We start from the raw sequence: 124,609 nt of genomic DNA on the forward strand, positions 1-124,609 counted from the left end.
GTATGTTTTAATCCACTCTGATCTAAGGCTGGATCAGCACAAAGGGTATAATATGATAGAAGGTCTCCATCCAAAAAAGACATTTCACCAGGGTTCACAACTAACCAAAATAATATCCTCATTATTATGTAATAATAATTAATAATAAGTAGCTACATGTATTGGTGGGCTTCCCTGGAGGCTCAGTCAGTGAAAAATTCATCTGCCAGTGCTGGAGACTCAAGAGACACGGGTTTGATCCCTGGGTCAGGAAGATCTCCTAGAGGAGGGCATGGCAACCCACTCCAGTATTCTTGCCTGGAGAATCCCATGGACAGAGGAGCCTGGAGGGCTACAGTCCATGGGGTTGCAAAGAGTCAGAAACAACTGAAGCAACCGAGCACTCACACACAGTGAGGACCCCTATTGTGAATTTGAGGCCTCTTCCTGAAACTCTTCACCACCTATAAGAAACAGATATTTAACTCTGTGGGAGAGGGAGAGGGTGGGGAGATTTGGGAGAATAGCATTGAAACATGTATAATATCATGTATGAAACGAGTCACCAGTCCAGGTTCGATGCACAGTGCTGGATGTTTGGGGCTGGTGCACTGGGACGACCCAGGGGTAGGGTGGGGGAGGGAGGAGGGAGGAGGGTTCAGGATGGGGAACGCGGGTATACCTGTGGTGGATTCATTTCGATATTTGGCAAAACTAATACAATATTGTAAAGTTAAAAAAAAAAAAAAGAAACAGATATTTACATAGTCATGAAATATGGCCCATGGTGTATTTATCAATTATCAATAGCAATTTACAGTGGCGAAATCTAGCTGGTATGTTGAGACAGTGAAGTATAAATGAGAAAGCAAATGCAATAAAATACCAGTATTTGTGCCATAGAGAGATTCTTTTCCTTTCACAGTGGAAAAAAATAGGGTACCGGACCTGATTGGCCAGCAGTGGAGCAGAGGAGAAATTTCTATCTTTGATCTTCATCTGTGAAAGCCCAAATCCCACAAAAGTTTCCAAATGAAATATTTACCTTTCTAAGGGGTAGAGAATTATTGGTGAATCCTATACTCTATAAAGGAAGACTCCCAAGTGAAAGACACAAATAATAAAACTCCAGGATAATATTATTGTACTGACCATACACAGCAGAGGTGGGAGTTAGTTGTCCTTACTCCTGCAATGCTTAATCAAGAGTGTCCAATCATATTTATACAGCATTTTTTAAATGCCTTACGGACATCAAAGCCAAAAAGCTTCTCTGCCTCTCTAGGGGTTAATGTGAGCATTTTGTACATCGTCACCCTAATAGAATGACCAATTTGCCTGAGTTGTTTTTTTTTTTTTTTTTTCCCTTTAAAGAGCTGTTATTTTAGTGAGAAGGAAAAGATGTCCAGAGAAGCTTTTTGTTCAACCTGTCGGTGTTTGCATGATTTACAGTATAATTAACCAGCCCTGGAGCACCAGCCGACCAGCTCCTTTCACTATTCATCATGTTTCCAGTGACTTTAGATCATCAGCTCTGCTAGGAGGAAATACCTCCTCCTTAGAGATGTAAAAATATTGTGTCCCTGATCATTCCCACAGGCGGAATGTGACCCATCTTTGTATTAGTATTGTTTTTCAGACCTAAGGGATTCCTCCCCTATCCCATTATTTTTGCCCGTCATTACTCTCAGAGCTAAAATGTAATTAAGTAATTACATGCAGAATCTAATAATACTTACGGAGAATTTTGCTATTTGATTGCTTATAGTTACTAGAACATATTTGTTAAGATATGAAAGTCTGTAACTCAAAATCTAAAACAAAACACCTAACAAATGCATAATAAATATCATCACAAAAACTATTTTAAATCTCTATATTCAAACCTTGCTAGGTACCTAAAAAACTTCAAAGGTGTCTACTTTGGGTCCAATAACTCTTCTTCTAAAAAGTTATCCTAAATATACACCTCCAACAATATGAAAATACAAATGCACAAGGTTAATAATTGCAGTACTGTTTGTATTTGCAAAATATGGGACACTGTAAATGCCCATTAGCGGAAAGAAATTGAATAAACTATTGGTACAAACACATAATTGAGCACTATATATCTGTAAGAGAAACTGAAGATGATGTCTATAAACTGACAAGGAATAATTTCAAGGATATACAATTCAGTGAAAAAAAAGCGAAGAACAAAAGAGTATCCACAATATGCTGCCTTTCGTGTAAGAAAAAAAGGGAAGTGAGAAAATACACAAGTGACTTTTTTGACCAAAAAGCAAACCAGGAAGGATAAACCAGAAATTAATGAGATTACTGTTACTTACAGGAAGTGGTTGGGAATGAGGTTGAAACGGTGAGTAGAAGACAGAAAGTGATATTTCTCTCGAATATTCCTCTTTGTATAGTTATGTCTTTTGGAGCCATGTTAACGATTCATATATTAGGCAGAACGCATACACACAGAAAAAGAGGAAAAGCCTAAAAATGGAATACAAATAAATCAGCCTAGGTTTTAAATGAATGAAAGTGAAAGAAAGTGAAAGTGAAGTCTCTCAGTCATGTCCGACTCTTTGCGACCCTGTGGACTGTAGCCCTCCAGGCTCCTCGGTCCATGGGATTCTCCAGGCAAGAATACTGGAGTGGGTAGCCATTTCCTTCTCCGGGGGATCTTCCCGACGCGGGGATCGAACCCAGGGCTCTCGCATTGCAGGCAGATGCTTTAACCTCTGAGCCACCAGGGAAGCCCTTAAATGAATAACCACATGGAAAAACGTGTATATATGTGGGACAGAGAATTAACCGAACCCAAGGAACTTTAGAATATATATTTGTTTGGCTATATACTCTCAGACTAAAGAAAAAAGGAACTGTAAGTGCATATTAAACTTGGCTTGGTTTTTTGCAATAGTTGGGTTTTTTTTTTTTTTTTTGGTAGCAGTTCTAAAACTACTTTCTATGTATTCTGAGATTGGGTAAATAAATACACATATAAATATATTATGGACAATGAGTTCAAATTTCTCACTGAGAGAAAAGAGCTTTACAAATATGGAAAGAAAGAAGAGTAGAATGAATTCTATAGTACTGGATTAGAACTGGACATGACAACCCTTCCAGTGAGAAAGACCAGAAGCAGTGTTACCCTAGGAGCAAATTCTGTTTGCTAATAAAAAGATCCATGACTCCTTGAAAGACTTGCTTATTCTAGAGCTAGATCTGGGAAAGAATACACACACACACACACATAGAGGAAAAGTCTAAAATGGAATGCAGGCAAATCAACCTAATGGTTTTAAATGAATAATACAATCACTTGGAAAAGCAGGTGTATGAATATGAGACAGAAAATTAACTGAACCCAAGGAATTTAGAATACATTTTTTTGCTATATGCTCTCAGACTAAAGAAAAAAATGAACTGTAACTAAATATTAAACTGTATGCAGTTTTTGCAATGGTTTGCAAAAAATATATATATTTTTTTGGTAGTAATTCTAAAACTACTTTCAGTGTATTTGAGATTGGGTAAATATTTATGGACAATGAAATTCAAATTTCAAAGAACAAGATGAACCTTGAACTCACTGTATTAAATGAGTAAATTAGGAAATGCTCAAAAAACGGTGGCACATACCAGAATGACAAAAAAAAAACTACACTGAGAGACTTCCCTGGCAGTCCGATGGTTAACTCTAGGCTTCCAATGTAGGGAGCTCAGATTAGATCCCTGGTCAGGGAACCAAAATGCCGCATGCCTCATGGCAAAAGGAAAAAAAGAGCTATATCAAAGAGACTAGTACGAGCCAAATCTGGGACAACGAAACATAAACAATGAAAGCCGGGTATTATAACCCATTGAGTAAAATAAGAATATATCAACATATAGATAAATGAAAAGAGTAAAGAATGTGGAAGAAGATAAAGTGAGTCCCAGTAGAATGCCAGCTAATAAACATAGAAGGAATGATGGAATTTAAAAAATCACACACAGACACAAATAATTGCTTTTTTAATAAATTAAAAAATAATTTATTTAAAAAAATCACATACACAAAAGAAAAAAAAATCACTATTTGACAGCTGTCACTCTAATAACTGAATGATTGATGGATGGTAAAATGAGTGGGTGAATTTGGATGAGAAACAGGATATTTACATGACAAAGTATGTTCTTACAAGATATTAATTACAAAGAGAAAAGTAGTGAATTTAGAGTGGAGAAATTGTCAGACGCCGTGTTAACAAAATAATCGAAATAAATGATAATGCAAATTAATAAAATAACAATATTTGGGAAATCTTGGTGAGACATTCACAGGAATTTTGAGTACTGTTTTTACAACTTTTCTGTAAGTCTGGGATTATATAAAAAGAAAAGGTTAGGAAAGGTAATTAAAGCACTTTTGAGGTGTCTGCTAGGCTATAGCAGACAAAGGTCATAATCAGTATATAGGAAGTTAGTTCTGCCTACCTCCTTGGAGACCAGTTTATGGAAAGTCATTGTTGGGGAGTAGGGTGTGGCAGGAGGGCAAAAATTTTATTAAATGTTCCCTTGAATGATATTTTAAAAATTCTTTTTGAAATAATATAAACCTGTTGAAAAAGAATTTTTGATAGCAATTAAAAACATGTATATATAGCTGAATCATTTTGTTGTACACCCGAAAATAACAAACCATTGTAAGTCAACTGTACTTCAATAAAAATAAAATAAAATAACAAAATACATAGCTAATTAAAAATGAAGATTTTTTGTACTTAAAATCTAAGCAAAAGAATTCTATAACTTCTACGCAAAATACTGTATAAAAAGAAAAGCACTAAAATTCTAGTAATTAACTGAAATAAAAATCAACACGATGTTCAAAAAAATAAATAAAATTTAAAACTCTCTACTATGTACCAGAGACAAATTCTTTTTCTAGTCTTTAAATAACTAGATGCAGATTTAAATCCCAGGAAACATACAAATCAAAGAGATTTTAAAGCATTTAGAATGAAGTAATTTCTGTTCTCTTCCCAGATAGTAAATTTAATAGAGATTTCTGATGATGATGGCACTTATAAAGCTTTGATGTTACTGATGCAGAGATACACTCCAAAACTGTTTTTCTCTATCACATAGAGATAAGTCGAAGATCATTGAAAAGAACTGTCCTAGGTAACAAATACTACTACTGCAATGACTTGTTAGACACTGTTCTAAATATTGTTCACATGTTAATAATCCATTTAATGTCACTGCAACCCTGTCTAATAGTGTCTAATAGAGCAGTGGACACTATTATTAGACTCAGTTTACAATTGAGAAAATCAAGGTTCTCAAACTTCCTTGATTAACTGTGCTGTTAGTGTCTCAGTAGTTTTTTCATGGCAACTCAGGCCAATACCTAGTAATTCCATTAACAGAGTTGTTAGGGCCAAATATCTTAACATCTTCCCTTGAAAACAAGGGCTTCCCTTGTGGCTCAGCCTGTAAATAATCTGCCTGCAAAGTGGAAGACCTGGGTTTGATCCCTGGGTTGGGAAGATCCCCTGGAGAAGGGAAAGGCTACCCACTCCAGTATGCTGGCCTGGAGAATTCCATGAACTGTATAGTCCATGGGGTTGCAAATAGTCAGACTCAACTGAGCAACTCACTATCCACTATCACTATCTTAACATCTCTCTGTGATTTCACAACTTAGTAGCCATTAAAATACATGTAAACTGAAAGAGAAAATATATTCTTATTTTATTGTTAAATAATCATCAGTTCAGTTCAGTCCCTTAGTCGTGTCTGACGACTCTTTGTGACTCCTTGGACTGCAGCACGCCAAGCTTCCCTGTCCATCACCCACTCCCGGAGCTTACTCAAACTCATGTCCATTGCTAATGGGATGGATGAGCCTGTTGAGTGCTGTGTGTGTATCTGTGTGTGTGGGTGTGTTCAGTCACTCAGTCATGTCCAACTCTGCAACCCCATGGACTGTAGCCCACCAGGCTCTTCTTCTAGGCAAGAATACTGGAGTGAGTTGCCATGCCCTACTCCAAGGGATCTTCCTGACCTAGGGATTGAACCCACACCTCTTGCGTCTCCTGCATTGGCAGGTGGATTCTGTCCAGCTTTGAAAACTTTGAGCTCAGATCAGACACTGACACACTCATTTCCTGTTCCACACTGATATTAATGCAGTACTTGCTTTTCATCACAACTGCAGAAAATCCAACTCTTCAAAGACATGGCATCACTGGCACTTCCCTGGTGGTCCAATAGTTAAGACTCTTCAGTCCCACAGGCAGGGGGCCTGAGGTTGCATCCCTGGTTGGGGAACTAAGATCCCAGATTTCACATGTTGTAACTTCCAAGCCCACACACCACAACTAGAGAAGCCTGTGGTCATCGAAGACCCAGCACAGCCAAAAACAAATAAACAAAATTATAAACAAAGAAAAGACATGACATTATCTAAAGGATAATAGTCTAATGCTGGAACCATGATCTATCTTGGTGTACTAGAAGTTCACGTGGTTTCAAACAGATGTTGAGTATCACTGTGTTGCCCTTGAAACTTTAAAATATTCTATGTTGCCCCATTAACTTGCTGCTGTGGCGCTCTACAGTGCCTTGGGGCACAGTTTGAGAACTGTGGATCTAACACAGAATTATTACTCAGTCTTGCAGACAAAAATTCTTAGGGGAAAATCAAAATCAGAGTAGTGTGAACATTAACAAATTGAAGAAAGAGTTAATATTTTACAAATCTTGTTCTCTATGTATCTCTTCCATGCATGTTTTTTATTTTGTTTTTATCTGACTGCTTTGGGATAGATTATTTAAAAATAATTTTATTGAAACATAGTTGACTATAATATTTTATTAGCTTCAGGCATACAATATAGTGATTCAATACTTTTATAGGTTATATGGCATAGACTTCTATTTTGCAGATAACAAAACAGAAACAGAATCATCTGGAATGAACAATAAAATGTTCACATCATATAGGTCAAAGGTAAGTGCTGGCATTTAAGGAGTGGGGAGCAAGGACAGTGCATGATAAATGGTTTAGCTGATAATATATGTAATAAAAATATTTTATACTACCAAGCACAGAGAATGAACTCAAGGAAGTTTGCAAGTTTAATTGAACCTCTCTTTTTTTTGTTGTTGTTATTTCACTTGGTTTTTGTTTGCTGTTTTTTCCTTTCCTATATTTCACTCAGTTGCTTAAAATTTTAATTTATTTTTATTCCCTCTACTGATTTGGAAATTAGGTATTCTACTTCTATTCTTTTAGTGATTAACCTTAAAATATTAACAAATCTTATAATCCTTAATGTAAAGAATAAAGTTCATCAGCAGGTCTAGTCTCCTCTCTCATAATACAAGGACTGAATGGTAGAATCCCTTACATGCAATTTCTTTCTCTCATCCTCTATATTACTCTTGTTGAGCGTTTTATTTTCCTTTTGTTTTATTTTTAATTTAATTTTTTATTAAAATGATGCATGAACTAATCTTAAAATTCTTTTTTTTTTTTTTTTTTTTGGCCTCATAGAATGAGTTTGGAAGTTTACCTTCCTCTGCAATTTTTTGGACGAGTTTGAGCAGGATAGGTGTTAGCTGTTCTCTAAATTTTTGGTAGAATTCAGCTGTGAAGCCGTCTGGACCTGGGCTTTTGTTTGCTGGAAGATTCTTGATTACAGTTTCAATTTCCGTGCTTGTGATGGGTCTGTTAAGATTTTCTATTTCTTCCTGGTCCAGTTTTGGGAAGTTGTACTTTTCTAAGAATTTGTCCATTTCTTCCAAGTTGTCCATTTTATTGGCATATAATTGTTGACAGTAGTCTCTTATGATCCTTTGTATTTCTGTGTTGTCTGTTGTGATCTCTCCATTTTCATTTCTAATTTTATTGATTTGATTTTTCTCCCTTTGTTTCTTGATGAGTCTGGCTAATAGTTTGTCAATTTTATTTATCCTTTTAAAGAACCAGCTTTTGGTTTTGTTGATTTTTGCTATGGTCTCTTTTGTTTCTTTTGCATTTATTTCTGCTCTAATTTTTAAGATTTCTTTCCTTCTACTAACCCTGGGATTCTTCATTTCTTCCTTTTCTAGTTGCTTTAGGTGTAGAGTTAGGTTATTTATTTGACTTTTTGCTTGTTTCTTGAGGTGTGCCTGTATTGCTATGAACTTTCCCCTTAGGACTGCTTTTACCGTGTCCCACAGGTTTTGGGTTGTTGTGTTTTCATTTTCATTCGTTTCTATGCAAATTTTGATTTCTTTTTTGATTTCTTCTGTGATTTGTTGGTTATTCACCAGCGTGTTGTTCAACCTCCATATGTTGGAATTTTTAATAGTTTTTCTCCTGTAATTGAGATCTAATCTTACTGCATTGTGGTCAGAAAAGATGCTTGGAATGATTTCTATTTTTTTGAATTTACCAAGGCTAGCTTTATGGCCCAGGATGTGATCTATCCTGGAGAAGTTTCCATGTGCGCTTGAGAAAAAGGTGAAATTCATTGTTTTGGGATGAAATGTCCTATAGCTATCAATTAGGTCTAACTGGTCTATTGTATCGTTTAAAGTTTGTGTTTCCTTGTTAATTTTCTGTTTAGTTGATCTATGCATAGGTGTGAGTGGGGTTTTAAAGTCTCCCACTATAGTCTACGGCCATACCACCCTGAACGCGCCCGATCTCGTCTGAACCTCTCTTTTAAGCAAATTTGTTACTTGAAAACCTGAATGTTTTAAACCATTATACAGGGGCTTGATTATTTTACAAAAGATTATTATTTAAGATTCCTTGGTACATCTAAAGTATGATGTGGTTCATTGATATTAAAATGAATGCTGAATTTTTTAATGCATTAGTTGATAAAATATCTCTCTGCTGTTTACATTGCATTTTGAGTTTCTTTTCAAAAAATTTTATTTATTTGCTTATTTTTGGCTGTGCTGGGTCTTCATTGTGCACATGGGCTTTCTCTAGTTGTGGCAAGTGGGGGCTACTCTCTAGTTGGCATGTGTGGGGTTCTCATTGTGGTAGCTACTCTTGCTGTGGAGAATGGGCTTAGTAGCTTTGGGGGCATGCGAAATCCTCCTGGACCAAGGATTGAACCCATGTCCTCTGCATTGGCAGGCAGACTCTTAACCACTGGACCACCAGAGAAATCCTGCATTTTGAATGTTCTGTCTTTTAGGAGGATAGGAAGTAAAAATTCATCTCCTAATTGTCAACAGAAGAAAATGACATACAGAGAGAAGCAGTGAGTTTATTTAGCATCGTGTATTCAGAAATGAAAAGGCATCTCCTACTCATTTGGGTTGTAAAAAACTCATGTTAAAAATCGCACCTGGCATTTTATTACCAAAAACTATAGTTCTTTTCACAATAAGGTGATGATATATAACAATCAATAAATAAAGTTTAAAGTGCCCAGTTCCACAAGATTTTGTATTAGAGCCAGTGTATGTGATTGTTGCTGAAGAATTTAAGTGTCAATTCTATTTACTGTACTGACCTAGTAAAGATATTGTTGTTTAGTCGCTAAGTCATATCTGACTCTTTTTTACCCCATGGACTGGGGCTAGCCAGTCCTCCTCCGTCCATAGGATTTCCCAGCCAAGAATACTGCAGTGGGTTACCATTTTCTACTACAGATCTTCTCAACCCAGGGGTCGAACCCACGCCTCTTGTGTCTCCTGTATTGCAGGAGATTCTTTACTGCTGAACCACAGGGGAAGTTCATAGTTAAGATAATGCCAGTGTATCCCACGAGTGATATGATGAAAATAGGCTTAATAACCGATGGAAGGAAATGCTTGCTCCTGTTTTATTCCAATGGCCATGATAAAGGGTTCATTTTGATTGTGTAACTTCAGCTCATTGTTACAGCATGAAGAATCAAAGAAAGTTTCATTTCACTTTGTCATCTTCATTTCAATGGCAGATTGACTCAACAAATCTGGGGTTCCAGGAGCATTGAGGGAAATACCACTGAGGTGTCTCTGCAAAGTTATTCTGCAGCCCAGACTGAAATGTCTTCCTTGGGGGCCTCTGCTATTTTACTTTATCTATATATTTATTTTAATTTATATTTTAATTGGAGTGTAATTGCTTTACAATGTTGTGTTAGTTTCTGCTGTACAGCGAAGTGAATCAGTTATACATACACATACATCCCCTGTTTCGTAGATTTCCTTCCCATTTAAGGTCACCAGACAGCAAGGAGTAGTTTCCTGTGTTATACAGTAGGTGCTCACTAGTTGTCTATTTTATCTGGGATTCTTTAAGATAGAAATAAAGGCGTTTCCCTGGGTCCTTGGGAAAAGCAGGGAAATCTAAGAAAATCCCCCGCGGCAAAGTGGTCTTTTTATAGATCTGAATACTAGGTCTCTCATCTGGGTGCCCTGAACAATTGTATTCAGGACTGAGCCATAGTTCACTATCTAAAGTTTCATCTAAATATTATGATGAATTGGCTGCAACAAGTAGATGGGGGAGGAATGTGAAGAATTTGTATAACAAAGAACCATAAATCATCTCTGGTACAGTGGGTCCCCTTATCCCCCAGCCTGTGGGCTTGTCAGGGGAGCTGCAGGGAGCAAGATGAGCGGGAGTGGGGCCTTCCAGCAGTAGGCTACAGCACCTGCGGACCTGGGAAAGCCATTTATCCCCAGCCAAATCCTTCTTGAGGTATCATCCACTCTTCATTAAGAAATATCCATCAAGTGAGTGCCCTCTGTGTGCAAGGCGCCATTCTAGATGCTATCAGGCTAGGAGGAGAGGACAGGGAGAGTAGGACCAGGATGAGTCCGTCATAACCCTGGGTTATGACAAGGACTCTGCTCCCTTCTTCAGCATAAACGCTGGTACATAATTAGGTGTGTGCTTCACTTTGTGAAAGAGAAATACTTCTGAGCCTTTCTGGCATGCAAGTAAATTCCCATCAAGTCAATCTCCTCTACATTCTCCATAAAGCCAACCCTGACATCCTCAGCTTCCCTATGTTCCTGGAGCCCTCTCCTGTGCACGCACCTTGTATCTTTCTTGGTAGGCCTCCCCCACCCCTTTTAAATGTTTGTCTTATTTATTTAGTGAGCGGTGCTGGATCTAAGTTGTGGTCGCGGCATGCAGTGTCCTTAGCTGTAGCGTGTGGGATCTAGTTCCCTGACCAGGGATCCCTGACTGGGCGCCCCCTGCGTTGGGAGCATGGAGTCTTAGTCACGGGGCCACCAGGGAAGTCCCTTGGTAGGCCTTTCTGATGCAACTGACATAGAGTGGGAAGTGAAAACAGCCTGGGCTCTGGAACCAACCAGGCTCAAATCAGAATCCTAGCTCTCCTACTCAATAGCCATGTGTGACCTGGTTAGTTTCTTAACACAGCTAAGCCTCAGTTTCTTCTGTAAAATGGGGATAAAAATAGTTCCTATTCTTTAGGACACTGGGAGAATTAAATGAGATGAGGTATGTTGCCATTGAGAAAATGCCTGGCTATACAGTCAGCATTCAGGAGTTGTTAGTCATCACTATTAGGTGCTTTACAGATGATTGCTTTATAGGTGAGGAAACCAAAGCTCAAGATTTAATAACTTGGGTACGTTGTAACTTGGAGGAAGTATGGCAGTGTGTTTAAAAACTCTGGAGTCAAATAGACCTCATTCACATTCCTTCTCTGCCATTTATCATGTATACAACCCTGAACACACAATTTGATTTCCCTTAGCCTTCATTTTTCTATTTGCAAAATGGAGGTGATGATTGCTAATAATTTCTGCTTCGCGCTTATTATGAGGATTAAATGAGATGATGTGTGTAAAGTGCTTGGCACAAGGAATGCACTCAGAAAACAGGAGTCACTCTTATTACCAAAAGTCACCCAATCGACAAGTGACAAGACCTGGATTTAATGGCTCTGAATCCTAAGTGCTTACCCTTTTCTACTAAACTTACTCACCAACTCCTTTGCTCTCTGAGCTAGAATTCTAAGGAATTAGCAGATGTAATCAACACTTGGAAGGCTTTTTCTGTTCCAATGTGCGTGTGTGTGTGTGTGTGTGTGCTAAGTCGCTTCAGTTGTGTCTGACTCTTTGCGACTCCGTGGACTGTAGCCCGCCAGGCTCCTCTGTCCATAGGATTCTCCAGGTAAGAATATTGGAGTGGGTTGCCATGCCCTCCTCCAGGAGATCTTCCCAACCCAGGAATCGAACCCGCATCTCTTATGTCTCCTGCATTGGCAGGCAGGTTCTTTTACCACTAGCGCCACCGGGGAAGCCCCTTTTCTGTGCAATAAAAGTTCTTTACTTTCCTCTTCTGATGATTGGTTTGTTTGTTTGTTTGTTTTTCACAAATATGTACTCACACACCCATAATCTTGAACTAGCCTTTCCCTTCCTCATCAATGGAATATAAATATTTACTGATTTTCCAACCTCATAGAGGAATAGCTAACATCTCAAAGGAAAGGAATACTGCCTTCACCCACATGAACGTTTCAAAGTGCTTGCCTTTGAAAGAGATCATCATCCCGGAGAAAGTATTATAGGGACTCTCTTACGATGAGGTTTGGACTAAAATTCAAGTTTGTGGAATGAAGCCCAGGTGAAAAGGAAAAGCCAGAGCTCATCTTCTTCCTAGCCAGCCCTGCCTCCAGTTACTGCCCACTCCCCATCCCAGGAGGGAAGAGAGCCCAGCCTAGGGTCAAGGAGTGGTGACCAGGTTAGCAACAAGGGCAACAGGGGGAGGAGACAAAAGAACAGAAAGTGGCAGCGGCTGGCTGAATGCCTGAGCATGTTTCTTTGCTGAAAGAGAATGGCCAGACCGTGATTCAAACTGAGAGAGAGGAGGGGGGAAGGGGGAAGAGGACAGCTAATGGATGGGGTGGCCCAGCGGGGGTCAGAGGTCAGGAGGGCACTCAGGAAACTAATTGGCCACTCTGTGCATATTCACTTTCTGCTTCTAGCCTACAGCTGGGCCTGGAGGCAAAGCGATAGGGTGGAAGCTGGCTGTATTTTTTTTTTTTTTAATGTCCCGAGATTCCAGGCCAATGAAAAGCAAGTGAGATAAGGACCTTCTTTACTTTTCCAGAAACACTTTTTCCTTCTTGCAAAGGAAAATGTTGAAGGTTCCACTTCACTCATTCATGCATGCATGCATTTCTTCTTCCTCTTCTCCTTGTCTTTCCTCTCCTCCTCCTCCTCCATCATCATTATCTCCATATGTGAATTGGACGCCCTAGGAAACGTTATGCTGGGCACATTCATAAGACGAGAAAGGATCCACCCTGAGCTTGGATCACAGATAATTAGTTAGGTCTGGGCTTCAGGGATCACCTAGTCCAACTCTCTTGTTTCAGACCCATGGAAGGGAGGAAGGCAATTTGGTCAAACTCTCAGAGCAAGGAGCGAAGGAGGGAGCAGAGCTCAGGTCTTCTCCCTCCTGGGCCGGAGATTTTTTTCCATGACATTCTTCTCAGAAACATATTAACTTTGAAAACCTGAGCAGACTGGTTAACAGCTCAGCCTCAGGGCCAGACAGCCTGAACTAGAATGCTGGCTGCTAGCTTTGGGACCTTACGAACCTTAAACTTTCAAGGCAGCAAGTTGCTCATCTGTAGAAAAACAGGGTTGTTATGGGGATTAAGTGAGCTAAATGCATGTAAGGTGAGCATATGCTTCAATAAATGTTAACTATTACTATTCTTATTTCTTCCGAGCCCAGCATAGACTGCGCTTATGGTGATAAACATGTAACGCAATGAATATCAACTCTTTCTTCTTCTATAATCTCCATGGGCAACCCATTCCAAGATGAAGATTCTCATTCCCCCTTAGTTAAGAGAGCTGTGAGGATTGGAGGAAAATTTTGGAGTCCTGTCTGAACCTTCTTCTGAAAGGGTCTCCAAATTTGGAAGGAGCTGACTCGTGTCAACACATGCAAAAGGCTTAACGCAGTTGCAGGGTACAGAGTTAGCACTCAGGCAATGCCAGCTGTCATTATTATTATTATTCCTGGGAAGGAGAGAGTGCTTTGTCTGTGCAGGGGATCAGGCATTAGGCTGGTTTACCCTTCATCAGGAATGTTGGGAGGGAAATTCATGGATCTGTTGGTAGTTGGCCAAGATGAGGTCTGAGTTCTGTGAATTTTCTTTCTAACTTTTGTGTAGTTTAATAGAATCAGTTGCCTAGCTCTGCCCAGAGTTCTGAAACAGACCATCACTCCAGGACCATTGCACATGGACTCAGAAGCAGATAAAAAGATGAAAATACACTAGATACATAGACCATCTATGAACACTGGCTCTCCAACCCACAGCAGAGCTTTACATTATGGACGTGATAGGGTCACAGAGTGATAAGAGTTTCTATCCAAAACTTAATTTTGAAGCTCCTCTATGCCACATGTTCTCTCCATTACATTATTCATTCATTACTGAAGTGTAATTTACAGACAATAAAATGCAGATCTTAATGTTCAGTTCAGTGAATTTTGATAATGGTATATACTCTTGTAACTTGCACTCAAAACAAGGTCAGGAACAATTCTATCACCCCAGAAAGTTCCCTCTTGCTCCTTCCCATTCAACCTCCCAGTCTTCCTCTTCCCCTCTCTAGGAATTCATTTTTTCTTTTAAACTGTTTTATTTATTTATTTATTTTTGGCTATGTTGGGTCTTCATTGCATGCTTTCTTTAGTTGCAAAAAGCAAGGGCTGCTCTCTTGCTACAGTGCTCGGGCTTCTCGTTGCAATGATTTCTTCTGGCTTCTCATTGTGGTGGCTTCTCTTGTTGCAGAGTGCGGGCTCCAGGGCGCTGGCTCATAAGCTGTGACACATGGGGTTAGTTGCTCTGAGGCATGTGGAATCTTCCTGGACCAGGGATCGAATCCATGTCCCCTGCATTGACAGGTGGATTCTTAGCCACTGGAGCACCAGGGAAGTTCTCCTCTAGGCAATTCCGACTTCTGTCACCCTAGATTCATTTTGCCTGTGGTTGGATGCTACACATTTTTCTTTATCTGCCTCCTTTTCTTAAGCATATTTTTTGGGATTCATTCGCATTGCTCATGTACCAGTAATTCATTTCTCTTTATTGAATACTACTCCATTGTATAAATATACCACAACTTATCCATTTTCTTGTGATGGACATTTGATTTTTTTCCAGTTTTTGGCTGTTATGAATAAAGCTGTTATGATTGTTCTTATATATTCTCCTGAGCCCCATTGCATTTATATTTTAATTATAAAATGTATGCAAACAGTTCAGAGATTATTTCAGATATTCATATATCACCATTCATGTTTAATAAATGCTAACATTTTGCCATGTTCAGTTCTTTCAAAAGAAAGTTTATAGATTTAGTTGAAACTCACTCTATATCCCACCCCACTCCTATTCTTCACCTCTGATCCTTCAGGAGTAACCACTTCTCTGAACTTCATTTGAATCCATTCTGAGTTTTTACATATTTGATAATGTATCTGTATGAAAGGATGCTTTCATTAACATGCTAGATACTTACTCCTAAGAAAATTTTCTTTCATTATTTATCAGAGAATTTCCCTTCTGGTTTCTTCTATGTTTTGTTTTGTTTTTTCTTTTTGCATTTTACTTAAACTTTCTGGGAATTTTCTCAACTTTATCTTCCAACTCATTCATTAAGTTTTCCACTGATGTTATCATATATATTTAAAATTTCTAATTTTTATTTTTTAATTGTCTAAGTGTTCCTTTTATAGTTTCCTGCTCTTGTTTTATGGATATGCTATCTACTCTTACCTGATAAGGAATAATAATTATAGTCTTTTTTTTTGCCTTTATTTTGTTTATTTGCTTTTAGTTTCCTTTTCCTGCATAGAATCTGTTTTCTCCAGGTTGTAATTTCCTGTTTGTTTTGGTCTCTATTTTTCATGTTGGAGTTCTTCTTGAGGAGTCTGGTGGTTCTTAGATGCTCTCTAAAAGAGCATGGGGAACTTAAAAACTGATTGAAAGCTCTGAATTTGAGAGTAGGACTTATCAATTAAGAGGCTCACTGTAGATTTACCTGGCTGTTCCATTTCCTTGGGGGAACCCCTGATGTCAGAAGTGTTAGGCTTTTTCTTGTGAACTAGTGAGAATCCCTAGGGAAGCATTGCTCATTCTCCATCCTGGAGAATGAAGGCTTCCTTCACTACATCAACATTTGGCATATGAACATTCACTTAATCCTCCTGTTCTCCATATAATAACCTGCCCTCAGCTTTGTCTGTTGTTTTCTTTCCAGAGACTCTCTCTTCAAAGTCTTGGCTCCAAGAAGCAAGGGAAAAAAATATGTGACCCTACTGGCTTTTTAAGGGGCTTCCCTGGTAGCTCAGCTGGTAAAGAATCCACTTGCAGTACAGGAGACCCCAGTTCAATTCCTGGGTTGGGAAGATCCCCTGGGGAAGGGATAGGCTATCCACTCCAGTATTCTTCAGCTTCCATGGTGGCTCAGATGGTAAAAAATCTGCCTGCAGTGCAGGAGACCTGGGTTCGATCCCTGGATTGGGAAGATCCCCTGGAGGAAGGCATGGCAACCCACTACATTATTCTTGCCTGGAGAACTCCCATGGACAGAGAAGCCTGGTGGGAGGCAGTCCATGGGGTCACAAAGAGTCAGACACGACTGAGTGACTAAGCACATACATTGGCTTTTTAAAGATTTCCAACCAAAAAATAAAATAAAAAATAAAGATTTTTCAACCAATCTTGATGTTTCACTCCATCTTCACTCATCCTCATTGCCTGAAGTACTTGGTAGAACTACTTCCTACTTTCTCCACTTCTAGATTGGGATTCAGCTTTCTTAGGTTTACTGAGTCAGTTATCTCTCATTTACTTGCTTTCTAGCTTCCAAAATTTCCAAAATGTGTTGTAATCTCCTTTCCCATTCTCTTCATCCTTGTGAGTTTATGCCTTTTGTAAAAAGAATCTTTATTGTTATCTTATTGATGATGGAAGTCTCTCTTACTGTGATTTTAAGTTAAATTTCTCAAAATATTACTGAGGTCTATTACCTTTGAGTATACTTTTTACCTGTTAGGTTTCCATTTCTGTGACTTGTTTGGTTATATTCTTTGAAGATTTTCCTCTTTGGTTGTTGGTCTCTTTCTTATTGATTTGTTGGAATTCCTTATATAATCTGGAACTCATCCTTTGTTAGTAGCATTCATTGTAAAGATTTTCTCCCACTCTGTGGTTTGACTTTTACCTTTATTTATAGTGTTTTTCCCATCTCAATAAAATAAACATTAAATCTATTTAATATATCAAATCTTCATTTTAATTCAGTCAAATTTATCCATTATGGTATTGTGTTTGAGGCTCTTACCTAAGAAATCCTATCCTACCCCAAGGGCACAAAACTATTCTCCAATATTTTCTTCTAAGAGCTTTAAAATTTTGCCTTTTTTAAATCAAAGCTGCTAAGTTGCTCTTTATATACAGTATGAAGTATGAAGCTAATTTTATTTTATTTTTCCATATTGATAATCAGTCATTCTAGCACCACTTACTGAATTGTCCATCCTTTCTCAGTGATCTGTGATGTCATTTCTATAATATACCAAGTTCTTATATTCACAGGTCTATTTCTGAGCTCTCTATTCTATTCCATTGAAGCTATTTATCTTTCTGTGTGTCAAAATCATACTTTTTAGGTTATTACAGCTTTATTTAGGTCATACCTGAATGGTCTAGCGGTTTTCCCTACTTTCTTCAATTTGAGTTTGAATTTGGCAATAAGGAGTTCATGATCTGAGCCACAGTCAGTTCCCGGTCTTGTTTTTGTTGACTGTATAGAGCTTCTCCATCTTTGGCTGCAAAGAATATAATCAATCTGATTTCGGTGTTGACCATCTGGTGATGTCCATGTGTAGAGTCTTCTCTTGTGTTGTTGGGAGAGGGTGTTTGCTATGACCAGTGCATTCTCTTGGCAAAACTCTCTTAGCCTTTGCCCTTCTTCATTCCGTATTCCAAGGCCAAATTTGCCTGTTACTCCAGGTGTTTCTTGACTTCCTACTTTTGCATTCCAGTCCCCTATAATGAAAAGGACATGTTTTGGGGGTGTTAATTCTAAAAGGTCTTGTAGGTCTTCATAGAACCGTTCAACTTCATCTTCTTCAGCGTTACTGGTTGGGGCATAGACTTGGATTACTGTGATATTGAATGGTTTGCCTTGGAAATGAACAGAGATCATTCTGTCGTTTTTGAGATTGCATCCAAGTACTGCATTTCGGACTTTTTTGTTGACCATGATGGCTACTCCATTTCTTTTAAGGGATTCCTGCCTGCAATAGTAGATATAATGGTCATCTGAGTTAAATTCACCCATTCCAGTCCATTTTAGTTCGCTGATTCCTAGAATGTTGATGTTCACTCTTGCCATCTCCTGTTTGACCACTTCCATCTTGCCTTGATTCATGGACCTGACATTCCAGGTTCCTATGCAATATTGCTCTTTACAGCATTGGACCTTGCTTCTATCACCAGTCACATCCACAACTAGGTATTGTTTTTGCTTTGGCTCCATCCCTTCATTCTTTCTGGAGTTATTTCTCCACTGATCTCCAGTAGCATATTATTATATGATTATGATTATACAGTGGAAGTGAGAAATAGATTTAAGGGACTAGATCTGATAGATAGAGTGCCTGATGAACCATGGACTGAGGTTTGTGACATTGTACAGGAGACAGGGATCAAGACTATCCCCATGGAAAAGAAATGCAAAAAAGCAAACGGCTGTCTGAGGAGGCCTTACAAATAGCTGTGAAAAGAAGAGAAGTGAAAAGCAAAGGAGAAAAGGAAAGATATAAGCATCTGAATGCAGAGTTCCAAAGAATAGCAAGAAGAGATAAGAAAGCCTTCCTCAGTGATCAATGCAAAGTAATAGAGGAAAACAACAGAATGGGACAGACTAGAGATCTTGTCAAGAAAATTAGAGATACCAAGGGAACACTCATGCAAAGATGGGCCCGATAAAGGACAGAAATGGTATGGACCTAACAGAAGCAGAAGATATTAAGAAGAGGTGGCAAGGATACACAGAAGAACTGTACAAAAAAGATCTTCATGACCAAGATAATCACAATGGTATGATCACTGACCTAGAGCCAGACATCCTGGAATGTGAAGTCAAGTGGGCCTTAGAAAGCATCACGACGAACAAAGCTAGTGGACGTGATGGAATTCCAGTTGAGCTATTCCAAATCCTGAAAGATGATGCTGTGAAAGTGCTGTATTCAATATGCCAGCAAATTTGGAAAACTCAGCAGTGGCCACAAAACTGGAAAAGGTCAGTTTTCATTCCAATCCCAAAGAAAGGCAATGCCAAAGAATGCTCAAACTACTGTACAATTGCACTCATCTCACACGCTAGTAAAGTAATGCTCAAAATTCTCCAACCCAGGCTTCAGCAGTACGTGAACCATGAACTTCCAGATGTTCAAGCTGGTTTTAGAAAAAGCAGAGGAACCAGAGATCAAATTGCCAACATCTGCTGGATCATCAACAAAGCAAGGGAGTTCCAGAAAAACATCTATTTCTGCTTTATTGACTATGCCAAAGACTTTGACTGTGTAGATCACAATAAACTGTGGAAAATTCTGAAAGAGATGGGAATACCAGACCACCTGACCTGCCTCTTGAGAAACCTATATGCAGGTCAGGAAGCAACAGTTAGAATTGGACATGGAACAACAGACTGGTTCCAAATAAGAAAAGGATTACGTCAAGGCTGTATATTGTCACCCTGCTTATTCGACTTATATGCAGAGTACATCATGAGAAACGCTGGGCTGGAAGAAGCACAAGCTGGAATCAAGATTGCTGGAAGAAATATCAATAACCTCAGATATGCAGATGACACCACCCTTATGGCAGAAAGTGAAGAGGAACTAAAAAGCCTCTTGATGAAAGTGAAAGAGGAGAGTGAAAAAGTTGGCTTAAAACTCAACATTCAGAAAACGAAGATCATGGCATCTGGTCCCATCACTTCATGGCAAATAGATGGGGAAAAAGTGGAAACAGTGTCAGATTTTATTTTGGGGGGCTCCAAAATCACTGCAGATGGTGACTGCAGCCATGAAATTAAAAGACGCTTACTCCTTGGAAGAAAAGTCATGACCAACCTAGATAGCATATTGAAAAGCAGAGACATTACTTTGCCAACAAAGGTCTGTCTAGTCAAGGCTATGGTTTTTCCAGTGGTCATGTATGGATGTGAGAGTTGGACTGTAAGAAAGCTGAGCGCTGAAGAATGGATGCTTTTAAACTGTGGTGTTGGAGAATACTCTTGACTTGGACTGCAAGGAGACCCAACCAATCCATTCTAAAGGAGATCGGCCCTGGGTGTTCTTTGGAAGGAATGATGCTAAAGCTGAAACTCCAGTACTTTGGCCACCTCATGCGAAGAGTTGACTCATTGGAAAAGACTCTGATGCTGGCAGGGATTGGGAGCAGGAGGAAGAGGGGACCGCAGAGGATGAGATGGCTGGATGGCATTACCGACTCGATGGACGTGAGTTTGAGTGAACTCCAGGAGATGGTGATGGATAGGGAGGCCTGGTGTGCTGCGATTCAGGGGGTTGCAAAGAGTCGGACACAACTGAGCAACTGAACTGAACTGAACTGAACAGCTTTATTAAAAACGTTTTACATGTAGTAAGGCAAATGCCTCCTCCTTCTTTTTCAAGATTGTGTTAATTATTCTTAGCTTCTGTCTATCATACTTTAAGGTTAGCTTGTAAGTTTCATATACATAGATACAGTCAAGTTGGTATTTTTATTGGAATTGCATTGAATCTATAATTTGGGATCAAAAAACAATATTGGGTTTTCCATCCATGAACACGGTATATTGCTCTATTTATTTAGACCTCCTGTTTGTCAATAAAGTTTTATTTTTCTCCACGTTGATTAAGACTTCTTTTAGTAGAGGCTTTACTAATATCTTTTAGTTTTGTGGACATGGTGACAGAAACTCTTAAAGATTACATTTTCTACTTAGTTTTGTCCAGGCATATACAGGGATGATTTTTTATTTTTTTGGCATGCTGATCCTGAGTTCAGTCACCTTGCACAATTCTTTTAATAGTTTTGATAATCTATCTGCATATTCTCTTGGATTCTCTATGAAGACAATAGCAAATATCCTAGAAATTAATAGTCTAAAGGGGAAGGCCTAAGGAGAATAGACACATGGAAAGGTTAGTTATGGAGAGGAGAAAGGACAGTGCCCTCTGGATCAGTGGGCAGGTTGCGGATCCAAGTGAGAATCATTCAACTGATTGACAGGGAGGTAAACCCACCCTGGGAGCTGGTAAAGCCTGGAGAATGATCTCTCAGGGATGTAGCATAAATGTCACTACGTTAAAAAGGGGGTTGGATGAGATAAGAAACTCCGAAATTTGAGTTTTGGCCTGTCATGGGACAGCAGCCCCAAGTGACTTCACCTACCCCTGACCAACCAGGTGCTTCCCTGCAGTCTGTCGGCAGCCGCCAAGCTGCTAAATCCATACATTTTCCATCTGAACTATATTACTGAGATTCTAGCTACCCAAATCCTCCTTGCCCTAATGACTGTAGCACTGACAATGCAATCATAAAAATTTAAAATATTCACTGCCACTTACTATATGACACCCATTCTTCTAAGTACTTTATTTATGTTAGCTCATTTTGCCTTAACAACAAAGGCAAACTGTCTCTTGCGGTAGAGACTGTTATCATCCTTGTTTTATAGATGAGGACACTCTATACACAGAGTGTGTAGAACAGAGATGTGCTTGTTCAAGGTCACACAGCTAAAATTGGCAGATGGGACTGGATTCCAAGCAGTCAGGCTGTAGTGTCTGGCTCTAAACCACCATGGATGCTGCTCCTATGAACTGTGCAGGGAGCTGCAGCGGATATGGTGTGTGTGGGGTCTGCAGCCCCAAGCTTGGGTTTCTGCTCCAAAGCTATTCTTTGGCAAATGATTTCCACTTATTATAATCCCTAAGAATGTTCTTAGGGTAGAATCTTTCAGTAGGTTTTAGCCCTTTTACAGCTGAAGAAACATAGGTTCAGAGTGTTAAATAATGGTCTTAGTATCACGTAGGGAGTAAGTGGCAGAATTAGAATGTGAACCCTGCTCTGGGTGGCTTTGTTTGTTTTATTGGCCATACAGGTTGCAGGATCTTAGGGTTGAACCCATGCAGTGTCCTAACCACTGAACTGCCGGGGAATTTCCTCTGGGTGCCTTTAGTGTTCACACACATCTCCTGCCCTACGCCATCTCTATCATGGAGCCAGATCTTCAGAAAGAGCCTACACACTCTCAATTCCCTCTTTTGCATGGGATGGGCAATATGTGGGGGACAGTCTTCAGGGGAAAATCACCATCAACATCATTATTATAAAAAATCCTGTTAAAGGATTTAACAGATTTAACAGATCCCTGACATCTGGGATCACTTTTCAGGCCTCAAAGTGAGGGTCCTTAGAAATGGGAGTCTTTCATCATTGACCTGGCAGCAGTAAGCTGAAGGGTAAATAAAGCCCAAGTAAGTAAATAAGTCCCAAGATAGGTTTCTCCATCTCTGGAGCTGATGGGTTGCATCAATTTACTTCTCTTAGATCCACAGACATAGAAAGCAAACTTATGGTTACCAAAGGCGAAAGTGGGGGGAAGGATAAATAGGAGGTTAAAATGAACATATACACACTACTATACATAGAATGAAGGAGGGCATGGCAACCCACTCCAGTATTCTTGGCTGGACAATCACATGGACAGAGGAGCCTGGAGGGCTACAGTCCATGGGGTTGCAAAGAGTCCAACATGACTGAGCAACTAATCACGGCACGGCACATACATGAAATAGATAACCAATACTGATCTACTGTATAGCACAGAGAACCCTACTCAATAGTTTGTAATAAACCACAAGGGAAGTGGCAACCCACTCCAGTATTCTTGCCTGGAGAATCCCATGGACAGAGGACTCTGGTGGGCTACAGTCCATAGGGTTGCAAAGAGTTGGACATGACTGAGCAACTAACACATAACACACATAAGGGAAAAGAATGATATATATATTATATATATATATATATATATATATATATACACATTCTGAATCACTTTGCTGTATACCTGAAACTAACACCATACTATCGGAGAAGGCAATGGCACCCCACTTCAGTACTCTTGCCTGGAAAATCCCATGGACGGAGGAGCCTGGTAGGCTGCAGTCCATGGGGTCACTAGGAGTCGGACATGACTGAGTGACTTCACTTTCACTTTTCACTTTCATGCATTGGAGAAGGAAATGGCAACCCACTCCAGTGTTCTTGCCTGGAGAATCCCAGGGACAGGGGAGGCTGGTGGGCTGCCGTCTATGGGGTCGCACAGAGTCGGACACGACTGAAGTGACTTAGCAGCAGCAGCAGCAACACCATACTGTAAATCAGTTAGACTTCAAAAATATATGCATACATCTTTGAATAAAGTTTTATAATTTTTGTTATACAAATTTACTGCTATAAAAAATTTACTGTTTCTTATACACTGTTCTCTACTCTTGCTTTTAGATCAAGCATAAGAATTTGTTTTCAGAATTTGAATCACGGGCATGATTCCTGGAGAACTGTGGGGTGGTGCCTGGGATCAGAGACGTGTACATTTCTGTGCACACATGGCCCAAACAAGCACACACATCACACCACCACATTTATGATGAGCAGACCCTGGAGACAAGGCGTGCGTTTGAGGAGCAGGAAGTTCATGGGCTCTGTGGTCTCCATTCCCAGTTCGTTGATGTGGCCAATTACTCCCTGCTGTAGTGGGGTGCAGCCTGCCTTTTTGGAACTGAGTCCCAGCTGGGACAGTCTTTCCAGAGGCTCATCCAGGGGACAGTTCCTATCCTTTGTTCTTGGACTGGCAGGTCAGGTTGCCGAGTGCCCACATCACAGCCCTTAAGCAGGGTCCTGTGTTCTAGGTCGGCGCCAAGCCAGCCTTCCTCCGGCAACGATGCTGTCTTAGGTCAAAAGGGAAAGCATTGTCACTGCCCTGTGGCCGGGCAAACAAGCAGCTAGCTTTGAAGTCTCAGCGGAGGATTTGCTTAGGCTGGAGTGGGGAGCTTGAAGGAGAGGTTTTCAAGCCTGCCCTGAGCCTGGCTGTGTTTGTTAACTCTGCCCGGCCGCCCAGGCCTGGGATGTTTGATGTCTCAGGGGAAGCAGGAGGAGGGAGGCATCCTCTGAGGAACAGCTTTCAACTCCTGCAGAGCCTGCGGTCCTGCCTGCGAGCCGAATGCAGACCAGGCCTGAGTTCAGAAGAGCCGTCACAGGGGACAGGCCTGTGACGGAAGGGAACACCCAGGCCCTTCCCTTCAAGGTGGGCTGCCGGGGTGTGGTCCAGGGTGGAAGGCAGAGGATGATGCTTCCCTTGGGCGCTGTTTCTATTTAGGTTCTTGTTTAGACACTCAGTCGTTGTGTCCGACTCTTGGCGACACTCACGGACTGTAGCCCGCCCAGTGCGCCTCTGTCCATGAGATTCTCCAGGCCAGAATACTGGAGTGGGTTACCGTTTCCCTCCTCCAAGGGACCTTCCTGATCCAGGGATTGAACTCATGTCTCCTGCATCGGCAGGCGGGTTCTTTACCACTGAGCCACCTGGGAAGCCCATATACTGTCTATTCAGGTGGTGGTAGGTAAGAATGAATGGCCAGGGGAGACTTTGAAGAAAGAGAAGACAGAGGCAGTACTGGTACCTTCAATAGCTGTAGACCTGAGGGTCTCACGTGCAGTCTCCTCTTCCCCATCTTCATCCTTCACCAATTGCCTCCTTGACTCCCCCTACCACACCACACCCTTTCTCCCCCCATCCCCAAAACAGCACAGAGGGTCAATTTGCCCTCCCCCCGGGACAGCACTGCTGTGTTCCTGCCTCAGAAACTCTAGGTATGACCAGAGACACTGCCCCCAAGCCCCTCTTGCAAACAACGAAATGCACTGGGTGAGGAACTCCAGTGGGAAGAGGGGGAGAAGCTTCTAGAAGCCTGGGCAACACAATGCTCCCACTGGGCTGACTCTCAGGGCTTGCCTTAGGATTTCTTAAGCGTGTTTGTGACCTTTCAGGCCTGAGCCACAGGGAATGAGACAAGAAATTAAGCATTATTATTAACCAGTTCAGTGTCCAATACACTATTAGTCACGAACAGCTCCATTTCTGTCTCTTTCTATTTCTTTCCTCCTAAATATCCGTTATGCTACAGCCGAAGGTTCACATCCGCTGGAGTTTTACCTCCAACACTGCTCTCTGGTCCATCCCTACACACCTGCCCCACTCCCCCCCGCCCCCGCCCCCCAACCCCTGACATGTTGAGATTGAGAAAAAGCTTGTTCATGATAAGACCTGGAGATCTGGAGTTATAAATCCTTCCAGGATGGCCACTCTATCTCCATGCTAATGCTGGTGGTGCCGCCCAAAAGAGGCTCACCCGGTTGTGACCCATCCCCTCTCACTCCCCAGAGCCCCCTGCTCCTCTTCTGCAAACATGAGACAATGAGCAAAAGGGAGTTACCTGTCTCAACAGGTGTTAGCCTGGCCTCACTTTTCTACAGGGTGATGGAGAGGTCACCTCCGGGCACCGCCCCCCCCCACCCCGGGCATTCCTGTGATTGCAAAAGCCCACCTTCGGATGTGACCCTCCCTTTGGTCCACCCATGACTTCAGCTGCAGGAGGCCAAGCCCACCTCGGTGGACTTAGAAGACCTCCCTTCAGCTGCTGAGCCCATTGGCTAGAGAGCACACAGCACCCTCGTTGTCTGGGAATGGGGAGGGGCGACTCTGGTGCTGCCACTCGGGTTTGCTCTGCCGCGCAGTCATCGTTTTTCATATTCGCATTCTCTGCTAAGTCACGAGCCCCTTGAGGGAAGAGATTGTTTCTTATTCATCCTCAAATCCCTATGCCCAGCAGACTGCACAGAACATAAATATTTAGTAAGTGACTTGGCCTAATGCTTGTCAAACTCATCACCAGCAAATATTTATTGAGGACAACTTCTATGCAGTGATTCTGCTAAGCAGTGGTGGGCATAAAGATGAATGAGACCTCATTCCCACTCTCAGGGTTTATGCTAGAGTCAGGGAGACCCAGAGGAGCTTCCCTTGCTAGGAGGTCAGAGGAAGGGGCAGGAGCTGGAACTGGGGACCCCGGGGAATCTGGCCACAAAAGTCTGCCAAAACATAAACTCACTGTGGATGCCCCCAGACCCAGATAACCATTCTCTGTGCATCTCTGTATATTTCAGAGTGGAGCTGTTCACTTACCGATGATCTACATGTCTAACTTTCCCCTTTGTGATTCTGTGACTTTGTCTCAAATAAGTGAATAAAACCTAAAAAGTAGAGTCTTTACTTGGGAAGAATTTCTCAACCATTTGGTCCTGAGAACCAAGGAAGTGAAACTTGTCCCCGAGGAACCCCACCCAGAGCCACACTTGTGAGCTGTGCCTGTAATTGTTTGGTTTGAGCTCTCTAGGGATTTTGAGGCCAGAGCTGCCACCGCCCTCTGGAGAAAGGAAGGTGGAAATGGAGGTTCCATTCTAGAGTTCAGGCTATCCCAACACAGCTCAACACCTGTGTGCTGGCCACCAAGAATAGAGAAAACAATAGTGGGGTTATAACTCCTCCTCTCGGACAGAGGACTTTATATATCCAAGAGCCTGAGAGGAAAACAAGTTAATCTCTTGGGGTCCCAGAGAGGCCAGACAATGCGAGGGCCCAATGCTGGGCCCATTGTCTCGTCAAGGGCATCTTCACTGCATGCACTGAGGGTTTAGCAGTGTTCAGGGACAGTGGGAGCACTTTCAGTGGGTGGCATTTTCCATGGGACTCTTTCAGGCTAGTGTTTCTGAAACTGTTCTACTCAAGTAACGCTAGTGGCAGAGAAGAATCAACCTCACACTTCTTCTTGGGCCTGAGGCTTTAGATCACTCAAACGGGAAATTTCTTTGACGCCCCATATTTGATCTTAAAAAATGCCTGTAACTTTTATATTTTCTATCATGACCTTTGAGGTTAAAATTACTTATCTCTGAATAAAATGGATGCTCCAAGATGAACTATGATTCTTATTGCTTCTTGGACCCCCTGACTCTCTGGCCTGTATCCCAGTTTGAGAAGAAGGATGCCTTTCAGGACATCAGACCCAGACACCTGTTCCAACCCAAAGTGGACCTCTAACACACTCGAATGGCCCACAACCTTGATCCCAAACCACTCTTCCAGGTTTTTCCTGTGTTGCCCTGTTGACACACTCCTCCAGTCTGACCCTGGGGGATCATCCCTTCATCTCTGGATTTATCCTGGTCCCTCTAGGAGAATTTGGACATATGCTGGCCAGCAACCCCATTCTTCAGATGTCTAGAGGCAATGGCTCTAAACTTTTTTGCAATCTTCACAGAGCATGCGCAGGGCCGTATGTATGAGATCCTGAGCGGGGTCGAACATAGCTCCTAAAATGGATCCTTAATGAATGCATATCTAAAAGGTTCTGGCTAGGGACTGTCCTTGCAATGGCCTTGGTAGGCTTTGCTTACCCTGATACAACTGTCCACTGTACAGGGCACTGTACAAGGAAACTAGAAATCAAGGCTGCCTGCTTACGTGACGATGCAGAAGTTAGGCGGTCTCAAGTTCCGAGTAGATTTATCATGGATTCACTATATCAACGGATTTCAACTTTCAAAAGAAGTGCCACTAATTCATTTATTCATTCATGAAGTTTCTATTCGTTCAACAGCCTTTTATAGAGAATCTACTGTGTACCAGGCACTATACAAGGTACTGGAGGGGCAGACATAAATAAGAAAAACATGGTCTGGGCCCTCTTAGAACTTGCTAGTAGTAGACAGAACGAAATGGGTCTCCAGGAAGCAAATAGAACGAGGTCAGATGGACCAAGCCCAGGGCTTTCTGCCACTGACCACTGCTGCCTTGGGTGTCACACTAACAGCATAACGATACAGTGAGACAGGCCGGAACTAAGTCAGAGTAAGGGTGAATTGCCTGCGACTATTCCTAGAAAAGTTAAAAAAACAAAATGAAATTTCTCTCTAAGTCTCCTGACCTGCCCAACTGCCTCAGAGACAATGCACCCAACCCTAAGTGTGCAAACACGCCCTAGAGTGAGGAAACTCATGGTTTCGTAAAGTCCTCTCATTAGAGCAGCCATAGGAGAAGGCAACGGCACCCCACTCCAGTACTCTTGCCTGGCAAATCCCGTGGATGGAGGAGTCTGGTGGGCTGCAGTCCATGGGGTCGCTAGGAGTCGGACACGACTGAGCGACTTCACTTTGACTTTTCACTTTCACACATTGGAGAAGGAAATGGCAGCCCACTCCGGTATTCTTGCCTGGACGATCCCAGGGACCAGGGAGCCTGGTGGGCTGCTGTCTATGGGGTCACACAGAGTCGGACATGACTGAATTGACTTAGCAGCAGCAGCAGAGCAGCCACGTGAATTGGCACCAGGCTCTCCTCCATGTCACAGACACAGACCCCAAGGCCTTGGAGAAGGGACACAGCCTATGGAAGCCCCCTTGGCCAAGTTAGGCCTGGGATGGGGTTTACACGGGGAGGGGAGTGAGGGCAGAGTGGGGCCTAATTGTGACTCTTGACTCTACTGAATAGCGGGGGGCTGGAAACTCCCATAACTCGCCAGACAGATGCCCATAGTTCCGGAGACTCTAACCACAGACGCTTATCTTTTCTCCTTAGGATCTGTTCTGGTCTGATGGCACTCATCCTGAAAGCTCTAAACTCTAGAACTCGGCCAAGAGCTGGTGGACAATGGAAACCCGGGCTTTGGAATCCATCTAAACAACCCCGCAGCCTGTCTCCTCCTCCCTGAAGACTGACCAGTGACCCCTGAACCCCTGGATTGTTCATAAGAAATCTAGTGTAGCCTTGGCAGCTGCTTGGATTGCCACCCTTTTCACCCTTCAGCACTAGATTCTCTGCATCTTAGCCTGCACACAATTCAACCAAATCCAGAGTCAGTTAGGTTGTATAGCTAATCATGTGTAGAGTCACCTTCTTATGACATTAAGACCTCCAGGGGAGCCACTGAAAAGTCTTGTGAGGTCTGCTAATTCCCCTGCGAGTGAGGAATGTGTTTATTCTTCCAAGGGGCAAAGATCCCCCACTCAAAGTGACGCTGCCACATTGTGTAACCAGGAACACAGGTTGTTGCTGATGTAAATACATGGCCTGGGACAGACCTGCCAGGAGCCCAGGCTCCTTTTCCCAAAGGTGTTTCTAATGAATGGTTGTGCCCAGTGAAGCAATTTCCTGCCTTGTAAATTTCTGCCCAGCAAACCACATCTCCTATCTAGCACTGCCTGGCTCTGGGTCATAAAACAATTCCCCAGAGACCAATCAGAGCCTGACCAGGAGTCCTTGAGTAACAGGAAAATTACCCTCCACCTGCAGACATAATGACACTCTACAAGCTAGTGGCTTTGCAGTTTCTGAACGTAAACATCACATGCCTTACCCCATGCCTCCGCTCTGCTCATCTGAGATGTGGGGCCCACGTATCTGATTCTCAGGCCTTAGTTCACTTCTCAGAGGCACTGGCTGGCTAGTGACCCATTACCTTGACCCAAGAACCTACAGCCTGGAGAACATATTTCACTGTGTCAGATCACGATTTGCAGAGCCAGGGCAAGAGAATTTCAGGCAGGGGGGTCTTGGGCACACAGAAAACAAGTTTTGGGCTGAGACCATACTGGAATTGATCTGGACTTTCTTTTTGCATTTTGTAGGCCGTAGGTCTGAACTGTCTTCCCACCCCCTCCACCACCTGCCTGGTGAACTGACATTCATTATGACGCAGTTCAAGTGTCCTCCAGGGAAACGTCTCTGATTTCCACCCAAACAAGATTTCTTCCACTGTCCTACCACTCTATCTTCTAACACTGACATAGCACATTGGTCATGATAACTTGCTAATTTTTCTGTCTCCCCAGTCAGGCAGGCAATTCCTTCAAGACATCTTGGAATATGCAGTACCCACCACTGTGCCCAGCTCAAGTCAGTGTGCAAAAGACATTTGTTGGATGAATGAGTGAATGGGCATCTATTGTGTATCTCTCTGTTGCACTTAAGAGGCTTTGTATATAGAGCATGTACAAAGAATATTGTCAAAGGTATGAAGCTCTGGGTTAAGCCAGTAAAGAGAGGCATAATCTTCTGTCCTTGAGAAGTCTTCAATATGGTTATATTTCTTTGGGTGATAGGAATATTTGCCAAAGGTATAGAGATCAGAGGGCTTCTAGGTGGTGCTAGTGGTAAAGAACCCACCTGCTAATGCAAGAGAATTGGGTTCAATCCCTGGGTTGGGAAGATTCCCTGGAGGAGGGCATGGCAACCCACTCCAGTATTCTTGCTTGGAGAATCCCATGGACAGAGGAGCCTGGCGGGGTATAGTCCAAAGAGTCAGAAATGGACATGACTGAAGCGACTTGGCACACATGCGTGAGAGAGCAGACTCACAGGTAGACAGAAGTGGTTTGTTTTGGTTGTTGGTTTTCTTTTTTGAGTGTCAGCTCAGAAGCCAGAGTGGGTTCCACGCTGGTCTGTTGCTGCTAAGTCGCTTCAGTCGTGTCCAACTCTGTGCGACCCCATAGACGGCAGCCCACCAGGATCCCCCATCCCTGGGATCCTCCAGGCAAGAACACTGGAGTGGGTTGCCATTTCCTTCTCCAATGCATGAAAGTGAAAAGTGAAAGTGAAGTCGCTCAGTCGTGTCCGACTCCTAGCAACCGCATGGACTGCAGCCTACCAGGCTCCTCCATCCATGGGATTTGCCAGGCAAGAGTACTGGAGTGGGGTGCCATCGCCTTCTCCTCCAAGCTGGTCTAACTAACCCTAATACTGAACTGGCCATAAGACATTACCTAGGACCTCTGTTTTCATCTCTTTCCTTTCTCGTGGCCCCCATTTATAACAGTAATAACAATGACTTGCTCCTTCTTTTGAAGCTTGGGAGGCCCAGACAGAGGTGGTGGTAGGTATACGCTGGGGTCATTTTCCAGGCATACAACTAGTAAACTCTATGACATAGATACACACATGCATTCACTCAAAAAATGTTTACTGAGCGCCTAATGCATACCAGGTATTAGATGTTGGGGACAAAACAGTGAATAAAACTTTTAAGTCCCCACTCTCACAGAACTTACACTTCAGTTAGGGGCAGGCATTCAGTGACGATGGGGATGGGGATCATCGTGTTCTCTCTCACATTGTCCAGAAAGACTGGATGCAAATAACTAACATTTAGTGCAGACTTTCTCATGTACCAGGTAAAGGACTTGATCCACCTTGTATCTCATTTAATCCCTACAACAACCCCATTTTCAGATAATACAACAGGTTCAGAGAAGTTAAGCACCCTTCCCCAGCTTACACAGCTGGTAAGTGGTAGAGCCAGGATTTGAACTTCAGTTTGCCTGACTCGCCCAGCCTGAGCTCCTCATCACGACTCTGTATGGCAGAAGTAAATATTTACCAGCTGAACAAAGGGCTGGATGAATGGTTAACCATCACGACAGTAGCGGCCTGTTGTTTTGCTTCCATGATACAAACGTGAGCACCATGTTTTAAGTTTTTCATTTACTAATTGTGTCAAGCTTTTCCAAAGTGTGCCTCCACAGAAGGTAGATTTCATAAAGATGAACAAACAAGTATCTTTCTCCTCCTCATCTGTATTTCCTGGGGAAGGCAAGCAATTTTACAAAAATAATCGTGAGTTATCATTGACGAAGCCGTGCCAAAGAAACAAGCACCTTCAGTTTTCTTTCCTGGGTTTGTGGTAAAGTCTGTATTAGACTGTGCGTGTGAGTGTGTGCACCTGTGTGCACACACGTGCCTCGTGGCTCAGCTGTGTCTGACTCTCTGTGGCCCGTCATGGACGGCAGCCTGCCAGGCTTCTCTGTCCATGGAATTTTCATTCAAGAATATTGGGGCGGGTTGCCATTTCCTACTCCAGGGGATCTTCCCGAGCCAGGGATCGAACCTGTATCTCCTGCATTGGCAGGCAGATTCTTTAACCACTGAGCCACCTGGGCAGCCCATTAGGCTGTATAACAACCCACCCAAAATATCAGGTCTGAATCTTTGGGAGCCATCAAGGACTGTCAAGGACTCTTTTCCTTAAAGGTGAAGAGTCTTGGCAGATGTGATGAAGGAAGAATATCCTGGATAGTCTGGGTGGGCCCTACACATGATGCCATGCATCCTTAGAGGGAGGAGGAAGAGGGAGACTTGACCACAGGAGAGAGGACAGTGTGACCAGGGAGGCAGGGACTGGAGTGACGTGGCCGTTAAGTCAGGGACCCGGGAGGCTGCTAGAGCTGCAGGAGGCAAGGCAGATTCTCCTCTATAACCTCTGGAAGGAGTTGGCCCTGCTAACACCTGGCTTGGGCGTGATGACACTGATTTTGGACTTCCAGCCCCAGACTGTCAGAGTATATATTTCTGGTGGTTTAAGCCCCTGAGCGTGTGGTCATTTGTTAGAGCAGCCACAGGAAACTAATACAGTTCTTCTAGAGAAGGAGACAGCAGGGAGAACAAATTTTTGACCACCAGTGTAGGTGATTCAGAATTACGCTCTCTTTTAAAATTAAAAAATATGAGGTTGGCCAAAAAGTTCGTTTGGGTTTTTCATAACATCTTATGGAAAAACTCAAGTGAATATTTGGTCAACCCAATAGATTTACCACATGATCCAGCAATCTCTCTCCTGGGCGTATATCTAGATGAAACTCTAATCCAAACAGATCCATGAATCCCTCTGTTCATAAAAGCACTATTCACAATAGCCAAGACATGGAAGCAACCTAAATGTCTATCAACAGATGAATGGATAAAGAAGATGTGGTGCCTACGTATGATGGAATACTATTCAGCCATAAAAAAGAATGAAATAATGCCATTTGCAGTAGCATGGATGCCACTAGAGGTAAGTGAAGTAAGTTAGAAAGAGAAAGACAAATACTGCGTGATATCACTTGTATATGGAATCTAAAATACAACAGAGTACTTCCCTGATGGCTCAGTGGTAAACAATCTGCCTGTCAGTGTAGGAGACAGGGGTTTGATCCCCGGTCCGGAAAGATGCCACATGCCGTGGAGGGACTAAACCCACGTGCCATGACTGTTGAGCCTGGGTTCTAGAGCCTGGGAGCCTGGGCTAGCGTGCAGCAATGACCAAAGCCTGAATACTCTAGAGCCTGTGGTCCACAGCAAGGGAAGCCGCCAGAGTGAGAAGCCTGCGCGTTGCAAAGAGAGAGTAGCCCCCAGTCTCTGCAACTAGAGGAAGCCGGCACACAGCAACAAAGGCCCAGTGCAGTCAGAAGTACGTCAATGAATAACTTAAATACGACACAAATGAAGCAGATGCAGACTCATGGACACAGAGAACAGGCTTGTGGTTGCCAAGGGGGATGGGGTCGGGGGAGCGGTGGAGTGGAAGGTTAGAGCTAGCAGATGTAAGCTATTATATGTGGAAGAGGCAACAAGATCTACTGTGTAGCACAGGGAACTGTAGCCAGCAACCTGTGATAGACTGTAACAGAAAAGAATATAAAACCGGAATCCCTTGGCTATACAACAGAAATGAACAGAACGTGGTAAATCAACCACACTTCAATTAAAACAAACAAACATGCATTCTGTTGCTAGTCAAGATGCCTCCAAAAATCCCTGTCTTGGAAAGCAAGGGGATCCCCCTACCAAAATGGCCCCACCTCCTTCCCCACCCCTGCCTCCTTCTCTCAGCTTTGTGTTGCTTTTCATCACCTATCAATCAGTATCTGGCATATTGTATACTTTGCTTATTTCGTTATTGTTGGCTCCCTCCCAGTTGACTGTAAGCCCCATGGGAAGAGAAACATTTTTTAAACTGCTTTTCTCTCCATGCCCAGAAAAGTACGTAGCATGTAGTAAGCACTCAATAAATGTTTCTTGGATGAATATCAGATGTCAGGTTACCGTCACCTGGCGAGCCCTGACATCACAGCATGCCGTGCTACCCAGATGCTTCCTAAAGTGCCAGTTTACAAAATGCCTGACACAGAGTCTCTGTCCAGGTAATCCTGCTTTCTGTAGCATCGATTTCTATTTCCTGCTTTGTTCAGGCCCCAGACCTTGGAATCCTCTTTGATGTCACATAAAAACTATCAGAAAATTCTAGTGCCTGCAGATCCTCTCCCTTTAAAACCATATCCACAATCAGACAGGCTCTCCTCCCCTCCACCACCAGCCCCTGGTATCAGGCTCCAGTGATGCAATGACTTCCTGAGGGTCTCCTTGCTGCACTCTTGGGCCTTCCCTACAACTCAGCAGCCAGGGGGATCCTTTTAAAGCATAAGCCAGGGACTTCTCTGGTGGTCCAGTGGTTAAGACGCTGCGCTTCTAATGCAGGGGGCCCGGGGTTTGATCCCTAGTCAGGAAACTAGATTCTGCATGTTGCAACTAAGAGCCCACATGTGGCAATGAAGATACGGCACAGGCAAAAAAAAAAAAAAAAGCAAAACAGCATCAGACAGATCTTGCCCCTGCTCTGCTCACAACTTCCTAATGGCCTCCAGCTCCCTCAGAATAAAAGTCCTTCCAGTAGCTTATAGCAGTCCTTACAAAGATGACAAACTCCTTGTCGTTGGTCATCACCCGCAGCCAGCACTCTGCTCACACCCTGACCCCCACGCTCCCTCTCACTCAGCTCTGCAGCTGCTCCGGTCTCCCTGCTGCACTGTTCATAGATCACGTGGCGTGACCACACACACGTGCGCATGCTCATTGCCTGCCTCCCTAACCAGAGTGTGGCGCTTGCAAGCGGAAATGAACTTTCATCTATTTGATTCATTGTTGTATTCTCGGGGTCTAGAACAATGGTGCCTAGCACACAGTAGATGTATTTCTTTTCTTTTCTTTTTTTTTTTTTCTGTTCTTTGGCCATGTAGCATGTGGGATCTTAATGCCCCAACCAGGGATTGAACCCGCGTTCTCTGCATTGCAACTGCAGAGTATTAACCCCTGGACTATCAGGGAAGTCCCAGTAAGTATTTCTTGAATAAACAAATGAGAAATATTATTTTGGACTAGATGATGTTTCCAAAAGCAAAGGGATACACAGAGGCTTTATAATGGCTTAGGAAATCAGGCATGCTTTCCTTAGAGTATGATTTTTTTTTTTTTTTGTCTTTTAAAAAACCAACTTTATCTTTTTATCCCTTTCATAATTAATTGGAAATCATTTAATATAATTGCTTTATTAAGGATGTCTGAACAATAGAGCACAGGAAGGAAACCAGCCTTTGGAGGATATCCCAGTACATATCTAGTGAGACAATTAAGTGTGTGGAAACTGCAAAGAAATTTTGGGTGGTCTGTTGGCATACACATACATATACAGACTGCAAAAAATCTGCTTTGATGATTTCTGCTTTTGATGCCATTCCCCTCATGTTTGCTCTGCTCATTTTTCCTTAGAAAGTGGGGAACTGCCTGCAATGCAGGAGACCTGGGTTCGATCCCTGGGTTGGGAAGATCCCCTGGAGAAGGAAAGGCTGCTGCTGCTGCTAAGTCACTTCAGTCATGTCCAACTCTGTGTGACCCCATAGATAGCAGCCCACCAGGCTCCCCCGTCCCTGGGATTCTCCAGGCAAGAACACTGGCCAGTATTCTGGCCTGGGGATTTCCATGGTGTGTACAGTCCATGGGGTTGCAAAGAGTCAGACATGACTGAGCGACTTTGAAAAGAAAGGGAAAAAACTGGTCATCCAGGCATGTGTGAAGGTCTGCATACCCCAAAGATTCATTAATAAAATACTGTCATGTTATAAATCTTATCTGACAATCTAGTATTTACCCAGCTGGAATGACCTCTGTATGAAAGAGAGAGACAGACAGACTAAAACAGAGAGAGGTAGAGAGGAGGAGGGAAGGAGGGAGACAGGGAGGGGCTTTATAGACATTTTATTTAGCTGATTGCAACTTCTTGTAAATACTCAGTCTGTTTGAAACAACTGGGAAGTGTTTAAAGTATTTTAAAAAACATGGATTTGTCACTGTGTGGCAAATCCTCTGTGTGGTCCATTATTGGCGATCTGTTCAGAACAGATTTCAGTGGCGTTTATTTGAATTACTTCCTCATTCATAGGGGACACCTCAGCTCTGACTGTCCTTGGGAGGAAGTTCACTCCTGCCTCTTCCTGACCCACTGTTCCTAGATCCCTGTATTTCCCATCACCACCCCACCACCACCAACGCCCTCAACCTTTAGGAGCTTATAGCCAGCTTTAGTCCTAGCTTCCTGGCTCTCTGTCGTCTCCTCCCGATCATCCCCACCTTTTACCTTCTTCTTCCCCTAAAGAGACAGACTCCCCAGTCAAGCCTGCCCTCTCTCTCCTCAGACCTCTTCTCCCTGACTCATCCTTGGTTCTCTGCTTGGTTGGTCATGTACCATAGACATGAGCAAAATCATTTCACCAATTATTGGCAGTTTTATTTACCAAACATTACATTTGTGATGAGCGTATCTGGAAAGATCAACCAGGTCCAGAAGAATATATGAGAAGGCACTCTGGAATTGACATTTATAACCTTATTGCTACTTCTATCTTGGGTATGCCTTTAGAAAAGGTATATGGATTCATTACATATTCTAATGTATTATCTATAGATTATAAGATAAAGTCAAGCATGTATCTGCTGATACTTTTTAAGTTGACCTGTCTTTATACTTAAAAATGTCTGTTAATAGTAGGCTTCCCTGGTGGCTCAGATGGTAAAGAATCTGCCTGCAGTACAGGAGACCTGTGTTTGATCTCTGGTTGGGAAGATCCCCTGGAGAAGGAAATGGCAACCCACTCCAGTATCCTTGCCTGGAGAATTCCATGGACAGAGGAGCTTGGCGGGCTTCAGCACATGGGGTCACAAGGAGCTGGAGAGAACTGAGCGACTATCACTCACTCTGGGATGAGAGAATAGTTAACACACAGTATTCACGAGGTACCAGGCCCACGTCCAAGCACTTAACAAGCATGAACTCATTTACTCAACAATCCTATACAGTAGGTACTACTACAATCACCCAATTTTCCGTAGGAGGACAATGAGGACGGGGTTAAGTGGTGATGCTGGAGATCCTAATCAAGGCATTCTGGCTTCAAAAAGAACATCAAAAACCTTCCCCCCAACCCAGAGCTCAGATTCCCTGGCTGTCTAGACTGTGTTCTTATCCACCTGAATCCAGTAGTTAACACTCTAGCTCTCTCTGCTTTTGGGGGAAATAATTCACTGGTATGGACCATTCAAATCCACTGTCAGGCAGGTTTCCATGACTGATTTCATTGCTTATCCACAATGTGAAACTTAAATCTGCCTTCCCCAGAGCTCACCCAAGAAACCACAGCAGGTCACAGTGAAAACAGAATTGTCTATTAGCCTGAGCTCAGGGTGTAAAGAGATCTTCTGAAAATGTTAGTCCATAAGGAACTGATCCTTTGGCTCCTGGCTCCCCCAGATAATATTATTTAGGCTAAAGCATTCAAGAGAAAATTTATGGTTGAGTTGAAAAGGGTTGGGGCCTCGGCCAAGTACCATGTGAAAAAAGAGGCCAAGATTTGCTGTCTCTGGTTGAGACAGCATTTGAGACTCCTGGATCACTAAGAACTGCATCTCCCACTATACCGGGATTTTGAAAAACCTGTTGCTTGGGGTAGGAATTCCCAAGCGACTGGTCCATACAGGAAGAAGGCATGGGGGGCTTTAGTTGCAGATGAATCTTTGGAGGGGGTAATGCCCACCTGAGTCCATGCACAGTGGGCCTCCTTGCCACTCTTAGAGTCAGTGAGAAGAGAGATTGGCTTTAGAAGGGAGTGCTCTCAGCTACCAGGGTCACCTTGTATGAGTCTTGGTCCACATAGGGTCTAGTTAAGAAAAATTCCTAGAGATTTCCACCCCTCCCCAAGTCCTCCACACTCCCGGATGACTTCTTGAGTGATTAAGACCTCCTGGGTTTTCAGGATTATTACAATAACACAATGTAATAGATATAAAATCTACCAAATGCAGATACTTACTGCTCCAAAAACAATGTGAATTCAAACATAGGGCTCCAGTTGAGGCTGGAATTCAAGACCTATATTCCCTTCCTCTTCCTGAACTCACAGGAGCCAACGAATAAGCCATCTCCACCAGAGTCAGCAAATCCTGGCCTCTCTTGACACAAGGTGCTCGGCTTTGGCCCCGGCCCTTTCCAACCCATCCGTGAATTTTCTCTCGACCACTTTAGCCCAAATAACATTGTCTGGAGGGGAGCAAGGAGCCAAAAGAGGTCAGCATTTCTAACAGTCTCCATCCCTACCCTGGGCTCTCAGTACCTTTGCCAGGCTCACTAAGAACTGCATCTTCTACTACTTTGAGATTTTGAAAAATCTGTTGCTTGGGACCTCTTCAGCATGACGCCCTCCCTTGCAGCCAGCTTGGGAACTGCTCTGTCTAGAAGCCAGAAACCACAGGCTGGTAAGTCTGTGCTGGAGACGGCAAGGAGGAAAGGTCCAGCCTCTCTCTTCCTAGAGTCAACGCTGGATTATTTGTGGCAAAGCGCCTGCTAGAGAGTGTTTAGTCCTCTGGCTTTTCACCTTTTGGACTATTTGTCTTCAATACTATCCTTACCGGAGGCAAGAACCCGGGCAGGAGGTGATACCCACAGGAGCCATTCTCCTGACTACAGCCCCATGGGAGGGAAGAAAGGTTGGAGTTCACGCTTACAATGAAGCTGACAATGTTACCCACGGTGATTCCACGTTTCCTACTTTTTCCTCTGTTCCTGTGACCAACAGTCACCAAGAGTTGGCTCCAAGTCTACTCCGATGAGTCACAGAAAGACAAAGTATTGGAGTCTGACTGGGGGAAAAAACATTTCTTACCTTAGCAATAAGGCTGGCCGAAGACAATGGGACATGTAGCAGCGAGCCCCGTGGAGTAAGTGGAAAATTCCAAGAAGACCAGGGGCCAGGGGTTCTTGGAGAAACCAAGGCAGGGAAAGCATCAGAGGTAGAAATATGAGACTCTGGGCCATGATAAAATAAATTGTTTTAATGGGAGGTTTTCTGAAAGGGCAACTTTTTCTTGTGCTATCAAACAGCCAGCGTCCCTGCCTTGGGGTTTCCTGGGGCTGTCCTGGCTGGCCCCCCAACCCTTCCGGAAGCTAAGACACTACTCTGACTCTCTGTTCAGCCCTTCTAGGGACCCAGAGGTGTGTCTTAACATCAGGAGATCAGAGTGAGCTGGCAGTCAGTCCAAAATACACAGTCTCTGTGTGTGTCCAGGGCCGAGGAAGCGGGTCAAGGGCTTCACTGCTGCCTTGGGTATTTCTCCGTGGGGGAAGAGAGAGGGGGCGAATCACTTTGAAAATTCAACTCTGACCTTTACAGAGAAAATCGATAGACACTTTAGTATTATATACAGGGCAGAGGGGAGAGGAAGTAGAGGGGGGAAATTGCACTTAATTACAGTAGTTTATAGTTTACACCCATTGGACAAATTTACTTCTTTAAAAGAAATCTCCAGATCAGCCGGGATGGGGGGCGGGACAGGGGGAGGTGGCTGATATTTACATTGTGTTTGGCTCAGTTCAATAGCACGTGTCCTCCTCTTCTCATTTCAGTAACAGATTCAAGTTTTCACTTCAGTTTGTTCGATGAAAGAGAGCGATGTAGACGCTACGGCTTTCTCTCTTCCTCTTCCGCCGCTTCTTTGTCCCCTGCCTCTAGGACAGACCAGACTTCTTGGGAGAAGCATCGTGACAATACTGCATAGAAGGGGCTGCGCCTGTCAGAGCCAGTGTCCGAGGCGCCGGCAGGACAGCAGGTGAGCAGGGACCTCTCGCAGGTGCTGCATGTCGGGTCACTGCGCTTCTCCATGACAGCTGCCCAGAGGGTGATGATGTGGAAAATAAGGGTCCTTGTTGCTGTGCACAAAGTAAGTGATGTGTGGGCATCACCAGGCTTGGAGAGGACACTGCAGAGAGAGAGGAGAGACAGCTCAGCTGTGCACCTCTGGTGGGGACCTGGGCCCTTAGCGTCTGGCTTCTCTGGGGGAGCTGAGACCCAACTCCACCAGCAAAGAGCTGGAGGCTGGAGGTGTAGGGACCCCGTGCCCTCAGAGTCCTGCAGGGCTGGTCCTGAAACACGCTCCCTTTAGGAAAATCTAGGAGCCGGCCATTCCTAGAAGAGAGAAGTGAATTGCCAATTGCCTTGAAATAGTCATAACTTGCCGACCTTTATGCTGAAATGGGACTCCTCTTCCTGTGAGAGTGCGTTTTATAAATTGCTCAGTTTGGTGGCAATGACAGCTGGATGGGGAGCTTTTGCTTTTGAAGGAAGTAAGGGTCTCATCCTAAGAAAATCTAAGAGCAGGGGTCCCCCAGATCCCTTCCCAAACGGAGTAGCAGAGATCCTGTTAAAAGGTAGATTCTGACTCAGTGGGCCGGGGGTGGGCCTAAGAACCTGCATTTCTAATCAGCTCCCAGGTTGGGCTGATGCTGCTGATCTGTGCCGAGCCCCAAGGCCACAGAGCACAAGAGAAAATCACCACATACTAACGCTCCATCAGGAAGAAGTGTGGGAAATTGCAAAGTGCTTTCTATAATGCTTGCTACTATCAAGACAAGAAATCAGAAAACTGGGATCCAAGGGCTAAAGGCCTTTGAGACCAGGCTTCTGGGTGGGTTGGGGCAGGAGACCCAGCATGGAGGAGTCCCTGAGAAGAGCCAGACCCCCACGTGGGGCAGCCTCCGCTCCCAGAGCCGTGGGCCTCACTCATCTCAACTGTCATGCAAGATCACAGCTCGCGTTTTCCTTCCGGGGAGTCCCTTTTCCCCGGCTTTGCTTCTCTTCCTTCCCTTTCCCCTTTGTTGTCATCTCAGAGGAAGGTTCTGCCCTTTGACTTAACGGTTCGTTTTCTCAAGACTCCCCCTCAAACATTCCCCCTTCCACACAAAGACACAGAAACAGCCACAGCCACACACAACGTGTTCACATATCTATCACACTGTTAAAGGCCTCTTATCCCACTATTATTCCATTAACCAGTTCTCCCAGCCATAGCCTTGTATGGGGCTGCTATTATGTCCATTTTACAGATTGCGAAAGCAAGGTCAAAGAGAGTCCAGGAATTGCCCAAGGTTTCAGAATTAGGAGAGTGTGGGGCCAGAGATTCAAACCAGTTCTGGGAGACCTCCCAGACAGTGTTCTTTACATTACATTGAGGTTAAGAGCCTTCTATTAGCTTTGTTGTTGTTGTTTTTTTTTATATTTATTTATTTGGCTGCGCCAGGTCTCAGCTACAGCATATGAACTCTTAGTTGCAGCATGTGGGATCTAGTTCTCTGACCAGGGATAAACCCGGGCCCCTGGCCTTGGGGGTGTGGAGTCTTAGCCACTGGACCACTAGGGAAGTCCCTACGAGCTTTGCTCTTGTTCAAACTCCTTTCTCTGGGCCTTGGTTTCCCCACCTTTATGATGAAGGTTGTTGGGGGATTAGATGGGCTGCTAGGCGTGCCGTCCTCCCCGTGGTGCTGGTACAACTGTCCTTGTTAAGCTGCCCGGGGTGCCCTGGTCTGGGCTGCTCCCCGTGCCCCCGCCCCCGCCACCCCCCAGAGCTCCTCAGAGCGGGGCTGAGTGGTGCGTCCATGTGTGGAGACAGGTTTCTGGCCCTTCTGCATTCTTGAGCCCCTGGGCAGGGTCCTCTGATATCTTTTGCCTCCTCTTCCTCCCTCCACCCACCCCTGCTCTCTCCAGTCTCTTTACTCCTCACTATCAAGCTTTTTCCAATTTTCAGATTTCAGGTGGAGGAGAGAGAAAACGGCTTGTGACCTTGCAGGTTTCAATGGAAGAGCAAACACCAAGAACAGATAAGCAGACGCCAGCGAGATTCTATGACCTGTCATTAGGGATGGGCTTCCCAGCTATCAAATGTTTGCTCACATAATAAAATGGTGGCAGAGCCCTAAATGTTGTCAAAGGAACTAGAGTTATTTGCCCCCTTCAGAGTCTAAACACAAACATCTGATAAGGGGCGCGCTGGGTTCCCTCAGAACTGAGGCCCGGCTCAGCCAGCCCCGCGGGGACCCTGCCTGGGGGTCCCCGAGTGACTACAGAGCCCTCCGTCTGGAGGGTGGGGCAGCTGGAGGATTCTTAAGGACGTCCTCACCCTAAGAAGATCTGATCCATAATGGGAAGAGCTGACATTTACTGAGGTCCTACTGTGTGCCAGGCTGCATTGCTAAGGAAAGCCTTGATACGCATCATTCCATAGAATTCTCACATCACGCCTTTGAATCGTCATTCATTCATTTAACATGGTTTTGTGGGCCTTCCCTATGCTCAGCACATTCGCAGGCACTGGGCATGCAGCTGTGAATGGGACTCTGTCCCCACCTGCACTGAGCTGACATTTTAGTGAGAGTTTTGAACAATGAACGAGTTAAGAAATGCATCACATAAAAATTCAGAAGGAGATGAATACTCTCGAAAGATAAGCATGATAAAAGTCACAATGGCTAGAGGGAAGGGGGAAGAAATTATGCAGGGGGGTCGGGAGGTGATCCCCCCATTCTCTGAGGTTTGAGCTAGATGCAACGAGCATATGCAAAGATGCACTCTAAAGTATACTCCAGCAGAAGGTGTCGCAGGAGGAGAAGTCCTGCGGTGGGAGCCCTCCAGCTCTGGTGTGGCTGAAGCCGACGGACAGAGGAAGGAGAGGCTTCAGTCTGACCACATAGGGTCTTGGAAGTCTCTGCTTCAATCTGGTTACAGCCAGAAGCTAGTGGAGACTTTTGACAGGGGCGGGGGGAGTGACATGATGGATTTTCCTTTCTCAGAGACCACTCTGGCTGCTGAGTGGTGAACAGAGCACACCCATCCCTGTGGGGCAAGAATGGGAAGTTAGGGGCTGCTACAGGAGCACAAGACTAATGGGGTGGGTAAGAAGCAGTCAGGTAGAGGATACATTTTAAAGGACCGTTAGCAGACCTCGTTGATGGACGGGATGTGGAATGCGGGGTGTGAAATGATCACAGGTAATCTCAGGGGTCTCACCTGAACAACTGATGGCGTTTTTGGAAATGGACAAGCCCAAGCAGAAAGCAATTTCGGTCAGGAGACACTGGGGCAAAATGAAGAGCTGCTGTGTTAGGCAGATTTGATCTGAGATGCTGGTGAGGTATATTAGGCGTGCACCGGTACTTGCCAAAGAGGCACTGGGTCTGTGAATGTGCCCTGAAGGGAGAGGTCAGTACTGGAGATGGAATGATAAGACCCATGGTCGTGTACACCTGACCCAAATTCACGCGGCTGGAGATCACCCAGGAATAAACATGGAGGAGAAAAGGCCAAAGAATGAGTCCCAGAGCCCCTCAACTAGTAAATGTTGCAAAGATGAGCTGGCAGCCAAGGAAATGAGGAGTGGCCAGTGCCATAGGAGGAGAACCAGGAACAGGTAGTGTCCTAAGACTCAAGAGAGAAAAAGAGGGAGTGATCGGCTACGTCAGAGATAGAGATTGAGAAGTAACTGCTGGATCTGGCAATGCGGAGATATTAGTGAACTGGGCAAGAGGGGTTTCAGGAATGTGGGGACAAAAGCCAGTCTGCAATGCTCTCAAGAGAGAACTATGGGGGCGTACAGGTCTCCGTACACCCCCCACCCCAGGTATATACAATAGAATACTGCTGCTGCTGCTGCTAAGTCGCTTCAGTCTATGCAGCCATAAAAAAGAATGAAATTTCACATTTGCAACAGCATAGATGGATTAGGAGGGCATCATGCTTTAGTGAAATAAGTCAGACAGTGAAAGACAAATACTATATGGTGTCACTACATGTGGAATTTAAAAAATACAACAAATTAGTGACGATAATAGAAAAGAGACAGACTCACAGATATGGAGAACAGACCAGTGGTTACCACTGGGGAGAGGGAAGAGGGGTGGGACAAGAGAGGAAATTGAGAGGTACAAACTACTATGAATAAAATAAATAACCCGCGAGGATCTAATGTGCAGCATGGATACTGGAATATAGCCAATATCGTATAACCATAAATGAAGACTAATCTTTAAAAATTGTGAAGTGCTATGCTGAAACTCAGAGAATAAAGCAACTATACCTCAGTAAAAATAAGAAAATAAAAAGAATTGGGGATGAGGAGGTGGAGACAGTGAATACAGATGATTGTTAATAATCTATTAAGGTAGATTCATGATAGCTCTATTCATTACAAGTAATGATTATACTTACAGTGTTTTAGATGAGGGAACTGAGGCTTAGAGAGATTTTAAATGACTTGCCCAGGATGTCTCAACAGAAAACCCACTATGTAAGATTACTGCCTTTTATCTTCTGAGTGGGACACCAGGGGGAAATAAATGCCCCTTACCATTTAAAATCCTCCTTCCGAAGCTCGAGAGACACCCAAGGTTACCCTCAGGGAAAGCCAAGGTTGACCCAGCTGCCACAGACTGGGTGTTCCCAGCCAAGCACTGAGCTGAGTGTTTTACAAGTTTTATTGCATTTTGCCCTTTCAATGATCCCACAAAGGAGAAATCGTTATCTTCATGTTACAGGTAAGGAAACTGAAGTTCAGAGAGGCTGGACCTTTGCCTTTGGTCACATAGGTAGAAAGTGGCAGAAGCTGGGGACGGGGTCTGTCTAACCCCTACACTGGCTCTTTACCATCAAGCCCACACTGCCTCACCACTGGGGGGTGGGGGGAAGGTCGGGAGCGCGTGGGAAAGGGGTAGGAGGGGGTGGTGGGGTGGGTGCAGCTTCAGGGGATTTATGATGAGCCTGCCCACCTCCTTCTCATCAGCACCCCTGATGGGTGACTGCTCTGGGCAGAGGGTGGGGTCGGGGGAGGGGGGTGGTGGTCCTCTCCTGACCTCTCTCTATATAAACTAGGAAGTGGAGCGGTGGGTAGAGTTGTGGAAACAGGAGTCTGCTCACAGCCTGCCCACACTTGTTTTAGCCAAGGCTGGTGCTTGCTGTGGTCTGGTTTCCAGGCTAGAGGGCTGTTGTTTTTGCAGGAAGCTCAGGCAGAGACCCACTTAGATGGTAACTCGCCAGGACTCTTTGGGGGGTGGGGGAGCTGGTGACAGGAGACAGGCTCTGGAAAGGACAGAGGGCAGTAGCTGCCAAGGATTCCCAGCAAGAAAGTTCCAGCCTGAGGTTTCTGAAACATGATCCACAAGGTCTTGCGGCATGCCTGTCCTGACGGTGGAAAACACTGGGAGACAAGGTCAAATCCTGGCTTTAGCCTCAGGCCGGCATAACCTTGAGTCATTTTTATAAGCACTTTAAAAATGGATCTTAGAAGGTGAGTGTTGTCGAGTGGATTTGGAGTGAGAAGAACCAAAGTCTGGAACTCTAGCTCCAGATTTACCATCCTGTATGCTTAGCCAGATTCCACCCCATCTTTGAATCTCCATTTTTGGCTCTGTAAATTAGGCATAAAAATTTCTACCTTGCAGGAGGGTTAGCCAGGAAAGGTAAGATGGAAAATCACCTGGAGTCCTACATGGCAAATGGGAGGTACTCAAAAAAAAATGTTAGATTTGAATGTATTCATTCATTCACTCATTCATTCACTCACTCATTCATATTTACTGAATATCTACTAAAGGCCAGGCATTTGGCCACACACAAAGGGCTTGGGTGCTTTGAAAGGCCTGAACTACTGGCTTTTTTTCCTGGGAGGTGGGTGAAAGGGCATCCTTGTGTAGCAGGAGAGTGGGAAGCAGGGATCTGGAGCCCCGGCCCAGAAGGCAGGATGTGCCAGAGAAATGGTCCCAACCCTGAGACATGTTATTGTCAGAACCTCCTTTGACCACGTGCAGACCAAGCAGTGAGTTCAATCCTGAAGGACCTAACGGAAGGTGTCTTCTAGGGGATCACAGACAGAAAGGGGTAGGAACAGGAAGGAAGCTGTCACTTCGAGCATATGACTCAGTACCAGGCATGATCTTCAGGCACTTTGTATATTCTGTATGAGGGAGGTGGGAGCTTCCCCTTTGGAGATGAAGAACCCAAGACTCACAGCCCTGAATTAATTGCCCAAGGTCATGGAGCAGGTGTGAAGGAGCCAGGATTGGCTCAGACCCTTTTCTTAGCATTCTACGATGCCTCTAAAGCAGCCCTGCCCGGGACGGGTCCTGGTTCAATGCCCACATTGGCACAGGAGAGATTCTGAGAAGCCCTGTCCTGTGGGGTTTCTGCTAAACCCAGCTGTTCCCCCAACATATTTGGCCAAGGAATCTTCCTCTCCTTATGTCATGGGCTTCCGACTCCTAGCAATAGTCTTGAAATGCTTTTTGGAAAAGAACACTTTCAAACAACAAAAAAGCAGAATTGCCACCAATTCCCTTCTGAAACTCACCTCTGACCCTTTGCCTTCAGAACAGAGTGTGTACAACTTTTCCTCCCCTTGGGTTCCTCCTGCTGCCAAGAGGCAGCATCTTCACTCTCCTCTTATTTCATTCCATCTTTCCTACCCTCTCTTCTCCCGTTGTTTGCAGGAAGAAGGTTTCCTGACTGGAATATAGTTATGTAGGTTTAATTTTTACTCTTGTTCCTGACTGTTACAGACCACAAGAGAAGTGATTACCATAGGCGTTTTAAAGACGGGTATTGCCAGGACTTCCCCGGTGGTCCAGTGGTTAAGAATCTGCCTGCCAATGAACCTGGTCTGGGAAATAAGGCCCCACAAGCCTTGGCTCAATTAAGTCCCTGCACCTCAACTACGGAGCCCATGAGCCCTAGAGCCTGTGCTCTGCAACAAGAGAAGCTGCCTCAATGAGAAGCCTCTCTACTGCAAGGAAGAGCAGTCCCTGCTCGCTGCAACTAGAGAAAGCCCGTGCACAGCAGAAGACCCAAAGCAGTGAAAAATAAATAAAAAGATCGGTATTGGAAGATGAGTAGTGTTTAAGTGGGAAAAGTCCAGGATTTAGAAGCTAAGATCAAAAGTCTGGAAGTTCAGTCCTAGCATATCATCTCTTGTGACTTTGGACAGGTTACCCTGCATCTCTGAGCCTTGGTTTATTTCTTTGTACTTCTTAGGAGGTTTTGGCAAAAAGAAAACAACTAGATAACGTTCATGAGAAGCATAAATTGTACAGTGTTATATGAAGAGTGCTAGCCTTACTAAATGTCATCGTCATCATCCTATAAAACTGTGAGTCTATCGTCAGACTCCTGAAATGTCTGGGGGTTTCGAGATGACTTCACAGTAGTTCTAGAGGCTCGTTCATGTGGCGTCAAGGTCGGCTGGCCACTCAGTCCCATTTGGGGGCCGGTACAGCATCTCAGAGAGCATCTCGAAGCGTTTTGATTAAGAGGCCATTTCCTGAATTCAGAGGACTTGTTTCAACAAGCAAGCATCAAAGTCAACTTGGGAAAGACAGGAATCATTAATCACAGCCCCGTTCAGGGCTGCCCAAGCGGCAGATGGATTGATAAACCTTTCAAAGGGGAAGGTATTCCCAAGCAGGGCTGCTGCGCCTGGCTGCCCCCCTGATTGAGATTGGTGAGCACAGATAAATGTTTTCCCTGCTCACTACAAAGAGTGGGAAATCGCAAGGGAGTCGAAGGGCAGGGCAACGGGGACTGTCCTTTCATCTTCCAATGGGTGAGAGAAGGATAGCAAAGTGGGTCCCACACACCTCTCCCTCCCTACCCCACCTCATTCCACAGCCCGAAGGACTAGGTCATGTATGTTTCAGAGCCCAAGATGTGCCAGGCACTTAATCTACATGGCATAACCAAATCCGCCCAAAAAGTAGATGCCACGACTTGTTTTAGAGATGAGGAAGGTGAAGGCTCAGGGAGGTCAAGGTCACCGAGCAAGTGGCAAAGCCAGGAACTGAATCCACCTGTTTCATGATACTGCAGGACCAGGAGGAGATGGGGGCAAAGGAAGAACAGAGAAGGCTGAGCCCATGAAATAACTTCCTCAGGAGCACATGGCAGTGGATGAAGTGTGATTTGATGGGGGAAAAAAAAAAGATCATCCACAGGACCAAACGCTGCCGAGAGCCTCTGACATGAAGTTCAAGGTTGTCACCTACTTATCTAACAATCAATAAAGGCCAAACAGTTCCCACACTGCACAGACCCCAGCTACTAAAAGGTCCTATTGTGTTACTCTGGAATTGCGACCTGCGTTCAGACGTCTTGTCCTGTTTCCTAACTCTCAGTGTCTTGTTCGAGTCCAGCTGCCCAAGCTGTAGCCTCACCATGGGTCGTCTTTACCCCCATCCTCTCTATGTATGTGGAGGTGGGAGTTAGTCATCAACTGAAATGGTGACTAAGCCTCTGGATTCCCCACTTTCAATGCACCAGGAAGCTGATTCTGAGCTTCTCTATAAAACACCAAGTGAATACAGGCCCCTGGTAAGGCCAGGCTGTCTACTGGGGAGTCCCCGTGGGTTGGCAGAATTGGGTCATTTTCTGGAGCTTACAACACTGGGGGTTCAGGATGAGTTCTGAACTGGGTGAATCAGCCTTGGGACCTCTGACTCACTGTTCGTTTTCTCTATTTGTTAACTGATGGGAAATCCTCAGGGATCCCTCTTGCAAAGCGTGAGACTTCAGAGGGTCTGACTTTCTGAGCCCTCCTTGGGCATACCCTGTCCGTGGATCATGACCAACCCACTGGGGATACTCAACCCCAGTGCCCGCAGGCTCTGTATAATCCAGTCTCCAGCAGCTGAGCACACTTCACTACTCTAGTGCTCTTCTTAGGGATGCTAGGGGAGCAATAAGCCCCTTCAGCCTGTGGCCCATCTTCTTTGCCTTGAGACCTCAGGGATTCTTTTAGAAAGTACCCAGGGAGCCTCAGAAGGACCACACTGAGGCCGAGTGCATACTTGTCACGCTCTCTGCACATCAGCAGTCACAGTCATCCCTCCCCTCCCCCTACCTTCTTGCCAGCATTACCTGTTTACTGGAAGACATGTTGGTGAGCGTACTGATGCTGCTGGTATCTGTGACCACCATCGCAGATGGAAACCGGGAGGTGTGGGAATACTGGGGAGGTTCCTGCTTGTGTGTGTACACTGCAGAGACAGAGTGAAGACAAGGTCAAGGTGCAGATCCCGCAAGAATGTAAGCACAGCTACAGACCACCCCTCATCCCACACCACTGTTCCTTTTTCCCCAGGCAGATAAAAGGGAGTGGGGGTGGGTGGTAGTTATGTTTGGGCAAGGCAGTGTGATGTGATCAAAAAGAATGGCTATGTGTTTAAATCCTGGCTCCTTAATCAACGCAGTTAGCCTCAGTTTCCTCCTCTGTAAAATGGGAATGATATCTGTTGTAGGATTAAAAGAGACTGTGTTTAAAGCAGTTTACCAAATAGATAAATAGGTTTCCACAGTGCCTGGTGGATAGAGGTGGCTGGCACTTTTGTGGCGGGAGCACTTTCTTTCCCTGACTTCCAAAGTATTAGATGCCTGGATATCAGCAAGTGATCCTGGGACTTCCCTGGTAGTCCAGTGGCTAAGACTCCATGCTCCCAATGCAGGGGGCCGGGGTTTGATCCCTGGTCAGGGAACTAGGTCCCACATGCTGCAACTAAGATTGGCACAGCTAAGTAAATAAAGAAATATTCAAAGACAAACAAACAAACATCCCAAACACAACTGATCCTGGGGTATATGTGGTGCATCTGAGAATTTAAGTCCAAAAAAAGTTCATAGAGCACGTGTATACCTGAAATTTTTTTAATTTTAAAAATAAAAAAAGATAAAAAAAAAAAAAAGTTCATAGTAGCTGGCAAAATGAAGGAGCTGGCCTGTTTGCTTAGTTTTTCTGTAGTGACTCAAGTCCTAGGTCTCATGCTAGCAATTGTAGATTGATTAATAATTGTTAAATAGACATGGGTGTCCTTACTTGTATAATTTTGGGCTGTCCCAGTTTGCACTAAAATGCCTTATGACATCACACAAATGAAGTATGATGGACAAACATGTTAGTCGCTCAGTCGTGTCTGACTCTTTACGACCCTACAGACTGTAGCCCTCCAGGCTCCTCTGTCCATTGGATTCTCCGTACTGGGGTGGGTTGCCATTCCCTTCTCCAGGGGATCTTCCTGACCCAGGGATTGAACACACATCTCCTACATTGCAGGCAGATTCCTTACCATCTGAGCCACCAGGGAAGCTCCCTGAGCCTAGATTTCAATAAAAGCTCCAGAAGCATGTGGTTTTCGCTTTTTGTTTTTCCAGTATGTGTCCACCAAGTCTGGAAACTTTTTAGTATATGTGCTACCGAAGCGAGCACGAAGTCTGGAAACTTTGACTCATGCCAGTTCATCCATAAGATTCATGTAAATTCCAGGTCACATGACCAACCCAGAAAGCATGTGGATGTTTGGCCTTGAGGGAGGGACCAGCTTGTTCTACCAAGGAGTCCTCCAGTAGGGAATGGGGGTAAAGGTCACAGCCTGCTGTCTCAGCCTGTCCTTCCCTTGGTGGGAGGCTGGTTATTTCCTGGTCTGGGGCCCCATGAGCTCTCTCTTCAGAGCCAGCCAGGGCAGCGGGGCCTCGGCAGTGCACAGGTCGCTGGTGACCCCTCTCTGTCCCACCCAAGCCTCGCCACTGAGGAATCCTGCCCAGGTGAGGCGGGGGAGCACTGTCAGGGCCGGGGAGGAAGGACAGTGTGACACACGTGGTTCCAGGCTCTGCTGCAGGCTGTAGCAGATTTTTTAAAAGCCACGAAAATGTGATTGGAATGTGAGATGGTACGCAGGAACCAGCTCTGCAGGCCTGGGGCGGGATGGAGCCCCGAGCGTAGAAGGAGGCTGAACTTAGCCATTGCCCCTCAGACTCGCAGCCAGAAGAGCAACTGAAATCCTGTTTCCCAGCCCTGCCTCCTCCTATTAGACACCCTTAATAAATAATTATTTGCATTTTTATAACTCTTTTTAAATATTTATTTTTCAAATTTTTTGGCCAAGTGGCATGTGGTATCTTAGTTCCCCAACCAGGGGTCAAACCCACACCCCTTGCACTGGAAGCATGAAGTCTTAACCACTGGACCACCAGGGAAGTCCGCATTTTAATAACTCTTAATGCTTACCAAACACAGTTCATACCTACTTTTGTTTCACTTTCATAGTGACTCCACATGCACACTATTTCCATTTTAAGATGAAAAAACTGAAGTTGAGAGTAGCTGAGGAAATTACCACCGGCTACATAGCTACGAAGGCTCAGAGCCAGGATTAAATCTAGGTCTGTCTGATGCAAGACTATTGCTCCATTCCAGAGGCAGCCCAGGTGTGTGCATGGGGTTGTGCTGGAAGATAGAAAACCATCCTTCCCATTTTTTCTCCCCAGACTCGGAGGCAAGGGCCGCCTGACATAGCCAGAGGGCTGGGGCTCTGGGGCTCAGGAGGGGGAGAAATGGGGGCTAGGGGTGGGTGGGAAGTAAATGGTTGAAAGGGGGACTTCCCGGGGGGTCCAGTGGTTAAGATCCTATGTTTCCAAGGTAGGGGGCACAGGTTCAATCCCTGGTTGGGGAACTAAGATCTCACAGGCTGCTCAGCATGGCAAAAAAAAACCAAAAAACACCCCCAAAGCTAAATGGTTGAAAGGTAGTCCTAGGGTAGGTGAGAACATCGGAGGTGGGAAGCAGCCTCTGCATGGGGCAGAAACTAACGTTCTGTGTGCAGGTGGCTTTTTCCACCCATGTTGATGGTTCTTGATTAGAGATGTTTGGGGGGTGGAAATCAGAGAGTGTGGGGACTCCGGAAGATTTTTCAAATTCAGAGAAGACACTTAGGAGGCAAGTTATATGCCAAGTCTGATCATCTGATAACAGCTGCCTGGAATTTTGGGCTGAAAAGGCTAAGTTGAGGCTCGTCGGGAAAAGGGGTGTGCCTGCCTGAGGATCTCTTCCATGGGAACTAGGGCGGGAAAGGGGGCATGGGTTCGTCCCACATTTATATTACCTCCCCAGATCTCTATCTCTAGCTTCTCTTCCCGTATTGGCCTTCACTGGCCTCTGCAAAATCTCCCCTGGGAATTCCAGGGGTAGAGAAGAGGACTGGAAAAGGCACAGCATCGCATAAGAGTTGTGCTTAAGAAATTGTCTTGGGACTTCCCAGGTGACCCAGTGGCTAAGACTCCGTGCTCCCAATGCAGGGGTCCCAGGTTCAATCCCTGGGCCGGGAACTAGATCCCATATGCTGTAACTAAGGATCCCACATACTGTAACGAAGATTGAAGGGCCCATGTGCCTCAACGAAGACTCAGTGCAGCCAAACACATTTTTTAAAAAATGAAAGAAAGAAATTGTCTTGGTTGATCACAGGTAGGGAAAAGTGACCAAACCAGGAAGCTTCCAAGAAACTTCCGACCCAGAGAGTGAAGACACTGGCCATTGAGGCCCCTTGGGGCTCCCTCCCCGACATGCCCGGGTCCTTACTGTGTGAGTTCTGTAGCTGCGTCACTGCAGCCATGAAGGGCTGCTGGGCCATGTGGCTGCCTGGGCTCTGCTGCATGAGGGGCTGCTGGTGAGGGCTGTGCAGCTGCTGGGAGAACTGGACGGGCTGCAGGGCTGCCAGGCTGCCAGCCACGCTGTTGATGACGGGGACGCTCTGAGCTTGGGAGGAGTTGAGGCCTGTGGGAATGAGAGGAAGGATCAGAGACAGCTTCAGGGGTGAGCAAAGGCAAACAGACTTTAACGGTCATCAACAGAGCCCCTGCTGTTTGCCAGCACTGGGTTGAGGCTGTTACATAAGAGGTTGCCCAGGAAGCAATTTTATAGACCCATTTTATAGACTGAAAAATCGAGGCTTAGAGAGATAAGGTGACTCGCCCACATTCCATAGACAGCTGTAGATGGAAACGGGGTTTCAACAGGTCTGACTGAGGTCTGAGGGTTTCTCAAAATTGTCCTGTTTCCCAAAGCCCCCTTGGGGTTGCAACGCTCTATGTCTGCCCACTCATTGGAAAAGATCTTCATGATGCGAAAGATTGAAAGTAGGAGAAGAGGATGACAGAAGATGAGATGGTTGGATGGCATCACTGACTCAATGGACATGAACTCGGGCAAACTCTGGGAGACGGTGAAGGACAGGTAAGCCTGGCGTGCTGTAGTCCATGGGGTTGCAAAGAGTCAGACACGACTGAGCGATTGAACAACAACAATATATCTGCCCACTCCACCCATGCCTGGCTCTGGAGGGAGGCTTGCTCAGTAAGGTACAGATTACTGCCCAGATATGTCTGTCCAGCAGGGGGCAGGAGTGTGCAGGGGCCCACATTTTGATAAAAAAACAAAACCTCCTCCACAGTCCTAGAGGTGTGCAGCTTGAAGACCCTCCTTGGCCCGCTGTGCAATGATCTGAGAGAGGTCAGATGCTCATTCTCTTAACTAGAGCAGAGAGGCAATAAAATACTGCAACTCAGCCAGTCTGTGAAGTGAGTGTGTCTTATCTGGCAGCACAGGGCTGGTGGCAATGGAAGGACCATGGACTGGAAGGAGGAAGTAATGAGTTGAAGGCTGGTGGTTAGAGTAGGTGCTGCCATCTTTCTGTTCTGGAGGACGGGGCCTCCGTGGTTCTGTACTGTGTCTATAACCTGAGGTCTCTTTAGAACTGGGGCCAGTGCTGCCAAGATCAGGTCCCTGGTACCCATCCTCCGTTGGCTCCCTGGGTGGGATTCTGGGGCAGGTAGCTGAAGCAGGGTAGGGCTGGGGATGGGAGGATGAGGGGAAAGATACTCCCAACTTCTTTCTTGGAGTTGCCAAGGTTCCTTTGATTTGACCTCATTTTTGGGGGGGCTTCCCTGGTGGTTGCGATGGTAAAGCGCCTGTCTGCAATGTGGGAGACCTGGGTTCGATCCCTGGGTTGGGAAGATCCTCTGGAGAAGGAAATGGCAGCCCACTCCAGTAGTCTTGCCTGGAGAATCTTGCCTGGTAGGCTACAGTCCCTGGGGTCACAAAGAGTCGGACACGACTGAGTGACTCCACTTTCTTTCACTTTTTTCTGGGAAATGGTGGGGGGAGGGCTAGAACAAGCTGAAGACGGAAGCTCAGAAAAAAGATCTCTTTTTTAGGCAGATACGGGAAAAGACACCTGGAGAGCCTTTCCTGAGATGGAGAGGGTTCCATAAGCAGGTTCACGGGAGGGGGAAGTGCTCCATGGAGATAGCGCAGAGGCCTCAACAATTGCCTACTCAGAGCTTTAGCTGATACCGTTATCAGAAACCTAAAAGGTGAGCAGAGAAGGGAACGGGAATAAGCCCCCTCCTGGCTCACCTGGGTGGGGCTGGGAAGGAGGGGTCCTCTGATCACTCAGAACAGCACTATCTCTAACTCCCCAGGGGCTCGGCTTCTCCTCCAGGCTCTGTCTCGCTTAACACCCTGATCTGTTTCCTAACTTTCCCATAAGGTCTCAGACTCCAAGGGAGCCCCATGGATTTGCTGTCTTCTCCCCAAGCCCATCGCCACTGCTCTTTTCAGGAAGTCTCTGCCTAGAAAAGCAAATGATGCCGTCTGGAGTGGATGACATTGGAGGACCTGGTTCTGCAACCAGCCTATTGTTTTCGAGTCGTCCTGAGGAGCCCTTTAAGAAATACACATTCCTCGGCCCCACCCAAGACATAATGAGTCAGACCCTTTGGAGGTGAGGCCCAGGAATTTTATTTTCAACACAGGATGTGCCCCTAATGTGCCTCAGTTTCAGGATGGAAAGCCAGTGATGTCATCTGAGCTCTCACGGAGTGTGACTCTTGGCTTTCCCATCTGTTTTCTGGGCACTGGTTTCTGCTTAAGAAGCATGTTATCCAGTCCAATAGGTGAGTAGGGAATGATGAATTGGCACTGCTGGGGGGTCTGTTATCACATTCTCCTTGGGCCTCTGCAGTCACCAAGCAGGGCCCACATACTCAATAGGATGTGCGTGCTAAGTCGCTTCAGTTGTGTCTGATTCTTTGCAACCCTATGGACTGCAGCCCACCACCAGGCTCCTCTGTCCAGGGGATTCTCCAGGCAAGAATACTGGAGTGTGTTGCCATGCCCTCCTCCAGGGGATCTTCCCAACCCAGGGATCGAACCCTTGTCTCATGTCTCTTGCATTGGCAGGCAGGCTCTTTACCACTAGCGCCACCTGGGAAGCCCTATTCAACAGGACAGGAGTTGGCTATTTATTGCCCAACAACTTGTCTCTTGATTTACTGGCCTGTGGTGCAGAGAACAGAACAAGCTTGGACTCCATAACCGATTCTTCATTCTGACACTCCCTGGGGTAGGACTGCTGTGTCTCAACCATGTTTGCTGGTGACCTTCACCATACTTCATGCTTTCCCCACCACAAGTACACACATACACACACACGCACACACCCATCTAAGGTCAGTGCACTCTGATATTGGCTGTCTGCAATTGGAGAATAAGATTATTATAAGAAGATAGAGAATTATAGGGGAGAAAAATTAGGAGCAAAATGAAAAAAACTGTGTAACAGCTCCAGGGAAAATTTTAATTCAGATAGTGCCTAAGAAAATATAGAACTGTGTGTGTCAGCCAAAGCTGGAGTGAAGAAAGAAGGTAAATGGGACAGTTTGGTATAGTTTTGGTTGTAGGAATAGAGATGAGGTATCTTATCCATGGGCCTTTTAATCAAATCTCCTAGAAGTCAAGCAAGCTGGTTTCAGCCATAATGGCCCCATGAAAAGGCAGCAAATTTAAAATACCTTTTTAAATTTTGTGAGTCTTCTAAAGGTTCCTTTTATAAAACTAAGTGGGGAAGGTGTCAGTTTCCCAGCAGCTGAGGACAGAGAGGGGGCCAAATGTACTCATTCAATAAACTCAGGTGACTCCTATGGGCTTGGCTCTGTTTTGCCCTCAAGGAGCACAAAAGTCCATCCCTTCAGAAGTGATCTGAGGCTAGATAAGGTTTAGGAAGAATGGACAGAGGAGCGAAAAAGGCAGGAACAAATAAAAAAGTGGTTCATGTGGGCACTGGACACAGGGAGGCCACAAAGACAGCGGGTGATCCCGAGGGTAGAAGAAAGACGGGAAATGTACCTCCCATAGCTATCCCCAAGACCTCTCATGGGTGCTCCCTGGATCACAGGGAAGACTTGGCCTGAGCTGTCAACACAAGGCTGAAAATACACTGAATACGCATCAATGTCATTACTCTGAGAGCAGCATCCACAGGCACACCCATGGCAGCCTTCTTGCACTGAAATGGCCCATCTGTGATGGATGGGGACAGACTGGCTGTGGAAGGTGAGCCCCCAGGGCTAGAAGGACCTGACGCCTCGCTCCATCTTCAGGCCTGGGCATAAACAATCTATTTCTCTTTAAACCTGCCAAGGCTCAGAGATGCTATGACAGTTTCACACAGAGTTCCTTCTCAGTATGTTTCACCACCTGCCAAAGAGGTCTCATTTGACCATACAGAATTCCCCATTAAGAAGGAAGCCCATGGACTTCCCAGGTGGTCCAGGAGTTAAGACTGTGCACTTCCACTGCAGGGGGTACAGGCTCAATCCCTAGTTGGGGAACTAAGATCCCACGTGCCATGCCATGGGGGCATGTCCAAAATAAGATCAATCAATTAATAAATCTTATATTTTTTTAAAAAAGAAGGGAACCCCTCATGTCTTACTCCACCTCAAACAACACAAAGGAACATCAACACAACCCAACCTCCTGGAAAACCCACCACACACTCAGGGATAGGAATGAACACTGGACAAAAATAGAAGCTATAGTATTATACATATTCATACTTTATCAATGTACAAGCGTGTCTAAATACCCAGTCATTGGATTGCCCCAACAACCCATTTTACAGATGTGAAGACTGACCCTCATAAAGATGCAATAATTTGACCCAAGATGCACAGCTGGTGAGCTATGACCCAGATTCAACTCCATTCCCTAATTTCTTCTAAGTTTAGGCTGAACAATCCAAATCATGAGGAGAGAGATAAGGAACGAAATGAGTTGAATCAAATCTACAAGGGGTGGATGAGTTGGAAGAATATCTTCTTTACTGTTGTTTTTTTTTTTTAAATCAGGTTGACTCATTTCCCAAAGCACTCCTCCCTGCCCCCAAGTTTTCTGACCAAGGACAGAGCTTACTTTGTGCAATGGCCATGACTCCAGAGAGGGGGGTCATGATGAGGTTTTGAGATTGCTGGGGATTGTGGTGGGACAGGCTGTGGATATTCGTCAGGGTGCTGACAGGGGGCAAACCTCCTCCCGAGACTGAGATCTGCTGGAGAGAAAAAACAGGAGCGGCATGAGTGGAACCCAGGAAAGAGCAGTGTCCAAAATGACACCGCTTAGCAATTCCTCGGCACAGCTAAATCACTGATACATTCATGCATTCATTCAGTAACAAGTATTAAGCACCAACTGAGGGACAGGCACTGTTCTAGATACAGAGGAGAAAAAGGTAAGTAATATTGACCATAATCCCTTCCCTCATGTGCATTTTTGTTGACTTCCTTTGAATCACTAGCCTGTCTTAGAGATTCTTCAGCCCACGTGTATGATATGATTGTCCCTGGTTCATGCTGGAAATGGTTCTAGAAACAGACTCACAGATTTAGAGAATGAGCTTATGGTTGTCAGGAGGGGAGGAGGCTGGGAAGGGACAGTTACGGAGTTGGGGGTGGACATGTACACACTGCTATATTTAAAATGGATAACCAACAAAGTCCTACTGTATAGCACAGGGATCTCTGCTCAATGTTATAGGTCAATCTGGGTGGGGGCGGAGTTTGGGGGAGAATGGATACATGGATATGTATGGCTGAGCCCCTTTGCTGTCCCCCTGAAACTGTTACAACATTGTTAACTGGCTGTACTCCAGTGTAAAAGAAAAAAGTTTAAAAAATTAAAAAAGGAAAGAAAGTATCCTCTGTTCTGCTCTATGCTATCTGTATTATTGGTGCTAAAAATATGTGATTGCTACAAATAATAACTGGAGAAATGCCCTGGGATTCCCTAGTGTAGCAGATTAGGGCCCAGGTCTAGAGCCCAGAGTACAAGGAAGCTTTCACTGAGTACAGGATCTGGGAAACACTACTCATGGATTAACTCACAAACCTCACTATACCCATGAGGCACATGCCTCTGCCATTCCCATTTCACAAACTAAAAAACAGGCTCAGAGTAGACATGCATAATACCTGAGAACCAACAACCAACAACCGAATAAATGATACCTCTGGTATTCCAACCTAGGTCTGTTTGACTCTAAAATTCAAGTTCTTACTTTTTATAGAGGGCTCTTCCCCTGCAATTATTACTAAGGTCTGTCTGGGGGAGATTAGTCATTATCCAATATTGGGCTTCTCTGCTTTTCCCAAATCTCTACTATACATTAAAAACAAACACCCCTCCCCCCCCCTTTTTTTTCTTTCAAGGAGCTACTATCATAATGACAAAGCTACTAAATAAGGCTTGGTCCCAGGTACCCCCACTCTGTTTCATCATTATATTTTAATGACAGATTAGTAAGAGAAAGCTACTGAGTTCTGTGTATTTTATCCAAGGCCACTCTGATTCCTTTTATTAAGGACTGAATCCTTTCATTTATTCCTAATAGTGTCTTTTCCTTAATGACTGTCATTTTCCCAAGTGTATATATAATGGCATTACAAGCATATAATGCTAAAAAGGTCTCTCCTCCTTGCTAGCGTCATATTGCATGGCTTAGAACTTTCTGAATAGTATTAACCAGTCACAGATGTAATACCAGTAACAATGTAATAGACATGCTTAATTTGATTCTATGTTATCAGAAACACTTCCACTATTTCCCCATGAATTATAAGCTTTCAGTTTTACACACACATACACACAACACACACACACACACAACATACCTTTATTCATGATTAAGTACCTTACTTTTTTGTGGTTTTAAAATAATTTTAAAGATTATTACTAAGAAAGGACTGTTCCCCTCTCACTCTGAACTAACCCAGACATTCTTCATGGCACCAGGAATGCTCACAGGTGGCTTAGGGTTGGGATACATACATCAGATGTTTGAGTTGCCTTTTCCTTGTGACCCAGAGCTCCTCAGATTAGAGCTCTCAGACCAGTACCCCTGGAAGACACTATCTCCTGCTTGCCCTTCTGATCAATCCCATAGCTTCCAAAGTGAAGTTGAAAAAGAAAGAAAGAAAAAAAAAAACCCCAAACAGGTTTGTTTGTGTTTTAAAAATGAGCATCACAGTTGTGAGTTAGGGGTCACATGACCAAGAAGGAATTCTGACCACATCAAACAAGAGAGAACCAGCTTGTTTGCCAGACTTGTTTTTCAAAATGTCAGAGTCATTAAAAAAAGAAAAAAATCAGTGACCTGCCTTCAGACTCTCTCGAGTAATGCAGTCCTTTGCAGAAAGTCAATGGAGTGACAGTAATCTCTACCATTTCAATGTTTGATTTCAATGGTGAAAGAGAAAAGTGGGTGCCGATAATAAAAACAAAACGTGTATGGCTTTAGTGTTGCTTTTCTTTAAATCATTCACGTAAAGCAGAATTTTCTTTTCAATTGGAGGATACTTGCTTTGCTATGTCATGTTGCTTTCTGAACAACAGTGTGATTTCAACAGTGTGATTCAGCTGTAAGTGCTCATATAGCCCCTCCTCCTTGAGCCTCTCTGCCCCGCCCCCCGCTTTAACGTTTCTAAAGTGCTTTCACTGATTGTCCTCAATAGATAAGGACACATGTAGGAAGGCATTATGATGATTGCCCTGTTTTATAGATTAAGAAGGGCTTCCCGTGTGGCTCAGTCTGTAAAGAATCTGCCTGCAATGCAGGAGACCAGGGTTCAGCCTCTGGGTTGGGAAGATCCCCTGAGAAGGGAATAGCAACCCACTCCAGTATTCTTGCCTGGAGAATCCCATGGACAGAGGTGCCTGGCAGGCTACGGTCCATGGTGTGGCAAGAGTTGGACACAACTGAGTAACTAAACCACTGCCACAGAATAAGTAAACTGAGCCTCAGAAGAGTCGAGAGAGTAGCTCTGTGTCACCTGACTAGTAAGTAAGGAAGCCAGAATTCAAACCCAGTTTTGCTGCACCCCAAATTCCATCTCCTTCCTATTTGGGGGGTCACCTTGGTCAAGTTCCTTCCTACTCTAAAATGCAACCACTGGGACTTCCTTGATGGTCCAGTGGTTAAAACTTCACCTTCCAATGCAGGGGTTGCAGGTTCCATCCCTGGTCAGGGGACTAAGATCCCAGATGCCTCGATGCCAAAAAAAAAAAAGATAAGGTAACCAATTCAATAAAGACTTTAAAAATGATCCACATCAAAAAAAGAGAGAGAAAAAATGAATGTCATTTAAAAAATGACATAAAAAAATGAATAAAACGCAACCATCACCTTTGCCTCCAGGACTGATGGAAGACAGGGAGCTGCCAAGAGTATCAGTCTCCATCCTCACAGGGTAATCTGGAGAGTTTGGATGGTATCAGCGTTGCCTTCTGCAGGCCTTTGCTATGCGCTCCACATGCCTACTGCCTATGAGGGTGATGCTGTTACCCCTCCTTTGCAGACAAGGGAATGGAAGTTTGAAGAAATTAAGAAATGTGCGCAAGTGGTACAGTGGCCATGAACGGCGGGCGATCTGCCTCTAGGGCTGAGCTTTTCACCATGGGGGTCTGTTGCTTTGATGCCGTGAGAGTATCTGGCGTGTGCTTTTCTAAAACACAAGGTTCAACACTCACAGACGGCAACCTGAAAGCTGGCCAGCTCTTTGTGGACGTGTGCCACTCGGGAATGGGATGGGGTCCCTGGAGTGCAAAAAGAAAGCTCAGATGCGTTACCCTCGTTTCCAAAACCGATCCCTGGGGGATGATTTCAAATGGACATTCTACTTGAAGTCAGCACACAGAGACTGTCATTCCCTGGCTGGGGCTCACCCCCAAAACAGCAGAATTACAGGCAATCCTCGCCCCACCCCGGTGACGCAGGCATTGTTATCCCCCATTTTCCAGATGAGGAAACTGAAATTAGGCAATGTCCATCCTTCCACTGATAAACAACAACAGCCCAAGACGTGGGCACACTGGTTCCCTCGCCGGTGTTATTTTTAACCATCCTCTCCACTTCTGTCTTTGGTGGATCAAGATCTGCGATGGGCTCGTTACCTATTAACCGAAAACAGAATTTGGGCACCCAGTGATAGTGACATAACATACGAGCCCGGGTGTTGGAAACTAGTGAAAAGCTGGTCGCTGCAAACAAGCTTCCAGGTGTTTGCTAACATTGAGGTGTGCTGTCCTGGTCAATCATCAATCCAATAACAGACTGCCCATTAGGGCGCTGTCGAGCAGAAGAGGAAGAAAAGAGCGTGCCCTGAGGCTGCCTGTGGAGCGCCCCAGCCTGGGCGAGGCCGTTTGCTTCTCAGGAGGAAGGCAAGAAGGGCTCACAGGGAAACACCAAGGACCTTCAAGCAACAGGAGAGGTCTCCCTCCATATGTCCTCCACGGGGGAGCCATGATCTCTTCCTCAAGGCTCCCCTCCTCCTCCGGGGAAGTCTGGGCAATCCTTGGGTCTCACGAGGCAGCCAAAGAAGAAGCTTAAGGGATGAGGGATGGGCAAGGGGGCTGCAAAATGCCTCCCACGGGAGCATCTTTTGTCTCCTGTTGCAGAGCCCATGACCAGGAAGCCATCGGCTCAGGTCCCCAGACTAGAGTTGGCATCCACCTCGGAAACTACACTTTGTTTTTCCTCCAGGGAGCTGGGGACTCAATCACCTGTGACTCACCATTCCTGTGTTGCCTACACAGCGCACACGTCAAGGTCTAAAATGGCCTCAGCTCCCTGCCCCGCCCCCCCACCTGCCTCTGGGTCAGACGCCTTGAGGGTGCAGGGCTCCACCTCGGCTCGGAAGCCAGGAATCCGCAGCTCCTCCCTCCCCTGAAACACAGAGCATGACCTGAAGAATCAAGTTTTCCACATCCTACCCTTCCCAGTGTCGCCACGCTCGTGTTGTCTCGGAAGCCACCCTCCCAAGGGTGTGCTGGTGTTGCTTGCAGCTTAGAACCTTGAAAATTCAGCATCAACTACTCTATTCCTCACCGGGGTGCTCAGCTGACATCTGAGAGGGTAGGCTGTGGTTACTGGTAGAGAAAACGTCATTGAGGGGGAAACAATACTGATATTCACCTAAGAACCACCATGCTGTCATTCACTGAATATTTACCGTCCCAAACACAGTGCTGAGTACCTCTCGTGTTATCATATTTGTTCCGCCAACAACCCTAGTGTTATTACCCACGTTTTATAGACGAGAAAGAAAGAGCTTAGAACCTGGCCAAGGCTACACCGCAATTAAGTGCCAGAGCTGGGATTGGAACCCGGTCATTGCAAACTTCAAAGTCGGTGTTCCCCACTTCCCCCCCAGACTCCACCCTCCGCAATAAGCCCCACCCCACACACCGTTCTGTGCTATGATCCTCACGGGTGCCCAGTGGCCTTCAAAACCCCAGGGCCGGAAGCTTCACCACCTCCTGCCACCCACTCAATCCTGACTTCCCTCACCCTACTAGGCAGCATCAGGGGAGTGCTGAAGAGAAAGGGGAGGGGAGTTTCAAAATGAGGTGCTCCCTGGGTTAAAAAATCTGGCTTTGGAGGCCCTGGGTTGGTTGAGGGGGGGTGGGGATGAACGAACATTTTTATCAACTTAAATGTCACTGGCAGCCCCAAAACAAACAGGGTCCCACCCGGCTTGCTCCTTTATGAGGCATTCAATCAATAAAATGAGAGCAGGGCTCTGTCAGATTTATTGGCTGGGTTCAAACCGAACACCTCTTCCACCCGCCGGAGGCTGGGTCACCGGCTCTACCTTTCCGTTCCAACTCTGGACGGCCCCCGTTTTCCCCGGTGGGGCTACAATGGTTCATTGTTTCAGGCAGGCCTTGTGAGAAGTTGTGTTTGTTTTGCCTCTTATCTTATCAGCTCCAGAGTTACAATGGCCCAGGTGTACTCACCATTTTACCATCAGGTGAGAGGAGATTGTGGCCTGGGTCCAGGCTGGCTGGAGAGACTTGCTGTAAAACCGACTGGCTAGTCACCATGGCGCTGTTGCCATGGTGACTGATTGTTGAGGAGGAAGTGACCTCATTGCTTGCCTGCTGGCTGTAGCGCACTCCTGCAAAACAAGGCAGACCCAACAGTGGGATATTAGTGCCACCTGAGCCCCCGGGATCACTTGTTTTCTAGGGGAGCTGACAAGCGGGGAAAACACTGCCCTCTTTCCCCTGTCTTTCTGTGAGACATATCAGCTGTCTTTCTCTAGGGCAGAGGTTGCTCGGCCTCTGCTTGAAGTCTGGAATGGAAGCTCCATGAGGGCAGAGTGTTTTTATTTCTGTGTTGTTTTGCTCCTTGCTGTATTCTCTTGGTTGGTGTTGTTTAATTGCTAGGTCATGTTTGATTCTTTTGCGACTTCACGGACTATAGCCTGCCGGGCTCCTCTCTCTGTGGGATTTTCCAAGCAAGTATACTGGAGTAGGTGGCCCTTTTCTTCTCCAGGGGACCTTCCCAATCCAAGGATTGAACCTGTGTCTCCTGCATTGGCAGACAGATTCCTTACCACTGAGCCACCTGGGAAGCCCCTTCCCTTGGTAGCCACATGATAAATATGTCAAATGAATGAACAAACAGATGGATGGATTCTACTTCTTGTTGCTTCTACATAGTGCTTTTAGGTTTTAGGGGCTTTCCCATCCCAGCTGGAGTATTTCTTTTGCTCTTCAAAATACCTTTTAGAAATGTTTCCCTGGCATTGCTTGGCTAGGTAGGGCTGCAGAGTATGAACTGACAGGTTTTACAGAGAGGCATTGGCCCAGTGACCCTTGAAAGTGAAAGTGGCTCCGTCATGTCCAACTCTTTGTGACTCCATGGACTGTAGTCCATGGTATTCTCCAGGCCAGAATACTTGAGTGGGTAGCCTTTTCCCTTCTCCAGGGTATCTTCCCAACCTAGGGATCGAACCCAGGTCTCCTGCATTGCGGCAGATTCCTTACCAGCTGAGCTACAAGGGAAGCCCAAGAATACTGGAATGGGTAGCCTATCCCTTCTCCAGTGGTTCTTCCCGACCCAGGAATAGACCTGGGGTCTCCTGCATTGCAGGTGGATTCTTTACCAACTGAGCTATCAGGGAAGCCATGACCCTTGTAAGGGCCACAACAAAATGCATCGTTCTGTGTACCACCATTCTGGCCAAGGCCCAGTGACCGATGGGACAACAGCAGAGCACGATGGGGCCAGGGCTGTAGCTAGGACGCTTTGGTCCTGGAACTCACATTCCTTCAGTGGGGTCCCCTCTGGCTGACTTCCAGGGCCCAGGGGAAGGTGTGTCTGCCCGGAGGTGGGGCAGGCAGCACCCATAGGCAGGAAGTGAATGCCTAGCAGACCACTGCTGTTTGGTCTGCCAGGGAGGGGAGAAGCAAGCATGTGTACAGCCTCGCGGCTCTGACTCTCCCTCTCCTCAGGAAAGGGACAGTGCTGGGCGACTGGAGGAAGCTGAAGGCAGAAGAGAACCGGGAGCCAGTGTACAGAGTTCAAGTCCTGTTTGATGTGCCCATGAAACAGCCAGAGACAAAGCTGAGGGGGTAGCCAGGCCATCCTGCCCTAAGCTCAAAGCTGAGAAAGACCACGTTCTTATTTTCTGCCTTGGATTTGACAGGTTTAGGGGACCCTGTTCCTACCTGCAAGAGACAGAGAACAAATGCCTAAGGAATCCTTTGGCACGGAGGGCCAAATTCTCCTTCATTTCTCCTTCCGCCCAGTTCCCCAGGATGAAACATCACTGCATCAAGCGTCCAAGTTCTGTTGGCCCGCTCACCCCTGCCCTGCCTCCAGCCCCCAGGGGAGCACCCCCACCCCCACCTGCTCGAGGAGGCTACAAAAGCTCCCCTGGGAGCCAGGCAGGGCTGCCATAACCAGTAGCCCGTAATTAACCAAGACAGAGCTTGCCAAGAGGAGACCCAAGCCAGTTTTCCTTGGATTGTTCGAAGGACGTTCCCCAGGGCTGAAATGACCTAGAGCTTAAGAAGGGTGGGGAGAAAACAAACACACGCTGGAGCAGGAGTCTAACCTTCAAGAGCAGCTTGTCAGACTACAAAGTGGTCTGATGCGTGTTCTGTGTGTGCGCTTCTGTTGCTTGTTTCCTTTGATGCAAGGGGCTGCTGATGGGGGTGGTGTCGGAGGCAGGACAACACTGGAATTCAGTCGTTACAGGGCTGGGGCACTATATTTTAGGGGGAACAGGGGCCACAACGTTCAAAGGAATAAAGGAAGACTTCCACGTCTCCAAACCAACATCGCCTGCCCAGTCCTGTCTGTCTTCCTCTGTACCTATCTGCAGTTCCTAGGTCTCATTGCCACTACCCTCTACTCCATCCCACTGGGTTTAAATTAGGTCCTTTTGCTCTGCTCATATTTGCCCCTGGGTTCCCAGGAGGATGCTTACCTAGGAGAAGAGAGATCTGAAACTTTGTGAGCTCAGTAGGCAGCTGGGTCCACCGGAAAAGGGGAGAGGCAGAAAGAAGGGTTTTCTAACGAGGAGAGCTAATGGGAAGATTGTGTGCTCTGGAGCGGGACAAACTTGGATTTCAATCCTAACTTTGCTCTTAACGAAGAGCAAAGATGTGTGATCTTGGGGAAATCACTTCTCTCTCTGTGGTTCAGTTTCCTCTTGTAAAATGAAGAGATCGCTTCCTTAATATGGCTAGTCTGGATCAGAAATAACATCTAGGAAACTCCTCGTAGAAAGTCAAATAAATCGCACCCACGGCTTGGGATCCTACAGGAAGGGAGCTGGTGTAGGGATGGACTCAAAGATATTTGTCCTATGACTCCAGAATTCTGGACAATGGAGGGTAGATTCTAAGTCCTGAATGGAATTACTTCCCACGGAGAATCATTCCCAAAGAATCTGGCTCTGCTGCAACCACTGATGCTTCATCCTGGAAGCAACTTGGGAGGGAGACCTGGCCCCTGCCCTCTTGTTCTTTCCTTTCAGAGAAAATGGACTTCACCCTGCTTTTCTGCCACTTCCTCTGACTCCCTGACCAGCTATTTACCTCCCCAAGATGCTCTGCTCCTGAGAGTGTAGTGATAACGCTGGGAGTCAGGTGAGTTTTCACCTCCCAGCTTGTCCCCATCATCGATTTGGTCTCAAGTCAAACAGACGCTAGCTTTCCCCTATTTAATTTGGCTGAAGGAAGAGGGCCAGTCCTCAGACGATCAAATATGGGTCACTGGGAGACTTCTCCCCTACCCCCAGGCTACATAATTATTTATTTAAAAATAATTAACCAAAGGTATCCACAGGAAACAAAAGCCTGCTTTACATGGGAGCCTGGCAGGAGGGAGGCGAGAGCCGTTTGTTAGTATAGCCAAGGCTGCAGCGCCTTGCAGTTCTTGTTTTCTCCCCTAGCAGAACCTCATTATGGGAGAAATGTAACAGGGAGATGCTCTCGAAAGGCAAATGGTCCTAGACCTCTGCACCCTCCTTGAAGGACCTCTGGTTAAGAGACAGTGTCTGGCTGGGGACTAGGGGATCTCTGTTTTGAGCTCAGCTCTGCCATCAGTGTATTGGGTGAGCTCCAGCCCCCCTTCAGCTCTCAGTCAGAGGACTGCCTGCTTTGGTCGGGGGTGGGGGGGCGGGGAGGAGGAGCTTTTACCACTGCAAAGTGGGGTGGGAAGCAAGTGATTTTTTTTTCAAGTATCACAATGTTTATTGATGGATACAAGTATATAAAATCAGAGCATGAACATGACCTGATAAATTAAGCAGACTTAATACCACTTGCTGCTACTGCTGCTGCTAAGTCGCTTCAGTCGTGTCCGACTCTGTGCGACCCCATAGACGGTGGCCCACCAGGCTCCCCGGTCCCTGGGATTCTCCAGGCAAGAACACTGGAGTGGGTTGCCATTTCCTTCTCTAATGCATGAAAGTGAAAAGTGAAAGTGAAGTCGCTCAGTCGTGTCCGACTCTTTGCAACCCCATGGTCTGCAGCCTACCAGGCTCCTCTGTCCATGGGATTTTCCAGGCAAGAGTACTGGAGTGGGGTGCCATTGCCTTCTCCATAATACCACTTACTAAGAGTGAAAGTGTTAGTTGCTCAGTTGTGTCAGACTCTCTGCAACCCCACAGACTGTAGCCCGCCGCCAGGCTCTTCTGTCCATGGGACTCTCCAGACAAGAGTACTGGAGTGGGTTGCCATTTCCTTCTCCAGGGGATCTTGCCGGCCTAAGGATTGAACCTGGGTCTTCTGCATTGAAGGCAGATTCTTTACCGTCTAAGCCACCAGGAAACCCACAGCTAAGAGGGACCAGTTCAAAGTCTCACCGTTTCTTTCACACCTACAAAGACCACTTTAAGGGCATTTATTATGATCTCTCAAAACTGATCAGTTCTGTGCAAGGAAACCATGTTTCTTTTAAAAAGACCTGCGCACTTGCCCAGGCTCAAGGATATTAATATGTCGCACATAAAGCCCATTACTAGAGGTAGAAATACCTCTACCAATACTGGTGCTGGTGGTGGACCCCAGAGGAGGGCATGGCACCCCACCCCAGTGTTCTTGCCTGGAGAACCCCATGGACAGAGGAGCCTGGCAGGCTGCTGTCTATGGAGTCGCAGAGTCAGACATGACTGACTAAGCACAGCACAGTGGTAAAGAACCCACCTGCCAACCCAGGAAACATAAGAGACCGGGGTTCGATACCTGAGTTGGCAAGATCCCCTGGAGGAGGGCATGGCAACCCACCAGTATTCTTGCCTGGAGAACCCCATGGACAGGGAAGTCTGGTGGGCTACAGTCCCTAGGGTTGCAAAGAATCAGACGTGACTAAAGCACCTTAGCACACATGTGCACTTGCCCAGGCTCATGGATATTAAAATCGAGCACATAAAGCCCATTACTAGATGTAGAAATACAGGCAATATACTATTACAGCAACAAACATCAATTACAGTTAAGAATTTTTCTGTAACAGCCAAATGGATAATTAAATATTGCAACAACCTGCTCCAGGCGCACCTGTAACCTTTCCTGCTGATGCTTCTCTCACCAAGAATTTGGCAATCACTCAGGCTCCTGAGAGGGAGGCCGTAATGGGCCAGCCGCCTTAAAAGAGGATGCCAAGGTGAAGGGTAATATCACAAGGTCTCTGCCCCCGGCAAGACCAGCCATGTGTTCTTCTTAGAGGATGGAGAGGCCAGGTCCTTGTGTATTTCACAAACTCAGAAGAGGGCTTGAAAGGAGAACCGAAGCAGAATAGGCTCTGGTGCCAGGTGACCCGGGTTTAGATCCTGATTCTACCACATAAGAGCTGTGTGACCTTGGGGGAATTACTTAACCTCTCTGATCTTTGGTTTCTTTATTGTTAACGGTTTCCATCTCTTCAGTCACTGGGGAAAAGACTGGATGTGTTAACAGGTGTGAAATTACCCAGATCATGTTTGGCATATAACAGTTACTTGAGACACATCTGTTTCTCCTGAGGGGGGATGGTCTTTGTCTAAAAGGCATTTTTAGGAAGATTGAATTTACAGAACTCAGAATCCTGTGCCAGGCACCATGGCAGGAAGCCTGGAAGAAGTGGAATGGCATCTTCCCTTCTCTGAAAATGAACATATGACACTCTGGTTTAACAGTGGCTGGCTAAAGGTGCCAGGCAGATAGCCACAGAGCTCCCACAGGAGCAATGAGAAGGCCAGAGAGTGGCCACGTATTTCCCACTCAATTCCTGGTTTCAATTCAGTTAATTGTCCACATCCCTATCACTGGCCCTAAGAACCACAGCAAGTGTGTCCAGCAGCAAAAAGCTGGTATCTAGAGACATCCCTGAGGCCTTGGTGAGGAGGTGTCAACTCTCGCCTGTTTCCAGTCCTCAGCATCATGGGAGATGATGCTGTTTCTGAATTGCCAACAGCATGTGGGACAGAGACAAATCACTTGGTTTCTATCCAGTATGGCTGCAAGCTTGTGGTTTCAGAAGCCAGCCTCTCTCCATGCCCTGCATTCCTGCACCCACACCCATCTCCAGGGCACTCTTCACATTGCTGCACGTCGGGATTTCTTTCTAGAACAAAACTGCACCATCGCACTGCCCTGTTTGGACACTTAACACAGCTCTTCACTCCCTCCTGGAAAAGCCCCTACGCCTGAGACTGGCAGAATTGGGCCATTACGACTCCGTTCTGCCTTATTTGTGTCGTCTGTCACCACATCCCAGACAGTCATGTCAGAACCCTGCCATCTGCTGCCTCCGTGCCTTTGCTTATGCTGTTCCCTGTGTCTGGAATGCTCTTCCCTTCTTCTCCATGTCCCATCCTTTAAGCAGGCTAAATGTCACCTCTTCTGTGAAGCTCTTCTAGATTCATCCAGTAGTTATCTGTTCTATCCTTTGTATTCTACATGCAGTAGTGACTGACAGCAGAGGCTGGTCACCTGCACAGAAATGCTTGGATGATATGTCTCCTTCTCTGTCTCTCTTAAAGGAAGAGATGACTTTTTACTCATTCGTGCATCCTCAGAACCTAGCAGAGCAGCTGATGTGTGAATATTTACTGAATGAGAGAATAAGCCCTTAGGTGCTTTGAGCATCCCAGCCCCAGAACATGGGAGCATCCCTTCCGGCAGAAGGACAAAATACAGTCAGTGCTGTGCTAATATTGATACTAAAAGTGTGGATTGGGGGAATTCCCTGGCAGTCCAGTGGTTAGGATGCTGTGATTTCACTATCCAGGGCGTGGGTTCAGTCCTTGATTGGGGAACTAAGATCTCGCAAGCTTTGTGGCAAGGCCAAATTAAACAAAAGTGTGGATTGACTCTGGGCTTCCCTGGTGGCTCAGATGGTAAAGAATCTGCCTGCAATGCAGGAGACCCAGGTTCAATCCCTGGGTTGGGAAGATTCCCTGGAGAAGGAAATGGCAACCCACTCCAGTGTTCTTGCCTGGAGAATCCCATGGACAGAGGAGCCTGGTGGCAGACTACAGTCCATGGGGTCGCTAAGGGTCGGACACGACTGAGCAACTAACACACACACAAGGATGGGCTTCAATTCGATTGATGTATTAGGGAATAACTTGAGTGTAACATCCATTTCAGAAATCTGCATCCAGCTGAATGGAGCCACAATAGAAAAACACTACAGTTTTTTTAAAAGCTTTTTTTTTTTTTTTTAAATTAAAGTATCATTGATTTACAGTGTTCTGTTAATTTCTGCTGTACAGCAAAGTGACTTAATTATATACATATATATATTCTTTTCTATATTATTTTCCATTCTGGGTTATCCCAGGATATTGAATAGAGTTCCCTGTGTTAAACAGTAGGGCCTGGTTTATCCATTCACATAGGAATACACTAAATGCACGCGTGCACACACACACACACACACACTCTCACACCCTTCAAACATATCAATTCACTGTATGTGCCATAGCCACATCCATCCACATCATTTGAAGTTACAACTTTCCTTCCGATTTCAGATAAGTCTCTGCCCACCACCTCAATAATTCACCAGCTTCGCCGCTTCCGACACCCACTTCAATAGGCAAACTTCAGAACTTTCTCAAGGTAAAGTGCCATATTTATTGTTGCACAGCGTTTATGTATTTCCTAAGCATTTAACAGGTGTAAAACTGCTAATGTTTTTTTATTAGACTCTTATCTTTTTTAAAAGGTGTCACTGACGAAGTTTTTGAGTGTTGTGCCCTTAACCCCATTTTTTTTCCCATAAGCACTGCAAATTTTATTGTGTGACCTTGCAAAGCACGGTGGTTTTTACGATGGCTATGTCGGGTTCTAGAAAACTGAATGCGGCCCTATCTTCAAAGATGGATGCAACCGCCTGTCAGGAGGACCCTGGGGAGGAGCTGCCTAGGGTGTAATTAACCACAGGAACTTTCCATACCAGTGCTTCAGGAGCTCAGAACTACCCCCCGCAGAGCTCTCGACAAGTTTCAAAAAACAGTTTAGGAGTTTGGGATTAACATATACGCACTACTAAATACAAACGAGATAAGCAACAAGGACCTACTGAATAGTGCAGGGAACTATACCCAATATTTTGTAATAAACTATAGGGGAGAACCTGAAAAAGAATCTATGTATGTATTACTGAATCACTTTGCTGTACACCTGAAACTAATCAAAATTGTAAATTAACTATAATTTTTTTTTTGTCTGTCCCATGTACCCTTTGTTTACAAAGTCCTTCCACAATTCATTTTTCATCCCATCAACTCTATGAGGAAGAAAGTAGACAGGACTTGTCTAGACTGGATACATAAAGCTGAGTCTTGTGGCTCCAGAGAGCCAGGGCACCACGCTCCTCGGGATGAGCTAGGGCAAAGTGCCGTCTTTCTCTACTCTTGACCCCCCATCTTCTGACTCATGTAGTCCACTCAACAGGAGGATCTAACCTGACCATCTCCTCCCATTTGTCAAAACTTTGTTCTTTATACTTCAGTTTTTCTGTGTGTGTGCGTGCGTGTGTGTGCAGTCACTCAGTCTTGTTCAACTATTTGTGACCCCATGGACTGTAGCCCGCCAGGGTCCTCTGTCCATGGGACTTTCCAGGCAAGAATACTGGAATGGGTTGCCATTTCCTCCTCCAGGGGAATCTTCCTGACCCGGGGATCAAATTTGTGTATCCTGCAGCTTCTGCACTGGCATGTAGGGTTTTTTTTTGTTTTTTTTTTTTTTTACCACTGAGCCACTTGGGAATCTCACTTCAATTTTTTTAAATGGTGAAAAAAAGACCAGTTGAGACCCCAATTCCATAGTTCTAGAAATCAACTGGGCACCAGTGTACAGCCACTTTAAACTCATACTCTGCCTCTCTGCTTTGACTTTCTGATGATTCCTGGCCCGTTAATTTCTGGGCTTCAACATTTTTGTCTATAACCTGGGCATGCAGATCTCCCTTCCTCAGAAGCCAGAATGATAAATGAATAAAACGAAGTTAGAAAAAAATATATAAAGTTAGGAAAGCTCTAGGTTTTCCTGGAAAAGAAAATGCTGGGCAAACAGAAGAGCAGTGTCAGTTTAGAAAGTATGACCAGAATTGCTCTTTTATAGAAAGAAGCAAAGAGGTGGGGTCTCCTGGGCAGTGAGAGAGGCTCAGCTTGACCCCATGTGGCCTTTGACCCCGAATCCTGGGGGTCCCTTTCACTGGGGTCTGTGAGCTGCACCCAGAATCCGGTGGGATGCCTTTCACCCTTGACATTTCCAAGCCAATCACCCATCCCTGATAATGCAGGAATGTTCCTCTGGCTGGTGGACCTCTGCCAGCTCAAGGGCTCGTCCCAGCCACCAACAGAGTAAACATTACTCAACCGACCAGGGCCCTGTCACACACATTCTTCCCCTGTGTTCCTAACCTCACGCAGAGCACAGCCCGGCCCTGTCGGGTCTGGAAATGGGAATCGAAAAATCAGGCAGGAGCGAGAGTGCAGAGGAGAAAGAGCTTCCAGAAAGGAAACAACCACGTCCATCAATTATAAGCAGACAGAGCTGTCTTCCCTGTGAAGTCAAAACACACTGGGCTGGCGGGGGTGGTGGCTGCGACAGAAAGGAATTAAGCCAGTCTTGATGGGTCCAGTACCGCATCCTTATAAGTCCTCTCCTCCTTTTCCTAAAGAGGAGCCACTTTTTAATTTTTAGTTGCCGCCTGTGGGATCTTGAGTTGAGGCACGTGAACTCAGTAGCGGCATGTGGGATCTGGTTCCCTGACCAGGGATCAAACCCTGGTCCCCTGCATTGGGACCTCAGTCGTAGCCACTGGACCACCAGGGAAGTCCCGAGGAGTTCCCTTTCTTGAGGAGAGAGGCAGAGACACAAATTATTCAGACTGGTGAACTTATAAGACACTCATTTGGGGATGAAAGAATGCGAACAATTCCCCCGGCTTGAAATTGAGAACTCAAAACTTGAAAACTTTCCAAGAGGCTGGCATTGCTGCCTCAGTTTCCTCGCTGGCCACACAGGACCATCGCCGGTTCTTATTAACATTTTCTTCTCTCCGAGGATACAGATGGATGTTTGCCAAAGATTAAAAATCTGAAAGCCTGGGAGTAAAAATCTGAGGCAAGATGAAAGCAATTTAAACACGGGGCTGGCTTCAATTCCAGATCTCTTTCTCCCCGAGGTGGCTTAGTTAGGAGTCCAATTCAAAAGAGGAGAAACACAGACAGGCCTGCGGGGACGGTAAACATTCTTGAACTCAAGGAGTAAAAGTTGAGTGATACTTCAGGGAAGCCCACAAACTGGTTTTCTTATAAAAATCAAAGCAAACGTAACCAAGGAAAGAAAAAGGCTTCTATCAAAAGCATCTTGGCTGAGAAAAGAAGCACATGTGCATGCACCTGAGAAATGGCTCAGGTAGGGAGGTGGACAGGGCGCCAGCAGCTCCGCCTGTCCTCCGCACAAAGCCCAGCTTGGCCACCACGCCTGCTCCTTAGCAGAGAGAGGGTTTCTGCTGGCAAACGCCAGAGGGTTTGCAGGGAGCACGCCAGCCTGGAGATGCAATTGCAGGTGGAAGCCACCCGGGTTAACCCTCAAGAAGCTGAGAGGTCTTCACACCTGTAAGTGTTTTACACGGTCTGCTTCTCAGTGGGTTCCAGATGCCCACTGGACAGAGTGGAAAGCCAAGGTTCAAAGAGGAAGAAGTCATTTTCACCACCTCTTACCTAGGGTCTCCCAGCAAAGAAGAGCTATTCTAAAGCTGACCTCTCTCCTTTCCTGAAAGCCCCACATTGACCCCAGATACACACTGACCTCAGAATGAACCTCGGGGCTTCCCAGGTGGCGCTAGCGGTAAAGAACCTGCCTGCTAATGCAGGAGACATAAGAGACACGGGTTCGAATCCTAGGTCAGGATGATCCCCTGGAGGAGGGCATGGAAACCCACTCCGGTATTCTTGCCTGGAGACTCCCATGGACAGAGAAGCCTAGCAGACTACAGTCCACGGGGTCGCAAAGAGTCAGACACAACTGAAGTGACTTGGCATACACACACATGCTGAGCCTCCCATGATAATGCACAAATAGTTTGAAATGACTTTGTCTCTTTTCTTGTTTCTTGGCTGCATCTCTCACTGGAACATAAGCCCGATGAGTGCAGGACCTTGTCTGTCTTCTCCACAATCTCCTTCCTCAGAACCTTGCACAGACTATGCTCTGCCCTCGATAAGAGGACATGAGGAATGAATGCATGACCTGCCCTTCAACCTGACCAAGCAGTGGAGAAGTGACGACAGTATCACTGATCCTCTGAATCTCTTGAGTTTTCTGAGGTTGATGAGACACATGTATTTTTAAGGAGGAAGAAGGGGGACTGAGAGAGATGGAGAGAGAGAGATTAAAATACAATCAAAATGAAGAGAGAGCATTGATGCATTTCAGCAACTTCACCTTGGAAGGTGCAAAATGCGGGTGCCTAGGAGTAAGTATGACACAGCAGCTCTTTCTTTTCCCACCGGAGACCCCAGATAGTGCTTTATCTAGAGTGGAAAGAGCCAGTGGGATGCCTGTGGGGAGCCTACCCATTCCCCACTTCCTTTTTTTAAAAAAAGCTTTTTATTTTATATTGGAGTATGGCCAATTAACAGGGTTGTGACAGTCTCGGGTGGACAGTGAATGGAATCAGTCATACATATATGTGTATCCATCTCCCCCAGACTCCCTCTCATCCAGGCTGCCACATAACATTAAGCAGCTCCTGGTGCTAGACAGTAGGTTATCCATTTCAGATATAGCAGTGTGCCCATGTTTATTCTGACCTCCTTAACTATCCCTCCCTCTCCCATCCTTCCCATCCTTCCCTACCTCTTGAGGCCTAAGCATATACAAGGGGCCTTTAACAGCGTGGGAATAGGCACCTCCATTAACACGAGCTGACCATTTCTAAAGGGTTTAGGCTGCTGGCAGGAACCCCAAATTTAGTCTTGCCATGTTAGAATGCAGTTTTAGGCCCCTTGGGTTAATTCGGGGGTCAGGAGGATCAATTACTGGGGATTTACCATGGCAACCTGGGTAACTCAAACGGCTTTTTATCCAGAGGAGTCTAAGGTGAAACTAAGAAGGGTTAACGATGGACATCGTTAGGCCTAAAGGCTGTGGGGGCAGACAGAGGCCTGCCGCAGTCTGGTTCCTGGGGTTTCCTTTCTGAGAGGCTGCCTTTGCTGGCAGGGTAATGTGGCTGCAACAAAGGCCCCCTCAGCTGGGTTGACGGGGAGAATCATGACGCTCCTGGTGGGGCTGGGGAACGGGGAGGGCCATAAAGTCATCAGCAGACTGAGCCACTGGGTGTCCACATAAAAGTGAGGGCCCATAAACAGACATCAGTATTGTGACTGAAGGGCTAATAAAACTGCCTTAGAAGAGAGAGGTTTTCCACTGCGACCTATTCATACGCAGGACCCTACTGGGAGGTGATACCCGAGAAGATCCTTGGAGGCCTGGCAAGTGTCAGAACTGCCTCATTATGGGATGCTTGCCTGGCCAGACCCCAGCCCCTTTCTCACTGCCGTGGAGGGCAGCTCCAGCATCACTGTCATCACCATCACCATCATCAGCGACAGACAGCCCCGGATCACCCGGCAGGCCCGCGGATGCTGGGCCAGGGAGCAGCAGGTGCTGGGCACTGAGGCCACGAACGTGGATGATCACTGGCTTCCACTGACCAGGAGCACCAGCAACGTGTGTAGGGAGCACCCCGAGACCTGATAGCTGCTTGGTTTCCTTTCTGTCTCTCCATATGACTGGTAGGCAGTAAGTCCCATCCCTTTTCTAGACCTCAGTAGCTCAACGGAAACTCAGGAAGAGTGATTCTTGCTCTTTTCTTGCCCCAAGGGATGCTGGTAAGAGATGATAAAGGGAAGTAATCTAGAGTGAAGTACGTTGGACAGAGAAAGACACATATCCTATGATATCACTTATACGTAGAATCTTTAAAAAAAAAAAAAAGAGTACAAATGAACTTACCTACAAAACAGAAATAGAGTTACAGATGTAGACCCCAAACTTATGGTCACCAGGGGTGGGAGGGAGGGATAAACTGGGAGATTGGGACTGGCAAATACACACTACTGTATATAGAACAGATAACTAATAAAGACCTACTGTACAGCACAGGGAACTCCACTCAGTGCTCTGTAATGGCCTAAACGGGAAAAGAACCTACAAAAATGAATAGATATGTATCCACCTGCAATGCGGGAGACCTGGGTTCGATCCCTGGGTCGGGAAGATCCCCTGGAGAAGGGAAAGGCTACCCACTCCAGTACTCTGGCCTGGAGAATTCCATGGACTCTATAGTCCACGGGGTCCCAAAAAGTTGGACACGACTGAGCGACTTTCACTTTCACTCTTTCATGTATATATAAATGATTCACTTTGCTGTACACTTGAAACTAAAATCAACTATACTCCAATATAAATTTTTTGAAAAAGGAAGTCATCTAGTAGAACTAAACTGAACTAGTAATCCAAGCTAGTACACCAAACTAGGACAAGCTAAATTAGTAGAACTTAAGGGAGAAAGAATAATAACTTGTTCTTTGAAGACTTCCTGGTAGTGTTTAACAGTGAGTGATTTTTTTTTGGTGAACTGTATACTTCAGTTAAGCAGTATTCATGGAAGTGGAGCTGAATGACATCGTTCCTAGAAAGGGGAGAATATACTTTATATAATAATATGTACATACTATATTGAATAGAATGAAAGTAATTTCACGTTCAGCTTGAAAGTGAATAAGAGGCTTATAAACCAGGGCATTTACGTATGAGGCTTTTGGATAGGAAGCTGTCTGGAAGAGATACTGTCAGTCCACAAATACATAGAAGGTGTATCGTGTGCCAGGCACGGGGCTGTGGGCTGGAAACTCAGTGGTGAAAAAAGCCAACTTGGGCTTAGATGTCAGCACAGCCCACGTTTCTCTCACTCGGCATGCATGTTAAGCTCAGCATCTGTCTCTCTCCCTCCTGGATGAGCTGGAGTTTTAGCGGGTTCGGGGACGACCTTCTTCATGGTGAGAGTAAGACTGACTCGTCTTGTTTCTCTGTCTTTGACAGGTAGGAATGCAAACCCTACACTCCACCTGGAAATAGGAGTCTCAAAAAGGAGAAAAAGGCTCATTTCCACTTCCACCCCTAAGACATCCCGAGATAAATTAAGCTCCTATTTTGTATCCACCATGTAAACCGATGTTTCACAAATGGGAGTTGCTGTCTAGAGGTTTTCCATCCTTGCTAAGCAAGGACTCACTGGGCCTCACTGCCAGCCTGATCCGACAGGTGCCGACTGCAAAGATGCCCCCTGTAGCGGGCAGGGCCAGAAGGCCTGGGCAGGCATGCTGCCATTCAAAGGTCCTGAAAGTGTTAATTTTCAGCAGTTATAGGTGTCTCGTTTATATCCATTATAAATCTGTTTATTGTGACTGGCCCCACCCAATCTGCTGGAGCTGTAAAGCTCTAATGGTCCCTAATAAAGGTGGAAGGCACACAGTTCCTGAAATGGGGAAGGAGAAAGGGAGTGAGGGTGACCAGGAGGGAGAGAGGCAGATATGAGCTTAACAATAAAATATCACAATGGCCAAATTCCCTCTGCAGCTTCAAACAGCAGAGCCCCGGAGCCCCAGTCTCCAAATAATAACCTGTCAGAGCTGAAAGGTCTCATCGGCCAGAATCTCTGAGATGTTAGACGATTGGTCCAAGGTCACCCCTGCTTCTCAGTGCCTCGGGGCTCCTGGATCCTAGTCTAGGACCCTCAGACCAGCTCTCTCACTTCTTCTACTTCGACAGGAGACCTTCAAGACTGCCTCCAACCCCTTTAGACTCCAGCCTTGCCCCATCTAGCCTGTGATGTCCAGCCCTGACTATCCATCCACATCTCTTAGGGAATTGTTGAAACTTCCCCTGCCTGTCCACTTATTCCATATTCTGACTCTAAAAGGAGTTGATGGGGGTCTGCGCGTGTTTTCAGTTGCTTAGATGTGTCCGACTCTTTGCGACCCCATGGCCTGCAGCCCACCAGACTCCTCTGTTCATGGGATTTTCCAGGCAAGAAACCTGGAGTGGGATGAAATGGCTTTCCTCCTACAGGGCTCACCCAGGGATCGAATCCGTGTCTCCTGCATCTCCTGCATTGGCAGGCAGGTTCTTTACCATTGAGACATCTGGGAAGCCCCAAAGATATAGGTACTTTTATAATAATAAGCTCCCCAGATGCCTTTGATGTGGCCTGGGAAGCAGATCTGAGAACCACAGATTTTGTCAATACTTGAGTTTCATTCTCCCTGATGTCTCCAATGACTAGCAGGGTTCATGAAAAGGGAAACTCTTCCAGGGTGAAACTGCAAACCACAACCTTGTCCAGAACTCAGGGAGAACCAAAGCTCTTCCTATCTCTTGATGCCCTGAGGGTACCTGAGTCAACCCAATAACTCCTTCCGGGTCAAGCACCACATGGGGGTGCTGGATGCATTTTATCATGTTTAAGCCTCAAATGATAGCCGGAAGGAGATACATATTATGATTCCCGTTTAACAAATGAAGAAACCAAGGCTCAGAGAGGCTAAGTCACTCATTTGAGGCCATATGGCCAGAGAGCGACTGAATCACAATTCAAGCCCAAGCTTGTTTGGGGTGCTATACCTTGCTACCCAGACACACCCCTCTGAGCATGGTCCTGACAAGGGACTGCCTGTGACCAGCTCGCCTGGGGGATGTGGACTTCCCTTAGGAAAGTCATTAGACACTACACTGTACGGTGTGTCTCCAGCTTGGCAGGGACATGCAGTGTACACGTCCTGAGAAATCTCTTGACTACCCGAGAGCACTGGAGAGACTGAGCCTTGCTGGTCAAGCTCCTCCGTGGCTGAACTCACACAGGTGTGGTTTGGACAGGGCTGCTGAAGCCAGACCAGAGGGTGCTAGGGAGGTGTCTTAAAGCAGATGGCTCAGGTAGAGGAACGTTGCTTCTAGAAATTCAGCCCTCAGGAGTATCTGAGGTTTCTGGCGTTCACTGTGGGAACTGCGTCCACCCAACCCCTTCTTACTGCTCTTTTGCCTGAAGTTTGGGGAGCTTCCTTCCTAAGAACAAAGGTCATGAAGCTTCTCAGATTTGGCCTCCACCAGGAAAGCACCACACCCGCTCTAAATGGCAGGTTTCCAGGACTAATTACCAACAAGCAAGGATACTCACATCTTTCATTAAAGGAAAGGAATGCCTTATTAGGTGGAGGAAATTCAGGGTCATCTTATGTACCTGACCTTTTGCTACATGGTCATGACCCCCGTGTACCCCATGGCCATCCATGGTTCTTCCCAGCTTTCTCTCACTGTTTAGCATCAATCCACTGAAACCTATGGCAATGGATGTGTGCTCAGTCACTCAGTCATGTACATCTGACTCTTTGTGACCCCATGAACTGTAACCCACCAGGCTCCTCTGTCCATGGGATTTTCCAGGCAAGAATTGGAGGGGATTGTCATTTCCTCCTCCAGGGAATCTTCCTGACCCAGGGATCGAACCCGGGTCTCCTGCATGGCAGGTAGATGCTTTACTGCTGAGTCATTGGAAAAGCCCGTGGTACTGCAAACGCCCTATGGCTATCACAGAGCAGTCCTTCCTGGAAGTAGAAAAGCCTTCCTCAGACCCAATTACTCCAAGAAGCCAGCTTGAGTCTGCCACAAACACCAAGATGATTATCTAGTAGAACTACTCAAATTGTCTCAAAGTCAAGATCGAAAGATAAGAGCAACAGGAGGAAAGAGGAATAACCCAAACCACTAAGCTCTGCCAGGACTGCTAATAGGTACCATTTATGAGAGCCTGCTACATCCTGGGTGCTTTACATATATTATCTCATTTAATCCTTTGGCATCTGCATGAGTTCAGTTCAGTTCAGTTCAGTCGCTCAGTCGTGTCTGACTCTTTGCGACTCCATGAATCTCAGCACGCCAGGCCTCCCTGTCCATCACCAACTCCCGGAGATCACTCAGACTCACGTCCATCGAGTCAGTGATGCCATCCAGCCATCTCATCCTCTGTCGTCCCCTTCTCCTCCTGCCCCCAATCCCTCCCAGCATCAGAGTCTTTTCCAATGAGTCAACTCTTCGCATGAGGTGGCCAAAGTACTGGAGTTTCAGCTTTAGCATCATTCCTTCCAAAGAAATCCCAGGGCTGATCTCCTTCAGAATGGACTGGTCGGATCTCCTTGCAGTCCAAGGGACTCTCAAGAGTCTTCTCTAGCACCACAGTCCGAAGGCACTTCTGCACTCAGTCTTCTTTACTGCCCAACTCTCATATCTGTACATAACTACTGGAAAAACCATAGCCTGGAGTATCTTTAGCGTGTATTAAATGTCAGTGTTGTTGATAGTCAGACATCTATGGCACGGCCAGGCACTGGGGTTTTTAGAAGTCCTCCAGTTGATTCTAAGGTGCGGCGAGATTTAGGAACCGCTGTCCTAGAACGCAGGTCAGCAAACAGTGGTCTGCAGGCCAAAGCGGCCTGTTTTTGTGTGAACTATGAGCTCAGAATGGTTTTTATATCCTTAAGTGGTTTTTAAAAAGAAAAAGAGTATTATGTGATACACAAAAATCAAGGAAATTAAAATTTTAATCCCCACCACAGCCATGTCCATTTGTTCACAGCTGGTCCATGGCTGCTTTTGCTCTCCAAAGGCAGAGCTGAGCAGCTGCGACTGAGACAGTATGGCCTGAAAAGCCTGAAACAGTCACCATCTGGCTCTTTACAGAAAGTTTGCCAGCCTCAACACTAGAGTTCCTTTTTGAGGGGCTGCGCTGGGTCTTCGTTGCTACATGTGGGCCTTCTCTAGCAGCAGCGAGTGGGGCTCCTCTCTAGTTGTGTTACATGGGCTTCTTCGCTTGTTGTGGTACCTGGGCTCTAGGTACACGGGCTTCAGTAGTTGCAGCGTGTGGGCTCAGTAGTTGGGGTGCCTGGGCTTACTTGCTTCGAGGCATGCGGGATCTACCCCAACCAGGGATCGAACCCGTGTCCCCTGTATTGACAGGCAGATTCTTAACCACTGGACCACTGAACCACCAGGGAAGTTCTATAGCAAAGTTCTTATGAACAGCTAGGATGATAACCAGGATTGAATGTGTTTGACTTTATTTTGGGGCTAGATTTCAAATATACACACATATATTATGGTATATACATATATATGCTTTTTTCCCCTCCCCATCCATGTTTGATATTGTGGTTTCCTATCGAGCAGTTAGCTTCAAACCTTGCACAGCTCCCTGCCTGTTTCTGCACCCTTGGCGCTTAATTCTCTCCCGGTTTTTGTCAGTTTCCATCAAACCTTCAACAGACAGACTCCAAAGACACTTCTCCCATAACCTGCAGGCAGGGGCAATGTGCTTGCAGGCAGCTTCCTTCCACCTTAGGACCCCACGGGAGGCAGCAAGGAGTCCTTGAATTCCCTAAGGGTCCTTCAGGGGGATTAGGCAGGCAGGTAGGGCTGCTCCAGCGATAGGACTCCAGTATCTGCTCGGCCCCTTTGTGACGAGGCTGGAGCCCCACTGGCCTGGGCAGCCAGGCTTCTTTGTATGCAGACCAGGGCTGGCCCGCTATCAGGGGGAGGCTGCCAGCAGAATGCTCTGAAGGCTGGGCCTCTTAATCTCATTAATATCCTGATTGTCTTCCCCAATCTAGTGGCAGCCGATGGGGTGGTACCCGCAAGATAAAATGACCTTTGAATTCAACAGATAAAATGGCAGTCAGATAAAGTCCCTACAAGGAGAACACTGGAGCCCTGGCCACCCCGGAACTCCACATCTCTATAAACATGTTTTCTAAAATAGCAGACGACTCAAGGCAGGGTTTGCTTCTCTTCTGAACGAAAAGAAGCTTCTGCTGAGGGACAATGGGGCTTCTTTTCTATGGGGAGGTTTGCTGCTGCGGAGATGAATATTTTTACAACTGCCCTCATAAACCCCCTCAGCTTGTCTGCTGCCCCGGGAGTGGGCGGGACTCCAGAGGTGAGCCGAGGTGCTCGCACTGTCTCCACAGCCCCATTAAGTTGTTAAGGCATTTAGTGCCCCAGACAGTGCCGACTGCAAGGGCAGTTCAACTCTCCACCCAGATGGGGATGGGGTGGTGGAAGAGGGGGCTTTGATTTCTTCCCTGGGCAGGGCACAGAATCCACCTTGGTCAGGGGCAACAGTTGCGCGGGTTGGGGGTGGAATAAGCCGGGGAAGCCGCCAAATAGCCAGACTGGGAGACCCCACCCTTAAAGCCCCTTTGTCATTCAAAAAGGAATAGTAAGAATGTGGGAGAAGAAGGAACTGTGGGAGGATCCTGTGTGTTGCTTTCCATGCTTGAAAGTGCTTAGCATCTGTGTAATGCAAAGAGAAAGTCGGGTGTATCCCTTCAAAACCAGTCTCTGCCGCTTATGAACTCTATGTGCATGCATGCTCAGTCACTCAGTCGTGTTTGACTCTTTGCGATCCCGTGGACTGTAGCCTGTCAGGCCCCCTTGTCCATGGGATTCTCCAGGCAAGAATACTGGAGTGGGTTGCCATTTCATCTTTCAGGAGATTTTTCCCCACCCAGGGATTGAACCTGTGTCTCCTGCGTCTCCTGAATTGCAGGCAGATTGTTTACCACTGAGCCACTGGGGAAGTTGGACAAAATACTTGCATTCTAAACACCTCACCTTCCTTGATTATAAAATGGGGTAAGGATATAGACAGTGTCTATCCTACGAAGTTGTGAGGATTCAATAAGATGATGCAAATATCAGCCCAGGGCCTGGTATCCAGGAAGGGCTCAATCAGTATTAGCTGATTATTCAAAGTTACTCACAACCCTGCCACTGGGCACTTTTGAGATTTCCTTGGATTCTGTAGATTTCACTGTTAGGGAAAGTCAGAGTGACCACATGGATGTCCTGACTCAGGATCTGGTTAGTCTAAGACCCAGGGTTAGATTTCTGCAGGCAAGTTAGAGATGTAACAGGGGATGAGGGAGAGGCGGGAGGCAGGATTCTCTGGTTCTCCAGCTCTGATCTGACTATGGTGGGGCGGGGGTGTTCGGGGGGCGGGACAAGGACAGCCCTGGGCTAGGAGAGGGAGGAATAGCATTTGCAGGGAGGGAGGAGCAAGCAGCCACAGAAATACACGCCTCTGTAATAGTAGTGGCCCACCAGCTTAGTTGCCCCACGGCATGTGGGATCTTTCCAGATCAGGGATCGAACCCGTGTCTCCTACGTTGGCAGGTAGCTTCTTTACCACTGAGCCACCAGGGAACTATTGAGCCTGTGCTCTGAAGCCTGGGAGTCGCAATTACTCAAGCCTGTGCATCCTTGCTCTGAAACAAGAGAAGTCCTTGCATCACAACTAGAAAATAGCTCCTGCTTGCCTTAATCAGAGAAAACCCACACAGCAACAAAGACCCCGCACTGCCAAAAATGAAGAAGTAAAATGGTAACAAAACAACAACACAAAAGAAAGACACATCTCCTCTTGGGTAAAGAGGCTTTGGGGCTCAGGGCATCCAAAGGTTATCCTGCGAGGCTCCTTCTCGCCTCTGGGACTCCCTTTATTTCCAGGAGAATGAGCCTCTACCTCCTTGAAAGGTGATACAGAAGATCAGGTGTTGGGTGAGTGAAGGCTGATGGAGACCTCTGCCCCTCCCTTGGTGTTGCAAGGAGGCCAAGAGACCTTGTTGGAGGCAGCTGGGCGAGTTTGCCACAGTCAGGAGGGGACAGTACACAAGGCCACCAGAGATGATGTAGCCGATCCCAGGGCTTGAGCCAAGGCTGGCCCAGCTTCCATCCCACGCCAACTTCCTCCTCCTCCTCGGGCGGATCAATACAGGCACCAGTCTCCAACCAGTCCGCTTCCTCACCACAGCCCTGCTCTCTGACCTTTGGGGGGCCTTTCCCTTGATTCTGCTCCAGAATGGAGGTCGGGGCCATCACTCCGGGCCTGCTCAATGGCCTCAGAATGGGCTGTCACAGGGCCTATAACCGGGGACAGCTCCTGCTGGCGAGAGCTGGGATGGGGGGCTGCAGATAAAGGCCTTCCCGGCTGAAGATAAATGGCTGCTGGCAGCCGGCTACAGTAACTCCAGGCCCCCAAGCAGAGCAAACAAAGGGTGCCCCTGTGACACTCCCTGGAAAGATGAAGGCCCATCAGAGGCAGCCAGGCTTGTTCAAAGCCCCAACTTAATTGTCAATTAAGCATGCATGAGGGACACAAAGCCATGACAACCCTGGGCTGCATGCTGGCGTGTGATTGTAAAGCCGGGAGGGGCAACGCTGAAAACAGCTGATTCTGCTGACCATGTGTTTGTAGGGCACCTTGTAACCAATCAGCCGCTGACAGAGGCAAAGGGCTCCTCCTGCCACTCCTATTGTGCCGGACATTCCAGGGCCAGGGTCACGCTGTGGTCACCATGGGCAGGTGGGGCCACAGCGCTGTCAGCGTGGCCAGGAGGGCGGGGGCTCAGGTACAGAACAGATGCTCTCCTCCCCAGGGAGAAGGGTCAAGGGAAGATGCATCTCGAGGTGCCTCCTGTCCTCCTGGCTCGAGGATTGGGATTTGGAGGGGAAAGAGGGGAGAAGGTGGGGGCTTGGGGATGGGGACTTTGTCTTGGGGATGGGGACTCGCAACTCAAGTTGTTAGTCTTGAGCCTGGATGTTCGTTTCTCCTTGGCCACTGTAGAGCTCTTTTCTGCATCCAGGTATGTTTGGGGCTTGATTAGAGACCATACCTTGGTTGCAGGGACCATGATGGGAAGTAAGCATATCATGAGGAATGCAGACCAAAACTTCCCCAAGCGCTGGGCTTCAGCCTGTCATCTGGGTGGCCCTGGGCACACTTCCCAGGAGACGGTCACAGCTCATGTGCTGCCCACCCTGGGAGCTGATGACGGGGACACTTCCTGGGGTGTAGCATCCTATACCCCAGCCTCAGGCCCAGAACATTTCACTGTCTCTTAGCAATAAGGCCCCAATCTGTGAAACTGAAAAGGAAATAGATTCCTGCTGCCTGTCACAAAAGAGGCTTGAAAAGCTATGGCAGAAAAGCTACGACCAACCTAGATAGCATATTAAAAAGCAGAGACATTATTTTGCCAACAAAGGTCCTACACGCAAAGCTATGGTTTTTCCAGTAGTCATGTATGGGTGTGAGAGTTGGACTATAAAGAAAGCTGAACATCAATTCTAAAGAAGAATTGATTGTTTTGAACTGTGGTGTTGGAGAAGACTCTTGAGAGTCCCTTGGACTGCAAGGAGATCCAACCAGTCAATCCTAAAGGAGATCAGTCCTGAATATTCATTGGAAGGACTGATGCTGAAGCTGAAACTCCAGTACTTTGGCCACCTGATGCGAAGAACTGACTCATTGGAAAAGACCCTGATGCTGGGAAAGATTGAAGGTGGGAGGAGAAGGGGATGACAAAGGATGAGATGGTTGGATGGCATCACTGACTTGATAGACATGAGTTTGAGCAAGCTCTGTGAGTTGGTGATGAACAGGGAAGCCTCCTGTGCTACAGCCCATGGGGTCACAGAATTGGACACGGCTGAGCAATTGAACTGGACTGACTCTTGCCATGACCACTTGTTTAGCTTTCTGTGATAATGATAAAGTGAAAGTGAAAGTGAAGTCACTCAGTTGTGTCCGACTCTTTGTGACCCCATAGACTGTAGCCTACCAGGCTCCTCTGTCCATGGGATTTTCCAGGCAATAATACTGGAGTGGATTGCCATTTCCTTCTCCAGGGGATCTTCCCAACCCAGGGCTTGAACCCGAGTCTCCCGCACTGTAGACAGAAGCTTTACTGTCTGAGCCACCAGGGAAGTCCGATAACGACAATGGTGACAGTAATTATGGTTTGGGCTTTCCTGGTGGGTCAGTGATAAAGAATCCTCCTGCCAATGCAGGAGATGTGGGTTCGATCCCTGGGTTGGGAAGATGCCCTGGAGAAGGAAATGGCAACCCACTCCAGTATTCTTGCCTGGGAAATCCTATGAACAGAGGAGCCTGGAGGGCTACGGTCCATGGGGTCGCAAAAGAGTCAGACACAACAGCGACTAACAACAACAAAACGGTTATGGTTTACTGGGAAAGATGCTGTTCACACAGTCTCTCATTGAATTCTCACGTGGACCGCAGGTGCTAGGTACCCTATCTCCATTTCACAGACAGGAAACTCAGAAAGAAATTCTATGAACTGGCCGCGCTGCAGGTTATGGGGGTTAGAACCAGGATGCAAAACTAAGTCCAGAGAATCAGTCCCTGGTGGGTGTGGACCATCGTGATGAACTGAGTTAAAATTCAGGCAGAGAGAAAGGTAGGCACTAAAAATATACAGTGGCCCATAATTATTGTTCCATAAATAGCAGCTCCTCCCTACAAAGGGGCACAAAACTCTCAAAGATAAACTTGATCCCTGGCAGTTCTCCACGCCAGCCTCCCAACTAGCCCAGAGGCCCCCAGGGGCAGGGGCGTGTGTCTTACTCATCACTAGCTTGGTGCCCGCACTCAGCCTGTCTGTGCTGTAGGGAGGCACAGGGTGGGATTCTACAGCCCTGGGTTCTAGTCCTTGTTCCACTACCATCACCTTGGGGAACTCTGCAAAGTTACTACCTTTTCCTGGGCCTCAGTTTCCTTCTTCCGAGTACCTCCCAGTTCTAACATTCCCTGATACGTAACACGGTCTCAACTTCCGGGGACTCCGGAGAATCCACGTCCAGTGGAACGTGCCTTCTGAGGCCGATCGATCGGTGGTGTCTTGGCTGTGCTGCCCAGCCCTCTGCCCAGGCCCTAGTACCTGCTCTGGCCCCTCCAGCCCCGCCTCTCTGGGTCTCCTGCCACTATACAGAATGCCTAAGCCGACGACCCCGTGGTGACCTCACCACAACCCCAGCTTGTCAGAAAGCCACTGGGCCTTTGTTTGGCTTGCAGGCTCCCTGACTTTGGTGTGGAGATCACAGGTCCCAGCACAATGGCCATTGTCTTCTCAATAACGCCCCTTGCCCCAGCCACGCCCCCCGCAGCTCTCAGCTCCAGCTCTGTGGATTACTACCGCAGAGGGGCTGCATTACTTTGCCATCGGGCCAGTGATCATCTGCAGGCTTCTCTGCCTCTCAGGAGTGACCCCAACTTTCTTCCTATGTGGCTGAGCTCTTCCCTTCGGTGGCAACAGCACCCAGAAAAGTGCCCCTCCCTGGCCCAGGCTTCACGCTGGACAGAGACCCCTGAGGAGGTCATGCCTGCGGTGTGGGGGGTGGGGGCACAGTGCAGAATGGATGCTTGCAGATGGATCAGGTCGGGGCTCCGAGCCAGTGCCCCTGGCACTCAGGTCAGGTCCCCGGTCTCAGGCCTCTCCCAGCAGAAGGGCAACCAGCTGGTGAGGGTGCAGAGCAGTTTAGAACCATCCCCAGAGTTGGAAGTGGCGCTCGACTCCGTCTGCAAACCCCTCCCCGAGCAGGCAGTAGACCGTACCACGCTCTGTCTACACCGGCACCACACCAACCTCAGTAAACTCATCACACTGGGAAGAAGCCAGCTTTCCCAGAAGGACCCACGTGGCCCTCAGCACATGGGGGTGGTCTCCCACCAGGAAGGAAGGTGTGGGATTCTGTCCTGACAAGCCCACGCCCCAGAACAGGGGCATCCTCACCCAGGCCGGGCAGGGCCTGGCACACACAGCACACAGTAGGTACTCAGCCGATTTTGACCAACTCATCACTGCCAAGGTTTCATGTGACCAACCCTACCCTAACTCTAGGAGCGCACAGATGTCCCCATGCAGAGGGGTCCTTGCCCAGAGGCCCCTGGACGACTCCTGCTGCAGCTGGACAGAGCCCTGGGGATGCACATGAACGGGCGACCCCTCTGCCGGCGGTGTGGACCGGGCACACCTACAAGACAGGCTGCTCCATCTCATCCGGCGGCGGCCCTGACCTGCTGAGTCAGCAGCATCCCCCCCCTGCCCCCCCGCCCCAACACCCACACTCACACAGAAGAAAAGAGCCTGGAGAAGAACGGGGAGCAGGGCTCCCTGGAGGCTGAGCAAGGATGCAGAGGAAATCTGACCATGGCTACATGCAACTCTCATGAGAACTGTTCAGCAGAAGAAGGAAGTCAGCCCTAGGACCGTCCCAAAGCATTTCCTTTTCTGAGACATCATGAGACCCCGGGGGGAGAAGCCGGAAGGTCAGGTTGCCAAGCGGTGGGGCTGGGCCCTGCTTACCTGGCAGCTTGTTTGGAGGGGAGGTGCTGGGCTGGTGGTGGGGGGAGCCATGGGAGAGCAGGGTGTTCAGGCCATGCGTCTGGCTGGAGCTGTAGGCGTCCATGGCCAGCTTCTGCCGGAACGCCTCCTCCTTCCTGCGGTTTGCGAACCAGTTGTAGACGCGGACCTCAGTGACCAGGTTGGAGCCCAGGCCGTGGGCTTTGGAGGGGGAGACGCCTCGCTGCAAACATTCTGCCCTGAGAATAGGAGAGAGGGGAGACGGTAAGTGAGGGTGGTCGGTGGGGAGGCCCCCTGGCATTTGGCCCCAGGTACACGATAGCGGGGGGCTTCCCTGGTGGCTCAGTGGTCAAAGAATCCGCCTGTCAGATAGGAGACTCAGGTTCCATCTCTGGGTCAGGAAGATCCCTGGGAGAAGGGAATGACAAGTCACTCTAGTATTACTGCCTGGGAAATCCCATGCACAGAGGAGCCTAGCGAGGTAACATACAGTCCATGGGGTCACAAAGAGTTGGACACGAGTGAGTGACTGAGCACATATGCATACTATCATGGAGCGGGGGCTGGGTGATGGCAAGGAGTGTGAAGCGTTCAAGGGTAGAGTACTGGAAGCCTGAGAAATGGCCAGCCTGGGTAGTTATCTGATGAGATGGCTGGATGGCTGGAGCAGTGTGGAACACAGGTTCTGAGCAGGCTCACTGCCCCAGAAGTCTGGGGCTTAGCCTTTGGTGTGGCTCCTGAACAAGAGAGGAAGGTGAGGGACAGGCATCTCAGGCGGAAGGTCCAGGTGAGCCTCCTGACACCGTATGTGACTATTTTTCCTGTCCTACAAAAGACCATTTCGTTTGCTGGCCTAGTCTGAGCCCCTCCATAGCACTCTGAACGGACTTCTGGTCTTCCAGGGTTTGGACACCCCACAAAGGTGCCATGGAAGCCAGATTCCTTAGTCACATAATAGGAATTCCTTCCAAAGGGCAGGCTGGGTGAGGTATAAATGAGGACACAGCAGAGACAGCTGGTCTCCAGTCATCATCGCTGAGGAAACCCCAGGGCCAGTCGTGAGAGAGATTCTTAGACACCACTGGATACTGGGGGGCTTCCCTCTCATCAGTGGGGGCCAGAGCACAGCTGAGGACTCTGTGACACATCTGGGCAGATGGTTTCATCTCCCCAGGCCCCTGCCAGACTTCCCTAGCTGCATCATCTCCCTGCCAGAGCTGGTCCAGCCCAGAGACAGAGAGAACACACAGGTCTTAGCCAAAGCAAAGAGCAGATTTTTTAAAAAGTGAAGGTTGGAATCAGAGCAGATGGGGCAAGAATGAAGCTAAAGGATATATAGAGGATTTTCTAATAGTTTTCTTTAAAATGTGACAGCCTGGGTGGGAGGGGATTTGGGGGAGAATGGATACACGTATATATGCGTGGCTGAGTCCCTTCACTGTTCACCTAAATCATCACAACGTTGTTTGTTATTCGGCTATACCCCAATACAAAATAAAAGCTTAAAAAAAATGCCATGTCATTAAAAACAAATGAACTCTACAAAAACAACTCTAATCAGTGTGGGCAGAGTGGAGGGAATTCTGACCAATTCTTGCTCTCTTGCTAAGTTTCCCTTTGAACCAACATTTGGTCTCGTCCAAAGCCAGTCTATGGCTAAGGAATAGCTTTCCCTTGGTCTGTAGGGGGATCAAACGCATGATTCTCCCTTCATTGGCATATTTTAGACCATCATTCTCCATCATTCCCTGGGATAACAGTTCATAGGGCTATGCCACAGAAAGACATCCCCTGGTTAACAATCAGTTCAGCAAAGTGAAGTGTGTTTCTTGACTGCAGGACTTCTCAGAGCCTTTAATATAGGAATGCACGTTGTGACCCCCTAAGAGAAAGTTACGCAGATGATGGTTCTTAGACTGATTTATTAATGACTTGAAATGAGGGTTCTGCGGGACACACTTTGCGAAAGCCCGATTTAGCCACATTTAGCTGGATAAGTGGGCTTCCCTGGTGGCTCAGACGGTAAGGAATCCGCCTGCAATGTGGGAGACCTGGGTTCAATCCCTGGGTTGGGAAGATCCCCTAGAGGAGGGCATGCCAACCCACTCCAGTACTCTTGCCTGGAGATTCCCCATGGACAGAGGAGCTTGGCGGGCTATGGTCCACGGGGTGGCAAAGAGTCGGACACGATTGAGCGACTCAGCACAGCACCACTAGCGTCTCAACCTTCCAGGACCGAGGGGTGGAGCTCAGGCCCCTGTGCTCGCCCGCCTGCTCTGGGGGAGCTTCCGGTGGCGTTACCTGTTACACTCCTCCACTAAGGCCTCCCTCTCTTCCTTGCTGGGGTTCTTTTGCCGGTCGTAGGCCTGGTACAAGATTTGCTGGGACGCGGGCCCCCATTTGAACCGGTTGCGACGCATCTTCTTGTTGGTGGGCTCAGAGCAGGCGTCATCGGACTGCCCAGGCCCCTGGCTCTGTTGACTGAACTCTGGAAAGAGAAACAGCAGCTGATCCTGACTGCTTTTGTCTGTCAAATTTCCAGAACTCTGGACTGTCTGGTTGAATTCTGAAAAGAGAAAGGAGTAGATTTGATAGGGTCTGTAGCCTTCACTCAGCAGGTAGACAGACAGACAGACAGATCAATGGACAAAAATACTTTTATGTCTCTCCCCTGAGCTTTGGGGGTCTGCTGTTAACTATAGGTGGGAATACAGGGGTGGGGGCAGGCTCACCCCAGGCCCCTCACTGTTGGCTCCACCAAAACCAACCCCTTTCCTTTCTTTGGAGGAGCTCAAACGTGGCTGACCATTGTTCTCAGGACAATTTATTATTACTATTATTTCATTGGCTCACTGGCTCTCAGACATGAAGCAACACTCTGAATCCTGAAGTCTTGTGTTTTGATGTCAAGGAGATGAGTTCCACCAAGTCTCAGGTCTAGAGGGAAAAATGCTAAAAGGTACAGCTTGCACTTAGACAGAATGTTCACAGGCTGAAAATAGCTCTCTCTACTCATAGATCCTAGGGATCCACATTATGTTATGCTCTTTGAAAAACCGCAAACCCCAAACCTTTTGACTACTGCTTTGAAATAAATATAACTGGACTTTTGTATTGGAAAAAGAAGCAGCAGCTCTTTAGAGCTCAATCATCTCAAAGGCAATGATGTGTGTGTGTGTTCAGGGGTCCATTTATGAGGAGAACAGCCCAAGAGGGAAAGGTCTTACACACCTGCCCACACATTTGAAAGATGGGAAGTGCAAGAGATGGCAAACTCAGGACTTTCTTAAGAATGGTGTTTTAAGAATTGGAGACAAGTAAATATAGATGGTATGGAGCCCCCTGACAGTCCAATTCCCAGGACCCAGGCATATCATGACCCTCAATATATTTTGATTGAATGAATGAAAGATGACAAATCACCCAGTGGTGATGCCCTAGCCTCTGTGGCTGCAATGAGATTTGATATTTACTCATGAAAGAGGCAGCCTCCTTGTTCTCTTCCTTACATCTGCATGAAGCAGAGTTCATCATGGTATTAACTCCATTTTGCAGATGACCAAGCAGAGAGGCCAAGCACCCTGCTGAGCAAGAACCCATAACAGATTCATTTCCTAACTCCTGGTCCCCGTGTTCTGGACCTTGATGTTTTTCTTTCTTGGTTCCTGGAGTCCTTTCTGCACGTCTCAGAAAACTCTCAAGGTCCAAAGTCAGGCCACAGCTTGAATCCTCTGCATAACACCCTAGCGTGCGGCCTTCCACCTACCTACCTCCAGCAATAGGGAACTTGCTAAGATCTAAAGATCCGTTTCCATTTTGGCCCATCAAGTAGTGGTGGGTCCCTAACAAGCCTAGACCCGCGATACAAGTAGTGCTGGCCTTTGTTTAATTAGTTGTTGATCAGCCGAGTTAACGAGCTGTGTCCTTGGTAGACAGACAGAACATGTCACTGGAACCCTTGATTGGAGCCCCATCCACTTTGGAAGATTCTCAGGCCACTTTGGGCTCTGTTTTCACTGGTTCCCAATAATTCCTTTAGATACCTAAGAGTGTCTCTGCCACATCTACTAGCAGGAAGTCACTGACTCCATGGGATAATGAGGGTCCCAGCCAAGTTCTGCAATTCCTGGTCCCTTGGCTTCTCTGCCTGTGGAATGGGCCTGGTGAGGACTTAAGGGCCCTAAAGAGTCTTTTAGAACATATGCCTCTGGTCAGGATGATGGTGACGACAATGATGGTCATCCAAATTCCCAGGGAAGTTCTACTTTTCAAAGTGCTTTTACAATTCCTGTATTATTTGGTCTTCACAGCAGCCATCTAAGTGCAGGGAGTTTGGGACAATCAGAGCGGGGAGAAGGAAGTCCCCTGCTCAGTGGATGTATGTCTCAGTGTCTCCTCTCCTCCCTGTGGTCCTGTGGAGTTGTCGTGAATAACAGCCAAAGCCACTACAGATAATCGCAAGGACCCAGGATCAATACAAGGTTCCTCATTTGATGTGAAGAGATAACCTGTCATCACAATGAACGTGTAATGAACCATTTCTACAGTGAGGTTATTATACAAAGTCCTCCAAATGTATCCCTTCAACTAACTCTCACACCTCTCTTAGAAGAATTGTTATCTCCATGAAGAAATTTGAGGTTCAGACCCATTAGAGGCATGGGCAGGAGCCAGGATGTGAACCTAGCCTGTAGACACTGAACTCACAACCCTTGATGGTGATGCCCCATATACATCACCTCTCACTAAAAACAAACCCAAAGCACACACCCAGAAAACCTTCCAACTGGCCTTGGATGCAGGTCACAGAACCTACTCCTGAAGTTCTGCCTGTGGTGGGTGTGAGACGCACTCGCAGCTGCCCACAGGGTAGGGGCCGCCTCTGGCTGTTGGCTGCCCTTTTTGAAGAACCAGACTCCCACACATTCTCCACTCACCACCAACTCTCCCCTACTTCTTTCCAGATTAATGGCAGGAGGGCAGGGGGGCGGTGCACAGAAAATGTTTGTTGCCCATAAAAATTAACTTGGAGAAGATGGCATCAGTAACTTCTTTATAGGCTCAAGAGCCAGTCTGGACAAGGAGATTCTATCTGTGAAGATAGGCTCATGAATATTACCACTTATTACTTTTAGCTTCTTATGAAAATTTGTTATCATGTGTGTTTTTTATTCTCCCGATTTTCTCTTACTACTTGTCACTTGTCCACTTGTGTCCTTCTTTTATTCACCTCTCTTCCTATTTTTTATCCGGTGCTAGTATATCTTGTATTTAACCTTCAAGAATTGGTTCAAATGACACCTCCTCCAGGAAGCCCTCCAAGATGTCTCTAGGCAATTTAGCAATTCCTCTGGCTGTCCCTTGCGTACACTTTTATAACAGCTTTTAGAAAGCTGTCATTATTTATTCAAACATCTCATCTTCCTCACTAGGTTGTAAATCCCTGGAGAAAAGAACCTGTGTATCTCACAGGCCAGCAAGTGCTTGGCACCTCATGCTGCTGCTGCTGCTAAGTCGCTTCAGTTGTGTCTGACTCTGTGGTGCCCATATAATATTTACAGAATGAAGGGATGCTTCTTAAGCTTTCTGTCTCATGGGACTTTAAAACAATAATAACAATAATTGAAAAATCCTTTGCAGAGATGGTCATACATTTTTGCAAAATGTCATTCTCAAGCATCTTGAGAACCTTTCTGGGACTTCTATCTTTTAGAAGTTTTTGGTTGATCTTTCCTGCCTCCATCTTTCTGAGGGAAATCCCACAGAACACAGAGAGGCAACTCAAATGGGAGATGATGCTTGAGGCTTGGATTGGAGTGAAAGCGCATCCCAAGGGTTCTCTGGCCTTTGGGAGACTATGGCTCCTGAAGATTTTTCTTGGGCTTTACAGGAATTACAGAGAGTTGCTTCATGTCAGACACACAAATTCTTAAAGACATAGTCACCATGGATGGTGGATCATCACAGAGTTTAAAAGGGGTCTCTTCCTCTCACTGTGCTTCTTATAACCTACTTATCTAACCACCAGGGAAGCTCCAACTTACCTAATGCTCCCAGCAAAAGAGCAAATCACTGCAATATAAGGTGAACCCCTAACCCTTTCCTTGCATTTTGAAGGCCTTTCCAGCCCATGGACATTGAGACAATAAATACTGAAACCATCACTTCAGGGCAGTGTGTGACAGAAAACAAGAGTGATTTTTAAAAGTAGTCCTCTAGTAAGAGGGGAAAAACTCAGCCCAGAAAGTGGTGGAAACTCATATCTGAACAAAGACAGAGAAGCCCACAGCCCAGAGGAGAGTATGTGGGAAGAGCGAAAACTTACATAAAATTTTCCTAGAAAAAGGGCTGGATTGAAATAATCAAAATATAATGTAAAAGTACACTTTTCCTAAAATAAAAACACTAGGTCACTGATACTCTTATCATTCAAATGCAGTTCAAACTTCCCTAGCCTTCCAAACAAAAATCTCTCAGGGTTATTGCGTGGAAGAAACCTTGGGACAGAAAGGAAATTTGGGAAAGACAATGGGAAGGATAAGAATTCATCACTCAGAGTTGCAGATGCAGATGCTTTTACTGAGTCCTGCCTTAGCCAGAAGCAGATTCTTCCTCTGACAGGCTCACCAGCTGGGGTCTCAAAGCTCTACTGATTTTGGTAAATGTGAGTAAGCATCTTAAGTTGCTTCAGAACTCAGTTGTACCCACCCCCCACCCCATCCTCCCAAACAACAGGGTCAAGTTCCTAACATATCTATAGGTACGAATGCCTTCTATTTTTTATACTCTTCAAGAGAGAAGGAAAATAATAATAACAGTGATTGATATTATTGATTGCTACTAAATGTCTTCCTTGGAAAGTCTGATCCATGGTCATGGATCAAGGCGAGAAGATGCTTGGCTTACTTTGGGTTCAATATTCTGCCGTTACCTACTTGGTTTCAAAGAGAAAGATGTTGCAAGCAGGGACCAAAACATTCAAGGTGTGCTACACACACCGATGGGCTTGTCAAATCGACTGGCTAGGGACTAGGGCATCTCGGGAGAAGAAAATGACATAAGCCAACTCATTGCAGGGCATCAAATCCACCTGACAGCTTCCTTATAGTTGCCAAGTGCCACGCAGACCTTGTTGATGAGAAGGAAACTGAGGCATCGCACAGGGGTCAGAGTTAGGGCAAAGGTCAGTCTTGACTGAGGCAGAGGCCGGTTGAAAGCACTTACGTCGGAGGATCTCCCGCTGCTTTCGGACGTACCAGGTGTACAGGGCGGCGCGCTTCTGGGTCTTCATGGGGGTGCCTTTGTTGAGATGTTGGGAGAGGTGTGATTGGTTCAGGCCGGTGACATCCACTACTTCCCTTTGAGGGATGTTGTGCTGTTGCATGTAGCCTTTGATCATTTTGGCAGCCCTCCACGGGTCCTCGCTAGACAGATTAAGCAGAGGGTTAGGATGCTGGTGGAAGAGGTCGGGGACAAATATCCTCTTTCTAGAGGTTTTCCTTAAACTCTGTGCAAAACTCTGACCTTCCCCTATTTCTCCTCCTGCCCAAGTAACATCCTGAGGAGAGAGGCGAGGCCGAAATAGAGCCTGGACAAAAGAGGGGATGAAAGCTCCTATATAGTGCACTCCATCCCTTTCAACTGAGATCGGGAGAATAAAGAGGAAGATGATTTCCTTGCTTCAGTAATAGGAAAGCAAGCCCAGCACTCTCTCTCTCTGGAAGCAGAAAGAAAAGTTCCTGGGTGTTTCTTTTTGTTTTTGTTTTACGTTTTTGTTTGTTTGTTTGTTTTGCTTTCCTGCACTTTCCTGGAATGTGAGAGATTTTAAAGGAAGAGCAGAGGTGTCATTCGCTTGTGACTAGGCTGGTTGATCCCCACGATAGGAGGTAGCATCTCTAGATTCACCTGGACTTCTTCCACATCACCTCCCTTTGGGATGGGCGTCTCCACTTGTTGCGTAAAAAATGGCAGTAAAACATAAGTGACCACCTCCGGAGAAGCAAGGAGGACGTCTTAGCCAAATGTTAAACAGTTTTCAGAGTTTCAGAAAACTTTTAAGAAATGATGTTCCTCTCCTGGGGGGCTGAGGAATCACTGCACTGACGTGAGGCAAATAAAATTAAAACAAAAAATTCTTCACAGCCCCGCCTCCCAAATAAGACCACACAGACAGACGGATAATTTCAATTTCTGAATAAGATGTGAATGATTCCAAATGCCACTCTCTTTCTATATTCTTACATGTCTCCTTGGATAGGGTAAGAGTGTCGGGAAGTTAATCTTTCTCATAAATTTCAAGCTTGGGGTAAGAACTTAAACTTTTCGTTTAAGTTCATTTCATTCATAAACACAGGTAATGGAAAAAAACTTCTTTAGAACACTGTATTAGTGCCTCTTAATTTATTCCAAACGTTTTCAACTTTGCCAATATCTTTTCTTGCTTATTGAAAAGTGAGCAATCTAATTGAAAACAAAAATTAAGAGAAGAGTGCACAATATAGAACAAAGATATTCATGAAACAATAGATCCATATATATTATTTGTTTAAGGCAGCTACATCATTAACTTAAAAAACCCCAGCATCCCCTTACGGTTGATGTATATAATAGCCTGATAAAACATGAAAAAAATGAAGGGAATAATTAGGTTCAGAGGTAACAATAAGCAAAATTTCAGAGGGCAAAACAGAGGGCAAAAAACCAGATATAGGTGAAGATGAAATAAGTGATTTATTTCTAGATGATGTCTATGTCAACATGACAATCACCTTTGTGTCATGAATTTTTTTAACCTAGTAATTAAACAGATTTTTGTAAGCATTTGAAAAATTGAGATTATTTTAGCAAGTCTTTGATATTAAATTTATGAGAACACAAGTTTTGATAGAGATGTTTTTGATAAATGCAAACTCAAAATTACATATAGCTTAATATCTCAAGTATTTATAAAGGTACTTCCAAGTAATACAACAATATTTAAGTAAAAACAGGAACAAAAAATGAGGAACTGCGTCCATTTCAAATATGGATAATTCACCTTGAGTAAGAGGAAAGTAATATAACATTTTGAACATGCCCGGTTAACATTAGCACTCATTTTAAAAGTTTACTTCTGCTAAATACTTGCACAGTATTTTTAGGGTAAAAAAACACCTTCAACAGATATCAACAACAGCTTCCAAAGTTAGACAAAGTATTTGGGTTTTTAAAGGTAATGCTGCTTCGACAGATTCTTTAACATTTTTGGTTTTGTTTAAATTTTTTACTAGTATTTATTTTGTGTGTTTAAGAAACCTAACTGAAATAGTGTAATATTCCGAGAGCAAATAATTCCGTGGAAAAAGTGAATTAGCTTAACGACTGAAAAGGTTTAAAACAAAAAACAAAAGGCCAGGGAAACCATATAAATGATAGCAAATCTTTCAGCCCGCATTAAAGCCTGGGGATAAGATGGCGTAGTTACACCTTTATAGCTCTGACCACAGAATTCTCATGGATTCACCGGGAAGGGCCCCAAGAGTCGGTTACGTTTTGAAATTTAAAAATACAGCCAGTGATCTGGGGTTCGCAAGCCGGGTAAACACACAGATCGGGAGAAGGGCGCCCGGCATTGTCCTCAGGGCGCAGGTGTCAAGCGCCCGACCTCGGCGCCCGCCTCGTCGGCCCAGCACGCTCCTTTCCAAACAATGCCACGAACCGAGAGGCCCTGGACCCCGGCTCCGATCGCCGCGATTTCTTCGTTAAGAAGCCTCCCCCGGGGCGTCTTGGGGAGCAACCAACTTTCCAACTTTTCACCGCGCGCGCCAGCCTAGAGCCGGGGCCGGAACCGGCAGCGCGCAGCCCCGACCCGCTTTCCCCGTCTCTCTCTTTTTGGAGATGGAAAGAGCGGCCAGCCGCTCCCCAAAGTGACTTGTCCTGTTCTTTTCTTTCCGCCTTAGCGGAGCAGTGTGGACCAAAAGGGGAGTGCGCGCCTCTGGCGTGTAGCAGCCAACTGCGCAGTGACCTGGGGACCGCTAGCGATTTCTTGAAAAATTACTTTAATCAAGTCTGACCACTCCTGAAGGTGGGGGAGGGAAGTTAGCAGCCGCTGGGGAAAGGAGGAGAAACCTTAGGGCCCGGCCTGTGTGTTCCCCACCCCCGCCCCCCGTGGGGGTCTTGGGCCCTCTAGCCTGGCTCTCCGCCCCCTGGAGCCCGGAGCTCTGCGCAGCGAAGAGCGCTGAGGTCCGGAGCCCAGGGCCGGGCCTGGCTCTGTGCCCTCCCGGCCTGCGGTGTCGGCGACCTCCGGGGCAGCCCGGGTCAGGCGCGGGGCGGCGCGGGGGCTCTCCTGGGAGGGCAGGGCAGCCCGGTGTGTGTGTGCTGGGAGCTGCGAACAGCCTCGCGAGTCCGCTTTCTCCTTTCCTTCCCTCTCGAAGCCGCGTTTACAACTTCACCAATGAATAACCCGCCTCTCCGTTCAACCTAATCACGACTTTTTGTGTATCTTTCTGTTGATGATTTATAGAAATAAATTAATAACACCCTAACTCCACGTGCTTCAGTTTATATTACATCTCTGCCACGTCTAACCCGGCGCGGGGCTGGGTGCCGAGGGACGCCCCAGGTTCTTCTTCCAAAACCCCGCTGGAAGGCGGGTGCCTGCAGCCAGGCGGATGGGCCTAGGCCCCGCGGGCCCCGGTGCCCGGCGGCCGGACATCGGCGGTTCCTCCCGGCCCGGGGTCAATCTCCGGCCCGCCCCGGCGCCCCAGCCGCTCTTCTGACCCCTCTCACCTTCCTGCACCCCTAGCCCGGGCGGGGGAGAAACCGCCGCCAAGGGGGCAACCCGCCAGGCAAGAAAGAACCTCAAACCCTACGAACTAACTGTAGCAACAGACTTTCGGGAAGTTAGAAAAAAAAAAAAAAATCTAGAAATTCCCCTGATTGTTTTGCTAGAGAGTAAGCCGCCGGGTCCCCAGGTAGCAAATTCAAATGCAAGGTCATAACGCATCCCAAACGGCCACTGCGGGCGGGTGACCCGGGTTGCCCCGGTCCTGGGCGCGACTCCGGTCCTGGCCTTGCCTGGGGACTGCGGCGCTGAGGGTCCGAGGCCAAACGAGGGTCTCGGTCCCAGAGTAGCCTGGCTGGGAGCGACATGCGGTCTAAGAGAACCGCTCTGCTCCTTGGATAATTAGTAACAAGCTGTCAAAGCCCTAGGCCGCTCAGAAAGGCTTAGCAAACCACCCGGGGCCGGGAGACAGACGGCCGGGCAACCGGCCTGCCTGGATTCCTCGGGGACGCCGGGGTGTCAGCGGCGAGATCCGGGAACGCCCTCCTTTCTCCCACCAAATCCACCGCAAACCCAAGGCTTGAACGCACTGATCCCTCGCTTGCTAGAGACGCGGTTTCATTGCCCCTTGCGAGTCCACTCCAACCCGACAACGTGCAAGCATTTCCTTTCGCAGATCTAAACGGGCTTTGGGGATTCCAGATAACCTCGGGGACTTGCGCGGGCGCTGCAGACGAGAGCGCCCATCGGAGAAGGCACCCCCCAGATCCCTGCCCCGGAGCCGCCGGTCCCTCTGTGGAGAGCCGCAGGACGCGGCTCCCCAGGCAGGTTCCGCAGATGCGGCTCCCCGGGAGAACTGCTTGTGGCCTGGGGTTGCTGCGGGCCTGGAGCCTCCGCACCGGCGAATTGCCGAGGTTTCACTGAGCCCATTCGCACCTTCGGCCGCGTGGGCAACGGCTCTGCAAGCTCGGTTCTCCCAGGCCGAACCCCAACACAGCCGGGAGGGCCCCGCCGGTCCCGGGCGCTGGGCTGGGCAGGAATTCACGAAGTTTCGGGGCTCGGGCCGTCCGATTGAGGGGCTGGGAGGGGTCCAGGTGTTGGAAGAGAAGCGGAGCGCCCCCCCGGGGACTTCTCTGGTGGAAACCAGGCTTGGCAACAGCAGTCGGGGGCCGTGTGGCTCAGCCACGGGGCCCAGGGCTCCGGGTGTTCAGGCGCACCCCTCCGCACCTCGGCCCGCGCCTACCTGAGCATCCGGTCCACCTCCGCCCGCTGCTCCGCCGCCTCTTCGGTGTTGAGCGCTTGCAGCTCCTTGAGGATGGGAGGGGTGTCATAGTCGTCCCCGTCTTCGGAGCCCTCGTCTCCGGACAGGCGGCCCTTGGCGTGGCCGTTCGTCAGAGTGTGGAAGACCGGCTTGGTGTCCGGCTCGGCCCCGCTCCCAGGGGACAGGGGCAGCGTCTCCAGCTTTACCCCGAAACTCGGGGACGGCAGCAACTCCTCCAAGGCCTGGATCAACACCTCCTTGGTGACCCCGGAGCTCAGCAGGGCGCTCAGGAGTTCTTGCTGGAGCGACGTGAGCTTGGACACCATTTTCCAAGGACAGAGAAAGAAGGGGGTGAGGGGGCGGGCGGGTGGGTGCGAGAGAGGAGGGTGGAGGGGAGTTTCACAAGCGAACCCCAAGTCCAGGAACCCCCCCCACCCTTCAGCCTCCAGACACCTGTTACTCCCCGGGGTCCCGGAGTCTCCTCCGAGAGGAGTCAGAAAACTTCTAACTTGCCATGATCGCCACCATTAGGCCATATAAGATATGCAAATTAGCGGGGAGGGCCCGGCTTTCGGCAAGATGCAAATGGTCGGCGGCGTGGGGTGGGGGTGGGGGGCGCGGGGGGAGGGGAACCGAGAGAGTGAGAGTGTGAGAGGCAGACCCGAGAGCCCGAGACCCGAGCCGGGAGCCGGGATGCTAGGGTCCAGGGTATTCACGCCGGGGTTCTGAAGATATTCGTGTACCGCTTCCGTCTATCAGCCAAACTTCAGCTGACCTTTGGACTCGTTAAACGAGTAGCTTGCAGCCTGATGTGCAAGGCGCCGGGACTTTTCCACCCGCTGTGGGTCCGGCTTTAAGTCCGGAGAGAAGGAGAAACTGCGCTCGGGGGCTCAGGTGAGGGCTGGAGGAAGCTGGGGTGCTCTTGGGAGAAGCAGACGGAGGAGGGGTACTCTCGCACGCGTCCCGACCAACCTGCAAGCGGTGGGCCCGGAGAGCCGGGCCGGCGGAGGAAGAAACTGACCGCAGGGGAGTGGACGCGGAGACCTGGGGAAAGAGGGGCGTGTTGGGCGGGGGTGAGTGTGGAATGCAGGGTGGGTGGCGGGCACTGAGTTCTACCTGGGTTACCGCTCTGCAGACCCCAGGCCTTCGGGCGCCGGGGCTGGCGGCTTGGATTTACAGAACTGTCGGTCCCAGAGCGTAGGCCAGCGGGAAGGAGGCCGGGAGAACCCTTGGGAAGAGGAGGCGCCGACTAACTGGGTGCAGCGGGGCCGCACCGGCACCCAGCCCGGCCAAGCCGCGGGGAGCTGGGCGTCCGGGCCCCCGGGCTTCAAAACCCAGAATATCAAAGCGCGCGTTCGGGGCAAAACTGGGATTGAGGGGCCTCCTTTCTGCCACTGAAAGTTGGCTGGGCAGTTGAAGCCGCACGTCTTCTGGGCGCACTGATTTCTGGTTTATTCGCAGCTCCAGGACACAGCGGTTCCCAGGGCCAGAGACTGATCTCTGTGGACGCGAGGTCAAGGCGGCGGTGGCTGGCGACTCCCACGCCAAGTTGGGAAGGGGCCGACCAAGCCAGCGAGGGACAGAAGTGATTGTTCACGCCGGCCCGGCCCAGGAAGGAAGGCGGGAACCTCTCAGCGCTATCGGAGTTCACGGAGGCGCTCAGAGGCGAGGAAGAAGGCAGGAGGTGCGCCCCGACTCCAGGCTGCCCTGGACCTGCAGAAGATCCAGGGTAGCGGGGGCTTTTTAGGACCCATGGCTCACAGTCCCGTAGTTCCTGGGGCAGAGGACACCTCCTTCCCCTCTCTAAGCCTCAGGTTCATCACCTAAGAAATACTGAAACCTAAAGCCCAGAGGATGCGGCATTGTGTACACTGAGTGAGCCCACCTGTGAAACCCTGTATTCCAGGAACAGTGTTCACACTTTTCTGAGAAGGCAGGCAGTCGGTTCCTAGTAGTAAAATCTAGCCCTAGGGAGGTTCAGGATTCTCAGAACCAGGCAAATTCAGCGCTGGGCGTGGGGGGGACTGGGAGCTTAGGGACAAACATTCAGAATGAGCAGGGCATTTGCAAAGGAGCTTCTAAGCAAAGTCTCCCCACTTTCCCACCTTTTAAAGACAGTTAGGAGGAAGAGGGGAATTTCAGCAGGAGTAGGAGTGGGAATGCGGAGGGTCATCAGATCTGTCTGCTTGGTTCAGGTACCAGGGCTGAAGCCCAGATGTTGTTGATCCAAGTCAGGCTGCTAAGGAGCCTGTCGTTGTTATTTAGTCCCTAAGTCATGCCCTACTCTTTTGCGATCCCATGGACAGTGGCCCTGCCAGGCTTCTCTGTCCATGGGATTTCCCAGGCAAGAATACTGGAGTGGGCAGCCATTTCCTTCTCCAGGGGATTTTTTCCCGACTCAGGGATGGAACCCATGTCTGCTGCATTGGCAGGAGGATTCTTTACCACTGAGCCACCAGGGAAGCCCCGCTAAGGACCTAGGTTGACTTTTTAAATTACAGGGTTTGCTCTGTACTCCTGGACCACCCACGAGAAAGGGGTGGTTGTGTGCACGGAGCTCTGGTGACCTTTACAGCATCTCAGTGTCTTTCCCCGAGAAAGGGGTAAGAAGTTCATAGAAACGAGGGCTCTTCATTTCACCTTATTGTCTTGGAGTTTGTTGTGACATATGGCACCTCCTTGCCCCTCACAGTTCAGCCCAATGGGAGAACATTTTTTGCCTCCCCAGCTTCCCTCAGCAGGGATAATGAAGTGTTCAGAGTAAATGTCCCTGGAGAACAATTGCTTTTTCTCTGTCCCTCACTTGCTATCATGATAGAAGCAGTCAAGTGTAATGAAGATCAGTTTCTGTGTTTAGCTGGGAAAACCCATTAAAAAACCAGCCATCACTTCCCTTTTAACAACAAAGCTTTGATTTGTAGTTCCGACTGCTGTGTGCCCAGTCTGACTCTCAAGCTTCCTTATCTCTCAAAATTCAGGTGTCAGCAAACCCATTCTTCCCCCCTACCCCAGCCAATGGAAACACACAGAACGTTGCCCAGAGCACAGGGAAATTTCCTATGCATGTCCAGGTAATCTGGCTAGTCAAAGTCAGCAGCTTCCTGTAACTCTCTTGCTCAGGTATCGGTATATACTACCTGATGCAATATGGGTGCTCACCAAGTAACTGCAGCTATAGATCTGTGGGCAGACCCATTATCTATCTCTTCATATGGAAATTTAGAAAGAAAAAGTGGAAGGATCCCAGCAGGGGGTCCTTAGGGATGTGGGTCACAAACACTCACCAAATGAATTATCTGAAAAAGCACTTTGGTTAGGCTTCCTCCGAACAGAGGAAGCCAGAACATAAGTGAAATACTCTTGTTTATGCTTCACAAAGGATAAAGTAATGATGGACTGAGACAGTAGCCCCATTTTAAAGAACTGGGAAAAGACGATGTAGGACGTTTTAAAGAGGTGGCTTGGAGCTCCTGTAATAAGTTAAAGAAGGGTTGAGATTGGGGCTCAGGATTTTTGAGTAGGGCTTTAGGATGAAAGAGAAAGGGCTCCAGTTTTACTGTGTTGGGAGACGGGAAGTTGAAAGAGGGCATTCTGCTGTGATTCCACAGCAGAGAATAGAGAACAGATGTTGGCATCAAACAGACCTAAATGTGGGTTCTGCAATCTACTTAACCAGCTGTGCAACTTGGATAAGCTTGCGTTGCATAAGCGTCTGAGCCTCAGTTTCCTTAGGTGGAAAATGATCCTAATACTCTACTGGGTTTTTGTGACGGTGAAAAAATAATGAGTTGGTAACTGCAGGTTCAAGTGTCTGACATGTTTAGAAAGAGACAGCCCATCATGAAAACATGCAAAGAAGTAAGGCAGCTGGTCTTCTGGGGCTCTTTTATTCCCGGCTTTTGTTTTTCTTTTTTGAGTTACTGAATTTAAGGAGAACAGATTAGGTTCTTCTACTCAAACAATGAATCCACTCGTTCACATCCCAAGATTTTTCTATGGGGAAATGTAGTCCCTGATCCAAGATAATTTAAAATCCAGTTGGCTCACTAGTCTATGAAAGTTTTCTAGGCACCGTCTTGGAAGTTTCACAGAAGGGCACTTGTGGTTCCCATGGCCTCAGTCTCCCCCGTAACTTCACAGCCCAGGTGACCCTGCTTTCTGAGCTTGTGCACAGTCTTCTTCCTACTTTCCATGGTTCCCCTGATTTGCTTACAGCTGGGGGAACCCAGTCCTCTCTGTTCTCTGATGCTCCCCTCTCCACATTGATTCGGGAGAGTCTCTAGAAAGCCTCACAATGAAAGCATCTCTAGAGTTAAGCATGAATACCACCCTATCCTAGTCTGAAAGTGGTTGGAAGCCTTATTGTTAAGAGAGCAGCGTTGCAGCCTAGAGAGCATTCTAGACTGTGTCATTAGAGCCTGAGTTCCCATCTCTGGATACAAAACTCTTTTCCGGGTAACTCTTCATCTCCCCCAAAAGGCTTGGCTGGGCACCTTCTCTGATTCTGCTTTTGAAAGATGGCCATTTAAGTTCCCTGTTTTTTCCATGATTTGAAATTCCAGAATGACCACGTTGTCCATTTCCAGACTTTTGGGCAGATGATACATGAGCTCAGGCTGGAATTCTGAGTAGTACTAGAAATGGGACACCATGGAAAGTAAACTCCAAGAAGATGGAGACCGTCTCATGACTTACTCTTCAATGTCCGGAGAGGTGTCTGATCCATAAAACATGCTCAATAAAACCTTGTTGAATAAATGAGCAAGTAATCATTCCTCCACAATACCACTAAGAGTGATTTTTGTGTCCTTATTTATACTTGATTTTTCTAGTTGTCAGCAAGGAAGTAGTAGTCTAAATACCTTTCCCAGACCCAAATGGGTATATCATGTGTGACTCCATTTATATAAAGTTAAAAAGCAGGAAAAACTAATCCATGGTGATAGAGGTTAAATTTGAGGCTACTTGGGACTTCTCTGGTGGTCCAGTGGTTAAATCTTTGCCTTCCAACACAGAGGGTGCAGATTTGATCCCTGGTTGGAGAGCTAAGATCCCACATGCCTCAGTGGTCAAAAAAACCTAAACATAAAACAGAAGCAACACTGTAACAAATTCAATGAAGGCTTTTACAATGGTCCTCTTAAAAAAATTGAGGTTACTTTGGGGGATGTATTCACAGGGATGGGTAATGAGGGAGCTTTCTGGGATGCTGGGAAAGTTCTCTATCTTGATCAGGATGGTGGATACATCATCAGGCTACTCACTTAGGATTTGTGGATGTTGCTATACATTAAAACTCTGTTCATGTTAGCTGCTCAGTCGTGTCTGACTCTTTGCAACCCCATGGATTGTAGCCCACCAGGCTCCTCCATCCACGGGATTTTTCCAGGCAAGAATACTGGAGTGGGTTGCCATTACCTTCTCCAGGTGATCTTCCTGACCCAGGGATTGAACTCTGGTCTCCTGCATTTCAAGCAGACTCTTCACTGTCTGAGGTACTGGGGAAGACCAAATGATAACTTAGTGAAAAGTATATAATTCCAAAGCGTAAAATGTAAACAGTGGCAGCCACCTCCTTACTGCCCTCTTGTTTACAGTTTCTGCATGGCCCTATACATTCCTTCCCACTTGTCATGTATGGTTTATTACCACTGAAACTTACAGGCGAGCATGTTTCAGGAGTGGGCAAACTTTTTCCATAAAAGGCTGGATCGTAATACACTGGTAAAGAATCTGCTTGCAGTGCAGGAGATGCAAGAAACTCGGGTTCGATCCCTGGGTTGGGAAGATCCCCTGGAGTAGGAAATGGCAACCCACTCCAGTATTCCTTCTTGGAAAATTCCATGGACAGAGGAGCTGGGTGGACTACCTACCATCCATGGAGTCACAAAGGGTCAGACATGACGGAGCACATCAGTGTGTTAGTAAGTATTTTAGGCTTTTGAGGCTTATAGTCTCGTCACAACTGCTCAATTCTGCTGTCATAGACAATACACAAATGAATTGTGTGGCTCTGTACCAATAAAGCTACTTACAAAAGCAATTGGATGGACTTCACTCGTGATCCAGTGGTTAAAAATCCACCTGGCAATGCAGAACACAGCAAAACCAAACCAAAAAACAATTGGCTGACTGGATTTAGCCTGTGGGCTACAGTTTTGCCGAACCTTGGATAAAACTATGTATCCGAAAGAGACCTGAGAGGCATCTCACTTCACTTCTTCGTCTTTGGGATGAAGAAACAGATTCAGGGAGGAGAAATGACTTTCCCAAGAGATATTAGCGCAGATCACCTGGGAGATCCTGGATTTGGAGTCGAATAGAGCAGCTGTTTGTGGGTGTGGCTTTGGGAAAGTTACTTAATTTGAGTCTTCATATTAGCACCATATGTCAATGGTGATAATAGTGGAATTTCTATCTCCTAGGGTTATTGGAAGGATTAAACTAGATAACACAGGAAAACACCTTGTAGAGTGCTTGGACTTGGTTTCGAATGAAGTGCTTTCTCAATCATAGCACACAGCTCAAGGGCTCCTTCCTGTGTCCCTTCCTTCCCTCCTCCTAAACCACAACTTCTAGGGTAAGTTCATTGACAAACACAACCAGGTGTCTAATACCTGTGAAGTCCTCCGGGGACAGCTGCAAGCTTGGGACAAATGGCTCCCGGAGGATGTCAGATCCTACCACCCCAGCCCTCAGCTTCCTTTCTAGAAATCCCTTCCAGCTCTGTGCTTTTATTTCCCCCAAACAAGCTGCTATCAGATGATCTTTGCCAGGAAAACTCCTAAGGGTAGAGGAGAGTTCTCTCATTTGATTCAACAACCCACCTCCTTCTTGCCGGGTCATTTTTAGAAATAGGGTGTTCCCAGGAGCTTGTAAAAGATTAAATTAAAAACGAGCGACCTAGTATGATATTAAACTAATAAATACTACACCTGGCATAGACAGCCTTCACTCCAGAGCAGTAAGCTAGCCCTTCTACTACACCCATGAAAAGTGAGGTTGGCAGGGGGCCCAGCACACAGCAGGGGCTGTATAAGTGTTTATTGAATCAACAATATGGGCCAGGCTAGTGTTCAGAAAAGAAAGAAAGGCGATACCCTTTACTAAGATTTCCTACAATCTGTTTTCAGATTAATAGTCAAAGAATTGTTAGTGAGGGATCCTCATGGTACTCTCCTCTGTATTCTTCCTGCAAACCTGTGAGCTAGGCAGCATCAGTCCTGCTTTAATAATGAAGAAATAGAGGCTCTAAAAGGGTAAATACTGGCCCAAGGACCCACAAACCGTTAAGGAGTGGAACCTTTGCCTTGAATTGAGGACTCCATGGTGCTCCATTAAGTACCTTCCTTCTGGGGCCTTGGCATCTTCCAAACCCAAATGAGACGGGAGAGAAAGGGCATAGCGAAGCACCCTAAACAGTTTCAGGGCAGAGAAATCTTGTGATGTTTTAGAGAGAGAGAGGTCAAAGTCTTTCCTGTCTAAGGCGATTCCAGCCACATAAAGAACTCTTAACATTTGTACAGTGTTTTATGGTGTGCAAAGAGCTTCCTCCTTTCATCTGATCCTCAAAACAGTCTTGCAAAGAAGGCAAGGCAGGCATTAGTATTCACGTTTCACAGACGAGGAAACCGATGCTCAGAGAGGAAAAAAGACCCACCGAAGATTCCAGTACCACCCTCTATTGACCCTAGTCTTCTGAAGCTGGACTCTACAGTCCTCTCCACAATATTGTGTTTGTACAATGATGAGATTAGCACAAGGCACAGCCCAGAACAGATACAAGATTTAAGGATAAGGTAAAAAGAGTTACCCCCCATTCTAGTCCTGAGGTCAGGCTCAAATGATGGAAAAGCTGGAACGGTGTCACCTCTTCTTCCATGGTGGACACGCCCCTACTCTGCCGGGTGGTGTCTGCTCAGGAGGTAGGTGACATGATCTGAGGCATGAGTGGCCACTGGGCCTCAGCTAAGGGATGAGCAAGGTCTTCTTTAATGCTAGGTGACTAGACACAGACCCTGCTCCCAGGCCTGGGGGTGAAGAGCACACAGGGCTGCTGAGTCAATGCAACAAACATTTGTTGAGCACCTACTGGATGCTGGGCACTCTGGAAGCTGTCTAGTCATGCTGAGATGAATGTGATACTGTTGCTGCTCTGAAAGAGTTGGTTTTATAATGGGAGAGAGAGACACATATACACTCACTTATCTTTTTAAAAAAATGTTTTGTTGAATTATTTTATGTTGTTTTTGGCCACACCGTGTGACATGTGGGATCCTCGTTTTCTGATCAGTGATCTAACCCATGTCCTCTGCAGTGGAAGCAGAGTCTTAACCACTAGACCACCAGGGAAGCCCCACATACTCACTCCTATTGCTAGACAGGGTGGAGCAGGCTTTACAGTAAGCACAGTGCTGACCGCTTCACATAAGGCATCTCATTCATTCTTCATAACGGCCCTGTGAGATAAAACTATTCCTCCTACTTTTAGATTTCTCCATTTGTGCTCAGAAAGCTCAAGATGTACAGTGAGATCGTGTGTTGCCTAGCTTCACACATTTTCTGTACTTGCCGAGAGGCAGCAACAGTAGGGGGATTCAGGGTAGGGCTAGGAATCAGGCTGATCTAAGTTTGCAGCCTGTCTCTCCTGCTTCCCAGATGTGACCCTGGGCAAGCTGCCACTCGGAACCTCAGTTTCCTCGTCGGTCAAAAGGAAAACAGTGTAGAATTTGGCAGGAAAGATAAATACGTAAGCCACTTGGCACATGAATAAGTAGAAGCAAATGCTAATAATACTAGGAGAATCAGCCAAGTTCTGTGGGGACTCAGAGCGCTTGAAGGGTAAGTAGAATTTTGACAAGAACTCAGAGAACATTTCAGGCAGAAAGAATTATTAAGCAAAGTCTTGCAGACATGAAAGGAGGTGAGGAGGTGATGGGGGCTGCAGAGGGCAAGCTGAGTTGTCTGGACCATGGAGGGATCTTGCTAATGATGATGCTGGGAAGTTAGGGAGGACTGATATGAGCAAACCCTGGATGCCATGCCCGGGGTCTGAACCTCTCTCCTTAGGCAAGGTGCGTGTGTGCGTGTATGCTCAGTCACATCCGACTCTTCGTGAGCCCATGGCCTGTATGGACTGTAGCCTACCAGGCTCCTCTGTCTGTGGAATTTTCCAGACAAGCATACTGGAGTGGGTTGCCATTTCCTACTTCAGGGGCTCTTCCTGACCTAGGGAGGATCCTTTCTGGGGTGGGTTTGGGACTCAAGCTGCAGGCCCCACCAGTCCTCTTTCTTCCCAACTCCCACCTGGCAACCACTGCCATCCTCAACACCCTTAGGGAGACTGGTATGGGCACAGAGAGGTGGCGAGAGCATGCTGGAGCCCCATGGCACTGCAGGGACAGGACAGTGGCCATCCCTGATCCAGGCTGACAGTGTCTGTCTGCCGTGGGTTGGAGCTGAGGCCCCAGGAGGAAGAGATGCTTGGCTCGACTTCCACAGCCTCAGTGGGGGCATCGTGCATTGGTCCAGAGGCTGGGCAAGGGGGAAACTGGCAGCTGGTGGGCTGTGTGCCCAGGCGTGTACTGAGTCACAGGCTGGGGTTCCCAGACAGTAACCTGTTATCTTCCCTATCCCCCCAGGGAATCAGGCATTAAATAGCAAATAAAAAATAAACAGGGAGGGAGAGACAGAGAGAGGGAGGCCGAGAGTGAGGGGGAATGTCCCCAAGATCCCGCTGGACGGAGGCAGCGTGTGTTCTCCCCGCTCGGCCTTTGCCCAGACCTCAGCCTGGTAAGAATGTTCCGTCACAGTCTGTGGGCTGGACCTTGGCCTCTTTCCACACATTCAGAAACACCGGCTAATGAAGTGGATATTGTTTTCTGGTCCGTCTCTCTCACCCGATGGCTAGTTCCCCTCCATGGGCCTCGCTCAGCAGTGGTGTCAGGAGTGATATAGAGGCTGACCGTTTCCCATCACTGTCCCACACACCTCATTAACTCCTCCTTGCAGCTGGAGGTGAGCATTACGGATTAGAAAAGCCAGCGGGCTCTTCAGAGAGCGGAGGGACCCGCGGTTTCCCAGAAGTTCCTGACCCACGTGTTCTCTCCTGTAAGACATGGGAGGTGACCTTCTGGGTTATAGAGCCACCGGAACAAAGGCATGTCCACAGCTCTTAGAGAATCACTTTTTTTTTTTAAATCTTTTTAATAAGAGACTTGCTTTTAAAAACAGAGGATAGATTTGAAACTTACAAAAACAAACTAGTGAATGTAACAAAAAAGAATCAGATTCACTGATTCAGAGACCAACTAGTGGTTACAAGTGGAGAGATGGAAGACGGAAGGAGCAATAAAGGGGTAGGGAATTAAGAGGCAGAAACTATCAGACATACGTTAAATTTTAAGGATACACTGTACAACACAGGGAATCTAGCATATATTTTCTCATAACTAAAATGATTAGGGGACTTCCATGGTGGTCCAGTGGTTAAGACTTCGCTTTCCAAAGCAGGGGGTGTGGGTTCAATCCCCGGTTGGGGGGCTAAGATCCCACATGCCTTGCAGCCAAAAAAACAAAACGTAAAACAGAAGCAATCCTGTAACAAATTCAATAAAAGCTTTAAAAATGGTCCGCATTAAAAAAGACTTTAAAAAATGATTAATACTGTAAACTTATGTATATTTTAAGTTATGTCTATTAACTCGAAGTTAAGTTATGTATATTCTACCACAATAAAAACTTAGAAAAAAAAAGAGGTGTGAGACGAGAGCACTTCAATGTGGAATAAAAGAATATTCTTTGGAATCAAAGAATACCAAAAAAAGAAAAGAAGAGTACAAAATTACTTTACAAAAATTACACCAGAGGAAACCTGAAGCATTATCTATTGAAAGAAATGCCTCTGTTTCGAATCTGATCTAGCCCTGGCACTGGGAGGCATGTGATACTTGTTGGGTGAAGGAATGAGTGAACGGTGTATTTTCATGACAGATCTGTGATGCGTCAAGGTGGACGGTGTCTCAGGAAGCGAAGTGCCCGGCCACACAGTGTGGAAGCCGGTGGCAATACCCCATCCTCCACTGTCGCCTTTTTCCAAGCCGTCTTTTTGTCTCCTCGAGATCTACCACTTGTCAAGACTCTCTGGTGAAGTCATCCCGTGAGGACAATGGTCTGTACTGAGCACCTACAAGAAGCGACCGGCTGCTCCTGGCATCCAAACAGGCCCACTCCCTGGTCCTGAAGCTCTTCATTTTCACCGTGGTCTCCCATGGCTCATTAGTAAACATTTTTTTCTAATCTATGTGAGTATTCACTTAAAAAAAAACAACAACCTACTTTTGTTTTCTAAGCTACAAAACTAATAAACTTCACCCTATGATCCAGCAATTCCACTTTTGGGGGGATATACCAAAAAACTGAAAGCGGGGTTATTTGCACACAAAAGTTCACAGTAGCCCTGGTCACAATAGCTGCAGTGTGGGCAGTTCCCTGGCAGTCCAGTGGTTAGGACTCAGCGCTTTCACTGCTGAGGGCCCAGGTTCATTGGCTGGTCAGGAAACTAAGATCCCACAAACCATGCAGGATGACAAATAAAAAGAAGAAGAAAAAAAAACAGCTAACGTGTGGAAGTAACCCAAGTGGCCAGAGCAGATGGATGGATAAGCAAAATGTGGTGTCCACATATAGTGGAATATTTTCTAACTTTGAGAAAGGAAGGGGAATCTGGCAAATGCTACAACACAGATGAACCTTGAGGACATTATGCTAAGTGAAAGAAGTCAGTCCCAAGAGGACAAATATTGTATGATTCCACTCAGAGGAGACATGAGAACAATCAGATTTATAGAGGAGAGACTACAGAGACCGTTTCAAGGCAGGGTGGGGGTGGTGGAAGTGGGGAAGGGTAGTTATTGTGTAATGGGTGCAGAGTTTCAGTCTGGCCAGATGAAAACCGTTCTAGAGAAAGATGGTGGTGATGGTTACACGACACTATGGATGCACGTGATACCACTGACATATACATTTAAGAACGATTAAGACGATACATTCTGTTTTACCACAATTTTTAAGAACCTAACAGACATGCAAAACAGAAAACAATCAAAACTGGATCAGGTAAAAAGAGAGGCTCCTTTCTTATCTGTTCACTACCTGCTTCCCAATCCCCAACTGTCTCTTTCTCTGAGCATTTGCTGTTCAGTTTACCTGCTTCCTGCATGCATGCTCACACTGGGGTGTATGTGTGTGTGTGTGTGTTGTGTGTGTACTTAAAAAAAACCAAACCAAGGTCCCTGGTTCCCTCTTTTCTGTTGTATACTCCTCAGGGGCTGTCCAGAGGAGACTTCAAGCCCACGGGCAGCGGGGACAGATTGCCGGGTCTGAATTTCCATTCCATCCTGTGACAAGGGACTAAAGGACTTAACCTCTCTGGAGCTCAGTTTCTGCATCTGAAAATGGGTACATTATTAATCCTTGTTCTCTGGAAGTTTCTCCCTTGACCTGGACTCTGAGAGCAATCAGGGCTCAGGGAAGTCTGCAACCGGGGAAGGTGGGGGAGGACCTTCCAGGAGGTGGTAAACGCCTATTTACAACATGTGTTTCATCTTTCCGCAGACGGTCCAGCTAAGAACAAGTTATCTTTATCTCTCCAGCAATCGAGAGCAGCTGTTACAATATAGATATCCTTTTTAAAACAGTAGATCCTTGGAGTGAAAACGCATATTGCAAACTTTAAGAAGAGGTGACAGAGCAGTATGCAGAAAATATTAGGACCCGGGGCACATGGATTGGTAATATTAGGAAGATACTGGGGTAGTGGATTATGCGAAGCACTTGGAGTCAAAGTGCCAAGTTCAAGTTCCACCTTATAGAAACAAATAACCTTGAGTCATACAAACTGTAATGCTGCCAGCCTCAGTTTCCTTGCCCAGAAAGAGGGCATCATATTTTGTATTATATAGAATTACTGTGAGGATTAAACTGCCATAGTATGCAAAAGTGCTTTGCAAACCATACAGCTCTTGCACCTGCTGCTGCTGCTAAGTCGCTTCAGTCATGTCCGACTCTGTGCAACCCCATAGATGGCAGCCCACCAGGCTCTCCCGTCCCTGGGATTCTCCAGGCAAGAACACTGGAGTGGGTATACAGCTCTTAAGCAAGTGTAATTGATTATTACTGACTTACTGTGATAATGGATTTATGTCAATATTTTGCCACAGGCCCATGCAATAGCAGAATCTTTTTTTTTTAATTTTTCAAGAATGAAAATAATTTTTTGTTCTTGGTAATATATAATCATTGTAAAAAAATTAAAGCAAAATGAAAAAGTACAAGTTTCAATAATAATAGCTGCTGTTGACACTTTGAAATCCTTATTTATTTAGAGAGATTTCAATAGATTAAATGAGAAAAAAGTTTCAAGTATTTTTATAGTATGACCCTAGTAATAGCTTATGAATTACTCCCAATCAAGTATTAGTGATGAGAAGAAACATGCAAGTTACTAATTAACATCATATGAGACTTCCCTGGTGGCAGGCACAGTGGATAGGAATCTGCCTCAGGAGACATGGGTTCAATCCCTGGTCTGGGAAGATCCCACACATCTCAGAGCAGTAACAAAGCTCATGGAACATAGCTACTGATGCCTGCATGTTTGATCCGGTGCTCTACAACAAGAGAAGCCACCGCAGTGAGGAGCCTGCCCACCACAACTAGAGTAGCCCCCGCTTGCCGCAACTAGAGAAAAGCCCACGCAGCAATGAAGACCCAGCACAGCCAAAAGTAAAATAAATAAGCAAACAAAATTATTAAAAAATAAGATAATATGATCTTTTAAGGTTTGTGTAATCTGGAAATTCTATCATTTATAAAGAAGTTTCATGCATTTAAATTATAATGATGTACTAGTTAGGACCTAGGTTCAACCTGGGTAAAAATGGATATCACATAGTGTAAATTCATAGTTTTGGTGCAGATTAGATTAGAGAATGCACAGTGTTGTCACAAACTGAGCCTTCATAAATGTTAATTGCTACTATTGTCAATAATAATATATTAAGTTTATTTTGTTCCTGCCTTCTGGTGACGGGTAGTTGATTCAACTAATCTGTGATCACCTGAGGTAAAGTAGTAGAATTCTCAGTTTACAAGGTTTGAAGGTAGAACAGAGCTGAGATGATTGTATAAAGACTCTTTGAAAGTCAGGAGTGGTGGGTGGTAACGGACAGGTAGTCAGGCTGGGTGATGGTCCTGGGACTTCTAACCTGTAATTACCACTGTGGCTTCTTTGGTCTAAACTTTAACCACTATACTGAGATTTCACGTGACTTTATCCCTATCTTCCGGTCCAAAGCTGCTTTAGTGCTACTGACGGATTTGCTAATATGTGAAGAAATAGTACTTTTTACCCCTCTGCCAAAGATGGGAAATATTATAGGAACCATCTCATAGTTCAGAGCAGAAAAAATTTCTTCCCCTTAATCTAATTCTACAGTCTTTCCCCTGTCCCTATCAATAGGAGTTGTTAACACATGGTACATGCAAAGCTTGGGAGAGAATGAGAGACAGTTTTTTGAAGTTTTAAAGTTACTTTTTATGTTTAGGGGAGAATGGGTACATGTATCTATATGGTTGAATCCGTTTGCTGTCCACCTGAAATGATCATAACATTGTGAGTAGGCTATACTCCAATATAAAATAAAAAGTTAAAAAAAAATAAAAATAAAATGAAATGTTATTTTTTTTTATGGTTAAAATATTGGGAAAAAAGTTATTTTTTAAAACCACTTTTGCTATCACAGGAAATTTCTTCCGTATCATGGAAAACACACACCTCTCCCAGTTTGCAATGAATAGTGTAAATAACATTTGTGACTTTAACCACAACAAAAATGTGCCACCTTTTAGGTGGTCTTTGAGGTTCACCTTTCAAAAACTATTTCAAGGAGCTAAGTTTTGGTTTTGTTTTTTTTCTCTGATCACTGCTGACTGACTAAGGACTCCAGGCTGTTTACACGGGAGAGCTTTAGATACGGTTATTTGTGTGGCATTGTATCAAGGCCTTCAAATATTTGCCGGGAGGTTTGGTGGAAAATGTCTAGGCCAGTGCAAACACTGCCGGCCCCAGAGAAATCCAGGAGGCTCAGAAGACCATTCCAGAACCCCTGCTCTGTCGTATTGTCCCTACAAGGGGACAATCTCTGAATCTCTGTCAGACAGAATAAGCCCATTAAAGAGACCTATATGGGTTCACGTCATGAGAGTCTCCTGATTTAGCCACCACTGGATTCGATCATTCCTCCTCTGTGAGAGGTATGGTGGAAAGCCGTTGACCTCACAGTCAGGCAAGCTGAGCACCAGCCCTCCGTCTGCTGGGCCACTTACTTGCTGGGCCACTTTGGCAAGTCACTGGCCCTCTCTGGGCTCTGATTTTCTTGATAGTAAAAGGAGATGACTGAACAAAATGATCTCTAAGATCCCTTTCTTTGAGCCTATCTATAAGGGCTTCCCTGCTGCCTCAGACAGTAAAGAATCTGCCAGCAAGTGCAGGAGACTGGGGTTCAATCCGTGGATGAGGAAGATCCCCTGGAGAAGGAAATGGCAATCCACTCCAGTACTCTTGCCTGGAGAATTCCATGGACGGAGGAGCCTGGCAGGCTACAGTCCACAGGGTCACAGAGTCAGATGGGACTTAGTGACTAAACAACAACAATCTCTCTATTAAGTACCTCTGGGTGTAGTCACTGAACCAGCCAGTAGCCGACGATACAAAGAAAAATAGGTTCTTTGTCTTCAGAAAGTTTGATTGAATGTTTATAGTCTTTTATTATTTCTCAGCTCCCAGCAGTTCCCTACAAGCTCACATTCTCAGAGGTATACATGGGCACATAATAAATTATTTATTGATATATTACAATATCAATTGTAATATATTGTAATATATTACAATGCATGTTGAAATAACACTGTCTGTTTCCCTGAAATAATATTGTCTGTCCACTCTGAATTTTTGTACAGGTGACCACACACTCAGAAGGCCAATGTCTGAATAAATCAATCTATAATAACAGTTACCTTTATGTGTAACAATGGCCATAATTTATTAAGCACCTACTAGGTACCAAGCTCTTTGTTAGGTACTTTAAAATTTTTAGCTCAAGAATTCTCAGAACAGTCTTGTAAGGTAGGCCATGTCATCTCCACTTTACAAACAAGGAAAACAAGACTTTTAAGAGGTAAAGAAACCAGCCCAAATTCATATTTATACTAAGCAGCTTCACGTTTGGCTCTCTGTGTTTTCAGAGTCGGGTCTCCTAGCCCTGAACCTCTTGCTTTGGGTATAATGTTCTGCATTTTACAAAGTGTGTATATATATACACGTGTATTTATGTTTTCAGATTTTGAAGATAAGCAGATTCAAGCATAGAGAGCTTCAACTTGGTACTCTGTGACAACCTAGAGGGGTGGGATGGCAGGGGTTTTTGGGAAGGGAAGTTCAAGAGGGAAGAAAAATATGTATACCTACTTATCGGAGAAGGCAATGGCACTCCACTCAGTACTCTTGCCTGGAAAATCCCATGGACGGAGGAGCCTGGTGGGCTGCAGTCCATGGGGTCACTAAGAGTCGGACACGACTGAGTGACTTCACTTTCACTTTCACTTACTTATGGCTGATTCACACTGTTGTGTGGAAGAAACCAATACAACATTGTAAAGGAATTATCATCCAATTAAAAATAAAACAATAATAATTTTAGAAAAGCATAGAGAGCTTACGTATCGTACCCCAAATCCCTCGACTAGAGAGTGGCAAATATGGGACTCCAAACCAGGTGTTCTGACTCAAAAAACCAGAACTTCCCCTCCTTGCCACATCACTTGTGCATTGATGACTGACTTGCTTCTCTATAGGATTTTTTGAACTGCCCACTTCCAGGTGGGGCCAGCATGCCACATGTATCTCCCCCTTCCTACACGGCTCCCCCCTTTGTACACGGCTTCCTATTTCCTTCCTCAAACCTACTTTTCCTCCGATCCCCCAATTCTATAAATGGTATGTCCATCTTTCTACTGGTTCGTGCCTCCGAACAAGAAGGCATCCCTGTCCCTGACACCTGTATCTTACCTTCAGCAACCCCTGTTGGATCTTCCTTCAGAATAAACCCAGAATCTGGTCCCTTCCTGGCACCCCCATCAACACCCGCTCCGTCATCCCAGGCATCTTTCCTATTGTCTGGTCTGGTCCCCCTGCTTCTGCTCTTGCCCCCTGTAGCCTGTTCTCTACAGAGCAGCCAAGGAGTTTTCATTCAATCAAAAGGTAATGTTTGGACTTCCCCTATGGTCCAGTGGTTAAGAATTCACATGCCAATGTGGGGGACATGGGTTCGATCCCTGGAAGACTCCATATGCTGTGGGGCAGCTAAAACTGTGCATCACCACTACTGAAGCCCTGCTGCTGCTGCTTCTAAGTCACTTCAGTCGTGTCCAACTCTGTGTGACTCCATAGACGGCAGCCCACCACGCTGCCCCGTCCCTGGGATTCTCGAGGCAAGAACACTGGAGTGGGTTGCCATTTCCTTCTCCAATGCATGAAAGTGAAAAGTGAAAGTGAAGTCACTCAGTCGTATCTGACTCTTAGCGACTCCATGGAATGCAGCCTACCAGGCTCCTCCATCCATGGGATTTTCCAGGCAAGAGTACTGGAGTGGGGAGCCATTGCCTTCTCCGCACGTGCTGCAATTACTGAAGCCTGAGCACGCAGAGCCTGAGCTCCACAACAAGAGAAGCTGCCGCCATGAGAAGCCTGTGCACAGCAATTAGAGAAATCTTATGTACAGCCAAAATAAAAAAAAAATAAAAAAGAGATTCATGTTGTTCTCTGCTTCTAAATATACAGTGGCTTCCTGTATCACTCAGAGCAAAAGCCTGATGGAAGGTACTTGACTCCAGCCACAGGGTCTCCTTGCTGTTCCTGGAAACTGCCAGGCACATCCCTGTCCCTGGGCCTTTACACTTGCTCTTTCCCTGCCCTGGGAGGTTTTCCCCAAAGATTTCTCCCTCAAGTCTCTACTGATCTGTCATCTTCTCTCTGAGGCTTTTCCTGCTCACCCTTAATAAAACTGTAGCCCACCTCTTATTTGATATTCTCAAGCCCCATTCCCTTGCCTTTTTTTCTTCTTCTCCAAAGCATTTATCATTATCTGACAAGTCATGTGCTGAACTACTTAATTCGGTTTATTGTCTGCTTTCTCAACACTAAGCCCCAGGAAGGCAGGGATTCCTTTTTTTTCCGGTGGGGTGGGGGCAGCGAGGTCGGGCTCATTCTCTGCTGGTAGAATCTACTAGTGCCACCTGGGCAACCCATATAACCCCAGAATCTAGAACAATGCCTGGCACGTAGTGGTCCCCAATAAGTGTTTTTTGAATGAATGAGTGAATGAATGAAAAACTCCCCTGGTGTTTGCATTTCAGTCCTGCCTGGTTTCATCTTTTCACCATCTGCAGAGCAGATCATTTTTATCTCAGTCACATGGCCATTCTTCCGAGGTATGGTTCATTTATCACTGCCTCTTCACCTGAGCCCAGCTCCTACCCAAGAAGCTCTCCCAAGAGGCGTGGGTGATGCGTGGCGGTACTGGGAACTTCCGGACTAACCTGCATTCTGTGATTGTAACAAGGGACATTGACTTGGGCACTGTCCTAGACTCCTGGATGCTCCCCTCTCCTACACACTCTCATTTTTAGGAGTCACCCAGCTACTGAAGGCTAATCATTCTGCTTGTTGAATGATAATTATTCAAATGTTCAGCCACAAAGACAGAGAGTGAATCAGGCAAGAAAGAAACTTCATATGAATACCCATCATTTCCCCTCCTCTCTAAAGGGGTAAATGCCCTCGAAGGAGCCCCTGCATTTCTGGATTGAAGAGAGAGGGCAGGAGCACAGGAGGAGAGGCAAGGTTATTCATTTTGTAATTTGCGAAAAAGGAGTCACTGATCCACGTTTCTGCCTGAGATATTGAATGATAGGATTGTCATTCAAAATTTCTTTAGGGGTGATGCTGTCGATTAAAAATGAAGCATGCACTTAATTTTGTGAATGAGGAATCAGACATCAAGGAACAGTGGTATTTGCCTTCATCTACCTGAAGTGTCCCTGACCATCTCTGGAGGAGCATGTCATCATGAAATTACCCAGCAATGAGAGAGAGAGGAAGAAGTGAAACTCATTATTCAAGCCCTCCAATCCACCCTGCTAGTGTTGAGTCATGGCTGGGAGCAGAGAAGGCAGGGCTGGAAAGAACTTTAGAAGTGGCATCAGAGATCTAGCTGGGATGGTTCCTAGAGATGTCGAGAGCAAGCTCAGTGGTCAATGGCACATGGAGGCAGGGCAGAGGGAATACTGACTCTGGGTCCTGGTCACATGGGGAGTTCACGACTGGAGAAGAGCCAGAATTCACCCATCGTCAGGTGCCATGTGGAGCCATATCCAGGGTCTCCTTAAATGACCTTGGTGACCAGCCAGTCTCATATCCTCATTTTCCAGATGAGGAAACAGAGACCAGTAAGGCAGAAAGAGCAGTGAGGCCAAGAAGGATATTTAAAATGGACCTTCACCCCTCCGGGTTCTCTTGAGTTTATTTAAGCAGGCCTTGCAGTTCTTTCTGTCCTTCAGTGTCAGAATAACTGATCCATCAGTTCTGTCTAGTCTCTGAGGAAATGATCTTGAACTTGAAAATCAAATGCCTAAATTCACTGGACCAAGTTAGTTTCTTGTACTGTCCCTCCTGTTCCATGCCAGTGTTTCTGCCCAGGAGTGGGGTCAGTTTGGTCAGAGCAGAGGGAAGAAGTATAGGGGACTCTCCCAGGGCCATCATCACTTAACAAGGAAAGGAATGTCCTGCCGATCAACAAACTCCAGGTAGGTAAAGCGCAAGCTGGGGAGCTGGAAGAAGATTCAAGGAGCCATGGGAGTTGTAGACACGCTTTATTTTGGGATGGCTGATGCAGCAGCTGGGAACTTTCCGAGTGGCCTTATTTAGCCCTGCCAACAGAAGTGGCAACTCTCCAGAGTCTCATAATGGTGCACCTGTACCATATCCTATATGAGCTCATTTATCACGTAAGCGTGCTAAGTCGTTATCAACAGGAAATGAGGGGAGAGAGCCTGACCACCACCCTCTTGGGAGAGCCTGACTGTCACCATCTTGGCCTGGCAATGCTCCCCCACAGAGGGACCCCTAGGACAGGCTCCCCAGAGCAGACTCTCCCAGTGTTCTTGGCATACAGCAGGTGCTAAACAGGTGATTGTTGGATTGCCCCAGTAGATGCCATGCTGGAAAACTTGCAAGCTGTCAATTTCACCATTGGACAATGCATGAGTTTACCCATCACTCAAACACTCTACGTCCAGAATTATACTCAGAATTGTGTAATAGTCAAGAGATATATGTGTGTTTTTATTCTGACCTTCATGGGTCTGGAAACCTTGTTCAGTTCTATCACCTGTGACACAAAGTGAGCAAAATATGAGACAGTTCCCATGTAAGACCATGTAACTGAGAAGACTGTGGGAGTGGATGTAAAAGCAGTTTAAAAATAATTAATTATTATTTATTTTTGGCTGAGCTGGGTTTTCATTACTATGAACAGGCTTTCTCTAGTTGCAGTGAGCATGGGGCTACTAGACAGTAATGGTTTGTGGGCTTTTCATTGCGGTGGCTTCTCTTGTTGCAGAGCATGGGCCCTAGGGTGTGTGGGCTTCAACAGTTACGTCACATGGTCTTATTTGCCCCGTGGCATGAGGAATCTTCCCGGGCCAGGGATCAAACCCATGTCCCCTGCATTGGCAGGTGGATTCTTAACCACTGGACCACCGTGGAAGTCTCAGCAACGTCTCTACATTGTTGTGCTGATGTAACACTGCGTTCGTGCTAAGTCGTGTCAGACTCTTTGTGACCCTGTGGGTCCTCTGTCCATGGGATTTCCCAGGCAAGAATGATGGAGTGGGTTGCCATTTCCTCTGCAATCCCGAACCAGGGATGGAACCCGAGTCTCCTGTGTCTCCTGCACTGCAGGCGAATTCTTTACTGCTTGAACCATCATGGGAAACCTGATGGAATAGTGATAGGTTTCCCTTGTAGCTTAGTTGTTAAAGAATCTGCCTACAATGTGGGAGACCTGGATTTAATCCTTGAGTTGGGAAGATTCCCTGGAGAAGGAAATGGCAACCCACTCCAGTATTCTTGCCTGGAGAATTCCATGGACAGAGGAGCCTGGTGGGCTACAGTCCATTGGGTCTCAAAGAGTCAGACAGAAAACTAACACACTTTACTTTTCAGGGCTGAGTCAAACTGCAATGATTTTCATGCGCAAAACAGAGCCTGGTAGGCATGGGGTCTCAAAGAGTCAGACCGACTAAGCGACTTTCACTCAGTAATAAAGATCATCGACATCATAATAATAGCTGCCTTTCTCTGAGCAGTGAATGAAGCTACTACTAAGTACCTGCTACTTAGTAGCACATGCTAATTACTTTACAGATGTTGTCTCATTTAATCTACCTAATGACACTAGCAGGCTAATATTACCCCCTTGTCTGAGGTCTCATAGCCACAGAAGCTAGAATTTGAACCCAAGTCCTTCTTGCTCCAAAGCCACGTTCTTGGTTTGGACACCCACAACACGTACTCAGCCTTCTGCCCTACTCTAGGCCTCTGTGTGTGTGTGTGTGTGGCTTCTTTAAATATGACTCTTCGACCTTTTAAACTCTCTCCCCATTGACTGGCCACCATGTCTTTCCAGACCAGTGGCTCTCAAACTCACACAAAAGTGTCCAGACAAGTGAGAGAAGAAGGGGAACTGGCCGAAACCTGGGGCTCCTTTGCCTCCACGCTGTTTGAGAGTGGGGCACACAAGCCGACACTGTCCCAGCATCACCGTCAGATGGAGCATCACCCCCGCTGCTCAGCTCCTTCTGTGCCTCTGACCTTCCTGTTGTTCTCTGTGCAAACTTGCTCTCGTGAGGTCTGCCTGAAATGCCAGGAATAAAATTGTCTCTAAAGCCAACTCTCCTTGAGTTACCTTAGGGCACGCCTCTCACCCCATTCCTCACCCAGGTGTGTTTCCCTGGGGGTGGGCTCAGGTCCCATGGGTGCCTAGTAACTTCTCCATCTAGGACTGTGCCTGGGAGCTGCAGCTCTGCTGTTCTGTTCTCAGGGCCTCTGGCATCTAGGTGCCAGACTACTTTGTTTGGCTCTGCTGCGTGGCCTGCAAGATTTTAGTTCCCTGACCAGGTATCTGCCCCCTGCAGTGGAGGCTCGGAGTCCTCACCACTGGGCTCCCTGAGTGCTGGATTTGAGTCACACCCTCTCCCGCTCCTGTGGTCACACAGTCTCCAGGTTAATGTGGTAGGACACTAAGAGGACAAACCCATTCAACCTCCTCAGATCACTGCGTTGGCTTCTGCATACACTGAAATTCAAATCACCCTACCACAACTACTAAAGGAAATCAACCCTGAGTATTCATTGGAAGGACTGATACTGAAGCTGAAGCTCCAATACTGCGGCCACCTGATGCGAAGAGCCAACTCATCAGCAAAGACCCTGATGCTGGGAAAGACTGAAGGCAGGAAAAGAAGGGGTGACAGAGAATGAGATGGTTGGATGGCATCACTGACTCAAGGGACATGAGTTTGAGCAAGCTCTGGGAGATGGTGAAGGACAGGGAAGCCTGGGGTGCTGCAGTACTTGGGGTAGCAAAGAGGGGGACATGACTGAGCGACTGAACAACAGTGACTACTACCACCACTACTGCTGTCACTACTCTCATTGTTACTACTACCATGACTGCTACTACCACTGTTCTTGCTAACACTATGGCGTCTGACTCTGTGCGACCCCATAGCCAGCAGCCCACCAGGCTCCCCCGTCCCTGGGACTCTCCAGGCAAGAACACTGGAGTGGGTTGCCATTTCCTTCTCCAGTGCATGAAAGTGAAAAATGAAAGTGAAGTCGCTCAGTCGTGTCCGACTCTTTGCGACCCCGTGGACTGCAGCCCACCAGGCTCCTCCGCCCATGGGATTTCCCAGGCGAGAGTACTGGAGTGGGGTGCCACTGCCTTCTCCGCCACGATCACTGCTGGTAGCTGTAGCTGCTACCACTATTAATACTAGCACCGCCAGACTTCCTCCTGCCTCTACTACCATCACCCCCATTCCTACCATCATTAATTGGTTGGTGGTTTAGTTGCTAAATCGTATCCAACTCTTTGCAAGCCCATGGACTATAGCCCGCCAAGCTCCTCTGTCCATGGGATTCTCCAGGCAAGAATACTGGAGTGGGTTGCCATTTCCTTCTCCAGGGGATCTTCCCGACCTGGGATCAAACCTGGGTCTCCTGCATTGCAGGCAGATTCTTTACCAACTGAGCTATGAAGGAAGACCACCATTAGTACCTCCATTACTATTACAATTACTACTCCTGCACCTGTTATGGCTGGCTGCTGTTGCCAAAGACTTTTGTGCTTGACTCAGGGTATTTTACTTAAATTGCCTCATTCCATTCTCACAACAATCCTTGAGGTAGGAAATACCCCCATCCTTATTTTACAGATAAGATAACTAAGCCTTGAAGAGACCCGTGAGTTGTCAGAATTTCCACTGCTGGTAAGAGGCAAGTCAGGCTCTGAATCCGAATCGTCTGACTTTTGGAGCCCATGCACTTCATCCCCGTGCTCGATGGCCTGCCGGGTGAGGAGGTAACACCCACGCTGGAGTCAGGAAGGCCTGGGTTAGACACCCCACCTAGGTGGGTAACAGGCAAGTTAGTCTTCCCTGTAAAATGGGGGTTTCCCTGACATGTATAGAGTTCTTTCGAGGATTAAATGAGAGGATGTATATAAAACATGTATAGACATGTATAGAGTTCTTTCGAGGATTAAATGAGAGGATGTATATAAAACATGTATAGACATGTATAGAGTTCTTTCGAGGATTAAATAAGAGGATGTATATAAAACATGTAACAGAGAAGCTGCACATAATCTACCCTGATTCCCAGGGAGCCTAGCAGACCTTCTATCTCTGACTCTCCACCCACAGCCAACAATAGGTCCTCTGCAAACATTTGCAGAATGACTCACTCTCCACTCAGGCCATACACACTATGCGTTTATCATTCATTCGTTCACTCACTCATCACACAATTATTGAGTACCTACTGTA

The 124,609-nt window shown here is 46.7% G+C and overlaps 1 protein-coding gene and 1 long non-coding RNA gene across 5 annotated transcripts; one reads left to right on the forward strand and one right to left on the reverse strand.

The window, feature by feature from the left end:
* Window positions 1-39,132: 39,132 nt before the first annotated feature.
* Window positions 39,133-100,933, reverse strand: HNF1B (HNF1 homeobox B). Of its 4 annotated transcripts, none has more exons than XM_027517563.1 (9): window positions 100,364-100,933; window positions 95,583-95,782; window positions 90,660-90,846; window positions 88,362-88,597; window positions 63,082-63,242; window positions 57,205-57,337; window positions 52,531-52,725; window positions 49,041-49,159; window positions 39,133-40,071 (listed from the first exon to the last, which is right to left on the reverse strand). In XM_027517563.1, exons 1-9 carry the CDS (start codon window positions 100,705-100,707, stop codon window positions 40,051-40,053), a joined length of 1,596 nt encoding a protein of 531 aa, XP_027373364.1. In that variant the 5' UTR covers window positions 100,708-100,933; the 3' UTR covers window positions 39,133-40,050. The 4 variants fall into 4 exon arrangements, with proteins under 4 accessions (XP_027373364.1, XP_027373362.1, XP_027373361.1 ...); XM_027517561.1 differs by having other exon boundaries at window positions 57,205-57,340; XM_027517560.1 differs by having other exon boundaries at window positions 90,660-90,924; window positions 100,364-100,932.
* On the forward strand, window positions 39,832-42,075 carry LOC113877459. Its single transcript, XR_003506746.1, has 2 exons — window positions 39,832-39,921; window positions 41,893-42,075. It is a non-coding gene; the product is annotated as an uncharacterized LOC113877459 (long non-coding RNA).
* Window positions 100,934-124,609: the final 23,676 nt, after the last annotated feature.

This window comes from Bos indicus x Bos taurus, chromosome 19 (assembly GCF_003369695.1).
Source record: "Bos indicus x Bos taurus breed Angus x Brahman F1 hybrid chromosome 19, Bos_hybrid_MaternalHap_v2.0, whole genome shotgun sequence".
NCBI lineage: Eukaryota > Metazoa > Chordata > Mammalia > Artiodactyla > Bovidae > Bos > Bos indicus x Bos taurus.

What these genes read in the sequence shown, in the direction of transcription:
- HNF1B (XM_027517559.1), bottom strand. Translation starts at nt 100,707, where the DNA reads ATGGTGTCCAAGCTCACGTCGCTCCAGCAAGAACTCCTGAGCGCCCTG. An exon ending in GCAGCGGGAGATCCTCCGAC is followed by an intron (nt 90,925 to 95,582) that starts GTAAGTGCTTTC and finishes TTCTCTTTTCAG; the next exon opens with AATTCAACCAGACAGTCCAG. An exon ending in GCAGCTACAGAACTCACACA is followed by an intron (nt 49,160 to 52,530) that starts GTAAGGACCCGG and finishes CTGTCTCTGCAG; the next exon opens with TGTACACACACAAGCAGGAA.